General features: G+C 41.9%; 4 protein-coding genes across 5 annotated transcripts; all 4 read right to left on the reverse strand.

Moving 5' to 3' along the window:
- Positions 1–1062: 1062 nt before the first annotated feature.
- Positions 1063–43627, reverse strand: LOC117467656 (signal-induced proliferation-associated 1-like protein 1). Of its 2 annotated transcripts, XM_034111449.1 has the most exons (22): positions 43492–43627; positions 19098–20729; positions 18839–18969; positions 17507–17695; positions 17250–17424; positions 16020–16123; positions 15627–15784; positions 10681–11260; positions 9165–9439; positions 8811–9071; positions 8100–8243; positions 7877–8013; positions 7692–7771; positions 6838–7256; positions 5759–5950; positions 5011–5173; positions 4569–4770; positions 4230–4379; positions 3930–4047; positions 3580–3658; positions 2891–3003; positions 1063–2782 (listed from the first exon to the last, which is right to left on the reverse strand). In XM_034111449.1, the coding sequence occupies exons 2-22, from the start codon at positions 20548–20550 to the stop codon at positions 2761–2763; spliced, it is 5145 nt and encodes a 1714-aa protein (XP_033967340.1). In that variant the 5' UTR covers positions 20551–20729; positions 43492–43627; the 3' UTR covers positions 1063–2760. The 2 variants fall into 2 exon arrangements, with proteins under 2 accessions (XP_033967340.1, XP_033967339.1); XM_034111448.1 differs by having other exon boundaries at positions 1063–3003.
- A 1568-nt stretch (positions 43628–45195) lies between these two features.
- Positions 45196–46973, reverse strand: gpx2 (glutathione peroxidase 2). The gene is made up of 2 exons (XM_034111703.2): positions 46491–46973; positions 45196–45926 (listed from the first exon to the last, which is right to left on the reverse strand). Exons 1-2 carry the CDS (start codon positions 46710–46712, stop codon positions 45573–45575), a joined length of 576 nt encoding a protein of 191 aa, XP_033967594.1. The 5' UTR covers positions 46713–46973; the 3' UTR covers positions 45196–45572.
- A 931-nt stretch (positions 46974–47904) lies between these two features.
- LOC117467916 (ras-related protein Rab-15-like) lies at positions 47905–52859 on the reverse strand. Its single transcript, XM_034111841.1, has 7 exons — positions 52661–52859; positions 49492–49552; positions 49355–49415; positions 49194–49271; positions 48925–49014; positions 48227–48292; positions 47905–48109 (listed from the first exon to the last, which is right to left on the reverse strand). Exons 1-7 carry the CDS (start codon positions 52782–52784, stop codon positions 47951–47953), a joined length of 639 nt encoding a protein of 212 aa, XP_033967732.1. The 5' UTR covers positions 52785–52859; the 3' UTR covers positions 47905–47950.
- An 11710-nt stretch (positions 52860–64569) lies between these two features.
- On the reverse strand, positions 64570–74152 carry LOC117467703 (protein max-like). The gene is made up of 4 exons (XM_034111526.1): positions 73977–74152; positions 71841–71948; positions 65964–66102; positions 64570–65877 (listed from the first exon to the last, which is right to left on the reverse strand). Exons 1-4 carry the CDS (start codon positions 74010–74012, stop codon positions 65693–65695), a joined length of 468 nt encoding a protein of 155 aa, XP_033967417.1. The 5' UTR covers positions 74013–74152; the 3' UTR covers positions 64570–65692.
- Positions 74153–144179: the final 70027 nt, after the last annotated feature.

Raw genomic sequence — 144179 nt, forward strand, 5'->3', positions numbered from 1 at the left:
GGAAAGCGATAGGTCGCTTTTTCTGTCAATCAAGTAAACTCCTGAATTAAGTGGCAGGGAGGCCAAGGGAGGAGGGATCAAAACCTGTTTTGTCTATTTTAACGGATCTGGATTTTTTTTTATGAATGAATGACTCTACCAGCATTGCCCTCGCGGTCGACCGGGGTCGACGTACTTGGGCACCTCTGGTCTAGACTCACTGTCAGCAGAAGACATTCTGTAATGAATGAGCTTCATTTTAAGGCCTCCACTCAATTTATGTAACTCTGATGTCTCAATAATTAGCTTCATCTTGAGTAATGCATTTTGCTACAAAACTCGAGTTTTGTCCACCTAATTTCTTCCATTATAATCACATTAGCAACCGGTACCTTCTAAAATTAAAATAAAAAATATTCTTGATTTAATTTTTTTACATAGAAAGAACATACAGTCATAACCCACCCTCATGATAAGATATTCAGATAATGTTGTTGTTAGTAGGCTTCCTTTGTGGCTGTCAGTATCATTATCAGTTTCACAAAATAATTTAAGACTGATCCCAGGAATTGTATAGGCTACATATATTTGTACTAAAATAATGTATTTGATTTATTTCTCCAAAGCAAGCCATGATGTCATACCAGTGGAAACACTTAGCTCCCAGCACCTCCATAGATTTACATAATATGGTCATGTGAGATTTATTTTAAGACAGACTACTCAACTTGTGAGCCTATCCTTCATTCTTATTGACCTAAAATCCCTAAACAGCTTTGCAGCAGTTTAGCCATGACATCCCATTTTCTTTGATCCAAAATGGTCCTCCTCTTCACCCTGGTGCCTCCCATGTCATCCTCATCCATCGATCTGTCTGATCGAGACTCATCTCTATCAGGGTGAAGGCCTTGTGTAATCATGCCTAAGTGGAGAAAGCAGCATCTCACTGATAATCACAATAAATCAGCAGGCAACAACCTCCTGTCAAGCCTCTGACAGACATCCATTTACTCTTAAAGCCACCTCACATCACAGTTACATTACTTTTCTTGATTTTGACAAACAGTTGACTGTGAGACAAAGTGTAGTTCAACAAAATATCTTTAATAGATATAAACGTTTTTTTACACATCACAGCTCAATGGAAACAGAATCACATGCTGTCACACATGTTAAGAATGAAGGTGCAGGGGCGATCTGCTGTGCTAGGGGCCCGGGGACTCATACGTCTGAGTCCGGCTCATCATGGTCTTTGTCCTGTCTTATGTCTACCCAGTAAATATTTTGTATTGATCCTTTCACTCTCCACTATATTAAAGCAGAAGTACATCAAAAAATAATCTTAAAAAATAAAAACGAAGGTGCAAATTTTGATGAATATCAAATGTTCCTTATATACAGTTGCACAGTATCCAAGTACAAAAGGAACAACTTATGAGGCTTAAATAAGGACTTTGTGTGGTCATCTACAGACCAAATTTAGGTCAGGCTTACGAGCAGATGACACACAACAGAGAACTCTGTAGCTGAAAGATCAGGATTTGCACAATATCTTAATATGTAATCATATATGTAACAGTACCGATTAAATCTAAGGAGAGATTTAAGGATCAGATTGAGGCCTTTTAGCATGCTATGGATGGGGGACATGTTGTCAACACTAGGTGGCACTGTCAATCAATCCACTGCAGAAACTGTAAGGACTTTCAAAAAACATAACAATAATTAGTATTTTGAATAAAAAGTTAGCGTTTTCCATTTGAAAACTCAATCAAAGTATATATATATATATATATATTTATTTTTCTTGTAATAGACCGACCATAATAAGTTCATGCAGACCTTTTACTGCATATGGTTGATTTTTTAATTTTCTTGGCCATCTTCTTTGTCATAAATAATCTTTACATATTATATCAAGGGCAGATGTGAGAAAATAAATGTTAACATCGTATATTTACAATAATCTGAATCAGTGAACTGTCAATCTATATCTTTATGGCACCAATATTTTTACAATATATTTCGTTTTTATAAGCTTTTGACCAGTAGTCCTTTGTAGTTTTACTTGTTTTCAACTTTTTAGAAATAAAAAAATGATACAGCTTTTATTACGCAATATAGATTTGACCTTACAGTGTTTACGGTTGTGTGCTATGCAGAGGGTCTGTCTGTGTCTGCCTAACGACACTGCTACCAAAGGAGCATCATGGGGGACCATACCTCCCATGACCTCATATAGCTTATTTTATTTTGGTTAGTAATAAAGAATAATCAGTGTTATCACTGAATTGGGAAAATTAAATGGCAATTAATAAAAAAAACACTTAAGTCTTAGAAAGTATAAACCTCAATCAGAGGAATGTGGGACTATTTTCAGTCAGTCTTGCATGGGGGAGTATATTTAAAATTGTGTTGAAGCATTTTAATTGGAATTCTGTGCCCTTGTAATTAGGTTAGCTGGGTAGGTAAATGGGGACAGTAACTGTAAATCCCTTTAGGTTAGTTTCGACATATTGCCGTCTCTGACATGCAGGGGTTCCAGCAATCCATTCGATAGCACACAAAGCATTAATTTGTGAAATTCTAAGGAAGGTAGTGCATGCTATTTAAAACAGACGCACAGTAGCACCGCTGCTCCTTTTCTTCTATCCTCCCGTTCTTCCCCCAAAAGTCTTTCACGGTGATTATACCACAGATCCACAAGGCTGAAGACGGTCCATGTTGGCACTGGTTTGTAAAAGCCCGAGAGAAACAGTTTATGTTGCGGGTTTGTATAAGTCAGTCTGTTGTGTTTGCAGCACTGAAAAAAAAAACGAGTTTCATTACAGCTTGAGTAGTGGTCAAACTCCTAATGTAGCAGTCTGTAAGCTGTGTACATCAGTTCATGTCGATGGTGTTAAAGACCCACTCTGTGAACTTCTTAAGCTTGGCTGAGGCGCTGTAGGACTCCTCCACAAGACGCTGGTTATCCTCCCTCAGGCTCTGGATCTGAACCTGCAGCGACACCTTGGCATCCTTCTCCTAAAACACACAAAGACATGTTTGAGTAATGTGATTTCAGGATTGAATTACAAAAACAGATACTGGTTCCCTTATAAGAGATTTCATTTAATCAACAATGCTTAAAGTGCAAAAACCGCAAGAAAACAACTTCATTTTTTAAAAGCTTCCCAATTCTATACATATTTATTACAAAACCATGTCTTGAGAGCACCATTATCATGAAAATGTAATAGTCCTCCATCTTGTTTTATAGTAGAGCCACTTCTAGTTTAATATCTGATAATGTATGTTTAAGCCTCATTTCAATGATTCTTGACATCAAAACAATCAACAAATTGAATATACAGTGGAAACCTCTTATAGTGGAAGCGTCTGTCCGAGTCAAAGCAATTTCTTTAATCGTTATTTTGTATGCGGCTTTCCATCTAGTTAGCATTACTATATTTATAACATGAGTATTTAAATGTAGTATTAGTATTGCTAGCACTGATATTTATCGAGCGTTTCAAACGCTTTTCATAAACTGTAAAATGTAGTCATACTGAGTCTGTGTGTTGTTGGAAGAGCTGTAAATCTGATTGAAAGATGGCTCACCCTATTCAAGTCGTCCTGTAGTGTCTTTACCATTGTCTCCAGCTGGCTGACCTTCCCCATCAGGCACGCTGGAGTCTCTCTGTGGAAAAAGGACCATCAGGGCATCAGCTGGAGCCCAAACTAAATCATTAGAGCAGATTGTTTGTTTGTTGATTTTAGCAATTTTCAAGTTTCGACATTTGGGTTTACTTTTATTTCTAACACAATAGTTGCTGATTCTACTATTGAGCAGGCAGAGGAAGGAATCATTAGTGATGTCAGCTGCAGTAGTGTTTCACTGGAGTGAACTCTGACCATGCTAGTCACCAGTGACTTAAAGCAAACACTGGCCAAGACCTGAGGCCCCTTACCCAGGCGAGGGCTGTCTCAGTGGGGCCGCCTGAGGCTCGGCCTGCTGGGGGCTGGTGGCTGCTGCGTTCTCAGCCATGGAGCTCTCCTCCTGGGCTGTTAGGTAGACCAGCCTCTGCTCTGAAGAAAAAAAGCAGTTCAAAGATATACTATTAGACTTGTAAAGAGAACAAATACGGACTAACAGCGCCCTCTTCTGGTGAGGATAAAGAAGGCAGTTGCATTGTTTTGCCACAGTAATATAATTCTTGAACCTTTAATTTCAATTATTGAGAAGATACAAAAACATGACCGGTGCCTACCCTCAAAAGCTTTGGCGGCATCTACCAGGTGGGCCCAGTCCAGCGGGCTCTCTGCCCCGTTGTCAGGCAGGGGCATGAGGACCGCGTCCTGCAGCTGCTGCCTCTGCCTCTCCTGCTCCAACTCAGAGAGCTCTGGGGCTGACAGGTCTCCTGGGAAGGAAGAACAGCAGATTAAAACAGTGGACGATTACGGTTACAATAACCAACCTTATCTGACGAGGAAGATGTTTTACTATTCACGTTATTAATGTAGTTCTAACTACAAAACAAAGGTCCTCAGGACAACAAGTCCTAGGCTGCAGCATCTGATATGATCAGATATAAATACTGGACATTCACCCAGGGATTTGTGTGAGGCTCGCCGGCTTGGTCCTTGGCGAGTGGTGGGTGAGCGAGGTATTGTGGAGCAGCTGAACAGAAGGTCAGTAGGCGTGTCATGCTGTCCGCTGGAGGACGGCTCCCTCTGCCCGCTGTAAATACTCTCATCTGACAGGGTTCTCTGGAGGGAGCGCCGGGTGGGCAGCGGACCCGGAAACAAAGGCTACAGGGGGACGGAAACAAGAGACAGGACTCCAGTAAAACAAAATGAAAATATTTGAATGCAAATGTATAAGCTTAGGGGACTGATTATTGTCCTCTTGAACACAAATGTGTGGATATCTTTCTTGTTTTAAATCTTAATTTAACACCTTTCTTAAACCCCTAACAACTAACCCCATGTCAATGATAGTTATACTATGTTGTCGGCATGAGTATAGACAATTAGAGCCCTTCTCAGTACCTTCTCTTCACTTGAGGTGGGTGGAGGGCTGTCAAGTGTAATGAGCTTCTTTAAGTCTTCCTCCAGGCTGGACTTGGCGGTGTGCCGCTGGGGCGACTGGGAGCCCCGGAGATTGGCCCTGAGCTGTGGCTGACCCCCCAGCAGACCATCGCTCTGGTGTCTTCTGGAGATAAAACCAAGAGTCAACTCAGAGAGATACCTCTTAAATCCTAATAACAGACATTATATAGACAAGAGGTGGTGGTGGCCAGGAACACAACAGAGCATGCCTGTGATTAAAAGTCAGCCGTTTTAGTTTCGAGACTGTATGGAAATCTTTGAAGAAGAGCTACAACTACTCTCTAGGATGTTAACATGCCCTTGACAAGACACTTAACCACTTAATTGCTTCACCATGCATGAGGTTGTGTGTTGAACAGCTGTACAGTTTAGAACCAGCAGTCACCATCATCAGGCAAAGGATGCAATAGCCCTTGGGACAAACAATGACACATGTGCCGCTTTGTACAAATGAAAAAAGGAGCACTTATGTTTAGTCACCCTTCCCTGGGAACCATAAGTGTGTTAAAAAAATATGTTTTAAACCCAACTACACCACACGGTGGCAGTGTTGGTCAAGTTAACAAAAAAGTATTATTAGGTGTGCTGTCAGTGAGACAAAAAAGAACATATTCATTCCTTTTTCCTGCTGCTCTAACATCACCAGCGCGACTCACAACTACCCTGAATGATCATTTTCCTATCTTACTTGCGCGTGTTGCCAAAGTCCACAGAGTTGACGGTACCCCCGGGTTTCCTCCAGCCAATCAGGTACTTGGAGGTCGCTCCCTGGCGAGGGTAGAAGCTCTTGGTCCCGGGGGATGTGGGTGAGGTGGCCGCAGCACCTGCCTCGTCCTGCCCCTGGTCCATCGGACTCCCTGAGTGGCCAGAACTGAGTGTGCTGGAGAACAAAGCAGGGAGGTGAGACGTGTTATAGGTAGAAAAGGCATCAAAGACCTTTATTTAATTTTCAAGCATACAAGCACAAATAGCAGATTGATTAGCTGTAGTGGTCATGTCAGGGTTTCTTTTGTTTCATTGTGGACCTGGATCAATTACAATGATTGATGTAGCACCAATAGAAGATCACATGGTCACGTTCCTTCTAGTTCAAACAGTCAAACATATTTTAGCAGAACACTATTAGCATATATAAACAGATCATAAAAAGATTCTCTTGAGAAAAAGAACCTAACCCATGTCTTACTTTCTTTGCAGATAGGATCAACTTAGGACTTTTATTCTAAAAATATTAAAAAAAAATAGGACACAGTGTCCTTGCTCTTTCTCTCCAGCAACTTCAAATAATATATCTCTGTACTTTGACATAAAGGCTTGGATTTTCAAACAGCATGTTTTCGTCTGTGTGCTGGCGCTCATGTGCGTGCACATACTATTAAACAAAGTTGCCAATGTACAGGTCTGCTGGAGCGGAGTTATTTATGGCTGAGTGAAGAGGAGACGGAGGAAAGCTTCCATTGATTCAAAAGGAAGTGGGATTTAGAAGAGGGGGATCGGTGCTGAGCTCACAGTCTGCATTTCTAGCAACTTCAAGCACTTCCTTTCTATCGTAGACATCGAGAGACAGAGATACATACACGTGCAAAACCACACACACACACACACACACACCCATTTATTTGTTCTCTCCCTTTGTAAATGCCAAACCGCAGAGCTCCCAGGATATATCTGGACTACAATGAATCACTATCTGTTTAATGAAACATTGATGCAAGAGCACAAATTCCTCAGCTCTCTACAGCTGACTCAAACATTTCAGCAGCACACCTGGAGTGGGATGCGGCATCATTCAGGCTGTAGGAGCCACCATCAGGAGCTGGTGGAAAAGCCGATGGACTCTTCGCCAGGATCTCACTGCCTCCGATGGCGACAAGAGAGTCTGGTGTCGGAGGTGAAGAATTGGTGGCCCCCTGGCTGTCCGCTGGCTCATCCTGCCACAGGCTTTTGTCTTTGGCCCCGAAGGCCCCTGTGGAGGAGGCTGTGCTGCTTTGTGTGGCAGTGAAGGAGGTGGCATCGATGCCGCTGTCGGTGGAGGTGCCCTGCAGATATCCGTTGAGCTCCAGATCGCTCCGCACTCCTGAACGTGAGCCGACTTCATACCACTTCTCGTCGCTGTGTGCCGAGCTGGAGGCGTTGCTGGAGAGCGTGTTGCTGCTCGACTGGCTGGATGAATACGGAGCATCCGGCTTTTAAGAGAAGAAGAATCAAATCAGCAATCTTTATTATATGTATTTAACATTTTCACCCAGAAGTATATTGCAAGCATAATTCAACTAGTTTACCCTAATAAAAGTGCTTCTAAATACTTTTGATGCTATACTGACTGATATTAGGAGAGGTGACTGTCAGAAATAATGTAATCATCAGAAATGCACGTGTACAGCTGTCCACTTTCATATAATTACAAACTTGGTTTATAAGTAAACTGCATTCTAAAACTAAAACAGGCACCGACTTGTAAAGTTAACAATTCTTGCATAATGTTGGCCTGTGCTCAACGCAGGTTGCTTTACACATGTTGAAGCTCTCACTCAAAAGCACATGAACAGCAGCCCTCTGTTCCCACAGGGCCATCACATGGTAGAGAGGAGATTACACACAGTGTGGTGCGTCCAGCTCACCTTAGTGCTTTTGTTAGGAGACATGTGGCCCTGCTCTGACAACTGGAGTCGAGGATTCACCGCCTTGGAAGCCACGGTATCTGCGGGAAGCAAAGACAAATGAGGACACGTGCATAGACATGTGCTGGCAAAGTGTCAGTCATGTTTCATTTGGTGCTATTGTTAACATCGAATGCGTCTCTTACCTGCACTAGTTTTGTCCCCCTCCCCAGGTCGGGACCATCCCACGCCAGAACTAGAGCCCGCTTTCATCCCATTGACCCCTTCACCTGCCATCCGCCGCGCCGATGACCCAGGGGACGGGCAGTTGTTGTTATTAAACCTGGAGGGGAGATGAGGAAGGTCACCTATGTTGCCATGTAGTGCAGAAGGCCATGTGACTCATGGTGAGGGGGCAGAGGTACTTACCCTTCAGGCTGTGACTTCTGCCTCCACTGGTTGGAGCTCGTGGTATCCGAGTAGGGGGGGCCGGGAGGGGAGTTTATGTTGTGCATTGTGCGGCCCATCACGATGGAGCAGGCGAGAGCGTAGTTGTCGTTCCCTGGGGAATATCTGTGACCAAGCATAAGTATGTTGTTAAAAACTAAATGCATTGTTTTATCCTTTTATTCAATTTATTTTCCCCCATGCTCCCATTATCAGTACTATTATTATTATCGAATACTCATTTGTCACTATTAAGCTTGTCGATGTTGTTATCATTATCATATTGTTGTCATTCATACTAATGTTGTTGTTGATGCTATTCTGGGCTTAATTACTAATTTATTATTCATTCTGGGCTTACTCCTTTAAGGTATTTAAGATCCTACTACTATTTACATTCCCTCCCCCAGGATACATGACTATTATAGTGTTACTCTTATCATTTTAATTATAATTGTCATTTCTTACTCTTTATTTTGGTCTAATCTCTCAAACACACACCAACCGTTTTTGTATATGCTTTTGTCTTTTTTTGTACCTTACTGTCTTCTTTGTATCTGTGACACCGTACTTGTATGCACTTGTCTTGTAACTCCTATATTATTAAATACATTAAAAAAAAAAATGCAGCTACAGAGTCTTATGTTCAGGGTGTCTGCATGTTTGTAACATCGTCTTTATTTTTTTCGTTACCTTTTTGGGTGGACGGGTCGCCCGTCACTGGACACACTTCGGGGAATAGCTGCAGAGTTAATGGCACTGAAGTCTGAAGGCGGGGCTTTGATCAGTGATCCTGCGCCTGCAGCGCGTGTTTGAGGGCTGGATGAGGTGCGTGGCCACTTGGTGTTGTTGTTGTTGGTGGTGGGGCGAAAGGGGAACTTTAACTCATAGGGCATACCCTCCTTGTGGTTCTTGTAATCCACGAGTGGCATGTGGTAGATTTCTGAGCAGCCTCTGTTGGCACATGAAGGGTACACAGTCAGAATGGGACAGCCTCAAAGCACAAAAACTTCATACACTTCTAGAAATCATCTAAATCCACTCTACCTGCGCGGGGTGGAGTCCTCATGCGGGGGGATGATGACCACCTTCACAGTGACGGAGGTCCTGAGCAGGTCGATCATCTGCTCGTGAGACAGCGAGGCCACAGACACCTTGCAAATCTCCACCAATCGGCTGCCCTGCCTGAGCCCGGCCTGCCAGGCGTAGCCGTAGGGCTCCACCTCAGCTACGATGCCCTCAAAGTTAACGTGGAAGCCCAGCTGGCCCAGGGCGTTGCGCCGCAGGGTCATCTCTGTGGTCTGACTGCCCTTGGTCAACAGCTACAGAACAGAGTGAAGGAGGGAGTAGAAGACATGAATAATGTATAAAACGATTTCTTAAAAAAAATCTAACTAACTAACTAATGTATCTTCTTCAAAGCAACCACATCTTTTAAAGTGCATATGACACTAGCTTTGATCCCACTCCCGCTAAGGAATATATTTGAGACACATACTATGAATACAAATCATGACTTTAAATCGTTTGGTATACTTCCATGATAATGACTGACTACCATTAGAGCATTTCTATGATTCTAACTGTGAGAAGATAACTGATCGTAAATATTATTTAGTAAACAGAAGAGTGATTAGTAGCACAGAAGTTCCAGTTAGCTGCAGTGCTGAAGCATTAGTCACAATGCCAACCAAGGCCACAACCTTCACAGAAGAGCGCGTGCCAGTACTGGTAACAGATACATTTAATTGCAATGTCAGCTAAATAATCCACATGTCCCATCAAAGAAAACTGCCTTACCTGCCCTGACCTTTGCACTCATTAAGGTTGCAGGATTTAGAAAAGCATATATATTTTACTGGTTCAGTCATTGTTATCTGTAATGGATAAGCCTTGCAGTAGAAGTGCAACATATGATTAAAAGAATCCAATATTGTTGATGTAGAGTGGAAGCATCGATATGATCTTATCCATGATCTTAAAGACACGCCTTTTATTTGGAAATTCCCAGGGCACTTCTGTGTCACCATTTCTGTGCAAGCACACCTCCCTCCAAATCATTCAGAGGGTTTTAACATAAGAAATGTGGCACTTTATATTTAAAAACAAAATGTCTATTTCTATAGGTTTCATACAAATAATAAAATAGTTTTCATTTAGCCCGGAAATGAAATTGCTAAATCATATTTTTGTTTTTTGTGGGTTGAAATAAAGGTAACCTAAGTTAAGTGGGCATAGCATATTGTCTCATATTGTTCACAGGCCATCGATTTTAAAATAAATTGTATTGTGGCAGCCTTTGTGATACAAGCAAATATATATAATAGTATTGTTGCCCAAAGAATAGATATGTGTTGTGTTGTGATGGAACTTGTGATTTACATTCCTACTCGGCAGATTACTACAGTAAATGTTTAATGTGACGATAAATATAGTTTCATATATTTATGAAGACTGCATGTGTTCATTAAAGCTGTGTTGCTCAGTGTAAGCTCCGCTGGCTAACAGCAGATGCTGAGTGCTAATGAAGTGTAGCATCATAAACAGGTAGTTCACCACTGACCTCCAGTCTCTTGACGACTTCTCCAAAGTCTTCTGTGTTGTTATTGATGGAGCGCAGTGAAACACTCTCACCGCGCTCATAGAAGATCTTCATGGAGGCGGGGCTCCCCGTTGACCAACCAATCACATCACGCGTGGCGCAGTTAAACACAACTGCCTTGGCCTCCTGATCCAACAGGATTATGAAGTCATTTGAAATGGCCAACAGGCATTCGCGTTCAGCACCAGCTACCTGGTCCTCAGCGTGGACCTGCCAGGTGACGGCACCCAGGCTCTGCAGCTCCGCCCCGCTGTAGGGACGCACTTTCTCTCGTCGTTTGTGCGCCAGAGAGATGAAGGGGAACTTCCCTGTTGGTTCTACTGGAGTAGTAGTCACATGACGCTCTGCCAAGTCTCGAAGATACTCCTGCCGTGTCCGTGTTGCCATGGCACCAAACTTATCTGACTTGTGGGCTGCGTTCTCAGCGTTGATGACTTTGCCCAACAGGAAGTCCCTGAAAACAGTGGACTTTGGGAAGGTCACGCCCTTGGGAATTGGTGGGCCAAAGGAGGGAACGTCCTGGGAACGAGTGACAGCCACACTGCAGAAAGTAGAAAATAAAGGGGAAGGGTTTGAGGACACTGCTTCAGTATAAACAAACAATCATCATACTTAGTAAACCCTTTTTTTATACTTTAAAACTATATTTTATTTCAATCTTAAATGACTTAATATACAAAACTATAGCGAAAACTGTGCCAAAAAGAGTATTTCCGTTGTTAATGTGAAGAAAAATGCATCAAAATGCTAAATGAAATAAATAAAATATAAATAACATAATCCACAACAAGAATGTATACATAGAATTGAGCAGGACACAAGAAAACAAACACAAACGTATCTATCTATCTATAAAGGTCAAACAACAGGGAAATAAGTGGCATTACAGGATTTAATAGCACATTGTCTTGTAAACCAGCAGAGTGGAGGTATCTTTTCATAGTCCCCCCTCAGGTATTGTTGTCTTTGACTTGTTTCACTTGTGAGTATAAAAGGAGGGCGTAACAATTCCTAGGGGTAAGGCTCTCCTCGTGTTACCCTCTACTGCTCCTATTCCATCTGCACACAATGGTGTTTGATGACTATACATTTGTGAACAGGTGTAGGTATTGTTGTCTCATACCTGTTGTTCATAATAAATATTGGCTCAGTGTATTAGAAAATCTAGCAAAAAGTACTTTGAAACATAAGGTCTTCAACCTTCCTAAATGTTCCCACACCACGCCGCTCCTCCGCTCCCTCCACTGGCTTCCGGTAACTGCTAGAATCCACTTCAAGACACTGGTACTTGCGTACCATGCTGCGAATGGATCTGGCCCTTCCTACATCCAGGACATGGTTAAACCGTACACCCCAGCACGTGCACTCCGCTCTGCTTCGGCCAAACGGCTCGCTGCACCCTCACTGCGAGGGGGGCCCAAGTTCCCATCAGCAAAAACACGTGGGTTTGCTATCCTGGCTCCAAAATGGTGGAATGAGCTCCCCATTGACATCAGGACAGCAGATAGCTTACACACCTTCCGGCGCAGACTAAAAACTCATCTCTTTCGACTCCACTTCGAGCGATAGAACTATTAACAAAGCACTTATATACTAATAAAGGACTGGCTTATCTAAAGCCAGTTGAGTAGCACTTGAAATGTTTTGGCTCTATGAAACCTGATACTTATATGATTCTGTTTTCTTCAAGTTTGTATTTTGTTGGTCGAACGCACTTATTGTAAGTCGCTTTGGATAAAAGCGTCAGCTAAATGCAATGTAATGTAATAAGGGGATTAATGTACCATTTTGGACAACATGCTTGGGTTATCAAATGTTTATACCCACTCTGGCTGCATACATAGAGCCTATAAATGTACACACACATGCAGTCAGTAGCATATACAATAAAACCTATTAGTGTGTGAAAAACTGAGACATGGTCTTGGATAAGTTGATGTGACAGTCCTGACAAGTCTGCATCCAGTCCATTCAACAGATAACAGTTATAGCCTTAAGCAGGAATGTAGTAAACTACGTACGCCTCACTACACCCAGCGTATAAATAGTATACAACCAATAACATTTGACAAGCAGGCTCCCAGTACTGTCACCCTGCCACTCTCTGCTACATCATGGTATGAAGAAGCGGTGCTGCGGCTGGAGCTAGCACAAACAGCCTACGTTCTCCTAAACAAAGGTCTCGTTATGCAATCCGCTTTGCTGGCCCCGTGTGACTTTGAAGCAGCGGTTAAAAGCAGCAGATTAGCACCCCGCTGGCCCCGAGCCACTTACTCCTCTAATGCTCTGGTCCGGCTCAATATGACCTGAGTCTGAGCATTATCCCAAATCACTCCAGCAGGCAACAGGCTATTAATAACCAGATGACTCAACACATCATAACATTCTTTTTACTTCTTTATCCTCTGTTAATAAAGACATATTGACATGGTCACAAGATATTAGGACACTGTCTTATGACATGTTGACAACAATTTCTTAGCGGGAAATCAGGTTTCCAGCTGGTATGTGTGTTAAAGGATCTGTGTTTAAGTTAGCGAATGTGTGACTAGCTAACTATCTGAATTCCATAAAGGCTGCTTTTTAATAAGTGGCATAATCTAAATCAATGCATCAACTAATCTGTATGATTTGAACAACACATCACAAAACTGCAAGCATCTACACCAACATTATAACTTACCTCCTGGTGTCACCAGAAAGCAACCATGTTCTCCAGTATCAGAATGACTGCACAATATCCTTAATCTTTGTTGCAATCAATGTGAAGTGACATACACAATTCCAGAGGTCAATGATAACTAGATTCTGTTCCGTAGCTGCAATCCAACCCTCAACATATAGCACTTGGTGCAGTGTAGCAAATCTTTGTAGCCCGTGTTCTCTTGTCCCGATGAAGATTGTTTTCCGAACTGTCAGGAAAAGGCATCCGTGAAAAGGCTTGTGACAAACAGTCAGGAGAGAAGTTGTAACCTATAGTGCCTCTACCCACAGAAGGGAAGAGGTAAATGGCAATGTGTGAGTTTCTCTGGGTGGGGTAGGACGTTTTTCCTCAAGGATTCTGTATCCCGCGCCTCTCCATTTCATTATGAAGCCAAACCAGGAGAACCAGCCGTTATCTTTTCCCAAAGTTTAAACGAGATGTCGCCTTAAGCTAAAAGTAAGCTTCATAATAAAGGTGTCCAATGGAGTAGCTGGTCAAGAAAAAAGGACCTGAACAAGCAGGAGAAAAGAGAGGTCCAAATAAATTAGCCTAAATTTGACGCGGGTGCGAGCTGAGAGACAGAAGGCTGACTTGTCCGCTCCTGAGATGGAGTCTATGAGCTCTAAAGGACTCTGCTCTCAACAACCCTCCCAGCTCACATGCATGTCCGGGTGAAGAGAGCACTTCATGTGCATGGCGCTAACTCCTTCAGACCATTCCGGCTCACGCTGCCCAAAGGCAAAGTGGCAAGAAGGGAGGGATGGGGAGAGGAGTACAGAAGAAGGGGGGGGTCTTGTATTGTATGAGTGTGTGAAGAGTGAGCCTTTCAGTGAATTAGTGTGCATGGGAAGAAGTGCGTGCATGTGTGTGTAACTGTGCAAGTGAGCATGGGAAAGAGGTAAGAAGGAGATACGGGAGTAAGAGACAGCAACTATGTGCGTGTAATATCTGTGTATGCAGAGAACAGAAAGTGTCTGTGTGGTGAGGTAAGGGTGCATGAGTGTGATTGCAACAGAGATCCAGTCTGATCGTCACGAGGCTAAGAGTCAGCCAGCCGAGGAGAAGAGGAGGAGGACACCCATCAGTTGGACAGCTACTGCAGGGCCAATCTATTCCATTTGATCATAATCAAACTAATTTATATTTACGCAGACATACAGAAGCTAGAACATGCACAATCCGGACAGACAGGACAGCCACGCAACAGGCTTTTATGTTTGACCCATGCCTTCCAGTCAATGCTTTTGTCTTAATGCTACTGTAGCTACCTGCATAAAAACAACACCGCTGGTAGCACTGACCGTTGTGGAGCTTTCCCATAAAAAGGGGCCAGTGCCGCACTGAGATGGGAAGACACAACCAGATTTGTATTCAACATTGCTATTGGCTTTGGTCAGTCTGGCCTAGTTCAAATTCTAATGAGTATCCTTAGTCTCTAGATATAGTCATATATATTCCTAACTGGTGGGCTAACCTTAAGGAGGACATATTACACTAATGTTCAGGTTCATATTTGTATTGTGTGCCTCTAAGGCGACATGTTTACATGCTGTAATGTCCATAAAGCACTTTATTGTTCTCAAACTGCCTGTGCTGAAGCACCTGTTTTCACCATGGTCTGAAACCAGAGCCCAGTCTGCTCTGATTGGCCGGCTCTGTTGTGATTGGCCAATCGCTTTGAGATGTCCCATCCCTTAGCCTATCACCTACAATGTGTTGGAGTGCTAGCCAATATAAGCACATAGAGAACACTATGTTGCAGAAGTAAACAAACGATGGCATTTCAGGCAGAAATGTTGGATTTGAGCCTTTGCAGACCATTTGCATGCACACAAACCTATATAACACACTACTGGGGAAGGGAACACCCAACAAAGCCTAAAAAGGTCTCTTTAGACCCAATTATTTGAGATAGTGAGATGAAACGTTTTCATAGCTTTGGTATGTTGTCCGATTTACTAAAAACCTGAATTGATACAGGAAGAGGTTTTGTTCAACCCAAATGCCCCATACACCAGCCCTGCCTTTGTCTTCCTTCCTTCCTTCCTTCCTTCCTTTCTTTGACAGACCACATAGCACATACACATTTGCAAAAGAAAAAAAGGCTTGAGCATGTTTTCCTTGTGGTTCCCACACATTTACTGTACACAGTTTTCCTATTACCCAGTAGAGGAATTCCTGCTGGGCTAATAAACAGACCCACCTGTAGCATGTGTTGTCAGAGCAGGGATCGTGCACCCGTACGATGATGAAGACATGTTGAAAGTGAGAGCGAATGGCCTTCGGGGTGAAGGGGTGAGCGCCGGGCTCCTGGAACACGATGGTCACTATGTCGTTTCCTATGTGGCGCTTCCTCAGCAACTATTGAAAGCATCATAGTCTTAATTAGGGACTTGAATCTGAAAGCATACCAACCATTCTGTGCATTCCATTTAATGACAATAAACAATTAAATGTTCTTTTTAACAATAAAATAAGAAATCTGATACCAGTCTTAAGTAATAACAGGTGCTCCTCTGAATATATACATATACACCCTCCCTCTGGGTATACCATAACTAATGGCATACCAGAGGAATGAGCTCTCAATCTGTACCTGTTGTTTGTTGTTGGGGGTGTAAGGCAGCAGCGTCGTCACATGGAACATGATCTCATAGTCTTTGTAAGTCGTGTACAGGGAGTGAGTACCCGTGGAATCCGCTGCAGGGAAACATAGCAATACAGTGTTGAGCTCCATTTAACAACTAATGCCATCCATCTGTCTCGCATGTGTATCCTGTGTGTTTCTCTCTCTGTGGTTTCTGGTGCCAGACAGGATGCAATTTCACTGTAGCCCAAACAACTAGACAATGGTGAAGTGCATATCGGTGTCAGCCGAGATAAGATGACTGTCAAACCTGAAGCTGACTCTACTGTTTAATACAAGTGTAAGTTGCCTTTCTTTTGTGATATTACACTATCCAGAACAAAGGAAACTGTCGAAATGTCGAAATAATAACATGTTAATGGCCGGTGGGTAGAATTTAGAGGGGGATCTATTATCAGAATTGGAGAATAATATTCATAACTATGTTTTTATTCGTACTTAAATCACATGTAATGAAGACAGTTTTGTTAGCTTTGAATGAGGTCTACACATACATGTTTCGACAGAAATGTAGAACCGAAAAAACAAACTCTGGTTTTAAATAGAGCCTTTCACTTTTTGACATCAATGCAATTGCTTGTAAAACTGCGGCGACATCAGCCAACCAAAATGTTGTTGCTCATAAGTGGTGTTATGGTAAGGATGGGCTATGAGTTCAGCAGAAGGATACTCAGTTAGTTTCAATCTGCAACCACAACACTAGATGCCACCAAATCCCACACACTGTTGCTTTCATTCATTTATCTGGCCAACAAGACCATAAACTGGCCATCATAAACTTCTTAATCTGTTCACCAGACTATGCTGATTGTTAGCCAGGTTCTCTGACGACTGATGCAGTTATCATCATGAACTCATTAGTACGACTGAGGGATAGTTGAAGATACACCAGAGAGAAAATGATAGTTCAAAATAGAGAGGAAAAGAAAAGTAATATAGGCAACACATCAGATCCAGTGCAAGGAAACATTTGACCAAAAGCAAGATTAAGGACCAAAGTTCAAGCACTGTAAAGTTATATAAAGCAATATAAAGCTAAAGTGGACTTCTAAGGATAAAAGGTTGAAGCCAAGAAAAAGTACATACAGTCTTCTATATAACCAGACATCCACTCAATTACAATAATGTGTTGCTGTAGAAATGCATCACAACCTGGGTCACTAAAGTAAGGAAACATACTTTTTGTATCCAGCTGGGCTCGGTACTTTGTGAAGCCCTTGAGGCGGACCTTGTCCCCCAACAGTTGGAGGAACTCTTCCAGGGCGGGGCCAGCCATCTCGTTGTTGTACATCTCCTCCTCGGTGCTCTGGCCCGCTCGGCAGTACATCACCCCCACCTTCACCTGGAAACTCAGCTGAGGGACACAATAGTTCACGTGAGGACACAGTACAATGTTGAAACGAGTGTGTTCCAATAACTCTCGTTAATCAGCTCACCATTTGTTCATCCAGTTTCATCAGCTGCTCGGTGACTTTGGGTGTGTTGAGGGCCAGTCTGAGGCACGACAGATCGAGCTCAGGGAGAAGGTACTCCAGCACCTCCTTGACGGGCAGCCCCCGGGTGGTCCCGTGCTTGGAGGTGGAAGGCACTGCATCCTCAAGGATAGAACCTCTAAGAGTGGTCAGCTGAATGGAGGGAGATAGGGAGGAAGATATAACATAGAGGAGTGTGAGCAGAGGAAAAAAGCAACTTTGGAATCTTTTAGAGATGAAACACTGACAGCAAAACATGCCTGCAGGAAAAAAAGACAGGTCCCTGCATATGTTTTAAGTAACCCGCTCCCTTTACCCTTAAAGAAGGTGACATGGCACAACAAGAGAATTATGACTCAAACCCTTGTGTAAATAGAAAGTGGAACTGAGGAAGAAGAGGTGGGAGGGCTCGTACAAGCATTCTGTTTACACAAAGTCTGCATTGTGCTGGGTTCTGGGAGTGTACTCAATCACTTCACTATCATAAGCGGCTGGAGAGGGGCTTCGACTCTCTCTCCTACGAGCTTGAGGCTGTGCTGTGCTTTGTTTACAATGGACCTGTGTTCCCCATGTCTGGAAGGTAGGGTAGTGGGCGGGGGTCCCGTGGTACTTCAGTCTAATGTGTGGGGGTTTAATCACATGCACCTGTTTTTACTTAAATCCACAACAAACATCCTCAGGCAAGTGCCTTAAACCTCTGTCTGTGAAATGTACGTCCATATAATAAATACCATAACCTAAAATTGAAAAAAGCCAAACATCTCATAACCAGACCCAAAAGACTTGGAGCCAACATTGCAACTCAATATGACAGGCTATTTTTACTGATCCACACAGCGGTTTGAGGTTGTGGGGCACTGACAGGCCTGGGAGGCTGGAAGATGAGCGCACATCCTCACATTTCTTCACACATTGCGGATATTGGAAGACAGCTGAATAGCCCCAGGGTTGGTTGCATAATAAGAAACAAAGACTGAGACTGGTTTTACCTAAGGCTGGACCTCCTACTATGAAGCAGGCATAATAGGATTTGAACTAGGCACTCCTTTAATAGATATAGAAGGTGTATGAACTGGATATAAAATCTAAGCAAGCAATAAATTAAATGAATGTCTTTTCTCACAGTCAACCAAAACAGTCACCCTAACTTTCCCAAATCTGTGAGTGCAAAACCAAAAATAATTGTCTGCCTCATTAAATCTGTTGGGCCGTTTCCCTCCTCAGCAGAAAGGATTGATGTGATGCGGTGCTGAGGTTGAGGTTAGGGTGTAGGAAGGATGGGACACTACGGCTAACCTCGCTGGTTCTGAAGATGAGGCGGTAGCTATACTGCTGGCCGTGCTCCTTGTCCTCTTCCAGCTTCTCCCTGCGCAAGCTCACCGCCACTGGACCCAGCGCCTCGTCCATCCCAAAATAGTTCCAGTGCTCTGAGGAGGAGGAGGAGGTAGCAGGGGAAAAGGGCAACATTTTAAAACATCTGTTGGGTAATATCAAACTTTACTGCTTTGAACAACACACTTATGAATAAAAATGAAAGCGGTTGAATTAAACGTACCCCTAAGGTAGAAGAACTTCCTGTAATAGTAAGCTCCCAGGTCCACATGCTCCACAATGTATTGTTTGCCCTTTTCGCTGAGCGTGCTGGGGCCTTCCTTTGGCCCCTCTAGCACTGCAACTCCAGCATTTGTGCAGTGCGTGCTCACAGATGTTTCGTACACGTTTACTTCCTCGATCAGGGTCCCCGATCCACCGTTTCCTGCTCCTGCACCATGATACCCTGTTACCAATCTGCGCCTCACAATACCATCACCACCTATCTCGTTGCGGAAGCAGGGGCAACTTAACAGCATTTCGTTGCTCTGTTCGTCCCCCGCGTCCAGACCGGGACAGTCTCTGGAACAGAGCTCCTCCTGGCTGCCGCTCGGGGAGCTGTAAGGCAGGCTGTGTGTGGACGACAGGGTGGAGGTAGCCGAGGCTACAGCGGCAGCAGATGCCCCCGTGGTGGTGTTTTTCCGCTTGCCTGCAATCTGCCGCAACTGAGTAACTTCGTTGAGGTCAAAAAGCATGCTCTGAACATCATAGTGGGCAAAGCCTCTCTGACAAACCCAGGGGGGGCCCATGTCCTCTATCCGACTGTCCTCTGCATCAGACCCCGCTCTGGGGGAGTCGGACTCACCCCGTACGTTTCGAAGTTTACGGAATATAGACTCGCCCCCTGTCTCAGATTTAGTCCGTCTCTTTGGGGGCTTATCTCTGGCTTTTGGAGGATTGCCGTCTATGACATCCTCCTGAATATCAACGCTGGCCTGCATGGCCCCCACATTCAGGATGTCTTCCAGTTTCTCTGGAGCGGGGCTACGCTGGTCAACTTTTTCCCCTTGATAGCCCCGAAGCATTGCAAAGAAGCTCTCTCCAGATGCTCCGTGCTGATCTATTGAGGAGGTGCTACCATATTCGCGATGAAGAGGAGACCATTTGGCTCCCGATGCTGGACCCCATTCGTCTCCACTGTCACCGCTAGCTTCCATCTCGCTGATAGTCATGTCACTGTTGCTGCGCTGACGAATGCGTCTCTGTTTTCTATGTGCAGGACCCCTGTAGTCTCCGGGCACTAGGTAATGGGTGTCCAGGCTGTAGTTGTTGGACTGGACCTGTGTTCGATTCCTCAACGTATTGTGAATGTTCCGCAGCATTGACGAGTCCTGAGGGCTCATTACAGCACCTAACTTAATGTGACTTTTTCCAACAGAGGGCACACCAGAGTTATCGGGCTCTGTAGCTGACTGCCACATAATCCCTGCAAGGTCTCTCCTCGGGGGCCAGTCAGCCACCCGAGCCCGTACACCCATTTTGGGAACACCTGTGCCCACAGGGACATGAACATTGTCTGTGCGGGTTGCCACAGTCCCTCCATTGACCAAACGGAGGTGGCGCGTGTAAAACTCATCACTGGCGGGGACAGAACCCCCAACGGTGCGCTCCATGGGTGGGCCCTTCAGGCTGGTCATTACACCAGTGCAAAATGCTTAAGGCACTCAGCAGGGAGACATGTCCGCCTCTGGGATGGGATGCTGCTCCCTGACGTCATGAAGCAGAAAATAAGTGAGGGGGCAAGCCCACCTCTTCAGCATTCAGGCCTGCATACTCTGTCCACACTTGGCATTTGTCTTACTCCGAATAAAGTATCCTGAAAAGAAAAAGAAAAAACTGTTAGTTCATACAGCAAGGGTTTGGAGAGAAGATAATCACAAACGCATCTGTTTCCTGACTCATACCACTCTTCACTCACACATACAAGACTAGAATTAAGAAGAACTAAGCTCTTGGGTCTTAAGTTAAAATTAAGTTGCTGAAAAAAGGTCCTTAGTATAGGAAAACCAGACATATTTTCAATGGATTGGCTGTGATCAATGCCCTCTTCTTGCAATGGGAAAAAGCACAATCGTAACTAAAATCTCACCTCTTAAGTTAAGCATGCACATCTCTATTTTTACTGGTTTACATCAGCGTTTTAGGGCATCTAGTAAAATAACTGTCCATCTCCATACAACAGGGGCATATTTTGAGACGTGAACAAAAAATGTTAAGCAAATGTTTGTATAAAATAAGAAATATATGTACAGTCGCCTCTTTGCATGCAGCTTTAAACCGCAACATTAGTGAATTGTAATGCAAGTTGCCGTTTTCTCGGTCAAATATCTAAAGCTGCACATCAAAAAGCAAAAGTGGCCCTTTGAAAGTCATAGAGAAGTGGGTGATGATCCACTGCCTGACAAATCGGGCCAATTTGGCAGAGAGACACTGGGAGAGATTAAGGCTCCACTCTCAGTCAGCCCTGCCTGGCTGTGGCTGTGATCACATTAGCCTCTAGCAATCAGTGCAGTGTGACAGGCCGACAGCACCACCACCTTCACACTGCATCCAAAACCAGGGCCAAGTTAATGCTAACTAGAACATATTTTTGTATTATTATTGGTATGATAAAGAAGACATGTTGCTTTATAAAGTACAATACAGTAAGTCAACTGAGAGATGGGTCAAATGTTCCCAAGTCAGTGCAGTGTGTCTGATAATATAAACTTCAATTTATAAATCAGGGAAAAAGTGCAGGTGTAATTTGCATATGGCATGATTCATGATGCAAAGCACCCCAAGTCAGTGTTTCCTCTAAACATTTTGTTTTCTGACAACACATCTCTAAACATGTCAATATGACGCAGCAGAAAACCCTTCTGTTAGACCGAAATCGAGCAAACACAAGCAGCATGAAGGATTGGCGTGATTCCTGTTATAGTAACAGTGTATCAGTTATATTTCATATGTTCTCCTTTTTGAACCAGAAACAAAAAGCATTCAAGAACAAGGTCCTCAAGCAATACAAATCATTATAGAGGGTTTGGCATTGAGCCTAGCCATCTGATAATAAGCATCAAAGACCATCAAAGGAAATGGACAGGGTAATCTTCAGATTCAAACCCAGGATGAAACAGCGCTATGGTTACATGATAGGAAATCTTCAGCTAGAATAAAAAAAGTCAAATAAGATGAAAGAAAATATCGCCACTGTGATCTTTTATCTGCCAAAAAAGAAATGATCCCAACTATACATCCCTCTCATATATAGGCACTCATTCTTTGGGGCATGGGAGTAGAGTACAGTAAGTGTCTAAAGCAGATTAATGAAAACTCATTAACACATTTTAAAAAAACGAATTCCTGCCCTACTAACACCATCATTTGTCTGACAGAATGTGAGTGAAAATAGTTGTGAATGTACATCAGACAGCAGGTCCAGTTCTAGAGTGCTGAGCCTCATTCCCAGATGCTGAGAAGCGTCCATAGAGACAGACAGAAGAAGAGAAGCAAACGTCCCAGTAAACAGGCCGCTAATCTCCTGATGGATGGATCACTGGCTTCATGGTCTTGTCAGATTAAAAGGAGTGTGGGATAGTGACTGAGGGAGTGTGTCTTGTAGTTGTTTGCGTGACAGAGAGACTAGGGCTGGGAGATTACAATTCTGTTCAGCAATGATGCTCTGATTTTGCCTTGTGTTCAAAATCCATCACAACCTGACTATTATTTACAGTGGTGGGGATCCCTACAAGAGATAGAGATTAAACAGATGATTTTTCTTTTTTTAAATCTCAGTGGGACTTGTCCAAACAGCCTGAGGCTGTTGACGAAATGAGGTTAACTTCTTGTAATTAGGGCTCTGACCTCACAGCTGGTCTGTCAGGCTGGTTGAGGGATGAGCAAAGCGGTGGTACAGATTCAGAGGGAGGGGACACCTCTGAGGTGCAACAAAGTGTTGTTCCGGTTGTAGGGATGAGTCTAGACACAGAGGACTGCGCTCTGAGAGAGTAACATGCCCCTATAAAGACTCAGCCGGCATGTGTTACAGGTGACTCAGAGACGGGGCCTTTCACCGCACATGAAACTGGAAGACAGACAGCAGTCAGTCAGCAGGACAGTACTGCAATGAATCACAAATATTAACACAGAGTCTTTTTAAATATGACTCACAGAAAATACAAGCAACTTCAGCAAAGATCTGAGTCATGATCAAGAAACAGCCTGAGGTGCTAGTAGAGATTATCAAAGCCAAGGCCCTCTGGAGGGGGGGTCTCTGTTGCTGAGCTGGCTTGTCTCGATGTTGTCCTCGAGAGAAAAGGACCGCATGCTGGAGTTGAAAGACTCTTCGTACTGGGTCTCCAAACAGAGATGGAATGAAGTTTCCCAGTAGACTGGGCAAGTGTTTCCAAAGGCGAGACAAAAGAGCCGAAGGATTGCCCTACAAGCTTGTAATTACTGCGTACTTGAAGGGGGCTAAGGGTCTGTTTGGCTGACACTATTGGCTCTCAGTCAGGCACATTTAGCCCATTGGTTCGTCCAGTCCCCTAATCTTCCCCTGCTATAAGGGCTGACTGGGATGTCGGGCAGCAGGCACAAAGGTCCCTCTGTCCTGGGCGAGACTGGGGCCCCATTCCAACACAGTGAAGTCTTTGAAAATTGCCTGGCACAGGAATTCTAACTGTGGCTGGGTATATGAAGCCTGCCAGGAAATAAATTAGAATCAAGGGGGACTGGACAAATAGAGATGAAGCAAACACTAATCCAAAATGTGGAAACGTTGCATCAAAGAACGAAGAGGATACATGTGTGATGAGCAAAGGAAGGCGGAGGAAGGTCGCACCTGGCCAGAATAATAGCAAAAAGGCCTTTAACAAAAAGCAGAAAATGAGTCGGAAACACTCATTGTGGCAACACATATAGTGACGGATGACTAAGATTTGGGGAAGCAACATGGGAAAAACCTGATGAAAGCTACATAGTGGTTAAAGTCTTCCACAGTGAGCAAGCTTTCCCATAAGGTTCTGCTCCAGTCACACAGAGAATTGAAGCTTCAGAATAGAAAAACTCGGCAGCAATACAAAAAAAAGTCCACTGACTCCTACACAACTTCATTTCCTGTCAACGATGGAGTTTTACAGGGGTAAGCTGAGGTCTCTACACATCCACTGAGCTGCAACCTAACCACAGCCGCCCATAGGGCACGGATGCACAGGAAGTAAAAAAGTATCTCCTCCGCCGATTCCCTGATTCCCATCTGCGTAGCTCTTTAAAAAAAAGAAATTCAGTCTGCCGCCCCCCCCCCCTCGTGCATCTGGCTGATAACCAAGCAGAAACCTGCCCGTCTGATTGAGCAAACCTGAGAACCTGACGCCTTCACAGAAAAACAGGCAGGCTTGCTGGCAGACACACGGTACTAACAGCATCCAACCACGAGCCAGAATCCTGGAATGCCACCAATTTCAGTAGAGGAAGTGATGAACGTCTGCGAGTGGGGAGGGAGAAAAAAAAGGACATGTTTGGGCAAATTCTTAGAGGAGTGCAACACTGACTCTCACAGTGATAGTAAGTTATAAAATACTTTTAAGTCGGCCGTCACTTTACAACCACAGGCTTCTATCTTTGCAGTTTTACTGAGAGCTCTGATCTCTGAGTGAAGTGCAACGCCACATAGAAACGAGAATTGAACCGACGAATTGTTCAACCGACCACACATGCAATGCAAACACAGCGTGTCATTGGAGCACTTAAAAAACCGGTGGCAGTGTATCGACATTCATCATCGCTATTGTTCTGCGATGTGCTGCTGCTCGGCCCTATCTCTGGGCCCCTCGCTATCACTGCAGCACAGCTCACTGAGTAATGGGCATAGCGAACCACTGGCAAAGAGAATTTCACTCACAGCCTTACACAAGAAGACAGGTCTGGAGGAGCGCCAGGATATATCCATTGCCATTATCTCCAGCAGGGTGTCCTCGATCCTTCCTCTCTTCTTATCTAGAAAGTACTTCACAAGGGGTTTCACATTTTACATCGGAGAGACAGCAGGATAAATAGACACTTGAAACACTTGACATAGTTTGTATTTAGAAATGGTCAACTCCGTCCTATTTCTAATGTCATTATCTGGGTGGGCCTTGAGTTTGACAATGAAAGCCTTTGTCCAACTCTTAGAGGGCAATTTACTTTAAAAAAAACAACTAATTGCACTGCTAACAGCTTAGGTGGTCTGCTTGTACAGAGTAAAGAAATATATGCTAATCTGTTAGCTGCCCAGTCAAGACAGAAATATGAAAGAGTCCAGTCTTACACAGGTTTGTATTCCATTAAAGTATGTACATCAACAGAAGCTTTACAACTGTATAAATACATTAAGAGCACAGAGACCAGGCATGAGTAGGTTTAGTGCCTCATGTTTGAAGTGGTTTTATAGTTGACTTGTCTTTATTGAGGAGGTTCACATTTAAGCTTGTCAGCTTTAAAAAAAGATATATACTATGCATTATAAAGAGGAATGGAGAGGAGGCAGTGGCTGCTGCCTGAAGAGGAATGTTACAAATGCTAATGAAGTGGTAGCCTGGTTGCTGCAGTATTTGGGAGCTGAGGTTTGGAAGTGGAAATCTGCTCTAGGCTGCACTTTCCCTCTCCATGCCTTCTTTGCCCACCTCCAACCTCAAGACTCCATTAGAGAGACAGTGGGCTCCTGATCCACATGGACAGGTACAGACAAAGGCTCTCGGGGTTGAGGTGACGTGCAACAACATTAACATTAACCTTTCTGTTGGTCGCTTGTTAGCAGACCCTTCACGCGATGGCAGAGCGAACAGGCCCATAGTGATAGCCCTATTGTTTAGAACCAGTGGTGTAGTGGGCATTGGACGCGGGGGTACGCCGCACCCCCACTTATTTGGAGCATGATCTTTTTTTCAATAGTCTAATAAATATAAAATCATTGCCAGAGTTATCAGTTGCAAGTGTGTATTTGTTGTAATAATGACAAAAACATAATACATTTCACCGTAATTATAATAAAAAATAAAAACGATTTCCTTAAAAAATTATGATTCGTCATCACTTGTGTGGCATTGCTTGGAGCTAATTAAAATAGCGTCCCCGTAAAGTAGCGTTAAAACTACTGCCCACAAATAAACTTACATGGGTTACTATTTTTTTATTTAAATGGTAAATGTATTTAGGAACCTACCAATGTGATTGTGGGGGTGGACCTCAAATCCTCTAAGGGGGTCCAGCATGCTCCACCGGTAAGATTTTTTTATTTTTGGAGTTAAATGCATCAATCTGGTGCACTTTGAGGGGAAAATAAAGAGACTAGATCTATGGAAACACCTATATGAAACAGAACTGTATACATTTCAATAATCATACAATCATGGCCATAACCAATAACATACCATATCCAATATGAAAAAACACTGAAACTTGTTTATTTATTTATTTTTGGTTCATCTATAGTTGTGAGTGTGTCTGTGCTCCTGAATCAGCCTCTCCTGTCTCCCTCCTCTCCTCTCTTCTCCTCTTTGAGACAGCAGCAAATGTTTACATAAATGGTGACCAACCCGTTTGAGACCCACTGAGAACTTAGACTAAGTTAACTATCTAAACACTCAGAGTCCTTTACCTCACCTGAGCTGAGGTTATCCCGAGCTTGAATGAGACACAGAGACCAATCAAGGGCTTTGATTTATGATCTGTATGACAGTGGCCATGTCGGCAGGCCACATCATGTAGACAGCCAGTCACCCTGTGTGAGGCAGGCCACTTAAAAAGGCCAGGCCATCGGGAAACCCCCATCCTCCCGATGGCCAGTCCGGGACTGGGTACATGAGGTGTAGAGCGACTGATCATTGTCCACAATGTTAATCGATCGCAGATGGCATCGTGGTCACGGACGAATAAAAAAAACAAAAAATTATTAAAAAAAACAAAAACTAAATGGGTCGCGAAATATACCTGGGCGGCCCGCCCAAGTATAGTCTATGTGTAGGAAACCCTGATCTATCTGTGTAGAGTGCAATAAGGCTGCCAAGACCTCTCTTAATATACAATACAATATACATTACTGGCTTGGGTGGGCACCTAATTGTACTGAAGTAGTATGTAGCAAGTAGTGTTTGCCATTGGGCAGTAACACTTACGGTGAGGGGTTACAGAATGTTCTCTTTAGCTAACATACAGTTTATGGTTGTGAGTTAACCCTCTCAACTATAAATGTTTGTTCTTCACAATGTTTTTCTAAGGTGGTGGAAAAAAAGCTATCCTCTTATCTTCCATATCTTATCTCCGTTTAAACTTTGCCATACCCCCGTGTCGTAAACTGAAAGTTAAACACAAACTACATTTTAATCATCTCTGGTACACTTCTAGAGTTAAGTAGTGTTGTAGTGGTGTGTGCGTTTGTGATAAATGTCGTTGGACACACAGGTCTTTTACTGGTCTGGAATACATGGTTCAAACACCTGTTGATCATTATCAGGTTCATTGTTCAGCAACCAATGGGAATTGTGTGTGTTTAAGTTGGGCAGGACTGATGTAGCACCATAAAGTTGATTGTGGTTAACCTGGCCACGTGTGTTGGCATCGCGCCAGATGCGGATGAATAAAGCCCAAAGTTCGCCCTGTTAACTGCCACTCTGACAATACTCACACCTCAAAGCCCAAACCACTGCCATATGGGGCTACTGCTACTGTGCAAAAACCTGGAAAGCCCCCTCAGAGCATATTTTAAGTAATTATTCCCCAAAGATGTTATTTTACCATGAATTACCTACTGTCTTTTCCTAGGAAAAAAATTGTAAATTAACAAATAAATGGAACAACTGCATCCCAGGTACATGCTATGGGGAAAGGACAGAGTTGTAGATTAAAAACGAATATATTTCCCTCAAATGATGTCATCAAGTGTTTGTTTATTTAAATATCCGGTGTTATATTAATCAGAAATTGGCTTGCAACTTTTCTACCGTATACAGAATAATCCTTTGTCCCCGTATGTTGTAACCCATCATGAAAAACAGACTGCCTAGTAGGGCTGCTCAATTAATCGTATTTTAATCGCAATTACGATTATGGCTTGTAACGATTACGAAAACAACGTAATCGAAATAAAACGATTATTATTTCTTTATTATTATTATTATATTTTTTTCAGTTGAATTTTACTTAAAGTTCAGGGCAATCAACTGTTCAAAACATACTGTTAAAAGTAAATGGATAATCGTTTTTAATAATCGTGATATCAATTATTGACCCAAATAATCGAGATTATGATTTTTGCCATAAGCGAGCAGCCCTACTGCCTAGGTTCACTGAAACAATACTCCAGACATCATAACACAGGCGCTTCAAAAACATTCTTGAGAAAAGTACAATAAAATGTCTTCCTAAATCCTGCTCAACACAGGAAACATACTGGCATCTGTTCCAACAAAGGCACGCTGCCAAAGCACACCAGTTCCTCCAGGTGAGAAAGACTTGTGATTTATATGGGAATTTCCGTCTGAGAGAAAGCTTTAAAGTGCCCTTCACCTACTCTTTCTACTGACAGCCACTATAAGAGGCTGTAAGGCAACCCCTGCCTTGGCAGTCATGCATTTTGATTTTAACAACTGTAAGTTTATTGTCATTATATTGGAATACTTCCACTTGTTACATTGCTGTAAATATGCAGCCATTATGTTGTTGCACAGCATTTTGCAGTGCACAACTGAGCATCTAGATCACTTGTTTTAAACCCCAAAGAAATTGGAGCATTTCCCAGCACCGTGCTTTGTCAAACGGGGCACTGTGGGCTGGGGTAGAGGTGTTTATAGGGGCACTGCATTCCCTCGAATCACCCAACAAAAGGTATGTATGCCCCACTTAATATCTGAAAAGCGATGATCCTATGTGTTACTAAACAAATAATCCCAGCTCAGCATGAGGCTGGCACACGCCTTGAGTGTGTGTTGGAAGGAAGCAGTTTCCATCAGTTGAGGATTAAAATAGAAGGTTTGCGAGAGTAGCAGCAGTATAATTAACAGTGTTGACGCGGAGGAGGGCTGAGTGAATAGTTTGTGTGCTTGCCGTCTATAATTCAGCTTCTCCACCAGAAGACGGGGTATGGGGCTCAGCCAGGGGGCCCGCCTAACACTTCTCAAGCCTGCTATTACTTCAAATCAAAAACAAATCAAGAGTTAGCCTGATGTGCTGCTCACACATCAGATGAATCCAGCATGTTCAGATTACTTTTGACTGCTCCACTGGATCGTTGTCACATCACCGCCAGTGACAGCACTAGAGTATTAGAGCTGTGAAACAGTAGGAACATTGGACCAGGGATTAACAGAGTGAGTCATCAAAATGTCAATTAGATCATGGTATTGTGATTCTTGTGCCGGAGATGAGGTGTTTCAGTGTGAAGCATGCACCACTGGCTGCTGGTGGGGAATCAAATGGTGGTCACACACACTGTATGCCAGATAAGCCTGCTGTTTGCATGTGTGTGTCCATCAGTGAATATTGGTCACTTGCCCAGTGACAGTGCTAGCTGGGCTCTGGCCAATACAGCCATTTACTCCTGTGGCCCATGGCTACTAAAATTGGATATAAAAGGAGGCAGTCAATAATATTCCTGAAATTCCTGAAAATCCCCCCCGATTAAAATACGATTAATTGAGCAGCCCTAGCTTAGGGTTAATAAGATACTACTGTTCGCTTCTAGGGATGCTAAATGAGATATATTTCTTCTGACTGATTTCTGAACCTTCTTAACAAATTATTACAGTGGTGTTGTGTTTGAAGTGCCTAAAAAGCTGCGACAATAACCCAATGAACCATGTTGAATGTATCATGTATTGTCAGCTGCAGTGTATATGCAAAACAGGTAACAGAGTTCCCAGTTCACCCGTTTGTAAGAGTTAGCACCCATGATGTTGTGCGCATTGTCTTGGACACATGCAGTCAGATTTTCTGGAAGTCAACATTTAGTTCAGCTTAGAGGTTGTAAGACGTTGATCTGCCTGGCATAATGAGGGGGGTTTGCCCGAGGTAAGCAACAACTCCGAATCAGGCTGATTTAAGGTGGGCTAAACGTTAAGGTGGACACAATTATTTTTCTTCCACCGTTTAAATTATAGCAATAATTGGTCACCATTTGTATTGTCAGTTACCCTTTTCTCTCTACTGACTTCCTGCTTGCTTTGGCTTGGTGAGCCTCCAGTTCCAAATAGCTTTTATACTTTCTTGCAAGGGTAGTAGTTATATTTTTACTACTGTATTTTAAACTGCAACCGCAAGGTTTTATTCAGGAGGATGTGTATGACGAGGACAGGGACAGGGTGAGAGGACAACCGTGTATGAGCAGCACGGTCTTCGACAGTGGCCTGACAGATTCTCACGTCGGAGGTGTCAATGTGACAGATGCCTGCGATGTTTGGAAGTCATCCACTGCCTTGTCCTCTCACATCCTCTGCACGATTACACAGGTAGTAGCAAACAAGACAAATCACAAAGGACTACGACAGAATCCTGATTCGTCCAACTTTACCATAATGAAGGGAAGAACATTTTAATTAATGGCAAACTAAGTTTTGCAAGAGAACATTATAGCTTATGCACTCATGCAACAGCAACTTGTATTTGTTGTTAAACACTGACAGGAGAAAAGAATGAAAACAATGTCAGCTACAAAGAAAAAGATAGCTCACGAGGAACATGAAACCCACAATAGGAGCTCTTTGTGTTGCTGACATTTTGGAAGACTCTGGGAATGACATGTTGGTTTGCTCTTCATTTCGACAGGGTTGTCTGGACAGGTTGTGGCATGGCGGTGTTATGAGAGAGGAGCAGTTGTGATGTTTTGATTAGGCAGTTTGGGAAGGGTCAGGACTCTGCTGAGCAAACACCAGAAACATGAGCTTCACTGCAGCAGCGGCAGCATTGACCACAGGCTTTAAAAAGGCCCCCAGAGCATGCTATCGAATCTATCATAAGATGCTCTAAAGATCCTTTGGAGTTCATTTTCATCAGTCAAACTGATCTATCAATCGATCAACAAGTACACCTCTGCAGCAGTCAGGGTAAAGCACATCAACTCATTTGATTTTAGAGATTAATAGGGGCAGCCATTACAGGATGCATTTCAACTGTACAAGGATTCCCCACAGACAGATCAGTGACATACAGTAGGAGTATGACTGCTTACAAACAATTAGATCCTTAGCTCGGAGAGAAGCAGTCAAAAGGTGATGAAGCCATATCTAGGAGCTTATATTATTTAATAGTTATCCATTTATGTTATTGTTCTGTTTTGTTTATAGTAAATCTTCCTTTCTAATTATTATTTAAGTTGATCAAAGAAGTTGTACTATGCCTCTGGTTTTGTAAAGTCAGCCTTTGGGCGCCGGGGGAGGGGAGGCCTGCTCATTATAAATATGGGATACAGGTGGTAGTGAGCGGCACACCCGGTAGGCTTATGGTTTTTTACCATCGGGTAAGAAGGAAGAGAAAATGCTTGATGTGTTGATAATAAATTGCACTGAAACGACTTTTGCTCGGACCTTGATTTTTACCCATGCGTAAGATTCGCTGACGGGTGCCACAGCGGCGCTTTACTTTGCGTTATATTTCTTTCTTATATTTTTATGATTTTGGCCGCTATACAGTAAAAAACCCGCCTCATGAATGGATACTATTTTTTGGAAACCCTTTTTCTGTGGATGGCCCGCTGCAAAGAGGGATACAAGGATTTCCTGATTGAAACTTCCGTGAGTCGCGTGGAAAGACAAGAGGAGGACAGACGCCGGCCTCGTTTTGGAAATGTTTGTACGCGAGGCAGTCCGCGTGGGACTCGTGAGTAAACAAGAGGAATAAATGAATGATGAGTCATGCTTGTTGTGATTTAATCAATGGATGCATACGCAAATGAACATATGAGCCAAACGTGTCAAATGTTATGGATGGAATGATTAAACGCTTCATCGAAGAAATAAGGACGTCTGTGCAAGCCAGTCTTACGCACGCTGCGGAGAGCAGCGTTATGGATTAACGCAGACGCAATCTGATCAAAGGGATTGAATAACATGAAAAGCAACTCTCAAGTAAAAATGACTGAACCTAAAACTGCCATGGAGGCAGAGGATCTTTTAAAATCCCACACGGCCACACGCAGATGGAAACTTGGAGTGTGCACAAGAAAACTAAATGAAACTAAAGCCCTGCTCACTGACGGTGGAAATGTTGATGATTGCATGGATATGTTTAAAACTGCTATGGATGAATTCAATAAAGTGCATAATGCTCTCCAACAACTCTTATCTGAAGAGGAAAAGGACATTGATGTAACAGACTGGTATGAACCCAGAATGATGAACTTTAATTACTTTGCAAAGGAAGTTAAAGCATGGAGAAGAGAACGTATTGCACAACTACAAGTTGATCCACTTGACAGTATCTCCAATGCCTCCAAAAGGACTACAACATCAAGGGCCTCATCTGCTGCTAAGAGCGGCATCAGCAGAAAGGGCAGCTCTGAAGGCTAAGTCTGCTGCTTTAAAGGACATGCATGCACTGTGACTGGAGGAAACAATTCTCAAATGGAAAAGGTGGAGATGGAATCACAGATTGCAGCAGCAGATGCCAAAATGAGGGTACTTCTCAGCCCAAATGAGGATGATCATCTTGGGGATGCTATGAACGCTTATTTAGATGAAGAAGGTAAATTGGACAAGGTGGAGCAAACGTATACAGACACTTCTGTCTTGGAATTTATTGAAGTAGCTGCTGTACCTAAAACTCCACTACATAGAACAATTGTGGATTTCCATAAAAGATCTCGGCAAGCAAATGGTAACTCAAGCCCACAACTGGAAAATCCTGCAATCAACATTTTTACTCAGGAATACCTCAACACACTGGCACAGAGACAAAAGGACATAGCTGATCTCATGATAATGCAACAAAATCTATCCCTGCTACCGAAGAGAGAGGTGCCTGTGTTTAATGGTGACCCACTCTCTTATCAACCTTTCATGCATGCATTCAGATACCTAATTGAAGAGAAAACTAGTAACTGCCAGGACAGGCTCTACTTTCTTGAACAGTTTACATCAGGTCAAGCCAGAGATCTGGTCCGTAGCTGTCTTCACATGGATGCACAAAGAGGATATTCAGAGGCCATGCAACTTTTAAAGAGACATTATGGAAATAAAATGAAAATTGCAAATGCTTAACTGGAAAAGGCACTCAACTGGACAGCTATCAAGCCAGATGATGGACAATCTCTTCATGCCTACACACTATACCTAAGAGAATGCCTTAACGCCATGCAGGACTTGGAGTACATGGATGAGCTAGACGTCACATCAACGTTAAGACTAATTGTATCCAAGCTACCATATAAGCTCAGGGAAATATGGCGCACTACAGCGTACGAAGAATTTCAAAAGAAAAACATCAGAGCTAGATTCAAACATCTGGTCGAATTCACCGAAAAGCATTCTGACATATTATTACACCCAGTGTTTGGAGAAATTAAAGACTCAAATCCCACTAAAAGGATAATCACCACCAATAGGACAACTGACCTCAGAACACCTAAAAGGAGCAGTAGCTTTGCCACGGATGTCGCCGCAACTGAACATTATGAAACCAGGCTACAGGCATTTAAGGTGCAGCAACCCACCTACATCAAAGCTGCCCCTGCAACCCTATGTAGTTTCTGTCAAGGCAGGCATGCAGTAGTGGACTGCTTAAAACTAAAATCAGAGCCTCACGACCAAAAGGTTAATTATCTAAAGACAAATGGTTACTGTTTTGGTTGCCTTAAGAAGGGTCACATGAGCAAACACTGTACATGGAAGCTAAACTGTCTTACATGCCAAAGGAAACATCCAACACTGCTGCATATTGATGAATTAAATTCAAAACATGTCACCCTGCAAAACAGTAGAACAGAACCAAAGCGAGCGTCCATCAACAGTGCGAAGCTATCAGCTGATCAGTCAACAGGGTCCGGTGAGGATTGTGCCCTTGCTATTGTTCCGGTGCAAGTTAAAGCAGCAAAAGGAAGCAAGTATATTCAAACCTACGCCTTTCTTGACCCTGGGAGCACGGCCACATTCTGTACTGAAAACCTAATGAACCAACTGAATACTAAAGGACGAAAGACTGAAATTCTACTCCGCACAATGGGACAAAAAAGGAATACAAAAAGCTATGAAATCACAGGTCTGGAAATAGGAAACATAGATGGAGGACAATTTATCCACTTGCCCAAAGTGTATACACAAACTAAGATTCCTGTCTCAAAGGAAAACCTTCTCACACACTCCGATCTTGAAAAATGGCCTCATCTCAGTCAGATCCAAATCAAGGAAATTGATGCAGACATTGAAATGCTGATAGGGATGAATGTTCCCAAAGCCTTGGAACCCTGGGATATAATCCACAGTCAGGGAAATGGACCATATGCAGTGAAGACAATGTTTGGATGGGTGGTCAATGGGCCCCTCAAATCTCACAATGCTATGGATACTTCGGAAACAATGTCAGCAACCGTCAATAGAATTTCACTGGATAATCTGAGGGACCAGCTAGTCTCACAGTACAACCAGGATTTCCCTGAAAAGGAATATGAGGAAAAAAGAGAGATGTCATGTGACGACAGGAAATTCATGGACTTGGCTGAAAGTTCAATAATCATCAAAAACGGACATTACAACTTACCTCTACCCTTCCGTGATAAGGACTTGGCCCTGCCTAACATTTACAACATGGCACTACATCGCACAGCCAACCTTGCTGGGAAATTCAAGAGGGATTCAGTTTACGCTGAAGAATATAAAGCCTTCATGGAAAAGGTACTGGACAAGGGCTATGCCGAAAAGGTTCCACAAGATCAACTTCAAAGATCAGACGGCAGGCTCTGGTACATACCGCATCATGGGGTTTACCATAAAAGAAAGAAGAAACTCAGGGTTGTATTTGACTGTTCATCTTCATTTAAAGGAAAGTCCCTTAATGCTGAACTCCTCCAAGGTCCGGACTTGACTAATCCCCTTCTAGGCGTCTTGCTTCGTTTCCGTCAGGAGAAAATTGCATTGATGGCTGACATTGAAGCAATGTACTACCAAGTACAAGTACAGGAAGACCACCGTGACTATCTCAGGTTTTTGTGGTGGCCTCAAGGAGACATCAGCAAACGACTGGAGGTCTATCGGATGAATGTGCATCTCTTTGGGGCAGTATCATCCCCAAGCATAGCCAGCTTTGCCTTACAACAAGTGTCAAGAGATAATACCAGTAAATACAGCATGGAAGTACTGGAAACCATTCAGCGCAGCTTTTATGTGGATGATTGTCTCAAATCTGTGGCTTTTACAACTCAAGCTATCGACCTTACCAAGGATCTAATGAAGGCATGTGCCGAAGGAGGATTTACTCTTACCAAATGGGTGAGTAACAGCCAAGACGTGCTTAGAACCATCCCTGAAGTGCACAGAGCTAAACCAGTTGAGCAACTAGATCTGGACAAAGACAAAACACCTCTAGAAAGAGTTCTAGGCATCCAGTGGAATATCGTGAGAGATACTTTTACCTTCACTGCTGCCATCAAACACAGAGTTCCTACAAGAAGAACAGTTTTTTCTATTGTCAGTTCGATTTACGACCCCCTCGGTTTCCTTTCACCATTCATCCTCAAGGCGAAGCAAATCCTTAGAGGACTCCGCATTGATAAGTGTGGATGGGATGAAGTTATCCCAGAACACCTTTCAAAGTCATGGCAAAGATGGATAGCAGAACTAGATCAGCTGGGCAGATTTGAAGTGAACAGGTGCATGAAGCCTGAACATCTTGGATTCATAAGGACTGCTGAGCTGCATCACTTCTGTGACGCAAGTGAAACAGGGCATGGCACTGCAAGCTACATTAGATTCACGAATCACAAAGGAGATACTCATGTGTCATTCATTCTCGGGAAATCCAGAGTCAATCCTCTGAAGCAAATCACCATTCCCAGACTGGAGCTCGCAGCTGCTACACGTGCTGTAAACGTTGACAGGATGTTACAGAAGGAACTAAACATGAAACTACAGAAATCAACCTTCTGGACAGATAGTACATCAGTACTAAAATACATCCACAACCAAACAAAAAGATTCCATACCTACGTTGCTAATAGGATAGCTGTGATTCACAACTTGTCCCAAGAAAGCCAATGGAGGCATGTAAGTTCCAAGGACAATCCAGCAGATTTTGCATCACGTGGATTGAATATTGAACCATTCTTGGAGTCCAGAAGATGGTTGGATGGCCCTGACTTCTTTTCAAAGGAGGAAAGTGAATGGCCCGAAGAGCCAAAGGATCTTGGCCACATCCTCCCTAATGATCCAGAGATTAAAAAGGACATCTCTGTTAACAGCTTGAAAATAAATAACTGTGCAACCACCGACCTCATTGAACACTACTCCTCTTGGAAGAAACTACAGAGAGCAGTTGGTTGGTTGGTTGGTTGTTGAAACTCAAAAGACTGCTTCAATCCAAAAGAGCTAAAGCACCAGTGACCTGCTCCAAAACAGCAGAAAGACAACAAGGACTATCTGTGGAGGATTTGGAGGAAGCAGAGAAATCCATCATTCACTATGAACAAGAGCGCTACTTTGAATATCTGCCACATGTATATATGCATATTAGTAGATTTTATATGATAAACAAAAATGTAATTAGATATTTTGCGTAGTTTAAAATATTTAAAGGTGTTACCTGGCTCCATAGAATGTTTTGTTGTAATTGATTTGCTATTGCATCACAATTAGGGGCCGGTATGATGAAGCCATATCTAGGAGCTTATATTATTTAATAGTTATCCATTTATTTTATTGTTCCGTTTTGTTTATAGTAAATCTTCCTTTCTAATTATTATTAAAGTTGATCAAATAAGTTGTACTATGCCTCTGGTTTTGTAAAGTCAGCCTTTGGGCGCCGGGGGAGGGGAGGCCTGCTCATTATAAATATGGGATACAGGTGGTAGTGAGCGGCACACCCGGTAGGCTTATGGTTTTTTACCATCGGGTAAGAAGGAAGAGAAAATGCTTGATGTGTTGATAATAAATTGCACTGAAACGACTTTTGCTCGGACCTTGATTTTTACCCATGCGTAAGATTCACTGACGGGTGCCACAGCGGCGCTTTACTTTGCGTTATATTTCTTTCTTATATTTTTATGATTTTGGCCGCTATAAAAGGAGAACACAGCCAGCCATCGTGGAAGGCCAGAGTCAAGGTGAAAGCGTGATTAATATCCCTTCACATTGGCCGAATAGCTGCTGCGCTGCCACGAGACATTAATTGTGTGCCTCGTGTACAAGATATCCTACAGTTTTGTTATTAACCCCTCTTTGGTTGGCAAGGATGAAGGCAGAAACGTAGGAATAAGATCTTGCCAGGGATATAATTTAACAAAGTAACAACATGAGCTGCAGTGCAGGGGACAGGGGAAGAGCTTTGTGTTAGCTGACATGAGGACCAGCGCAGTAAAGAAGGTGGGGGGGGGGGCAACAAAGGAAGGGCTTATTATCCTGACAGAAAAGCCTCAGGGAGATTCTCTGCCATGTCTCTGGAGAAGCCTGGCTGACTGTGCTTTCCCCTACAGCTTGGAGGGCAGCCTAATTACCTGACTGAGGACTCAGAGCAGCTCAGGTGTGGATCAGTAATCACCATTTTTTGTCAGACATGGTAAATAGTTTCTAAATGTTCAGTTGTGGACTTGGAAATGCTTGACGAGGACACAAAATCCACAACAACATCAGCGTAGCAAAGTTAAACATGCACGCCACTACGCCGACAGTCATTGATTTTGGCCCGTGTCCAGTGCATAGCCCAGTGCACTTCCAGTCCAATTATAAACAGTCAGGACGCAGAGTTAATCAATTCATACAGAGTCATTTGGACTGCGATAAGTCAGCTAGTGTTGCATCACAGTGGTGCCCTGCTAAATCACAGTGTGTGCCAGGAAACCACAGTGCAGAGCTGCGCAGCGTTTTACTGCTGGCTGCACTGCACTGCACTCACTGGGCACACTCCAGCTCTGCATCTGTCATGTGGTTTATCATGCGTCTGAACCAGGTCCATACAAGCCACAAGTCATTAGAAACAGCAGCTAAGGGTTCAGTCTTTTCAATACTTTAGTTTCGAAAACAAACCCCATCTGATTTAAAAATGACAGCAAAAGGCACACAAATGAACATCTGTTCTATTAATCAGACAGTTGTCCCAGTCATTTTCTGTTTTAGTCTTGGTTCATGGATACAGGCTGATGCAGAATACAATTGCCACGCCGCCCTCCTCCCCCTTTATCCCCCCTGGCTGGCAATAATCAGGACTCTGCATCTCCTAAAGTCACAGAGGAGGAAAGCATGCAAGTTGTGACTGGAGCTCTCTGTGAGTAACACCTGGTTTTTAAGGTCTCTTAAAAATTAGGCAAAAATGCAACATTCAGGGCATAACAGCAAACACCCACTGCTGAATTCTTACTCGTCAGCATTTATGGAAAGTATGAGAACCATGTCGACAAAAAAAGGCAACAACACCCCCACCTTACCTCCTCTCTAACAATGACAGTAATCCCTGCTCAGCTAGAGGTGTCACCATATCAAATGTTCAATACACGATTATCTAGGCCAAAATAATTCACAATAACAATATTATCTTATCATCATGATATCTATAGAAAATGCATCCTTATCTTTGTTTATTGTGCAAATAGTCTCTCTTATGGCAAATCTGAAGGAAGATACTTTAACCAAGCAAACAACAAGAAAGTAAGGGAATTTATTTTATTTGGATGATGTTTTCAAAAGTGTAATGTCAACATAATATTAAAATCAGTTATTGTCAATATACGTTGCGACACCCCTAACTAAGCACAAGCCCTTTTATACCAATATTCAACTTCGAGAGCCTCGACATGCATGTATTGCAAATAAATGCCGGCCTTTATATTAACAGGACAGCTTTCAGTTTTGAATATGTTTCTAATGTAGCAGAGCTGTAGACACTATAGGGTATCCAGGAATACATCAATGATCCACACAGGAAACAGGCAGAGAGAGAGGAAAGACTGGGAAAGCAGCCATGTTTGTTATTAGCCAGCCCTATCTGCCCTTTGCACCTGGAGCAACAAGGGAAAAAAGACTATGGCGTAATTCATCAGACAATGTTCCGTTATACACTGTATAGCCTAATCATATCAACATTAATATGGACTTATTTTCTTTTTGTTAAAAGGCTTGGGTAATAATACAGAGATGCATGGGCAAGCTGTATGAATAATGACATTTTTAAACTTCTATTTGTTTAAAAAGTCAAAGTCATAGTCAGGCCTTTGCTTCACAGTGGTTTCATTATTCCCTCCTGGCTTTACTAAGAGAAAGCAGGAACTTGCAGGGTGGAAATGGACTCCCTGAGTCCAAAGCAAAGGATGTGGAATTTTGGAGCAATATGAGGAGGGATTTTTTTGAGTTCCTTGTTTTACTACACATCGCCCGCTGAAGGGGTTCCTCAAAGTAACAAAAACAGTTATAAGCAGGAATGAGAACAGGGCTGTCTATGCATTGAGATCTGTTTTGAGCTTAGCCATGACCAAGCCCTCGCGCATTCCTGCCTGCTTCTCAGATTTCTGTCCACAGGAGGGACAACAGCAAAACTTCTGTGGTTTTTTAATGTGGAATTATTTTCCAACGCTGCTGCCCACATAGACTCTGCATGGGGCACGGGCCTGAAACTCTGCTGGATGTTTTTGATTCTTCTCCGAGCAGAGTTCAGTAATATGTTCCTGGGAGAGTGTGCACAAAGACAGTGTAGCAACAGTGCAGACATGTCCAGACAACGCCGTGCACGTCATCTCCGTGTGGCAGTGGGGATAGCCTGCGGCCTCATATCGACATCATTAGAATTCCACATGTCCTTATGGAAAGTTTTTCTTGTTTGTCAAACTTTACATTTTTTCTTCTCTATCTTCTGATCTCTACGCCATGTCTGACTATTTTGGGTACGTTTAAGGTTTGATTGGAGCAGAAAAGGGGAATTACACAGTGTCTGATGTCTGCATGACTGTGGGTTTTTGTTTTGGGTTGAGAATTGGAAGCAGCGGGATGGGATCGAGTCACAAAGAGGTTGCTTTAGTTCCTGAGTGTAGAAATAACAGACAGATGGAGAGCCAATTATCAATCAGGTAAAGTCGAGTCAGAGTTAATGGCAACACTTTACACCTGTTTCACAACTGAACTCCCTCAGGAGCCCCCAGAATCCCCGGCATGGATAATTACAGTGTCCGAGCTGCCGTGCATATTTCGGCGGTGTAAAAATTCCCCAAACTTTGTGGCAGGTGGGGTGAAAAAGAGGGGGAATTTTCTTTTGTCTGCACGCATTTACTCTGTGACAGTGTGCTGAAAAGGGATTACATCATCACTATTGTAACTTCCGAGCCCTCTGCTCTCATCCATTGGCTGGAATACAGTGGACGGTCTGATCCAGACAAAGAGAGAGCATTCCAACAGTTTAGCAAGCAGGAAACGCAGACCCGTAGTCACACCTCATTACGATCAAACCCATCAACCCCCTCAGTCGCCAGTGAAAAGACACTCACATGGAAAAAACGCTGGAGGCCATATTACTAGTATCAAGTCATTTGATTTCTGACTATAGGCTGAGTAATACCGGCCAGACACATCACTCATGTTGAAACTGACGACGCTTCTGCTTTTTTCCCTAAGAATATATATATTTCAAGCGATTATTGAAGGTTGTGTCAGAACTCGTGAAGATATTACTCACTCTGTCTGTCTGTCAGAGAACAAACCAGCATTAGGAAATTGGCCTTGTAGCCGACATTGGCCACGCTGGTGCACCAGATCATCCAGGGTCACATCCGAGGGTCTGTTTAGTTTGTTGTCTAGTGTGTCACCAGGACACGAGTGAGGCTACATCCAATATTTTGACAAATAATGCATCCTTAAAACTTTGTAAGTGTTACCAAGAAGCAGCACATCACTGTGAAAGACTATGATCTAAATCTACTTCATACATTAAGTTCTTTAAACCAATAAAGAATAATGAACTTTGAATTTGAGAATCAATCATAACAATAATCTTGTTATTAAATGCATTATATAATGTTAGCCGTTATTATAAGCATTTCGTGATGGCCACTTAGCATAATTGCAGCCCACACATTCCAGTGTGGAAAATTATAAAGCGGCACAAAGCTCCTCTTGTTGTTGTCTTTTATCTTTGCTCGCGCTATTCCCTTCGAGCCAATGCACAAGAGACAATAGAAACATGAGCTAAACTTAGCAACAGGAAGCATCCCTCTGTGCACGTTAGAAAGACTCTACAAGAAATAATAACAATTGGAATCGTTGTGTGAGAAGTATGATGCACAAAGTTAAAATAGAAACAGTGTCCTTTAGTATAAACCAGGGGGAGGAATATAAGCGAATAAGAATCATGGGAAGCTAAAGCTTTTCTCTCATGGACCCATCACGTTTTGAGTTATCATGTAGATGCATTTTGATGAGAGCAAGCACAAAAACTGACTTATCTTGTCAACTGGCTGTTACTTATATTGGCCTCTTGCAGCAAAGTAGTCTCTCTAAATCATTTTTATTAAAGCCCACACAGTCATGTCTTATCTTAACCTTGAATGGTATTTTTGTCAGCAGTATAAAACCCAGACTTGTAGGCCCATTGTGGAAGATTAAAACAGAGCATGCCTGCTTTCCCCAAGAGTGATATAAAGCTGCTGCTTTTGCATTAGATTATTTTTGCTACAAGAAATCCCATCAGAGAGAGCAAGAAGCAGTCCAGTGTGAATAATAGCTACGATTTAGACGGGACAAAGCTGAGATTAGAGACTCCCTGGTAAAAAATTGCGGTGGAGTGTATGATCAGTCATGCCCACCGCAGGTCAGCTAAGCCTATTAAGAATGCTAAAAATCGTCAATCCTTGCCAAAAGCTAAACTCCAAAGCTTCCTTTTTTCACCTGACTCATGCCAAGTTTTCCAACTCCAACAAGCTACTGGAGCAGACACTGAAGCCACTGGTTCATACAGCTGATATGTGTATGCTCGTCTTGAACACAGTACAGCATAGTCTGAACTTTGAAAGGTTGGCACACTTCACTGATTGTGATTGTTTAAACAAACCTGTTTGTGTTGTTGCCCTGCATTGCCAAGTGTTTCCTTATATTGTAATGTTGCCATGACCTGTATTATCTATCTATACCATCACTTTTATACCATGATGAAACCAAAAAGCATGGTTGTGTATATGACATAATACATTACTTAATCAGGAAAAAGGGGGTTAGATTTCATTTCATTTCAAACCTGTATTTAACCAGATTGGTCCCTTGAGATCATAGATATCTTTTTCAAGGGAGACCTGCAGCATATAGGTTCCACATGAAACATAAAACAATAAAGGACATCATACATTATATTTACAGGATACATTTACATAGTTATAGACATTTACAAGTGCCCATAGTATCAACGAGCATTTCATTTAGCCTCGCTTTAAAAACATGCAGAGGAATGAGATTGCTCAGTTTCAATTCTTGCTGAAGATTGTTCCAAGCAAGTGGAGCTGCGCACATAAAAGCTGTCTTACCTGAGACAGTCCTTGCTCTTGGCACATCTAACAAGACTACATCATGCGATCTCAGACAATAGCTGCTTGCAACTCTCTGTGTTATCAGTGAACAGATATAATACGGGAGTTTACCCAACAAAGCTTTATAAATAAACGTGTACCAATGACTGAGCCTCTTTACAGTAAGTGATGGCAAACCTGCCTTGGCATACAGGGTAATAGATTTGGTATCATCTGATCAAATTGCCATGGGGGACCATGACTAGTAGACCCCATGTTGTACATATCTAACATTAACACGGTATATTGATTACCTATGCAATCAGATCTGCCTAGTCTATTCCACAACATACTGTACCAAGCAATGATGTAAACAAATCAGAGCTCTAATTGCCAGGCAGATGAAGCAGGAAATCACCTGCCTGAAACCCCTCCTCATATGGCAAAAACACAGGGTACACCATGCTGAAAAATGGGGTAGCAGGGGTGGTGACAGTTACACAAGGAGACATGCTATGTAGTGTTCACGATGCCACCTGTAAATCGTCTCCCCTAAAGCAGTGGGAACAATGCCCTTGACATGCAACGACACCGCAGATACATATGTTGACAGCCCCAGTGATGAGACGTTTCTTCCCGAGTCCACTACCACCTTTAATGCTTTAGTTTAATGAAAACCCCTGGCACTGATTGCGCACTGGCTCAACACTGCACCTCCACACAGCACAACGATGTGCTTTGTCCACAGACAGCCGACAGATGTTGAGTGTAAGAGAGCACCATGTACTATTAACACAAAGCACCCTATAAAGCTAGCACCACGTTCCCGATTCACCTTTTCTGCCTCAAGCTTTTGCATGTCACACAACACGAAGCGGGGTTTTCCTCCTTTTGTTTCTAACAAGGTCCTCTAAGTCCGACTTACAAACTGCGCAGCGCTCCTCCTTACCTTCACGGGAAACGTGTTCGCGCCGGTGTCGCCCTCCGAAAGGCAACTTGGAAGTTTGATAGAAAGTTACGGGTTTGCCTCGCTGCGCTATGCAGCTGCTGGAGGGATGAGATCATTCAGGCAGCCTCCCTCTCTCTCCCCCTCCCTCTCTCTCTCTCTCTCTCTCTCTCTCTCTCTCTCTCTCTCTCTCTCTCTCTCCCCCTCCCTCTCTCTCTCTCTCTCCTTCGCTCTCTGCCACCGAGTCTCGCGAGAAGGCTTGGTGGGGAAAGCAAACGTTTCCGTGGCAACAGTGCTCACCTGTAGTGCCAAACAAAGAAGAGGTTAATGGAGAGCTCTCACTCTGAGTTAAACTTTGCAAGCTATTGCGAGGTTAGTCCAGTTTGTACTCCAAAAGTTGATAATGTTCTCTCTTGGTCCAGTTACAACATATATGTTATTAAGTATGGTCAAATTTGAGCAACGTGTATGTGCTTTGTTTGCCCCATTTTGGATCTTTCCACTGACAATAATGAAATATAACCACACACACTGGATCTCCAATGGCGTCATGGTTTTAAAAAAAAGTCTATTGTTAATTGGGAACCAGCAAACTTTGACCTATGGCTGTAAATAATCAATCATTAATTTAAAAAGCCATTAAACTATCTATGTCTTAGATGAGGTTGCTGCAGTTGCATGACGGGTTATTTGAAAACACAATGCATCCAAATGAAAGGTATAGAGAATACATTGGAATATGTGTAACATTGGACACATGTGACATGATGGTAAGGTTGTTCATACTATATTAGTTTAATGACACTCAATTTTCAAGACTTTTACTAGTGATGCATCGATATTGCATAAACGATCTTTGGTGGTATTATTCTGCAAGCTGTGTGTGCAGGGGAGCAGTGCAGGAGGAGAGGCCCTGGTATTCCTCCTTCAATATTTGCTGCCTCTAATAGCCAACATTACTTACCTGACTGTCAGCCGAGGACCAGGGGGCCTGTGGGATATATATTAATCAAATGTGCCCATGTATCACAACAACACAAATATTTAAATGTGATATGCAAAGACAGTGATACAGGCTATCTGCAAACATTGTCAGGTTTCACTGTTGTCCCTGCAGCAACCTGCCACATTAGAGCAGAGCCGAGCCTGTGTAGCCTGTAGCTCTGAAATCATCAGCTGATGTGGATGTGAGCGGATGTGCAGAACATCCACAGCTAATCTGCAGACCTTGCAAACAATGCTCACTGTGCATTGGAAATTAAGCTGGATAAGAGCTTACAACGTGGCAAGACTGATGCTCTTCTCGTTGCATGATTTAGGACTCTTGTCTTTTAGTGTCACTGTAAAGTGTAAAGCATTCCTGCAGCTGTGTACGATACTGGTGTCAGCAAATCTAGCTTGCATCATCGAGTGAATTGGTGGAAAAAGAAGATTTCAACAAATAAAGAAGGGATCAGCAGGCTAGAGGGTGCTTTATGCAGGCCTATCATTTCTTTTGACACCGTGCATCATATAGTTCCACATCCTTCCCACTGTATTCCATGCCTCATTAATATGCCCACACAGAGCTGAAAACATCTATTTTTGTCAAAGCACAACAAATGCTAAAACATGCCTTCATAGCAGGTGCCTCACTGGTTATATGGTGCAATTAAAAAAAGACATCAGTGAGAGAGGATATAGGTTTGTAATGACTTTATTCCAGTGCAAACAATGTGTGAGAGTATGTGTGTGTGTGTGTCGTGAATGTTGATTCATAAAAGCATGACTGAAGTTATCTATTTGTCAGATCAAACCAGTAGCACCATCTGCTGGTTATGCTAGGACAAGACACAATAGGACATGCCTAATAAAATACCTGGCTATATCATTCCTTTCTCACCCACATGTACTAAAGCATTCATTATACATACATAGGTAGAATTGATTCGTCCACTACTCGTAAGCACTTACAAGGCCTCAGGTAATATTCCCATGGATTTTCAGAACATCACCATCATTTAATAAGGCTTAACAGTGTGGAGCTCAGCATAATCAGCTTTGAATGTGATGGATGAGAAGTCATTAAGAGGTGGGGGCTATTCTTAGGTCTTGGTTAATCTTAGCAGTCTGTGGATGTCAGGCTCTATGTCAATGGTGGGGAATGTTTTGCTGTATCTTTTGAAGGGCTCTCCCTCTGGCCCGATGAGGAATTTCTCAAAGTTCCAAGAGACGTCTGTCCTCCTGATGGGACTCCAAACCAGAAATTTGGGGTCCTTCATGAGAGAGATGGGGTCGTCATCGGGATAGGGGAGCTTGTCTTTAAGATAGGCAAAAACCGGATGTGTGTTGGTCCCATTGACATCACATTTCTCAAAGATGGTAAAGTTGGGCTGAAAGCCGCCGCCCGGACGCACATGCTGCAGGGAATTCATGATCTCACCATTGCTGCAGTTCTCCTGCAAAACACAAGTGTTCATTTAGGTATTGCCATATTCCATACTGTTAAGGACATGTTGGTCGTAGTTTGCATCTAAATGTGGATGATAACAGGAATCAACTGGATTATACAATAGCAAACAATAAGAATAGATAGACAGATGTCTCAAAACTAAAATATGAGCTACAGTTTTCACACTATGCAATAATGTTGTAATTACTTTAATGGTGAATATAATTGGAATCATTCAAATTGGGTAAAGAATGTAATTTTTTTAAACTTTAAACATTTAAAGATTCAGTTTCACTTAATTACAAAAAATATAAAAATGACTTTTTACATTTTGTGAAATTCATGTTTAAAGCCATCTAAAAAAAGAATATAAACCCAGAAGAGGCACTGATATAGGGTGTTTTTATTGTTTGTTAGTTTTTTACAAGTTTACTGATAGGCCTATGACAGGTTCCACATGAATAATGAAACATCATCTGCATATAAAGTCTTTTTTTTATGAGCTTTATGGCCAAACAGTATATAAAGACCAAATATTGTAGGGTCAACCAAAACATGCTGCTCAACTGACCTGATATCCAAACTGGTTGCAGGGGAAACCCAGGACCACCAGCCGATGGGGGTACTTGCTCTGAAGCTGGCTGAGCTCGCTGTAGTCCCGGGTGGTGGTGCCTCAGAGCGAGGCCACATTCTCTATCAGGACCACCCGGCCCCGGAAGACGTTGAAGTCCACCGAGTCCCCCTCCACCGTGGTGGCCTTCAGGTCGTAGAAAGTCTTGGCGATGAACGTCATCTAGACTGCTGTGCTTCCTCACTGAGGCAGATGGGACCTCAACGTGTGACTGTATCCAAACTGCTTGGTCACCTGACTCAGCTGGTACAGAAAGCTGCCTTTCATGGGTGTCAAATGGCTCTGCAGGAAACTGATCGACAGCTGAAATACAATACCCTGACACGTTTTACACAGATGGATGTCAGTGATTGTAAATATCAGTCCATGAAGAAGATTTTGCATGATTTAAAAATAATGTGCGTTATTGTATTTTGGATAAGCTTTGAAACATGTTTCCATTTTAGAAAGTTATGAACCCAAATGTGCTGTTAATCATAGGCTTTTTTTAAATGTTATTATTATACTTAGTTGGTTATTGACAAAAATGGGGAAAAAAACATGTATTTTATCATGTATTAGGCTTCAAGGTATCTCTGACTTGTATACATTTTCTCAATCATCAAAAATGGTTTTTACAGCAGTTGATGAAAAATGTATGAACTTCTCTCCAAGGACCTAACTTCCCTCTCAATCCAAAATGTAGTGACTCAGCAAGACTCAGGTAACCAATCAACTCGTGTTAAATATGGCAGTTTTAATTTATTAACTTAGATAGGTTTTTGTTTGCAACATGAGTGGAGTTGCAAGTCTAACAATGGTATTATGACATATCTGTGGCACCAAAGCAGACCCCGAAAAATAATTAAACAAACACTGCACTCAAATAGGCCAGAAGGGGCTTTCACCTGGTTAAATAAAGGCTACAAACAAATGCAAACATTAAACATGGCACTGTCTTCCCTGAGGAAATAAGTATATCATGTAAAATAATCCACTCGGCTTGGTTTGAGTTTCGAGGTGTAAATAATTAAACGGTGTCCTCTGGCTACCTTGTGTGAGCATGTAGACTCTTTGCAACTTAACAAACTAATTTCTTAAATAAACACATTACCCAATCATTTGTAGATGTAAGTGAATAGTGCACCAGAAGGAATAGAGCTTGTGCATTGATAGTTTTAGCTGGATACAGAGCTACATATATGTCCTGTATTTACTCTTCACTGGCTGTTGGGCACAGTGATAATGCAACAGAAAGCGCCCTCTGCTGGTTGCTGCTGCCAACATATGAAAAGTGAAACCAATTGAGCTCCCTCTTGACACACAGGTTACAGTATCTATAAAGAAGGCAGAGAAGAGCCGAGTCATGTCTCAGTCATGAGGAACAAATGTCTTTATGAGCTACAGTAATGGCCCTCTTCCTAACAGGCGCAGGTCCTATGAGTGTTGACGTCAGTGCCTTCACTTTCGTTCTCTTCTTCCAAAGCATTATTATCCAGATAATCATCCAGAGCTCCTAACAAGTTGTCCACATCTCTGTGGTGAGCCTGCAGCACCAGCTCTGTCAAACGAGTGAAGGCCTGAAGGAAGGTGGAAGTGAAAAATAAAAACACGAGATATTCAAAAAGAGTGATGCAGGGGATTCCCCCGAAGTATTAGTGCACAGACACTGACAGTTTCCTCACTCAGTGTCCTACCTCACTGATGTTGCTGCTGGTGGAGGCGCTGGTCTCAAAGAACTCCATCCCATAGGTTTCTGCTAGCTTCAACAGGTGGATATGGTTAGAAATAAAAACAACAAAACGTAATTTTATAGGCAATTCAATTAAGCACCTGGTAAGAGGACCATTATGTTACTGGGTATTACTGGCCAATCAATATATTGTTAATGAGGACTTCATACAAATGAGCTGATGGACTGCCTCCACTTAATAATAATCTAAATTAAATAAAAACTCACATGTTATTGAAGTGGTAATGAAAGCTACGTTAATAAAGAATTCCTGTACAATAGTTTTGAAAAAACTGTTTTAGCTGGCTTTAGAAATGTCTGCCTATTATTTAATCCTGGTCACTGATAATTTAATTGTATTTTATTTGATGCCATTTAACTTAGATCTAATAGAAAAATCTACAGTGTAGTTCAAAATAAATAACTGATTGTCCAAATTTAGATCTATAATGTGATATGGTGAGAATGTTGTTTTTTTATTATTCATCAGGTAAGAAGCTCTGGGGCTAGAGGTTAAATACTTGATATATAGCAAAACACAGTAAACGAACATTACTGGGTAAGAGGATTTTGAGTACCTTAAACATTCTATATGTTTCATGATTGTTTATTAAGTAAGTAATATGCAAACGATTCAATCAATAGACAAATTCCCAATCAAACCTTGCTTCCTTGGTCCTTGGTCACCTGCCTACTGAGCTCCTCATCAGACTTGTTTCCTATCAAGACCCTCTGCACCTTGTCTGGGGCAAACTGCAAAACAACGAGACAGAAAGGACAGATAGCACAGAGATAAGGGACTTCATCATCCTCCTCACTCACACTAAGCCACTCGGTGTGCAGCGAGCATCAGCAGAGCACCAAGAGGTTAGTATAAATACTGGGTCACTGTGAAGGGCGAGGGAGTGAAATTAGAGTACTTATTTCCTTACCTCATCCACATCACCTGCCCACTTCAAGAGGTGCTGAAAGGACGACTCGCTGGTGATGTCGTAAACAAAGATGATACCCTGGAAAGAAATGAATGAAGACAGATTAAACAATGGACGCCACAGTAAGGCATGGAGGTAACTTGTTCATGTGGAGGGATCACCTGTGCTCGCCTGTAGTACTGCTTGGTGATGGTCTGATAACGCTCCTGTCCCGCTGTGTCCCTGTACCCGAGACAAAAACTAAATCAGCAGAAGATCGCACGATACGCAGGGTGTGTCGATGCATTGGATGACTTACCATATCTGTACTCGCACCTTGATTCCATCTAGTTCTAGTGTTTTCATTTTAAAATCGACTCCTCCAACAAAAAGAGGGAAATTATGTTTTATGTCACACACAGATGGAATCAACAGCACATAACAGAAGCAAATTGTGATCAAATTTGAATCACTTTAGTAAAGGTAAAAGATTGGTGATGAATCCTGCTTTGTGCTATTTTAAATGGGCATTTGTGAGGGGAAATGTTGTGAATCGAGTGGCCTGTGTTCATACGCCTGCCCATACCATAACCCCACCACCACCATGGGCCACTCGATTCACAACATTACCCTAACCCTAACACCAGATACTGCCTGGTTTTCGGACCCCCCCAGACCCCCCCAATAAAGCAAAACTGCACGTTTCAGAGTGGCCTTTTATTGTGGCCAGCCTAAGGCACACCTGTGCAATACTCATGCTGTCTAATCAGCATCTTGATATGCCACACCTGTGAGGTGGGATGGATTATCTCGGCAAAGGAGAAGTGCTCACTATCACAGATTTTTTCAGATTTGTGAACAATATTTGAGAGAAATGGTTATTTTGTGTATATAAAAAATGTTTTAGATCTTTGAGTTCATCTCATGAAAAATGGGAGCAAAAACAAAAGTGTTGCGTTTATATTTTTGTTCAGTGTATGAATGTGCTTTTTTCTGCCGGGTAACAGGACAAGAAAGGTAAGAAATGTGACAGAAAGTCAGACAGTATAATGTGTTATTTTCTTAAAGGTCCCCTATTATACTATTTATCATCAATATATTATAGGTCTCGGATATATACAAAACATGTCTCCGAAGTGTTTGGCTCGAAATACCAAACAGATCATGCATTGCAGCATCCCACAAACCCCTCTGTTTCAACAGTGCTGATTCTCTGTCTTTTACTTTAGATGGAAATAAGGAGCCACTCCCCACACCCCTCTGAGAGATGATTGGTTAAAAAAAACACAATTGTGCTCTAGGAGGAGATTCAGGTGATAAGGTGGGGGGGGGGTTCCCTTAGACCAGTGTTTCTCAAAGTGGGGCGCAGAGGCATGACAGGGGGGGCCGGCGCGAGAGACCAGGAGGAAAAAAAAATGTATGAAAAAATTTATTAAAAAATGTATAAATCATAATTTGAAAAATTATTGATTCGAAAATAATATGATATGGTACAGATACGCCTGGGTCTCTGCGTTTAATTCAAGCTCGGTTCTGTGTGTATGTGGAACGAGCCATTGTGTGTGCGTGCGCGAGCGAGCGCACCGGTACCGGAGATCGTAGTTGTTAGCTTCTGGTGCTAAATTTGACCACACAGACTTATGAAGCATTGTTTTATTATCACTGTTCTAGCAAAGGAATGTTCACGTTCATATTGATGTATTTTAATAAATGTTAACTTGGCACATTGACTATTTGGGGGGCCTGACTTTTTTTTTTCTCCCAAGGGGGGGCCTGACAGAAAAAGTTTGAGAACCACTGCCTTAGGTGGTTATTGGCTAATGGTTACATTGGCTAAGCCAAAAAAACATTATGGCATCACAAACTTTCAGAATCTCTTAACACAGATGTATGTATAAAAGACATGAAAAAGTGGATTTTGAATAATAGGTGACCTTTAAATTAATTATTAAAAATATTGATTTCCATTTTCAGGCCACATAAACACAATATGACATTGGACCGTTTAATTTAGGAGCCAGCTATCAATTTAAGACAATATGATTTGCCCATTTAACACAATCATTTACATACAAACCAACTCACCAGAAGCAACTAAAATAGGTGGTGTCAATTGAATTACTAGACACTAAAAGAAGAGTGTCAGCATGTTTTGCCATCCAAATCCCAGAGGTTTACAGTCAACTGTCCCACTAAACAAAGTAAAGCATAAAAGCCTTTCAGTAAAGAAGCGTAAACAAATATTTGGCTTTTTTTTTTTTTTAAATCTACAGCAGACGTGTCAAATTAGGAAAAGCACTTTGACAACGGCTGTTTTATTCTTGTGTCCCAGACAGTGAGCAGATTCATTTCCTGAAACAAAGATTTCAAACGCTGACACAAGCTTGTGATTAACACAGTTCCATTGTTGCTTTACTTGTGTGTGCTTATGTAACTGCAAAGCCGTGAATGCAACAGGTCTTTTCAACCTGTGTGTCAGTGTTCCCACAGACTGATGCTTAAGAGAAATAGGGGAACAGATGAGGGAGACTAATGTTTACTGATAATCACGACATCATGAGTCTAAAAGGAAGGAGATTTCATGTGCCATACTTTCAAATGTCTGGGTATAATCCATAGGTATAATCCCATGTGACCGAGCTCTCCAGCGTGCAGTTCGTGCAGTACACACACACACACACACACACACACACACACACACACACACACACACACACACACACACACACACACACACACACACACACACACACACACACACACACACACACACACACACACACACACACACACACACACACACACACACACACACACACACACACACACACACACACACACACACACACACACACACACACCTTTCTTTTGCAACAAACTAAAAGCCTACAAAGTAGAGTAAAATACTTGTTTTTCTTTAATGGAAACAGTTTTCACTTTTCCTATGAAACACCCCAAACATTATTCTTCATGTCATTAGTTTATCACATGATGAAAAAGGCATCAGTGGTATGAAGCACTAATGGGCTTATCAGTGTACAAGTGTCATTTTCTGAATACAAAACAGGATCTCAAACACTTTGAGGGCAGAGAGTGTTCTTTTCCTGTGGAAATTCCTTTCTATTGTTTTTGTCACATAACAGCTTTTTTAAGCCTCTCCTGCACCCTTCAGTATCTTTCTTTAGGGGCATATATCGGTTACAAAATGTAAATATTTGATGACTGTTAATGGAGCCTTCATAGCACTGACATTTTGTTTCATCCAGTTAAAGGGCTAGTATGGGGGGCACGTGTTACTTATACCACTAGCTAATTAGGCCTGTTAATTAGGACTTTTAAATAAAGGGAAAATGACAGTTTATTGTTACAAATTGCAGCCTCTCCACTCATTCTGTGACATTTTATCCGGTTTTAACCTGCGGTTAATGCGGACACATATGATGAGTTTAGAAACAAGGGCGATTGAAAAACTTGTTGGATGTTCTTACCGATGGTGGAAATATGTGAAGGATCAAATTCACTCTCCGTGAACCTGCGCAACATGCACGTCTTCCCGACCCCCGAGTCCCCGAGCATGAGCAGCCTGAACAAGACATCGTACTGTTTAGCCATGACATAAAACTAAAACAGAAGAAAGCATGACTCCTCCATCGAGCTGTGTGCAGTGCACTGTGACTGCGTGCTGCCTTCAGGGACACTCGGAAAATATCCACTTCTTAACTTGGCAATTATAAATCCAAGTGTAGACAGCGAGAACTCACAACTCATCTCATTTTAAAGCCAAAGAAGCCGGTTGCTTTGTAATATAGCACATTGTAGTTTAGCGACTAGGCTTGGTTTAAAACTATGGGGGGGGGGAGAAACGTAGAATAAAAAAGAAAAACGTGAATTAAACATAGACCTATAATTTATACGTCTATGTTAAATCCACGTTATTCTTTTTTATGTATATATAAAAGGATTAGCTCCACAGTTGTAATGTATAAGGTTTAGGTCTTCGAACTTCTCGTCCACATTCTCAACACTGCGTAATAAACGCATGACATTACGCATTATTTCCTACGGCTCCTGAAGGCAGCATATGTATACTATTATGTACTACAGCTTCAAAAAAAGCTTGGAGCTGGGCGTGTCTGTAGCTTGGGGATTTTATTCAAGCAACACGACCAACAACCAATCACATGAATCTCCCGCCCCCGACATACAAAGCAAAAACCCCCGGGGATTTTATGGGAGCAATATATATATAAACTCCCCAAACAGCAGTGATGTACCTGAACGCGTTCAATGAACGATCGTTCATGAACGCGTTCATATTTTGGGCGAACGTGAACTGAACGTACTGTATTTCCGCTAGATGAACGTAATTGAGAACGCGTTCATTATCAGCACTGTATAACGGCGTTCAAAAGTGCGTTCATTCTCAGCACTGTATTATAACGGCGTTCAAAAGTTTGCCAGATTTCATATGCCTTTCAGCCGAAAACCCAGTTAAAACACACCGTAAACAGGCTTCAAAATAATGCGGAAAACCACCCAATCTGGCAACAGCAAGCTGCCTGTGACGCGTACGCGCCTGTCACCCCTGGCTGTCGCACTAAAATATAAATATACTAAATATATCAGACTCCTCACAAGAAACAATGTGGAACCGCGGAACTGGCGAGCATTGAATGAAGTATGGACGAAGCCGAGAGCAGCTGCAGCAGCACTCGCTCAGAGTGAGACTCTACGGCAGGGGTGGGGAATCTCCGGCCTCCGGGCCGTATACGGCCCGCGAGACAATTTGGTACGGCTCTCGAGGTAATTTATAAACACACGCACAAAATAAAAAATGAAAGAAATCTAGACCGCAAAAAAATTAAACAAGCGAGTGCCTGTTTTTCCTGGCCAAGTTTAGGGTCCTTGAACACAACACGAGCCTAACGTGTCATCACGTGGTATATGTCTCGACTGACAGGGGTGCAGTTCTGACGGAGAGCACCAGAACGCCACTCCAGCACTTCAGAAATTGCAGTACCGATAAGTCCATACACATGCCGCAGTTTCTGCGTGTCTGTGTCTTTAGTTGAAAGCCCAGAGGCGATCTGCTCATCTGTCATACTGATCAGACAGTCAATAACTGTGTTGTTATCATTAGCATCTGGTTAGCTAGCTATGCTAACGAATATAAGAAGCTTTGTCTACAACCAGTGAGGTAAAGGCACATCTTTATATGATCATTATAGTTATCAAAAAAATAAGAGAATAAAGTAAACAGGTATAAAATACTATATGACAGTTATTAATAAAGAAGAATACAGTTTGAAAGGGGAGTGATTTGTCAAATATCCATAAATTAAAAGAAAATCTGTTTACAGTTGTGTTTGGGTGTTGAGAGATGTGTCCATAGATCTCCTAATGTTGCTCTCAAAGTGCACCAGATTGATGCTTTTAACTTCAACATTTAAAAAAAAATCTTCCCAGGGGAGCATGCCCTCCGGACCCCCCTAGAGGAGGTTAGGTCCCCCCCCACTTAAATCATGTTCACATGGATAAGAAACTAAATACATTTGCACACATCTTGTGTCCATATCTTTCTGTTTTGGTGGTCACGCCACACCCTGCACGTGCATGCATACGCGAGTCATGGTGAGATATCTGGATTAAGAGGTTGCTTTTTCTTTGCACAGAATGAAATGAATGGGCTGTGATTTTAGTTTTTTTAAGCAGAGGTCAATAACTTGTACGGCCCTCTGAGGATATTGTAAACATTGAAATGGCCCATTAACATCGTACAGGAGACAAATAATAGCTCGCAGCAACTTATTGAAAAAATAACTATGAACTATAAATTAGTTCATTTTTGAAACCATGAACTTTAGTTCAACATTTTGAATTATGAACTATGAACTGAACTAGTTCATTTTAAAATGTGTGAACTGTGAACTGAACTAGTTCATGTAGAAAGTGAACTTTCCCAACACTGCCAAACAGGCGAAAACCTACCAGTTTCACCCACTGTCTCTGCCACCTCCCTCCATGCCTGGTTCCTCCGGTTTGTATCCCGGTAGGTGAAGAGGGTCTGGTCATACAACACCGGGTGATTTGCTACAGCGATAATTAGTTTCTCCTCCAACCTTTTTTGAAATATAGAAATGAACGGCGGGATATCTCTCCCAGCTTAGACGCGGTTTGATTGGCTACGGCTTGAGCTGTCAGATTTTCCGAAACGGGATTTGATTGGCTGGCGCTGGCTACTCCGGCGTCAGAAGTTGAACATTGGCCGTGACGGCCCGTCCACACTACAGCGTCGACAACTCCAATCTGCCCATTCACTTTGAATGGGGTGACGTCACGTTGCCTCGCTTTTTCGCCGAACTAAATATTGGGTAGCATAGCGGTCCGTCTCTGACGCCGGAGTAGCCAGCGCCAGCCAATCAAATCCCGTTTCTCCCATAAAATCCCCGGGGGGTTTTGCTTTGTATGTCTTGCTTGAATAAAATCCCCAAGCTACAGACACGCCCAGCTGCAAGCTTTTTTTGAAGCTGTAGTGTGGACGCTCCGTAAAGAAGCCGCCTGTCAACTAGGCCAGGAGACATCTGATCTAATCCCAAACATCTATATTTGAACTATCACGGAGCGTCCACACTACAGCTTAAATAAATGCTTGGAGCTGGGCGTGTCTGTAGTTTGGGGATTTTATTCAAGCAATGCGACCAACAACCAATCACATGAATCTCCCGCCCCCGACATACAAAGCAAAAACCCCCGGGGATTTTATGCGAGCAATATATATATATATATAAACTCCCCAAACAGGCGAAAACCTACCAGTTTCACCCACTGTCTCTGCCACCTCCCTCCATGCCTGGTTCCTCCGGTTTGTATCCCGGTAGGTGAAGAGAGTCTGGTCATACAAAACCGGGTGATTTGCTACAGCGATAATTCATTTCTCCTCCAACTTTTTTTGAAATATAGAAATGAACGGCGGGATATCTCAGCTTAGACGCGGTTTGATTGGCTACGGCTTGAGCTGTCAGATTTTCCGAAACGGGATTTGATTGGCTGGCGCTGGCTACTCCGGCGTCTCCGGAGACGGCGGAGACGGACCTCTATGCTACCCACAATTCAGTTCGGCGAAAAAGCGAGGCAACGTGACGTCACCCCATTCAAAGTGAATGGGCAGATTGGAGTTGTCGACGCTGTAGTGTGGACGGGCCGTAACGCAGTGGCGAACCGTCAGGGCCTTCAAGGTATTCAGAGAATACCGTGGAACACTCAGATAAAACAAACAAAATATCGATTTAATTATAGAAATAAAATGTATATAAATGAATACATGAGAATCGTATCTGTGTTGTTGATCTGTAATAAGTGTTACGTTGATTTGTTTGTCCTTCTCGGACCATGCACTATGCATTTCCGTGGTTTTCTGTTAGAAAAGAAAGCAACCAATCAGATCTTGTTCTGGGTATCTGGGTAGAATATCCTTCAACCAAGGTATTCTACATCCTTGATCGAATGCCCTGGCCGTTGCACTGAATGAGAGCGTACGTTTGGACTGACAGTTTGATCAACCAATCATATATTGATTTGTAGCCAATGGGCGTATTCTTTCAGAGTTCCCCTCGGTTCCAGGGTACTCTTGAACAGGGGTTCCCAACCTTTATTCTGCCAAGGACCGGTGTTCCGGTTTAACTGGTTCCCCGATCAACTGGTTGACAGATGTGGAGGCGTGGCCTTCGACTGAAATACACATTTCGATCGCTTCTTCTGTCGTTTACATACATCTTTTGGTATATTTGGCTGGATAGGAACACTTTGATGCACATTCAGTACCAGTGTGTGAGGTTGTGGTTACGATGGCGATATCCGGACGCGAACAGCGAGGACTACAAAAAGAAAAACGAGTTGACATGGGCATGTCTGTTCAAAACATTGCGAGCTCCAATAAATCATTTAAACCAGCTATTGTTGGCAGACTTATTACTGAATATCGTTCTTAATGTGATACCAAGTCCATCTGAGACCTGTGTACACCTTCAGACAGCCTCCAAGTGAAGCACACGTTGTTTACTCACAGTTTGAAAGCAGCGTGGAGAAGTCTTCAGCTGTGTTAAACTGTGACCCTCTCAGGTAAACTGTGATTCGCCCATGGAAAATGGGATCCGCCCAGATTAAACTGTGTTACATCTTCTGTGGCTATCTACCAGCGATCATGTTTAATATGAAAGACACACACATACATCCCTTATAAAAACGGCATTCTGCAGCACTCATCCAGATAACATGTGACTGTTAACTCGTTTTGCAAAGATAGCAGCAGAAATATTTAGACTTGAAAATGCTGATGGGTCGGCAAACAATATTAGGAATCTTCTATTCCAACTACATAATATTCGGTGTCCATCGACATGAAAATAACAAAAAAGTTCATGCTGGACTCAAACCCGAGTCCCAACAGTGAAAGTCACTCCAGCCCTGCACGTTATGAGTGCGCCGCGGATCAACACGACATATCGAATCACCACACTACAACATTTTAGATTAACCTTGTTAAAAAGTTCCAGAAAAATGCAACCCGACCATCATTTATAATGTGAGCGAATGTATGTACACTTTAAGCCATAATATAGTATACTGACTGAGGTCTGTATCAAGCCTCATTAAGACCCACCGAGATCAGATATCCTTGTTTATACGGGTATCAAATCGACTCGACATCATATTAATAACGATATATGATACAAATGTAAGACTGACAACAAGAATAGTTTGTAAAGGATTTATTGACGTTAGAATTATTAACAAAGCACTTATATACTAATAACGGAATGGCTTATCTAAAGCCAGTTGAGTAGCACTTTAAATGTTTTGGCTCTATGAAACCTGATGTACTTTATGATTATGTTTTCTTCAAGTTTGTATCTTCTTGGTCTTATGCACTTATTGTAAGTCGCTTTAGATAAACGTGTCAGGTAAATGCAATGTCATGTAATGTAATTGACGTGAGTGTTTTGAACACTGTTATTTTATTTTTGATTCTCTGGGAAGTATCGTGTTGATCCGTGGCGCACTCATAACGTGCAGGGCTGGAGTGACTTTCGCTGTTGGGACTCGGGTTTGAGTCCAGCATGAACCTTTTTGTTATTTTCATGTCGATGGACACTGAATATTATGTAGTTGGAATAGAAGATTCCTAATATTGTTTGCCGAGACCAAGATTAATGACCCATCAGCATTTTCAAGTCTAAATATCCCTGCACACGCAGCAATGACATTTCTGCTGCTATCTTTGCAAAACGAGTTAACAGTCACATGTGATCTGGATGAGTGCTGCAGAATGCCGTTTTTATAAGGGATGTATGTGTGTGTCTTTCATATTAAACATGATCGCTGGTAGATAGCCACAGAAGATGTACACAGTTTAATCTGGGCGGATCCCATTTTCCCATGGGCGAATCACAGTTTACCTGAGAGGGTCACAGTTTAACACAGCTGAAGACTTCTCCACGCTGCTTTCAAACTCTGAGTAAACAACGTACGCTTCACTGGGAGGCTGTCTGAAGGTGTACACATGTCTCAGATGGACTTGGTATCACATTAGGAACGATATTCAGTGATAATTCGGGCAACAATAGCTGGTTTTAAGGATTTATTCGAGCGGATCACAGCTTAACACAGCGGAAGACTTCTCCACGCTGCTTTCAAACTGTGAGTAAACAACGTGTGCTTCACTTGGAGGCTGTCTGAAGGTGTACACAGGTCTCAGATGGACTTGGTATCACATTAAGAACGATATTCAGTAATAAGTCTGACAACAATAGCTGGTTTAAATGATTTATTGGAGCTCGCAATGTTTTGAACAGACATGCCCATGTCAACTCGTTTTTCTTTTTGTAGTCCTCGCTGTTCGCGTCCGGATATCGCCATCGTAACCACAACCTCACACACTGGTACTGAATGTGCATCAAAGTGTTCCTATCCAGCCAAATATACCAAAAGATGTATGTAAACGACAGAAGAAGCGATCGAAATGTGTATTTCAGTCGAAGGCCACGCCTCCACATCTGTCAACCAGTTGATCGGGGAACCAGTTAAACCGGAACACCGGCAGATACATACAAAAAAAATCGCGGACCGGTTGTCAATTTTAACTGATTTTAACAGAGGCTAATTGTACAAGCTTCCTGAAAACTCGGTGGCGCGGCACTGCTGCGACCCGGGCTCCTGTCGTGTGCTGCAGTTTTTGTGTATTTATGTCTGGTATACGTTTCGTCCTTGATTTGAACCACACGCTTTAATCAAGAGACTGTGTGTGCGTATGTTGGAACAATGACGACCCTTGCAAAACTTCTACTGGCACTCTTTATTCTTGAACTTTTTCAACCATGCCAAACATTACGGGGAGGAAACAACTTGGCCCTGTCATACACCAGAGACGCACTGCTGGCACTCCGTGCTGCGGGAAGCCTCCCACCCGCCGACCTGCCGGAGGACATACGATCTACTGCTCCGAGGAGACGTCTCCGTAGAAGGGGAAGGAGGGGAGGAGTACGGCAGCGCCTCAGACGGAGAGGCAACAGGCTGCCTTTACCCTCCATGATACTCAGTAATGTGAGGTCGCTACGGAGGAAAATGGATGAGCTGCGGATCAACGCTACAGCCTGTTTCGAGTACCGTGAGTCCCGACTCTTTGTGTGAACTGGAGGGTTTTTCACTCATCCGCTCGGACAGGAGTGAAACGTCAGGGAAAGGCAAATGTGGGGGCATCTGTGTATTTATCAATGACAAGTGGTGCAGACAACACACTTTGCGTAAGACTATCTGCAGCCCCGACGTTGAATTTATGTGCTTGAGCCTAAGACCCCTGTACCAAAGAGAGTTTGGGAATATCATTCTCTGCACTGTTTATATTCCACCCAGCGGGAACGCAGCAAGTGCAGCAGCTCAAATCACAGACTGTGTTCACCAGCAGCTACTACACACTCCTGACGCTCCGGTTTTCATTCTAGGGGACTTTAATCATTGCAAACTTGAACTGTCACTACCCGGTTTTCAGCAATACGTTACATGTGAGACCCGGGAAGATAAAATTCTAGACAAATGTTACGGAAATGTGAACAACGCCTATGTGAGTAGAGCCAAACCCCCGCTTTCGAACTCGGACCATAACACTGTTCATCTAATACCTACCTACAAAACGGTTCTCAAGCGTAGTAAACCTCAGACCAAGACTGTAAAGGTTTGGACTAGTGACAGCATAGAGTCTCTTAAAGGATGTTTTCTCTCTACTGAGTGGAGTATCTTTCATGAGATGGACGTGGATAATGCTACTGAGACGGTAACTGACTATATACAATTCTGTGTTGACAATGTGATACCTCAGAAAGAAATAACTGTGTACCCCAACAACAAACCATACATAACTAAAGAGGTTAAGGACTGCATAAATCGTAAAAATATAGCTTTTAAAAACCGGGATAAAACGCAACTGAAATGTGTGCAAAAGGAGCTCAACCACATGCTCAGAGAAGCTAGAAGGAGACATAAGGACATTATAGAACAAAACTTTTCTACAATGAACTCCAAGGAACTTTGGGACACTATGAAGGCAATCACAAATATGACCCCAGCTAAAAAAACTCTCTGTACCTCTGATGACCTGCAAAAAGCAAATGAACTGAATGACTTTTACATGAGATTTGAAACCCAGGACTTCTCCTCTGAATGTACAGACATCGTAGAGACAATCCCTGCTAGTGACCAGGATGAAAGGGTGGTGATTGACCCTTTAAAGGTCCAATCACTTTTCAAACACACCTGTACTAAGAGGGCCACAGGGCCAGATGGCATCTCTGCATTCCTCCTCAAGACATTTGCAGAAGAACTGACACCAGCATGGTGTCCCATATTTCAAAAATCTGTTGATCTTCACACCATCCCCACCCTCTGGAAAAAATCAATAATAAAACCTGTCCCCAAAAAACCTTGTCCAAAGGTAAACAATGATTTTAGGCCTGTTGCATTGACATCCATTGTCATGAAATGTTTTGAGAGGATCATGGTGCCGCTGCTAAAGATGGAGGTTGATGTACATTTAGACCCTTTTCAGTTTGCCTACAAGCAAGGGCGTGGCACAGACGATGCTCTAAATAGCATCACACACCTGGTCACTAAACACCTGGAAGACCCTAAGGCATATGTACGCCTACTGTTTGTGGATTTCAGCTCGGCTTTTAACACACTGCAGCCTCACATCTTGCTTCAAAAACTGATAAAGATCAATATAAATCCTTTTATCTTGAAATGGTATTTTTCGTTTTTAACCAATCGCACTCAGCAAGTCAGGGTCAACAATGCCCTCTCAGAGCCCCGGACCATCAGTACAGGAGCCCCCCAGGGTTGTGTGAGCTTCCCGGTCCTCTTCACACTGTACACAAACGACTGTACAAGAGCCCACCCGGAGAATTATATCATCAAATTCTCAGATGATACAGCTATCCTTGGCTTAATGCACAAGGGCAGCAGTTCATCGGCTTATCACTCTGAAATAGAGAGATTTGTGCAGTGGTGTGATTCTAGCCATCTAGTGCTGAATGTGAGGAAGACTGAGGAGATGGTGTGGGACCCAAAGGTAGTGGGTGACCTTAGCCGGTGGTTATCCACAATGAACCCATAACTCAGTTCAGCTCCTATAAGTACCTTGGTGTCCATCTGGATAATACACTCAGCTGGAAGGCGCATGTTCAAGGTCTGTGCTCTAGACTTCAACAGCGATTGTACTTTCTGCGTCGACTCCGGGCTTTCGGAGTCGACCAGAAGTTCATGTTACTGTTCTATCATGCAGTGTTGGAGAGCATCATTAGGTATGGTATCACTGCCTGGTACGGTAACTTGACAGTGCAGTCAAAGTCACAGATCGCTCGCCTGGTACAGACGGCTATGAAAATTATGGGGGTTAAAAAACACCCATCTCTCCAAAACATATATGAGCAGTCCATTATCAGACAGGCAAACAAAATAGTGTCTGATCCCACCCACATACTCCACCCAGAATTCCAGCTCCTACCTTCTGGTAGAAGATTCAGGGTTCCCAAGAGCAGGCTGAACCGCTATAAGCACTCAGTCCTACCAATGGCCGTTAAACTTCTTAACATTCACAGGAAATGAAATGTAGTCAAAAGTTAAATGTAATGAAATGTACTTTTTAAATGTTGGCCATAAGGGTTGTGCAATAGGTCGCCATTGTCAGTATGTGTGTATTGTGTTTGTTCAAACGGTGTATGATTGATGATATGTGTATGTCTCTTAAATGTCCACTATGTTTGTATATTATGTACATGTATGCGGAACTGCTGGACGGAGCCCAGAACAAATTTCCTTACGGGGACAATAAAGTATATCGTATCGTATCGTATGTAACAGCCTGAACAAATAGGGTGAATTGCCCTAACGTGGGAATTTTTTTGCATTTCTGACTTCTGGAATATATTGCGATATGAAGCCGATACAATAAATCAAAATCTAGTACCATTCTGAAATCCCCAGGATGTGTCCTAATCAAACCAAAAGAGAAAATGCAGATATTACACTCATAAAAGAAATGGTAGACATATCAGTACTCTTAGTGCCAAGTTGTCTCAGACAATCTGCATTTGCTAATGTGGGACAGTTCTGTGCAAAATGTGGGACACTGAAAAGTCTATGTTAAAAAGCCTCAGTCACCTTAATTCATGTAATAAAAACATCTCAGGCCAGTAACACTCAAAGCTAAATGTGCAATACCATGTTCAGCTATGTTACTATTTATAATGTTATTGTTGTTACAACAGAAGATGTTTTTCTTTAAATTGAAGTTAAATGCATCAATCTGGTGCACTTTGAGGGCAAAATTAAGAGATGTATGCATACATCTCTCGACACTCATATGAAACAGAACTGTATATATTTCAATAATCCAAAAACCATTAGAATATGCTCACAACCAATACAAAATATTTGATAAACTCCTCTCTCCTATCTTTATCTTAGTCTGCATTCTTTATTTTTTTATTTATGCATATTCGACTAATCACTGTTTTTTTTTACTGACCTATAGTACATATTGAAATGATTTCTTAACTACAATTACAATGTGTGTTGGAAGGATTTATTAGATGACTATGAATATTTGGGCTTAAATTAATTGCCATCTTTTAAAATCCGACATTAATCCCTAACATTATCCCTGACTGTCATACCATTTTAACAGAGATGCAGCCACCCCCAATTATTTAATATAATGTAATGTACGCTCCTCTTCCTACTTGGTGCCCCGGTAACTTTCTCGTGCGCACAAGAGGCTGAGTACTGAATGAAATAATATGACTGGTATAGGTGCGAAAATTATTATATGATAAAATATTGTTATATATTTATAATTCTGCAAATATTACGATAAACTCACAGCTATTTCGCGGCCCGGCAGTAACACCACGGCCCGGTACTGGTCCGCGGACCGGGGGTTGGGAACCCCTGCTCTAGAAGGCCCGCTAGTTAACTGGCTCGAGACAGAGGATCTAGAATGCGACGAAGCAATTCATGCCGTTTTATTGTTTTTGACGTTGAAATGACAAGTGCAACAGGTGAAGATGAAGTTGTTGCGGAATCGTTGTGAGTACCCTTTTCAAGACGACAATTCAGTGAAAAGACGGACATTATAATGCCGTGGAGGGGAGGTCCAGTTGTGATAGACACGGTTCGCCACTGCTATAACGTATAGAGCTGTTGATGATAGGTATTAGGAACACGTAGGTAATGAGACCCAATACACAACGTCCCTCCCCCCCCCCCCCCAGAACAATTATACATCAGACAAAAGCCTTGTTCTACTTTGTAAGTGTTTTTGTTGTATTTTCACATTCTCTTTTTTATATTGTTCCTCTACTCTAGCAAACATAAAACGTTTGTCAATAATATTAAATCTGTTCTTCCTGGTTGTTAATGTTATTAATTTAGCAAAACCTTTTGTGTGTAAAGTATAAATTATGTGACATCCAATGTCATGTAATTCCCCAAATTCCATGAAATACAAAGAATATTAGCTGTGTCTTCAGTAGTAGACTGAATACAGGCGCAAGTGTTCTGTTGCTCCTAATGTCAATTTAAAATCTGAAACTGCGTATAAAAACTAAGAAATCTGTTTCTTGACACCCCAATTAAAGTATAGTGTTCTAGAAACATTTAATATCCTCTGATAGTCTAGTAAATTATCCATTATTCCATTCTATAAGCAGTACGTTAAATATGACTAGACACACAGGAATATTTTATAAACTGGGATTGGAAATTAGTTAAACCCCAAACGTGTTTAGCAATTAAGTAAGCTTAATAAGATCATAAGATGATAATTAAAAACATGTTGAGGCACAAATACATTCCAAAAGGATAAAATAGTTTTATTTATAGTCTCATAATAAAGGTATGCCTTAACTTGCAAGACAACCATTGGCAGTATGTACAACATACCTGTAATTTCCATGGAATGGAACAAACAAATATTGATTACATACACACTAAGTTACCTCTGCGTAAAGAAAAGAAAGATAAGCATTCCCAACACAGGCAAATATTTCAAGGGAAGGCTTTTCTTTGCAGAACTGACACCATTAAAGAGTATACAGTGGTATATACTACACACTGAAATGGACTTTCATTAACAAAAATAAAGGTCACTGCCCTTACGTAACATTCAGTATCCCTTAGGGGATTTTTTTTCATATTGATATTTTATCTGATACTAATAAAAATAGAGGAAAATAACTAGTTGAACCTGTGGGAAATTCATTGAAACAGCAGGTCAACTCATTCATCCTCCTGTGCTCTCTGGGAAACCTCAAGCCAAACGTAAGGGAGATCAAACATGAGGGTAACAAATCAATTTCCAAGCATTACTATAAATAGAGGAATTCATTCAATTACACTAACATCTTTTAAAGACAAAAACTTCACTGAGTGGAGGGTTGCATCTTTGTATAACAGACTTCTTCTTCTTTCAAAAGCAACTTCACATACTTTTCTGGAAAAGTTTGATTATTAAAAAGGTAAACTATCCCTAATTACCCATTTCATTAAAGTCGAAAAGTCTCACTCTCTCACAGATTGCAGAGGTTGTCTAAACCGAAAGAGAAAACAAAAACAAATGTATTATAATTTCTGTAGCTTTACCTAAGCCTCATACCTTGTTGTCTCCACATTTGCTTATGAATGGTTATCATGTGGTCTGAAAAAAAGCATATTGTTCTTCAAAAACTGCAGAGCTGCCTCACTTTTGGGATTTAAAAGTTGTTGCTGGGCCACGAAACGGAGTGACAGGATGCTTGCCAGGAGGGAAAGGAAGGTAGAAGCGTTTTATACATAACAGCACCGCTCTCACACAGTCTCCACCTCGTCTCCTGGACTGCCGTTTGAAGGCAGGACAGTGCGGACAGGTGAGAGGAGTGGGGGCTGGTGGACAAAAAGAGTCTGTTTGGAGAACCCGGGGAAACGACCCGGGTCTAGCTGGGCTCCACGCGCAGCTTCTTTCTGTTGGGAGGCTCATCCGGCTCTGATTCAGAGCTGGAGTCGGAGCCGCCGTCGAAGGCCGACACCGCGCTGCCTTTCCGGTTTGTGTACATGCTGCTGTCAGAAGAGTAGTTCGTCTGGAGCTGAGTGTTCCCCTTCGCCTTCTCCAGTGCCCGAACTGCAGTAACCAGAGACAGAAAGACACATTAGATCCAGTCGAATACTGTCGCATAAATACACAAATAAAACCATTCGTCCACGTACCCTGCTGCTCTAACAGTGCATTCTGCTTCTTTAAGTCATCGATGTCTTGCTGGTGGGTATGGTTTTTTCGCCTCATGTACTGGATGTACTCGGTAGCTTTGTCTAGAATCTGTGCTCGGGAAGCCTGTTTGACAGAACTCTGTCAGCAAAAATTCAGAGAGCCGTGGGAAAAGAGCTGCAGTGTCTGTTCAACAGAACAACATTAATTGTGCCAAAACAGTTATACAGTGATCAGTGTTACACATGAATGTTGCAACTGGGGATGGCAGGTTCAGCTCGTTTTGCTTTCGATAGCCAACACGCATTAACAAATATTTGTATCGGTTGATTAAAAGAAAATAATAATAAGGCAAAATTACGTGAAATAGAAGAGGCACTTTACATTTACTCCAGAGCTACATGAATCAATTAAGTTTGACACACTATATCTGTTTAGATGAGCTGACATTTCTTTCGCAATGTTAATACATAATCTGTAACCAATCACCACTTTTTAAAAAAAAACATTTGTATTTAAACATTGACATCCCCAGTTGCAATGACTTTTTAATAACGATAATACAATAAGGATAAAAAACATGACTATTCCAAAGGGTCAGCAACCTTTTGGTGCTAACAATGACATATTGCAGAATATTTCCTAGCACAAATACACACATTTCCTCCATGATAAAGCACCATCCCAACTGCACAATGAATGATGCCAATGTCTGCTGCACCTGCTAATAATGATTTATTGATAAAAAATGGACTATACCAACAAATGTCTCTTGGTTACAGTGGGCTAGGTGTTAAAGGGTTATAGAGCTGCTGCCTTCAGTCTGTAATAGTACACTGAGGACATGTGAGGCAATATTTCAGATCTCAGATTTCATCATTGAGGGGAAACTAGTGTGAGCTTATTTGACACATAGGTGGCTTTGCTGGCAAGCACTTTTCTAAAATAAGTCCCTGATTTACTGTTTGTCCTGTGCATGTTGATATATTTGTTGTATGTATTGTGACTTAAAGACCCCGTGAAGTGTGCGCCTGTGCATTATCTGTTATGCTAATACATATAGTAATGACCAAAATTGTCCATTGAAACCCATATCAAAAGATGTTGGAATAGCAACTAATTTGATGAGTTTTGAATTTTCTGCCGTGAAATCCGCAGTTGACCTCCGCCTTCGTGGGCGTGGCTTGCGAGCTACTGCGTGACGTCACAAGATGGTCGCCTCCGAAGTGTTTACATTCATCACAGTGTATTGTTTCTCTGTTTCAAAGTCGAATTTATCAAAGTTTTTGAGCGAGTATTTTACTGGAAAGTGTGTCGGAGTCGACTGGAAGTGATTGCCAATCGAGAAAACCTGACAATGGAGGCGACAGTGAAGAAAAAGGGAGGAAAAACACACGGGAAGCGATGCATTGCCGCTGGCTGTAGTAATGTCAAGTCTGCAGAAGTGGCGATGTTTCTGTTCCCAAAAGATGAAGGTGAGTCTGGCTGGTGTCATTGTTTCGTAGATTCGTTGATTGTTCATGACAAATAAAGGCCACTGGTCGATTCGAGAGAGAGAGAAAGAGAGACTGAGAGAGTTACAGGGTTGTTGTTAGCATCTAGGGCGGTGGTGGCGAAGTCTATAGGGACTTGGCTTGGCAACTGGAAGGTCACCTGTTCAAGTCCCGGCAAGACCAAGTGCTACCGAGGTGTCCCTGAGCAAGGCACCGTTCCCCACACTGCTCCCCGGGCGCTGTTCAAAATGGCTGCCCACTGCTCCTAACACTAGGATGGGTCAAATGCAGAGAAACAATTTCCCCACGGGGATTAATAAAGTATATCAATCAATCAATCAATCTAGTGCTAGCTCGGAGCTAACGGAGATTAGCTGTTTCAAGAGGGAGAGTCCTCTCCTGTTGGACTGAGAGAGATAATGTCAGCTCAGGGAGGTAAAGGACTCTGAGTGATTAGATTGTAAACTGTAGCCTAAGTTATCTCAGTTGGTTTGGTCATCTATGTAAACAAATATTTCCATCTATGTTAGTTGTATAAAATAGGTTAAGAAATCCTTCCAATGTTTTTTGATTATTGAAATATATGTTTGATATGAGTGTTGAGAGCTGTATCCATAAATCTCTTAATGTTGCCCTCAAAGTGCACCAGATTGATGCCTTTAACTTCAATTTAAAGAAAAACATCTTCCCGGGTGAGGGTGTGAGGTCATCACAAATAAAACAGGTTCACATGGATAGGATACTAGATAAGTGTGCACACTCATTATGTACATTACACATTTTTCTTGGATTTGTTAACACTATAGTCCCTAATATATTTGTAGAAAGGCAGGAAATGGAATTAAATCGAGAAAAACTGTCAAAATCAATCATTTCTCTCACACTTGTATCACTTTCCAAAGTCTCCGCCATGTTTACAATCACAACTGGGCCCATCTTGTGACGTCACCGCCGCTATCGTCTGCAACTTCCGGTAGGCTCAGACGGCCGTTATTATTAAAAAATATGTTTTAATTTTTCATAATTAATTAATCAATAATTAAAATTATTTTAGCCATGAACAGGCACAATGATATGTAAGGAATGAAACTGCCATTTCATTTTGGCGCAAAAAATGCACTTCACTGGCACTTTAAGTGTTTTAATCCACCTATGAAGCCAAAAGGCCAATTCACACATTTGTGGATTATAAAGATTGTTTGGTTGATTATTACTTTCTCATTCCTCTATTAAAGCCCTCTACGAAAGCTGTCCAAGCAGAACACAATAGGATAACATTGACACTTAAGTGTGCAACTGGAATAATGTCTGATTAGGTGGTTGAATATTAAGGACTTGGAATTGCAGGTGATGAGCTGGAAAGTCAGAAACTGTGACAATGCAAGATGAAGGAAGCTGTCTTTTCACCCACTGGTCGTCTAGATCAGGGGTTCCCAAACTTTTCAGCCCGCGACCCCCAAAATAACAGTGCCAGACTGGCGACCCCTGTCAATGGGGGGGATTTTTATTTAAGTTTTCCGCACTCTCGCGGGAATATCTTCGCAATGGAGCGAGCTTAAGTTTCATGATATAGCCCAGTGCAACACCTTCGTCACACATGTTGCCACTTGTGTGTACCATTTTCAGGCGATTTTTAATCTGTTCTAGAAAAACGAGGTGTTTTTTAGGATTTCAAGAAGCATATAGAACAGGGATAGGCAAATGGCTGCCCGCGGGCCGCATGCGGCCCCCACCTCCTCTTTTTGCGGCCCTCAGATTAAAAATGTTTTTACTTGTAGTACTGATACCGTCCACTAGACTCCTAGTTACATCGCGAGCTGCGTAGATGATTTCAAATACCGCAAAATAATCTGTGACGCATTTGTGGGTATTGTGTTTGTTTCCCGGGGAAACCCTCACAAGAAACACCGGCTGTTGTTATGCCTGCTGTGACGTTAAGTTGCCTCTTGTAATTATGCCTTTACAAGCTGAAAAGTTGTTTTTATCATCTGAATTTGGCGAAACAAGTTTAATATTCTTAAAACCAAGACTTTGTTTATTTGAAATCAGATTAAAACAAACTGTCACGGACCCTGCCATTTATTACTACGCTTTTCATTCATAATTTCAGCGGGAGGGAGGGGGAGGGGGAGTGGCGCTGAGGAACAGCAGAGTGCGGGCTGACGGGTGTCTGTGTTGACTGAGACAGGCTACAAGTGTTTTAGGTTCAAGTGAGACAACTATTGTCTGGGTTAGTGTTCATGACTTAATGTGTATGTCATCTAATGGTTAATCTCAATACACACACATTTTCCGTGCTTTCCAATAGTTTAAAATAGTTTTATTCCACTGTTTAATAACCTGTTCAATACAAACATGCCACTTGTAAAAATGAAATAACATTTCTGTGAACTGATATTTGTTTAGTGAGCTTATTAGAGGATGTTCCCATTTTTTGGGGATGTTCCCTTTGATTGTAAAAAGTCAATGAAGATGTCAGACTTAGTATATTTGTTAATAATTACATACAACACATGGCATTTTTGTGTGTGTGTTCCAAGTGAATCTGCGGCCCCCTGGTGGCCAGTACATGAATGATGTGGCCCCCACCACCATCAAAGTTGCCCATCCCTGATATAGAACAAACAATGGATGTATTTTATGAATATTTATCCATGCTGGAAGTAGATTTAGATGTTTTAGGAGTGAGATAGAGATTACTATCTAATATATGTATCCAATGAAGCATTGCATGAAGTCTGTTGATGATCAGAGGCTGTTGTTGGGGCTGCATAAAGTTTTTTTTATTTTTGTTGTGTAGGCAGACCATGCAGGCCAGCCCGATGGTCACCAAGGTTCATGTTTTAATAGCATTTTTACAAAAAAAGCCCAGGCGAGCCTAACATGTGAAAAAGGGGCTTAGACCTCAGAGTTCAACTTGGGCCTGCGGCCATAGTTTTACTATATTTTGTTTTGAAAATCCACAGCGGAGGTTTGTGTCGTACTACATGTACATGCAGTGTATTTTGCATATCTCTCAGTAGCCAACGATCTGTGAGTGAGACATAAACTCCGTAATAAATGTAGTCTACATTTCATAAGGTGTAAAACCTGAGAGCATTTTAAATCGCATTTGAACTAAATGCTTATATAATCTGTAGTTGTATTTGTATTGTTGATTTATTGTGTGAACGAGGCGATATAGAGAAGGTTAAGCTGTCATTATTAGGCTGTTATGTACTGTTGGAGTGGTAAGCAGGCCTATTGTTTTTGGATATTTGTGGAGTTAGGTAGTCCGTGAGTGTTTTTTTATTGGTTAAGTGCCCTTGGTATGAAAAAGTTTGAGAAACACTGCGCTAGTGTTTTGTCAACGGGGGGAGCCTCGCTGCGGGGAAATTATACAGATGGCCAGTCCGCCCCTGAAAAATGTCTATGCACGCGTTATTATTAATACAAATTATTAAATGTTTGTACATTTCAATATTTCTTTTGTAATCATCTCGCGACCCCCACTATGGGAATACCTGGTCTAGATCAGAGAGGCAGCTGTAATCTTTCATTACGGCTGACACTTTCTTTTCTTTTGGTCGATATGCTCAGTCAAACTAAACTCAGTCAGACAATGACTGGTGCTCATAAGGAGGAAGGCGTTACTTAACCCATCTCTTTCAAGTCGAGGAAGAGAACATGTGTTTGTGAGAGACTGAAGTAAACACGGCACTCCCTCGAAGAGCACACATGTCATAATCCTGTCAATTGTTCTTCTGTATGCATATGCAAAAGGTGGGGGGGGGTTTGCGGGTCAGGTTCTGGTGTTTGATTAAGACATGTTGTTGTGGCCTGGGCGGTGCAGATTGGCTCTTATAACAGGTCAGGTGGGGGCAGTTATGAAAAAGCCCCTACCTGTGCATAACAAGTGAACAGGCTTTGAGCGTTAACACATCAGAACTGGCATATTTCACTATGTTCGGTATAAAAAAAACAGTCTAATCATTTTGTTAATAATTTTAACTGCAGGTGCATCTACTTGCGACAACCTCAACTACCCATTCTTCACACTGTCATACTTTAAGTATAATATCATTCAGTTACAAATAATTTAACAACATACAAATAGCTTTGTATGTTTATTTATAGTTTTGTATGGCTAATGTGGTTAATCTAGAGAAAACACACCCCCTCCTGATAGTTTCTCATCTGTTTGTTTTCCTATATCTTAGGACATGCAGTTCAGGTTATGTACATAGTTAGATAGCCTTAAGGCAGACTAACTGATAGTGACAATGACAAGAAAATCTAAAAGTTGTTTATGTGAACTAGGTTGCTGTGCCCTGAGATAGAGAGCTTACCTTAAAAACAGATTCAACATCTTTTCTGGAAGAGAAAATGCATATATTTTCCTCTCACCTTCTCCCCTTGTAATGCAGGCACAGAATCTCGTAAACCGGAAAAGCTGTCTTTAATGTGGTCCCTGCGTTTGCGCTCCAGCGCGTTGTGATGGGCTCGCTTGTCTGCCTACAGATGGAGAGGCAAAGTGTACACTCAGAACGCAGCTCATATACTCAAAAACTCATAAGATAATACCAAGGAAGTCATTCCCATGTGAGTTTGGACATAGAAGAAAGACAGAGCTATTAAAAAATGTCAATATACAAATGTTTCAGCTTTGAATTGGACTCAAGCAGAATGAGTAGTGGTACAAAACGTGTTATGTGTTCTTATGTTATACTCATCATACAGCAGGGACCTGTGGTGTGAGCATATTGTTTAGAGGGAGGGGATGTGTTTCCAGAACGTTAGCTAAATATGTGGCATTGTTTAAAGGTTGGAACAGCATACATGGGTCAGTTTTTTCTACCAAATGTCCTTCACGAGAACTACATTTGAACTCCAACGTCTACCTTCTCCCCGCTGTTTCAAAAGGACTGAACATAACCAATAGAAGCAGGTAAATGCAACCTTAAGAGCAATATCTTCCAGAGAAAGTCATAAAATGCTTGCTTTTTTTAACTTACCTGATGGCTTTTTTGGCAATAGCTTTATAGATTTGTGTATCATTAAGGCACCTTGAATGTAAGGAACCATTTTCTAGGTGAAATACAATAAAATGTATATTATTAGGAAGAAACACCATATATATTTAAATGTACATGTGTAGCTGCATGCATGTCATTCATAAGCGCTGCCAATGATTGTGAAAACATAACTTGATCAAATGACCTCTCTTACAGTAAGTTCTGCACTGAGCAACACTAAAACCATATCGTTATTCGTATCAAGGATTAATCTATCCTGTAACGTGTTAACGTGTAAATGTTGAAAAACATGGGCTTAACAGCATGTTATGTATGGTGTGGCTTTAAGAGGATCCCAAGCTGGAGATCACAGCTTAATCAAAGGGGGGAGGGGAATCCATGGATATGAGAAATATGTGACCAGATCGAGAATCTGACACAAAATCATATACATACTCAATTGAAACCCTATGGCACCTTTATATGCAATTTAAAAGCAGCTGTGTGTAAACCACAGGCCATTTAACTCAGCATGTACATTGCACAGTATGTGTTATGTTGCATTTGGCAAGTATGCTTCAAATGCAGCTTTAAATAATGCAGCAGTGCTTAATTCTCGCATTAGGAAAACACATTTTAGAAAGGCCCAGATATGTGCAGGAACAGAACAGGTGAACTTGGCATGTTGCTAACATTTAAATATAAATCCACTTCAAAAGTAGTTACGTATTGAATGGCATGGGGAACTTTCACTATCTTTGAAGTAATATAATCAACAACAACACTTATCATACTACATTTGCTTTCCTCGTCTGCTGAGAATATCCTCAACTGTTGAATTATAGTATTTTAATGTACAGTTGTTTATTAGAGTTCAACTTTTGAATTAATAAGCAGTTTGGAGATGTGACCTTTCGTCTAACGTTATGTTCTCTCCAGAACTGCACAGCTAAGAGACTCAACATTATATGTTTCTATATCTTCTTTGAATTCTGAGCAGACATCTATTGGGATGTACAGCAAACCTATAAACATTACTTGTCGTTGTAAAAAAGTAAGGGAAGTGTCAATGCATTACGTATAACAGTGGAAGTAAACAACACGTAAAATACAGATTTGATCACATTTTCAAGAAGACGTATTCCATTAAATGATGTGTAATATAATATGTGCACGTAAGTTTGTCCAAGTCCTTTTTGGCCGCTCCCAGCACCTGTACAGATCTAAACGACGGCTGGCTTAACTGGTTTCGCAAACGACAGCTCACTTGACCGCAGTAAAACCACGGAACATATTCACCAGACTCACTGCTTGACTTTATGTTACAAGCCAGCGAGTCAGTTGCTACTGAAAAAACACTTCTTGTAAAAAAGATCACCTCCTATTCGTCTTAAAATTCAGTAATACATATGAAACCCAGCAAGCTAACTAGCTAGCTCAATCAGATATCGTAGGTTGGCAGGCATGTTAAAGTTGCTGTTGGCTAACAAATTGGCTAGCTACTTCTAGAGGAAACTAAACCACATACATCGCTGTCGACGTCGATGTCATCGTTTTCGCTCATTCTTCGGTGAACTGGTTCGAAAAAAGAAAGCAAACAGCTGTCAAAACAAAGTGCAACGACAACTGGAGGCAAATAATAAAATCTAGCACGGAGCTTTCCTACAGCAGAGACATGACGATCAACGGTTTCTTTACACGTGATTCGCCTACACATGGACTGAAAAACATAAACAGCGCAGGCGCATCAAAGCAAGGCCTTATGGGAAATGAAGTAATTTGACCACTCACAGCCGGGCAAGCGCTGTCGCTGCTTCTGGCATAATAACTACATTTCCCATAAGACAACGGGTTTAGACTCTCCCACCAAAATATACCGGTCCGTTATCTCCTACAAGTTGCAAGCACAGCAGCCTCAGGACATTCCGTGTTATTACCGTTATTACTCAAATTCATGCACATATTTCTGCTGTATTGTAATTATAACAATTGAAAAATGCATTTCTTGAAATTGTCACAAGTGAATCAGTGATGACGAAAAATATACAACAATATTTGATGTGACATGCTCCTGAAATATCTGTCGTGCAAGCACGATTCTCTGTTTACTTGAGAGTTCCCAGTCACGTCTGTTCTGTCTGTTAATAATAATAATTTATTTGTTGTCGAGAGGGTAATGGCGTAGCTCGTTTTAATCATACTTATGTTTAAGTCCTGCATCCTCCACAACTGCACAGTGTTTTCCACAACTGCACATATGTTTTCCTATAAACAGACCAATGCTTAAATTATGGAACGCTGCGGGGAAAAGGAGTTACGCCTTCCTAACCAGCTCTCTCCTTCCGCTGTCATCGGACACAATGGGCTGATGTCTTTATACTTGAGTAATTTGTGCATACAAATATTGTGTTTCTAGGCTTTACATGTTATAAAAAATACACTGTTATACTTCTCTCATATATTTGTCCTTTTTTCAACAGTGCTAACTGCTCTTTGTACAGCCCAGGATGCTGATGAAAATCGTATGGTCTGATTCTCTTACACTGTTGAAAATTAAATAACCTTGTATTTTGTTTCAGATAGCAATGATTTGTAATAGCAATCATTGATGTAAGATTCAGAAAACGGTCTTGCCTGCCACATTTTGAAGGGACACACACATCCGCCTAGACAAGTACACAAAAACAGATACAGGTCAAGTTGTTCACTTAAACATTTGTACCGGGAAGATATGTAACTGTGCTAATGTTACAGTGTACACAATCGGGTAATAAGACACACCAGGGAAACTAACGACAGGGAACCACAGACAGATCTAGACAAGACACAACGCAGACAGAAAACCAAAAACAGATCTAGACAAGACAAAACACAACACAGACAGAAACAGGCAAGACAGGAGGTGTAGACCTTTCAAAATATAACATCAAACAAAAGACATAAAAAGACAAGACAAAATACAATAAAGACAGATCTTAACAGCTAAAGGACAGACTATTACTACTTTAACACAGAATAACAGACAACAGGAGTCAAAGAATAGGCAAACATTTTGCACTGTCATACACGGGAGCGTACCTACAGTCAGCCCTATGTTTCCTCAAAACTATCTTTACCCCTAGCCCCAAGCCTAACCCTAATTAACCCCATAAGGGACACTGATCTGTGTCTCTTGTTTTAACACATTGGAGGCCAGTCTAAGTGAGTGATTGTAATATGCGTGTATGTGTTTTAGTCCTACACCATGGGTTCTGAAATCTTCCTTAAAACACTTCCTATTCAGAGCAAACTCTGGTCCTTCTGTACAACTGTATAGCCGATTCTAAAAACGCCTTCGAAATCCTACATACGTTTTCAGAACAAGAGCATGGAGGCACTTGAATCCTACTACTGCTGAATCCCACATCAACTGCTTCATTTATGAGCATCAATGAGTTCCTATAACAATAATTATAGTGTTATAAGCTGATTATAATACATTATAAGTATAATGCATAGCCAGTATTACCGCTTCATTTATTATGCTCTAATTCTTCCTTTGAATAAGATGAAGGTTTAAGGGGAATTTGTGTTATGCAATTATCTTATGTCTGTTGATGTAACTTCCTTTCCATATATGCGTTGATGAAAAACACAGCTTTTCTCTCCTCATAAACAATATGTATTTTATTAAAGCCATGTGGTGTACGGTACAGTATTTTGCCTTATGTATTGGCTCAACTTATCCAAAGCCAAGTTATTCATCTTACTCCTAGACTATTTGGTCTGGAAAGAGGCATACAATTGAAAAAGATCAGTTATCACTGGAGATTATGAGACTGGGTTTAAAATGCTATATATTTTTATCTCACAGAGAAGCACTTCATTATGGTTGGTTGAAGCGTATTATGGATCAATCACCCAACATCAGGGGACTGGAAGCTATTGCCTAAATTATTTCTCAATTGATTCGGCAAAGACCTTGATTTTAACAGGGATTCCTTCTTTCTATCAATGTGTCATTTAAAGATGGGCTAGCTGACAGAAAGCAGGGGGTGGAACACTAAAGGAGCCGTACAGGAGATGAGGTTGGAAACCAGACCATTTGGGGATCTAAGTATAACGGATCTTAGAGGAAATTCATTAATGTATCAACATTGGATTGACTCAGGTATAATTTGCATTAAAGATATGCCATAAGCTTCAGGATAAAAGGAATTGGGTAAGTGAATTATTCATTATTAGAAAGGCAATCCCTAAAAAATGGCTCCTGCTTCTAAATAATAGAAGCAAAACCCAAAGATTACATTGACAATGTACACATGGCTCTGACAGGATGTAATTGTAAAACAATATACAAGCAGACATCATACTGTACATACAGACATACTGGGAAGCTGTGCTTCATACATAGTCCTGTTCAGTAAAGCAAGCTCACACCCTACATAAGAGAATGGAGACACTTGAGTCCTACTATTGTTGAATCCCACATCAACTAGTTCATTTATGAGCATTAATGAGTTCTTATAACTATAATTATACAGTGTTATAAGCTGATTATAATACATTATAAGAATGTTCATAATGCATCAGACATTGGGTGCATAGCAAGTATTAGTGTATTACCGCTTCATTTATCATGCTCTGATTCTTCCTTTGAATAAGATTACATTGACAATGTACACATGGTTCTGACAGGATGTAATTGTAAAACAATATAAGCAGACATCATACATACAGACGTACTGGGAAGCTGTGGTTGACAAACAGCAAGTCAAATAATGTATGGTATACAGACAATTTGATAGTTTATGATAAACTATCAAATTGACTCTGTATTCATTATGATCTGTCAATAGGTCAATTAATTTGTCTTCTCTGTGGGTTGTATACTCTTCATTCTTTATGCAAATTAATTATTATTATTCAAAGTTCGTTTATGATTCATTCAAAGCATTACAATAAATGAAAAACAGAGCGTCATATACCTATAGGGTCCACCCCCTTTAGGATCCGCCTCCTTGCTGTGGTCTGCATACAGACTCTCGGGCTGCAGTCGGATAGTTTAAAAATCAGCTCCTAAATTCTAACCCTATCGTCTATTCCTTGACCTCTGAGTGAAACGTCACGGGGTTAAGGGATAGTGGATAGGAGAATTCAAAAGGACTTAGGAGAAGAGACTGCGGTACTTTAGAGCAGTGGTTCCCAAACTTTTTGTGCAAAAGGCACACCAAAGGACAAGTAAAAATCTCAAGGCACACCTATTGTGCAAAATAGCCCTTATAACACGTGTTATCACTCATATCATGTAAAATATCTGTAAATGTGCATAATTATTTACTAATGCCAAATAAAATGTGACAAAGACAACTATATTACTCATGAAATATTTATTAACGAAATATTTCAGAAATTAATTTGAAACGTTATCAAATTAGGCTTCATCAAAGCAGCAACACACTCATTGAAACCAGACAGGTCACAACATTAAAAATGAGACAAAGGAAATTCAGCACAGAGAACTGTCAATGCAAGGAAGCTGCATTGTCCATGGTCCTGAACTACAAATTATAAATGTAACATTTCAGCAGAGATGGGGTCGTTACTAAATAAAAGTAATATATTACATATTACATATTACTTTAAAAACAAGTAATATATTACACTACTTCGTTACTCTCTACATAAAGTAACTCGTTACTTTACTCGTAGGGCCGGCCCGCCCCTCCCTGCAGGCAGATCACGCAGACTGCTAAAGTTTCAAATGTTCTCTTTAGTTCAGTTTCCATTGTCGCATAAGACTGATCCAGATCCTGAATGTTTTCCTATCTGACCATGGCTGTCCTCTGTCTCCTGCTATCTGTATATTTTTGCGCAGTCTATCTCTGCTCACGCTGTTGCGTCGGCGTGTTCTCCTGCGTTTTGGCCATATGTTGCACTGGAACCAGACACCGCAAAGACTTCAGCCGAGCACGTACGAACTGCGCATGCGTGAGTGGCAATAACTCTCCTTACCAGCAGGCGGCGGTAGTGTGTATTCGTCATTCAAAACAGGCAACAACCGGAAGACAGAGAAGAAGAAGAACAGACTGTGATATAAACAAACAACAAATAGCGTGTGCGGTAGCTCCACCTTAGCATGTGTTCTTTGCAGGTGCTTGTTGAGTGGATAACAGCTTCTGGCCTGGACACAGTTTGCACCTCACCGTCACATTCCTGTCTATTCTTCGGATGAACTCAAAGTAATGGGCATACCTCCACCCCTCGAGAGTTATGCTGACTCAGCCATGTTTATGCAGCACTGCACGTGGAGTTGTGGACGCGCAAATCGCGCAGATTACGTACATATAAACCTACAAAGTACTGATATAGTAAATTAAAAAATAATTATTTTTGTGTAGTTATTGCAATAATAACGTATGGTTGTCACAAAATCCCATGGCACACCCGGACTTGCCTCACGGCACACCAGTGTGCCGCGGCACACAGTTTGGGAACCACTGCTTTAGAGAATCCGAATGCACTTTCACTATCCGACGTGTTTATGATGCGCCAGCGGACGTCATTGTGTGCGTCTGCTGCTGTGGGGAAACTATGGAAACCACAGTTTTCTATACAGCGGACTACAACATGGATGTTTAATAAGAACGAGGGACTACTGTAAACTCATCTAGAGACTCTGCACCGTGCTCTGATGCTGCTGCTTTGCTTTATGAATGTGCACAACAGAGTAACATATTCTTCATGACCAAAGTTGGAATTGAAATAAAAAAGGAAAGTGAAACTTATGCTCGTCACCCTCTCCCTCCGGTCCACATTAATACAAATGATCCCAATAGGCCTACGTATGATTGTATGAACTAAAGATCTTAAAATCAATACAGATGTATTTATTATAAACGTTAATCCTTAACATCTATCACTGTGTATATCACCATTCAAACATCTTTTAAAAGTTGAACAAACCCCACACAGCTCAGTAAGACTGAAATGTTGACTTTATTTGATAATTTCAGTGAAAACTAATGTTCATATTTCTCTTTTTGATTATAATACTGATGAACGTTCAAAACAAAGCACTTTGGCAACTTACCACCTATGTTTTAAAATGCTTAATAAGCACCGTAACTTTCATGATATCATTTCTCATTTCTCATAATCGGTTGTTTCCGTGAACGGCCGAGACTCGAGTGACGGCAAATGCTGCGGCTGCAAGGCATTGTGGGGCAGCATTTTCGCTTCTCCTGTCGGTTAGGGAGGTGCAGTGGTTCCTAAGCTAAAGGAGGCTATAAAGGAAGTTCCTTTCCTATCATTCTCATCATTCGAGAGAATTCGAACGGCACTTATCATGGCTGCCACTGAGGGACTTCCGGGTCATTTCACTCCTTTAGGAAGGTTCCTAAGCTAAATGGACTATTCGACTTCAGCCTTGGCTCGCCTCGAAAGTAGACGAGAGTAGCCGATCGCAGCCGGGGGAGGTATCAAAAAGCTCGTCTTAAATCGGACAGCTCGGACTCGGAGTCGGCTTGACTGGCTGGGTTTGCAATGGCGGAAATTGCGTTGGCGTTTTTCGTTGCAGATGAAGTGGATGCAATAGATTTTATTTTAATGATTTGGTTTAACTTAAAGAGAAACTTTATTGTTATTGCACATAAATATTACAGGTACTGAGACAACGAAATGCAGTTTAGCTTCTAACCAGGTGCAACAAGCACTGAAGTGGAAAGTAATGTACACAATCTACAGAATAACATATAGAATGAATTGAATGATGAATAAACAGTGGGGTATGAATACACTAGATATCAGCCTGTGAGCAGTATGAACAGTGTGTATGAATATGCTAAGATATATAAAGTATGAAAACGGTAAGCAGTATAGTATAAAATATATAGATATTAATTTCATGATGATAAACATTGTGGAACAATGATGAAAAATGGGAATGGATGTGGCGACGTAAAACTGACACAAAACAACAACAAACTTTTGCCAGCCAATTGGAGAGTTTCATCAGCAGCACGTGGTAAAAACCACCAATGAGCGCTCAGCTCGAGATACCAGCGAGCCGTTTCCCATCAAGCATTTCGCTTCCGCAGCTCGTGGAGAGCAACTGCGCCGCCTCGCCTCGCTCTCAAGGCTGCGGGTGTCTTTGTCCCGCGAGATTTCAAAGTCTCATGTGGGCGAGCCTCCAGAGCAAGTCGGACAAAATGACTAACCATCATGCAACGCACTAGCAAGACGTTGATCGCAACTGCGCAGGTCTGCGCAGGTCTTGCTTGTCTCAAACAAGCCTACTAGGCTTGTTTGAGACACATTGCGGCTCGCCTAGAAAGTAGACGAGAGTAGCCGATCGCAGCCGGGGGAGGTCTCAAAAAGCTCGCCTGAAGTCGGACAGCTCGGAGACGGCTTCTTCATCTTCTTCTTCTTCTCTCGGTTTTTTGGCGGACAACTTTAAGGTGCATACCGCCACCTCCGGAGTCGGCTTGACTCGGTTTGCATTTATAAAGAATGCACAAATGTGTTTAATCGTTAATGTCAGATATGTACTAAGTAAATACATTTGTTCCTGCTCAAGATTAGATTAAACTTTATTGTTATTGCACATATTACAGGTACTGAGAGAACGAAATGCAGTTTAGCTTCTAACCAGGTGCAACAAGCAGTGAAGTGGAAAGTAATGTACACAATCTACAGAATAACATATAGAATTAATTGAATGATGAATAAACAGTGGGGTATGAATACACTAGATATCAGCCTGTGAGCAGTATGAACAGTGTGTATGAATATGCTAAGATATATAAAGTATGAAAACGGTAAGCAGTATAGTATCAAATATATAGATATTAATTTCATGATGATAAACATTGTGGAACAATGATGAAAAATGGGAATGGATGTGGCGACGTAAAACTGACACAAAACAACAACAAACTTTTGCCAGCCAATTGGAGAGTTTCATCAGCAGCACGTGGTAAAAACCACCAATGAGTGCTCAGCTCGAGATACCAGCGAGCCGTTTCCCATCAAGCATTTCGCTTCCGCAGCTCGTGGAGAGCAACTGCGCCAACTCGCCTCGCCTCGCTCTCAAGGCTGCGGGCGTCTTTCTGATAGACGACGGAACTTTCAAGATGGCTGAGTGAGAAGCAGCAACGTTGCAGGCTCGTAAAAAAAGTTTAGATTTGAGTCCTTGACTGCAAAACTGACAGGCAATAGCTTATTCATGATACACTTTAAGTTATTATAGAAGCTTAAATAATCACAATTTACTTTAACTCTTCAGTTACCAACACTTTTGACATAAAGTGCCTGCTAGCATGACCGACCACGATTACAACTTAAAAGTTCTCCGTGAGGCGTGTGACGACTCGGATATTGAGGACATGGAAGCGGACAACTCTAAGGGACACAAAATAAATTGGGACCACACACCAACTAAAGGACCGAATCCAAAGAAATCAAAGGTTCATGGCGAAACACAAATGGCAGAGGATAGCAGCAGCACCATTCTCCAGGCAATACAAGTCTTATCCGGAAAAATGGATGAACAGACAGAGCTGTTAAAAAAGTTTGAAAAACGCATTGAAGCAAACACTGAAGCAGCTAAAGAAAATAAGAAAGACATTTCTGCTCTTCAGAAAAAGTTTGATGATCTTCTGAAAGATAACACTTTACTACGTAAGTCTGGCGAGGAGCAAGCCCGCTACAAACGGAGGTGGAATCTGAGGATGAATGGTCTGCCTGAAAAAGAAGGAGAAAACACAAGAGAAGCTGTGATCGGGATACTCACAAGAGTTGTTCCGCTGTCTGTGGAAAAGCTGCGTGACTCAGTAGACACTGTCCATCGGCTGGGTATGAAGGGTAATGCAGCTACTTCCAACAACACACCGAGGTCAATCATCATTCAGTTCGGGATGAGGACTGTTCGTGACGAGATCTGGAAAAAGTCCAAAGATGCGAGAGTCTGCAGCGAGATGCACATTCGTTTCAAAGAGGATTTCTCCAAGGAGGACCGGGAGGCTCGCTCCAAGCTCTGGCCACTGGTTCAAGAAGCCAGGAAAAAGGGGAAGAGAGCTTTTCTGAAGGAAGGCTTCGCGCTGATTGACAACAAAAGAGTGGACCCGGAATAACGTGAAAAACACCGCAGTAATTAACTGGAGGGACAGGGAGCAGGTTTTCGGTCCTCAGTAGGTATGCTGAAGTTTTCAGTTTGAGTGTTTATTTTGATTTTTTTAGGATTGGACATGTCTCAGGTTATATTCAAAATGTTGTGAGCTATTGCACTAAATATGTTTGTTAAGGGCTACGTTACTCACTCCTGTGCATCGATATAGCATTCCTTTGCGCATTTTCTTAAGGTTTCTATCTTTGCTCTTTCAATGTTATCGTTCATATCCTTAAATGCTAGGGGGCTAAAAAACAATGTGAAACGTAAGGCAATTTTTCTTTTTTGTAAGGAACAAAAGGCAAATTGTGTTTTTCTGCAAGAAACTCATTCTGCAGAGGCAGATACAAAGTTCTGGAAAGTACAATGGGAAGACAACATTTTTTTCAGCCATGGAACATCACATTCGGCTGGAGTGATGATTTTATTTAACAGGTTACCTGGAAATATAATTGACCACAGGACTGATACAAACGGTCATTGGCTAATGGTTGTGACTGACGTTAATGGGACTAATTACATACTGGTGTGTGTTTATGGATATAACAGAAAGATTAAAAACAATAATTTTCTTTCAATCTTGTGCCAAAAATTAGAGGAATGGAAATTACTTTATATGACTGATAAGATTATAATCGGAGGGGATTTTAATGTAGTTCCTGATGAGTGGTTAGATCGTCTTCCTTTAAGTGGACATTGTCATAATTTTAATGATTCTATTATTCACTTGGCCTCTAAACTTAATTTAACTGATGTTTGGAGACTAAATAATCCCTCAAAGTCACAATATACCTGGTTTAACTCCTCTAACAATGGTCAGTGTTCTAGGCTCGATTATTGGTTAATCTCTACTAGTTTAACTAATAATGTCTCAAAGTGTGACATTTCAGCATCACCTCTGACTGATCACTGTGTCATCTCTTTGTCCTTTTTACAATGCAACTTCAGTCCCAATCTTAAACCTATATGGAAATTCAATAATAGTCTTTTGGAGAATGCAGATTTTTGTAAAAAGATCAAACAACTGATAAAAGAAACTCTGGCTTTGGATATGTCATCTCTCAGTAAATGGGAATGGTTTAAATTTAGTGTGAGACAGATTGCGATAAATTCCAGTAAATACTCCTCTAGATTAAAGAAACAAAAACAACAAGAGATGACAAGTGAAATTAATAATGTATGCCTTAAAGCTGAGTTATCATTGGATGAGCAAATTAAACTGAACAATTTACAAACTCAATTAGACAATATGTATTTGGAAAAAGCTAAGGGCGCTTTTATTCGTTCGAGAGCCCGATGGATTGAGCAAGGAGAGAAAAACACTTCTTATTTCTTCAATCTTGAAAAGCAAAGACAAGTGAAAAAGAAAATCCAAAAACTGAGTGTTAATGATGTCACTATTGAAAATCAAGACCAGATAAACGAAGAAATTAGACTTTTTTATAGCAATTTATATAACTCAAAGTTTTCTAAAGAAAACTGTGATAACTTTTTTAGTAAAATTACAGAATTCAAAAAGACAATAGATGATCCTTTTAAACAGTATATGGACGATCGACTAAAAATTGAAGAATTAGATAGTGCATTACTGCAAATGTCTGGTGGCAAATCACCAGGGCTGGACGGTATAACCATAGAGTTCTACAAATATTTTTGGTCAGATGTGCGAAAAATGCTTTATAAGGCTTTCACAGATTGCATTTCAGCAGGAAACCTTTCGCCAACCATGAAACATGGCCTTATTACCTTAATTCCAAAACCAAATAAAAATAATCTTTTGTTGGATAATTGGAGACCTATTACCCTACTATGTAATGATTACAAACTGTTAGCACATGTTTATGCTAACAGGTTAAACTCAGGTCTGAATCAACTAGTAGATGAATGTCAATCAGCCTTTATTAAGGGCAGAAGTATTCATAACCATACCAGACTGATACTGGATATGCTCGATTACCAGGAGTTTATTGATACTGAAGGTCTCGTATTATTTCTGGATTTTTATAAGGCTTTTGATACTGTTGAACATTCCTTTTTAATGGAAACTCTAACATTTCTGGGTTTTGGTGAACATTTCTGCAACATAATTAGGATGCTCTATTCGGACATAGATAGTTCTGTATCTTTGAACCCTGGAATGAGCCCTAGGTTTAAGGTTTTACGTGGTATTCGACAGGGTTGCCCTATTTCCCCAAAATTATTTATTCTGACCACCCAAGTTTTAACAACGCTTATTATAAAGAATCACAAAATATTAGGCATTACCCTCTTTGACAAAGAATTTAAAATTAGTCAATTCGCGGATGACACATCCATTTTCCTAAAGAATAAATCCATGGTAAAGGAAACTCTTAACACAATTTCAATTTTTTCAAAAGCATCAGGGTTATCTCTTAATCTTTGAAAATGTGAATTACTCCCTATCCATTCATGTGATGATTCCGTTATTGACTCTATTAGAGTGGTACCTGAAGTGAAATATTTAGGAATAACATTATCTAAAAATTATATCAGGAGAGAAGATCTTAATATTTGTAACCGTATCACAGATATGAATAAATCTCTCAGTCGTTGGTTAACTAGAGATCTTACTATTTTTGGCAGAGTTCTTCTTACTAAAGCAGAAGGTATATCTAGACTGATTTATCCATGCCACTCATGTTTTGTCTCTTCGGCCAATATTAAAAAAAAAAACTCAATTATTTTCCAATTCTTGTGGAGAAATAAAACTCACTACATTAAAAAGTCACAGCTTGTTAAAGAATATGATAAAGGCGGAATTAAAGCTTTAGACTTTGAATCGATGATTGGAACAATTAAAATAAAATGGTTGAAAGCTTTTTTGTCCCAGCCAGAATCCATGTGGTTCCATATTCCAAAGGCCATATTTAAACGTCTAGGAGGGTTTAATTTTCTTTTAAAATGTGATTTTGAGGTTAATAAGATTCCGACCAAATTGTCAAATTTTCATAAGCAGATACTTCATTATTGGAAAATGATATTTACCCACAATTTTTCTCCTCATGGATCTACTTTATGGAACAATAGAGTGATTATTATAAACAGAAAATCCTTGTTTAGGAGTGATTGGTATGAGAGGGGTATTTTGTTTGTTAGTGATTTACTAGATTGCAATGGTAAACTGCTAGATGTTTTGGCTTTTTCAACGAAATACAATATAACATGTACTGCTAAAGATTATAACAAAATCTGTAAAGCAATTCCTCTACCACTTATTGAAATGATTCATAATACTTTACTGTACTCAAATGTTGTATCAGTTTTACCTAATTTGGAATTTATTGGCGATACTCTTAAGAATAACAAATCTATTAATGCTTCTTTGAAATCCCACTTTTTTCACAATTTGAACAGAGGCTTATTTCCACAAGGGACCGATTTAGACACTTTATCTGTAATGGAAAAAGCTCTCACTTATTTTATAAAATGGCCTATTTCTCCTAAAGCAAAAGAAACTCATTTTAAAATTGTTCATAAAATCTACCCGGTTTCTACTTTTTTTAAATTCAAGATTTAAATTTGAAGTGGAACCATGTTCCTTTTGTAATTTATCTGATGAAACGTTGGAACATTTATTTTTCTCATGCCCTTTTTCCAAATTGTTTTGGTCGAATGTGAGAGATTGGTTGTTACTTAAATTAACAAACATTCCGGCCTTCAAAATATATCACATTTTATATTATATTGATAATTTGGATTCTCCCATATCTGATTTGGTAAATATCATTTACATTAGTAAATGGAGAGGAGGCAAGCCCTCCTTTCACTGTTTCATAAATGAGTTCAAGTACTTTTTTCTGTCCCTTAGGAAAATACAATCTTGTAACATGTCTATAAAGATTTGCAATGACATTTCCAAATGGTTATTATTTGCTTTGCTTTATGAACGTGGACAACAGAGAAACATATTCTTCAGGTCCAAAGTTGGAATTGAAATACAAAAGGAAAGTGAAACTTCTGCTCGTCACCCTCCCCTCCGGTCCACATTAATACAAATGATCCCAATAGGCCTACGTATGATTGTATGAACTAAAGATCTTAAAATCAATACAGATGTATTTATTATAAACGTTAGTCCTTAACATCTATCACTGTGTATATCACCATTCAAACATCTTTTAAAAGTTGAACAAACCCCACACAGCTCAGTAAAGACTGAAATGTTGACTTTATTTGATAATTTCAGTGAAAACTAACGTTCATATTTCTCTTTTTGATTATAATACTGATGAACGTTCAAAACAAAGCACTTTGGCAACTTACCACCTATGTTTTAAAATGCTTAATAAGCACCGTAACTTTCATGATATAATTTCTCGGTCATAATCGGTTGTTTCCGTGAACGGCCGACTGTTGAGTGACGGCAAATGCTGCGGCTGCAAGGCATTGTGGGGCAGCATTTTCGCTTCTCCTGTCGGTTAGGGAGGTCCAGTGGTTCCTAAGCTAAAGGAGGTTATAAAGGAAGTTTGAAACCTCCTTTCCTATCATTCTCATCATTCTAGAGAATTCGAACGGCACTTATCATGGCTGCCACTGAGGGACTTCCGGGTCATTTCACTCCTTTAGGAAGGTTCCTAAGCTAAATGGACTATTCGACTTCAGCCCTAGTCACTAGGCTTGTTTGAGACCAGGGTTGGGAGGGTTACTTTGTAAATGTAATCAGTTACTGATTACTGATTACATGGCTCTGAAAGTAATCCGAATACAGTTACAGTTACGTGTCTTTAAAAAGTAACGTAATCAGATTACTTTTAGATTACTTTTGGATTACTTTCTTTTTCCATCTAAAATGGGTATGTTTTGGTGAACAGCAGACACAAAAAGCAAAAGGAAACTGAACGTGTTTTTACTGTTTTAATGGTTTATCAAGAGCACAACTGAAACATCACATCTGAAACGATTTAACAACATAATACACTTGTTGGGGATTCAGCTTGGGATGTGAGGAGTGAGTGAGGGACACGGCTTAGAAAGGGCGTGTCGCCTTCTGTCCTGCCAGTGTTGGCAGGACATGAATTAAAATGTCGAACTCGGACTTCATTTTAAGGACATTTCGGCCAGGGGTGTAGACAGGGGCGGAATGGCCATCGGGACGAATCCCGATGGGCCGGTATTGAAGTGGGCCGGTCGGACGATGTGGGCCGGCCGGTAACCGGCAGGGCTCGACATTAAATGGCCCGCTGGCCCTGAAGCACTATTAAGACACCCCAGGCCAGCATAACGTACTTTCCACTTGCCCGCGCTCGGGCCACTAAAAATATTGCCTTAAAAAAATGGTCCTGTGGTATTGGTATTTTGACTAGCAATTTAGTTAAATTGTTTCGTTTATCAACGCTACAACATAGCGTTCCGTGAGTCGGTTGTCGTTGTTGGGTGAAAAGCAAACTGCTGTTTGCTGCGGAGCGCAGCGCGAGCAGGCTCCTGTGAGCGTGCTCCTTCACTAAAGACTATCGCGCCACCTAACCATTCGCCAAAATGTTTTTAATACCAGCGGTAACCGGCCAAGCGCCGGGCAAAAAACAATCTTCAAATAAAAGAAAGTCACCGGAGGAGTTAAAGGAGAGTGACAGGGAGCATGAGAAGAAGAGGGAGAGAAAGTTTCAGCTTGATCGATGGAGTTGGCTTCTAGTGGTGCGGTCACGCGTCCTAAAACCCTTTTATAATCTATCGATTAGATTTATGATTCGGAAATTATAAAAGTAGGGTAGACATGTGGAGATTATCCGGCTGAACAAAACGTGCATTTATCAAATAGGTCTGTTTTCCACAGACCTTATTTCCAGCTATTTTCCAAAACCCTGTGGAGAAATCCCATTGCTTTTTGTCGAGGGAACCAGCAGCTACTTCCTGGTTTTAGGACGCGTCACCTCTCAATATGATGCCAATATAAACAAGGTCTTCTGTCGGCTCTGTACATCAATGCCGACCTATGCTGACAAGTAAGTGAAGAGTAGACAATATAAAGGTATTGGCGAAATGTCCCACCAGTTTAGGATCATGAAGGTTCTAATCAAATCAATTACATAGCCATTACATGTCTAACTCCTAATGACAGGAAGGCAGAAAGTGCATTATACAAATAATAATACTCATAAAAATAGCAGACATTTTTTAACAATGACCACAATATCATTATTTTAATAAACCAAATATGAACAGAGGGCCAGTGGCATTTTACCCTTAATGTCTACCTCTGCGGTAAGTCACTAGCACGTAGCACCCCCCCGACAATTTACTAGCGGTATTTACTTGCGGTCGAGAGTCCCGGGCTGATTTGTAGTCCCAGTCCGCCCCTGGGTGTAGAGCTATATTTGTTTAAGCACCTGATCGGCAAAACAGGAGAGGAGAGTGTGTGCACCAGTCTGCCTTGATCTATGAATTCCTGTCTGTGACTCTCACGGTATCTGCTGCCCGCAGCTGTTTATAGAAGGAAAACCTGCTTCACTTCATGACCTCTCTGCAGCGCCAGGAGGCAGCGGGAGGGTTAACTCAGCCTCTGAGAAGACGAGCTCGCACCGCCTTTCGCACCGCCTTCACTGTGTTTACCTTCAGAAATAATCATTAGTAAGGCTAAAGAGCGACCGCAGGCTGATGTGTTTTAACCACACACTCCTCTATATACACACACGCGATTTAAACGCAGACTTTTGTTCCTCCATGTTTCGTTGTTATTGTTTCAGAGCGAGCAGACCCGCGATTTTTTTTCAAACGCTTTTTTGGCCCATCTGCGGTGGTAATAGGTTTTGTGCGCTGTAATGATTCCGCTGTACCTTTAGTAATGAATATTAAATGTTGTGAGGAAATCTTTCCACCAATAATTCCAATAAGTAATCCAAAATGTATTCACTTCAAGTTTACGAAAGTAACTGTAATCAGATTAGGCCTACTCGTTTTTCAAATGTAACGCGAGCTGAATACAGTTACTTGATTTTTGTATTCTGATTACGTAACGCCGTTACATGTATTCCGTTACAACCCAACCCTGTTTTGCCCCTTTCACACCAGCGCCTTTTCAGCTCCGGCTCGGAGCTAGAGCCTGAAAAGCGCCGGGTTTTCCAGTTCACACCGGAGCTGCGCCGGCTCTTAGCTCCGGAATCCGCTTCATTTCCAGCTCCAAAAAATTGTCGGTCCAGAGGCAAGAGCTTTGGAGCTAAGAGGTGACGTCGCTTACGTCTCTCTTACGTCGAGGCGTGCAGGAAACTAAACCCACCTCCCATGGGTCGACTGTTATGCCTGCCTACAAGCAGTAGTGCCTATAAACACACTTTATAAAGTCAGGCAACACTAACCAGGCTTTGTGTGATTCTGTTTATTTGTGCCTTACTTTGACCATCCGTTCGCTGTTATCGGTCATTGTGGAGAGAGGCAGACGTGTTGTTTTGTATTATTGCAGCTATCGGATGCAAGTAGTCAGTTTAGCTTCGGTTGCTATGCTAACATCACCCGTTTTATACCAAACAGTGTCAATTCAGACTGACACACATTCACTTAGGCTAAGGGGAACTGGGGATATGCATCAGCTGCTTGTGTGAGTCGGACAGTGAATACTTTAGAGCGGCCGCTGCAGTGTGAGCTAACCGGGAGCTAACGGGAGAATACACTCCGTGGAAGAGCAGCACTGCAGCGGTCGGTAAATGCTGCAGAAACACATTAATAAACAATGAACTACGGCACTCTGGAGCAAAGTATAAGGTTGGAGAAGTCGTTATTCAATTTATTCTGGCTTCGTGTGATTAAAAGCAACACGATCATCGACCCGACGCAGTTGTTGTTGTGAGCGCCGTAATGGCTTCCGTTGGGGGGCAAATCAGCAATGTAAACGGTGACGTCATGACGCAGCAAGGGCAGCTCTGGGGCGCCAGTGGGCGGTGTGCACAGAGCGGGAGCTGAAAAGGGAAACCGGAGCTGAACCAGAAAAGCTCCCGCTCGGAGCTAGAAACTGAAAAGCGCTGGTGTGAAAGCCGCATTTGAGACACATTGCGGCTCGCCTCGAAAGTAGATGAGAGTAGCCGATCGCAGCCGGGGGAGGTGTCAAAATGCTCGTCTTAAATCGGACAGCTCGGACTCGGAGTCGGCTTAACTGGCTGGGTTTGCAATGGCGGAAATTGCGTTGGCGTTTTTCGTTGCAGATGAAGTGGATGCAATAGAAATCCCACATGTATTGTATGGAGAATGACATGATCTAAAGGGACTGTGATTGAGAGAAAATTAAATATGTGTTTACAATAAACATGAATATGTCATTTGTTTGATTTGCATTAAAAGACAATACCATTTTTGATTTAAATGATAGATTACCTTGTGCATTTGTTGCAGCCCTTGCTTGCTGCATAAGTGCAGCTGCTAAACTGTTATCTGAAAAATAATTTACATCATTTAAAATCATATCCAGATTGTTGGAATGCAATTTAGTTGTTTACTCACCATTTTGTAGTCTTTGGGAAATGTCTTGTGAGACTCTTACAGTGATGTCTCCTGTCCATCACGCAGTGGAAGCACCACAAATTCCATTTTACCCACTGTAGACAAAGGTGATCACTATTGCTTTATATAGGTTTGTTAATTCAGTCATGATGAGGAACCACACCAGTGACTGGGTTCCATAATTAGAAATGCTCCTCCCTCTTAATGTTTGCAAAACTGATTGGTGGACAGGCTACACATGATCAGTCCCTTCAGATCCGCACACATGAAGCTTCATGAGCATGAATTGAACAGACCTGCTGCTGTGTTAATTCTTTAGCTGCCACTTTAAGCTTTATGATGTGTACAACATGGATGTCATTTGATTTAATCTTGCCATTTTAAATGATGTATTCAATAAATAAGGTTAAACCAAATCATTACATTACAATAGATTTTATTGTAATGATTTGGTTTAACTTAAAGAGAAACTTTATTGTTATTGCACATATTATAGGTACTGAGACAACGAAATGCAGTTTAGCTTCTAACCAGGTGCAACAAGCAGTGAAGTGGAAAGTAATGTACACAATCTACAGAATAACATATAGAATGAATTGAATGATGAATACACAGTGGGGTATGAATACACTAGATATCAGCCTGAGAGCAGTATGAACAGTGTGTATTAATACACTAGATATCAGCCTGTGAGCAGTATGAACAGTGTGTATGAATACACTAGATATCAGCCTGAGAGCAGTATGAACAGTGTGTATTAATACACTAGATATCGATAGTTACGGCTGTAACTACGGTTCTATGAGTCCCGGATGACCGCCAGAGGCGGTGCTTTAGCACTGGATATGTCCATCGCGCGCATGCGCAGCTCGAGTACCAATAACAACAAAGTCACCTGTGACCCACGTGACACCGGCTATATCAGCCGGTATTGTCAGAGGATCTGTTCCCCGAATCTTCTCGCGAGCACACAAGAATTCTGAGTGACAGGGAACTCTGGTGGTCATCCGGGACTCATAGAACCGTAGTTACAGCCGTAACTATCGTTCTATTTCGTCCCTACTGACCGCCAGAGGCGGTGCTTTAGCACTGGATGACCTATACCAACAATGTCATGAAGAATCCAAGCCCTTGCTCACCACTGGAAGCAGCGGAGCTCGGCAAAAGGACCACGCCCAAAGAATGGGGAGTGGCGACATTGACCTGATGACAACTGGAGAATGTGCCAGAAGACGCCCACGACGCCGCGGCGCAGATGGTCTCCAGGGGCACCCCTCTCAGGGCAGCCCAATATGTTGAGATGCTCCTTGTAGAGTGGCATCTCAGCCTGGTGGCAGGGGGCGGCCACTGGCCCCGTAAGCCTGTGAGATGGTATCGACAACCCAGTGGGGAAGCCACTGGTTAGAGGGCCTAACCTCCTTTAGTGCCGCCAGGGCAAACTCAAGAGTTGCTCCTCCTGCCGTATACAGGCAGTAGCCTTGATATACGCCCATTGGGCACCCCCCGGGCACAGCAACTTCGATGTGCCGTACTCCTGAATGTCAAAGCGTGCCAGCTGGGCAGGCTGATTGAAGTGAGTTTGTGGAAGGACCCCGGGCGGGAATGCCACATTTGCCCAAAGGGCAACGCATGAGAGTCCCACCTCGGGCATGTATTGTTTATGGAGAGGACATGCAACTCCCCGACTCGCTTCCCTGAGGCTATGGCAAGCAGAAATGCTGCCTTTGTGGGCAGCCACCTAAGCCCCACCTGGGCCAGGGGCTCGAAGGGAGGAGGTGATAGGGCATCCGGCAGCAAGGGCAGGTCCCAAGCCGGAGCCCTCGGGGTGCAAGGGGGACGCTGCCGTAAAGCCCCTCTCATAAAGAGGGACACCGACCTGTGGCACCCCGCCGTGGCGCCGTCGACCCGAACATGTCGGGCAGAATCACAGCCACATAAATTCAGAGTGGAGTGAGAACGTCCACTATCTAGAAGGGACTGTTGTCTAAGCAACAATGTACATGCTGTCCCCAAGGAACACACACATTCTTGCCCCCCAGTTGGGGTAGAAAGTGCGTGAGTGCAAGCTGCACGGCCCGAAGCTCTAGCACGTTGACCCGGCGCGCACTCTGCTGGGCAGACCACTGACCCTGAACGGTCCTGCCCTGCCGCACTGCACCCCACCCTGAGAGACATGCACCTATGGTGATGGTCTCCTGGCGGGATGGGATGGCGCCCATGGGCACGCCTACCAGAGATAGGCCCTGCCCCTCCAGCGTGACGGAGAGTGGAGCAATGCTGCGACACCCTGACTTCACTGTGCCTGTGCCACTTGGCGTCCAAGTGAAGGCTGTTCAGCCACATCTGCATGGGGCACAACGACAGCGGGCCTAAGGGCAAGAGGAACTGAATATAAGGCTCCCTCTTGCCCGGCCCACGTGGAAGTAGGCATCCCTCGGTTGGGAACCACTCCACCTGTGCGTATGCAGTAGTCAGCATATAGAATGGCAGCACCTTCAGGAATCTGTTGATTCCTCTGAGGTCCAAGATCGGGCGAAATCCGCCGACTTTCTTGCTCACGAGAAAGTATGCCGAGTAGAACCCCCTGGCTAAGCAGAGGGTCTTACTGGGTTGATTGCGTCCTTGGACAAAAGGACGGACAACTCTTGGCCCAGAGGTAGGGCCCCTGCCGGATCGCTGACGACTGTCAATTAGACCCAGCCGAAGGCTAGGGGCCGGAGCTGCGGTCCGTACCCCTGGGTTAAGGTGAAAGCCACCCAAGGGACGGAAGTACAGACTGCCCAGAAACTGAGCTGCTGCTGGGAAAGCAGCCGCCGACCACCCTCTGGATTTCAGAGCCCAGCCCCCCGGACCCTGGAGCCTCTTGGGAGGTTCCGGTCAGGCTCTGGGGCACGAGGCCGCCTGGAAGGCGGGCGACATGGGGCACGAAAGTCATTGGGAGGCGGTTGAGTGGGCCGCTAAGACCTCTGCAGACCACCCCTGTAATCCAGCGGCTGAGTGCGGCTGCTAGAGCGGCCCCTGGGCCTGCTGGGAGTGGGCACAGGTCTGCGAGGACCCGAGTGCTGCTGCCTGGTCTGCCTAGCTTGGGCGGCACACTCCAGTGCCTCCGAGGGCAGCTGATCTAAACAGCTCCCCTGGCTCGACTGGTACGCGACGGAGGACTCTCCGTCAACCGGAGGAGGTGCGTCAGCCGAAGGAGGGGCGCCAACCGAAGGAGGGGCGCCCACCGAAGGGGGGGGGGGGTTAGCAGCCCCTACACCGGGCCCAGGCTGAAGGGCCAAGAGGCGACTTCATCATGCCCCTATCGGCAGCTAGCCGATCCACTTTAGAGGACAGCCTATTTCTAGTCCTTCTATTGGGGGGAGCACACAAAGCCATCGCTCCCTCAAGTCGCCGGGAACGGCCGAATTGATCTGGAGGAGTACGTGACAAGGAGAGGTGTCTGTTGGCTGCTGCCAGACGTTCCACCTCAGTGATTCGAGCCACTCTGAGCACCCGAGGCATGCAGCTACAGCTCATGCAGGCGTTTACCGTGAGAACCTCCCTCAGATGCTCGAATTTCGTCCCCACTGACCGCCAGAAGCGGCCGAGGCAGGAGGGGCAGCGGTCGTGGCCGTCCTCGGGCTCAAGAGAAACCCTACAGGCGCTACATGAATGAACCATTCTGTAGGTAGCCAGATGCAGCGTAGCCGGGAGCGGGTGCGGGAACACGCCTTCACCAGCTACCTGCTTAATGGAAAGAGTAGAGCGTTGCTGCTACTCGCCGAACAGAAAGAGGGATGTAATTACACCCACGTTACGGCAGAGGGAGCGGGAGCGGGATCACTGCCTTCACCTAGCTGGATTAGTAAATAAGGCAGTTTACCAAGAGCGGGGGCGAAAACACTGCCTTCACTGGCTGAGCTAGAGGCGAGTGCCAGATGCAGCGTAACCGGGAGCGGGTGCGGGAACACAGCCTTCACCAGCTACCTGCTTAACGGAACCAGGCAGTTTAGCGTCTACCAGGAGCGGGGGCGAGAACACTGCCTTCACTGGTTAAATTAAGACGAATGCCAGATGCAGCGTAACCGGGAGCGGGTGCGGGAACGCAGCCTTCACCAGCTACCTGCTTAACGGAATAAACAAGGCAGTTTAGCGTCTACCAGGAGCGGGGGCGAGAACACTGCCTTCACTGGTTGAGTTAGAGACGAATGCCAGATGCAGCGTAACCGGGAGCGGGTGCGGGAACACAGCCTTCACCAGCTACCTGCTTAACAGAAAAACAAGGCAGTTTGGCATCTACCAGGAGCGGGGGCGAGAACTGCCTTCACTGGTTAAGTTAGAGTCGAACGCCAGATGCAGTGTAACCGGGAGCGGGAACACAGCCTTCACCGGCTACCTGCTGAACGGGAAGAGTAGAGCGGTGCTACTACTCGCCGAACAGAAAAAGGGATGTAGCTACATCCGCATTACCGGTAGAGGGAGCGGGAGCGAGAGCACTGCCTTCACCTAGCTGGGTAAAATAAAGAAGCTAACAGTATACGCAAGACGTTAGCCGAGCGGCTGCTGCTAACGATCAAGCGAGATCAAGTCAAATAACACACATGTTTAAGACCAGATAACTAGCTTCTAAAGAATAGAATAGCACAGAGCCGTAGTTACAGCAGTAACCATGGCCAGGGCTCACACGGCATCTAACCGTAGTTACAGTAGTAACTATGGCCAGTACTTACACGGCTTAGCACCGTCGTTACAGTCGTAACTCTGGCCAGTACTTGCACGGCTTGGATACTTACACAGCATAGAGCCGTAGTTACAGTAGTAACTCTGGCCAGTACTTGCACGGCTTGGAACCGTAGTTACAGTAGTAACTATGGCCAGTACTTACATGGTTTAGAACCGTAGTTACAGTAGTAACTATGGCCATTACACGGCATAGAGCCGTAGTTACGGTATTGCCTATGGCCAGTACGTGCACGGCTGGAACCGTAGTTACAGTAGTAACTATGGCCAGTACTTACGGCTTAACCCCGTAGTTACAGTATTAACTATGGCCAGTACTTACACAGCTTGGAACCGTAGTTACAGTAGTAATTATGGCCAGTACTTACGGCTTAGAACCTTAGTTACAATAGTAACTGTGGCCGGTGCCTAAAAGTGTCAGCCAACGGCTGCCCACTAGACAATATAATATTGGGAGGATGAAATCCTCCTTAATGGCCATACATGCAGAGCACACGGCACACACAGTGAAGATTGTTCTCTGCATATCGTCCTAGTGCTAGGAGTCTAGTACTAGGAGCAGTAAATACCACGATATAGCGCTACTGCAACCATACCATGCGTTTACCGGGAGCAGCAGCGAGAGCACTGCCCTCACCGGCTGAGTTAAATAATGAAGCTTAACCGTACATGCAAGGTGTTAGCCAAGCGGCTGCTGCTAACAATCAAGCAACCAAGTCAGAACACAATGTTAAGACCAGATAATTAGCTTCTAAGAAAGAGAACAGCCCGCATAGAACCGTGTCTGGTTACAGTAGTAACCGCACATGCCGAGCACACAGCACCCGCCGTGAAGATGTTCTCTGCATATCATCCTAGTGCTAGGAGTCTAGTACTAGGAGCAGTAATACAACGAACTAGCGCTACTGCAATCAAACCCTATGCTACAGGGAGCGGGAGCACTGCCCTGAGTTAATAGTTAAGCTCAACAGCAAGGTGTTAGCCAAGCGGCTGCTGCTAACACACAAGCGACCAAGTCAGAACACAAATGTTAAGACCAGATAATAGCTTCTAGAAAATAGAAAGTACTTACCTTACTTTCTGCATCTAAACGAAAAACGGGTTTAAAGTATGACACTCTTGGCTTTCCATACTAAATCGAATGAGGGACGCAGCCAAAGCTGGGACTCAAATGCTAATGATAGCTCGGGCACAACGCCACAAGCAGAACTTTCAAAAGAGCATAAGGGCAACTTTATGGGAGAGGAAGCGGAACACTGTCGTCACCAGAAAGTCTAAGCCACAAACAATAAGACGGTAATCAGGACAACTTGGCTGGGAGCGGGTGTGGAAACACAGCCATCACTAGCAACAAGCTGACACAAACCTGTCTGTCGAGGCTCTGCACAGCCGGCGCAGCTCCTGGAGGACGCGTCTAACGACCCGTAGCTCCGACTGTCAGTCGCGAAGCTTCACGCGGCCAGCTGTTTGCAGAGAAATCCCTCCGATCAAACGTTCAAGCCTGAACGCTGTAGGCTACGAAAACGTAGCCACGGTACCCTCGCGCAGCGAGAAGATGAAAAGGAACAGATCCTCTGACAATACCGGCTGATATAGCCGGTGTCACGTGGGTCACAGGTGACTTTGTTGTTATTGGTACTCGAGCTGCGCATGCGAGCAAGTCGGACAAAATGACTAACCATCATGCAACGCACTAGCAAGACGTTGATCGCAACTGCGCAGGTCTGCGCAGGTTTTCTCAAACAAGCCTAATAGGCTTGTTTGAGACAAGCAAGACCTGCGCAGACCTGCGCAGACCTGCGCAGACCTGCGCAGACCTGCGCAGTTGCGATTAACGTCTTGCTAGTGCGTTGCATGATGGTTAGTCATTTTGTCCGACTTGCTCTGGAGGCTCGCCCACATGAGACTTTGAAATCTCGCGGGACAAAGACACCCGCAGCCTTGAGAGCGAGGCGAGGCGAGTTGGCACAGTTGCTCTCCACGAGCTGCGGAAGCGAAATGCTTGATGCGAAACGGCTCGCTGGTATCTCGAGCTGAGCGCTCATTGGTGGGTTTTGTTTTACCACGTGCTGCTGATGAAGCTCTCCCATTGGCTGGCAAAAGTTTGTTGTTGTTTTGTGTCCGTTTTACGTCGCCACATCCATTCCCATTTTTCATCATTGTTCCACAATGTTTATCATCATGAAATTAATATCTATATATTTTATACTATACTGCTTACCATTTTCATACTTTATATATCTTAGCATATTCATACACACTGTTCATACTGCTCACAGGCTGATATCTAGTGTATTCATACCCCATGTTTATTCATCATTCAATTCATTCTATATGTTATTCTGTAGATTGTGTACATTACTTTCCACTTCACTGCTTGTTGCACCTGGTTAGAAGCTAAACTGCATTTCGTTGTCTCAGTACCTGTAATATGTGCAATAACAATAAAGTTTCTCTTTAAGTTAAACCAAATCATTAAAATAAAATCTATTGTAATGTAATGATTTGGTTTAACCTTATTTATTGAATACATCATTTAAAATGGCAAGATTAAATCAATTTCCGCCATTGCAAACCCAGCCAGTCAAGCCGACTCCGAGTCCGAGCTGTCCGACTTAAGACGAGCTTTTTGACACCTCCCCCGGCTGCGATCGGCTACTCTCGTCTACTTTCGAGGCGAGCCGCAGGCCCAATCCCAAACCACTCCCTCGACCCTACCCCTCCGTGATGGAGTGAACTCCGTCTGTAGCCACACTCGCAGCTCAACGAGGCTCCCTCCTGTCAGATGGAGGGAGTAAATACAGCAGTAAGCTTTGGGACGGCCTCCCCTCTCTCCGGCAGAAACAGGAAATGCCGTAACTGTTTGTAACAACGGTTCAAATCAGCATCTCTTTGACAAAAAGTTTAAATGAATAACTCAAATAAAACTCCAAACATCTTTCATTGTGTTTCAAAGCTCTTTTTGTTTTAAACCTGATGTTATAAGCTTCTTAGTTTTTGCAACGGTCTGTAAACATACACAACTTTATAATAAAATGCACACATTTACCTTTTTCTAGACTAAACACAGGTATGATCCTAAGTTAAAAACATATGAGGTTATCATGAGGTTGTTAACATCGCAATTTATCAGTGGATGTTTGCTGGAACTACTTGTAAACAGCGTGTTTCCTGACGGACACACACAGCGTGACTCCGGTCAGGTAAAGACCGGTCTCCAGTCAGCACCGCTGCAGACTCGCTGTTTGAGGGCTTGATAGCCCACTCCCCCTCCACACTCGTTGCTTTGGAACAGCCCTCAATATGGCGGACCCTCCGCGTGAACGCGCAAACGGAGGGGTAGGGTGTAGGGGTAGGGTGTAGGGGGCGGTTTGGGAATGGGCCGCAATGTGTCTCAAACAAGCCTAATGCCTTTAACGGCTCGTTGTAGCTCCAATAGCTCCAGCCCCCACCCTCCCTGTGTGCTCTGATTGGTCGGGACACGTAACATGAACGTGCCGGGCGGCGCGGTCCCGTGGGTTAGATGCGCGTTCATAATGCAGAGGGAAATAACTCTCAGAATAACGTTATTAGCACATTTGTACAACTTGAGGAATGAATGTTTTTAATAAGGGCTATACAAGTGTTAATACTGGGTAGTTTATTTAGTTTAAAATAGCAGACCACTCTTTCCCCATGTAAGTCAATGGGAAAAAGTGTTTCTGGGCCCAGCAACCAAACGGACGTGTAGTACCGCCGTTTGGCCAGCACGAATATTCTCATCAGACTCCGGCGCACTTCCTGGGGGCTTGTGCTGAACACGTAACATGAACGTGCTGGGCGGCGCGGTCCCGTGGGTTAGATGCTCGTTCATAATGGAGAGGGAAATAACTCTCAGAATAACGTTATTAGCACATTTTTACAACTTGAGGAACGAATGTTTTTAATAAGGGCTATACAAGTGTTCATACTGGGTTGTTTATTTAGTTAAAAAAAAATTATCCAACGAGTTACAGACCACTCTTTCCCAATGTAAGTCAATGGGAAAAAGTGTTTCCGGGCCCAGCAACCTAAAGGAAGTGTAGTACCGCCGTTTGGCCACAACGAATATTCTCATCAGACTCCGGCGCACTTCCTGGGGGCTTGGGAAAACCCAGAGCCAGAGCCGTATAATAGAAGAGTTACGACAACGGAAGTCCAAAAACGGTTATCGTCACGTGGTTCATGTAGCCGAGGATCGTTCCCCGGAAGTTCATGGCGGGCAATGTGAATGCAATGATAACAGGAGATAGAACTACGATTTTTGGTAATTATTCGTGAATAAAGGTTTTGATTTGCAATATTTATACAACAAATCGATATGTGTATGTATTTACATCAATATGTTTGTTAGAAATTAAAATCAATGTTGATATGGCGTAATTTGAATTAAATACACTATTTAATTCAAATCAGTTTTATTCTGAAAAACCTGAAGTTCACTAACTATTAACTTAATACTTTTATTCTGAAAATGCTTCACTTCCGGTTAGCATTAGCATGTAGCGAAATTCTGCATTTTCAAACCATGAATCAACGGTGAAATGACATGTGATGTTGTACACTGAGCACACTGGGTTTAGCACTAATTTATTGCCGCTGAATAACGTTTATTAGGGAATGTTTAAATAACCACAGACACCAGAATGATGTAATTTAACAATACAACAAGGCAGGAATTGCATTGGACCCGCCCCCGACGACGTCGGCCAATAGGAGAAGACCTCAGATGACAACAGGAAGAGCAAGCCAAGGATTGACCTCTTCCTCCGGCTGACCCGGACTGACCGGACGCATGGGGAGAGAGCCTCCACTCGCACATTTCATGTTGTACACCACCGCATCTTTTGTGTAATTAAATGCTGTTAACTTTTATAAGCTTCCCTTGACTCTTTTCAGTCTCTCCTGCCTTCAGGACTCTAGAATTCACTAACATGTTTTAAAAAATAAAATAGAATTTGCTAATATTAAGTGATAATATTAGGATTAGTGTGAACAACTAGTTTACATGTTAGGCTAACAGTGCCTTGGTTAAAGAGCCTGTTGTTGTTTATTTATAGCTTTGAATTCTTTAAAACCAATATTATCTTCTTAAACTTGTATGGTAGTCAGGAGCATCACTTTCTAATGTTTATTGATATATTTAGAGGGAGGGGATCTAAAGTAATGCTTTAAAATTCAGATTAGATTAATTTCTACCATTTTCTTAAATTCATGGTCGTTTCAGTAATCCCTGGTAGATAACACAAGTTATCTAAATGACTAATGTCATCTTTATGGCTTTCAGAAAGGACAGCAGACCGACAGGTGACTATCAAAGTACTAGCAGCAGCAGCAGCAGCAGCAGCAGCATGATGATGATGTTAAATGTGTTTTAGGAACATCCATTGCAAATACATGGAATTCAATAAACATTGAATAGAATATCATGCAGTTTGTCGGTGCCTTTTCCTCCGTGTTGTCCTGGTTTGCTGTGCTGCCTCCTAGTCGCCACCATGGTTTGCTGTGCTGCCTGGGGATGCTCCAATCGCTCAGAGAAAGGAGTACGAATGTACCTGACACAGAGCGGAGGAAGCAGGAGCAATTTCACGACCAACAGCAAAGAAATATGTGATTTATATACAAACACTGCATTTGCACTTTTTCACAAAACGAAAACCACACCATTGGGAAAGCTTAATGTTTTGTTTAATACAAAAACAAACAGGGAAAGGCTTGAAAAACACAGAGTTGAGACTCAGGGTGCAGGGTGAGGGTCTCAGTGCAGGTATTCAGGCTCCATTGAATGAATGGTTCTTGTGCTGAAAGAGGGAGTAACAGACAGGAGAAAGGGTTATACACACCTATATAGCACACCTAATGGATGGGAAATTGCCTTGGGGAGATAAGGTGTGGTCTCTGTTCCCAACTGAAGTTATGGAACTTTATTATTTGTGAGTATGACAAATGGCAAATGGCATCAGTAACAGATGTGATATGAATTTCTATAAAGTTGTCTCACATTCTTGGTCATATTTTATATACAGTATGTAATGAGTATAACATGTCCAGTAAGTATAAAGTGTTTCCTAATACTGTGTATTCAACCACTATGGAATATGTATGTGGGCAGACAAAACTGAGTTGTTCTGTGTGTGAAGTAACCTCAAGTCACTCGTTTGTCAAGACAAAAAAGGGCAAGACTAGGCTGAGAGCAGAGGCTATTCCCACCATCTTCGTGCATCGCCCTGTGGTCAAAAAGAGAAGGGCCCCTGTATCTACAAAGCCCATAGCTCATGATCACAGCGATAGTGTGAAAGGTGACACAGGTATAATAAGTATGAACTCTTAGTAACAAAAGTAATATTTCTTATTTTTAAGTGGTATAATATTTTAAATGTTCGAACATTTACAGTGCCATGTCTTCTACTTACATTAGTCTCAAAGATTGAAGGAAGAAGGGAAGGGATCACTGCCCTCCACCTGCCAGCACCCAGCCAGAGGAGCGCAAACAACAAAAACAAGCAAGGTGTCCCGTCATGTACCTGGAAGTTTGGGTTGGCAAAATGGAGTAAGAGAGGGACTTGAAAAACCGTGGTGGCTCTCTACTCATGTTGTTACAGTTGTCTTGGTTACAGCTCTCAAGTTTTTTTGTTGTGCCATTTCCATCTTTAGAAAATATGAAACAATTGAAGTGAAATCAACCTCTTCTCTGGAGAACAAACTTTGATTTCTCTGTCTTGTGAGTTTGCAGTCTTGCAGTTTTGCTCCTCCACCTGTAACATCACTGCCTCTCCACCTGCCATACAGTAGGTTACTAACAAGATTACTTATATAATACAGTGATATAATACATGTTTAGTATGCTTACTTATATAAAACAGTAGTATTAAACTTACCTTGTGTTTTCACTCTCACTTAAGTCCCTCTCCTTTTGCCATCAATCCAAAATCAGCTGAGCTGCAACATTATACAGACAGGTAATAATCAACAGAATCACAAGGACACAATATGGCTCTGCTAAAAACACTCACTCTTACACGCACCAAAGTTATATTTATCTAATATTTAACTCCCTCCACCCCCGCATACAATCCCGTTTAGAAAACCCTCTTCTATAATTCAACAACGTTGGACCAAATTACATTAAGAGAACGGAATTTACAATTAAAAGGCTGTCCAACGTGTGTTGCTAACTTGCTTCGGTATCCTAGCTTGATCTGTTATCTGTAAACGTTCCCTAAATCTACTAATTTAGGGATAATCCACTAACATCCTTTAATACACATGTTAATTTTTTTTTTTTTTAATTTATTCTACTAAAATCATACAAAAACAAAAACGTATAATTCATACACACAAATGAACAAAATTAGTAGAAGCGGGAGGGCTGAAGCATAGCTTATGGGGAGTAGCCCTCCCGTGCATCATCATTAGCATCAATATAGTAATGGCACATATTTCGTCAAAAACGTATAGAAATTAAGGAGTACAAAAAAATAAAGAAAACTAACGAAAACTGGAAAAAAAATAAAAAAAATAAAATAACAGTTAGGGCAAGAAAAAAGTAAATGCATATATAAGCAACACTGGGAATATCAAATACTTGTTAGCTGGAGTAATCTGCAAATATAATTGTTTTTACTTTAGTTTTGAATTGTTGATGACTAGTAATACTTGAAAGGTCTGAGTGAAGTCCATTCCACGTTCTAACTCCGATTATGGATAAGCTGTGTGATTTGATGGTTGTTCTACAGGGCTTGCTATACAACCAGTTAGGATGCCTGGTTGGGTATTTCCTAACTGTGGTTTGGAACTGCTTTTGAATGTTAGTAGGCATTTTGTTATGGTAAATGTTGTGCATAATCAGTACTGTTTTAAGTTTTACTATATCAACAAATTTGAATAGATTGAGTTTTTTGAATATGGGAGTTGTGTGTTCATATTTACCAACACCACAGACTATTCGTAATACTTTTTTTTGGGATGTTATTATTTTTTGTAGATTTGTTGCGTACGTGTTTCCCCATATTTCGGAGCAGTAATAAAGGTAAGGGAGAAATAGACTGTTATAAAGAGTTCTGAGTATTTTTTCCTCGAGAATGTTCTTAGTACGATACAAAATACCTATTATTTTTGACAGTTTAGTTTGTACATAATTTATATGATGCTTCCAGTTGAGTTTTTCATCAACAATGAGTCCTAAAAATTTACATGCACCAACTTTCTCTATCTCAGTATTGCAAATCCGTATAATACAGTCATTTCTACTCTCAGACTTTGTATTGAATAACATGTAATTTGTTTTGGCCACATTAAGGGATAATTTATTAACTGCAAACCAGTTACATAGTATTTCCAATTCTGCATTAACAATTTTAACAAGATCACCAAGATTATGATGGGAGCAGAGAATGGTGGTATCATCGGCAAACAAAATGAATTTTAACATGTCTGAGGTGTTGATAATGTCATTAATATAAATCAGGAACAGTTTTGGACCTAAGATTGATCCTTGAGGGACTCCACATGTTATAGGAAGATTGTTTGATTTCGCCTCGTCTATGTCCACATATTGTAGCCTATTTATCAGATAACTCTTGACCCATTCTTTGGCTTGACCCCTTATGCCATAATGTTCTAATTTGTGAAGCAGTATGGTATGGTTCACAGTATCAAAAGCCTTTTTAAGGTCAATGAATATACCAGCTGTAATCATTTTTTTTTCAATGTTGTTGGTAATTTCTTCAACCAATTCAATTACTGCTGAAGAAGTAGAGTGATTTTTCTGAAATCCATATTGGCTGGGGCATAGTATATTAAATTTGCTGAGGAATGACTCCAGACGGTTGTTAAAGAGTTTTTCCAGGATTTTGAGAATGTGGTAGTAAAGAAATCGGTCTATAATTATTAAAACTAGATTTATCACCAGATTTGAAACCGGAATTACCTTCGCGATTTTCATTTCATTGGGAAAAATACCTTGTTTGAAACGATTTATTGCATATATTTACTAGGGGGGCTACAATATTTGGTGCAACTTGTTAACAATATTCATACTAAGTCCTAAATAATCTTTGGACTGTTTACTATGTTGAGTATTAATAATATCAAGCAGTTCATTTTCTGTGATGGGTTCAGGAACATACTCTGTTGGTTGCAGTTTTTCAGAAAATCATCCACTTTAGATGAAGTTGGGCTGATTTTACTCGCCAGGTTGCGGCCAATTTCAGTAAAGAACTCATTAAAGCTATTTGCAACATCCGAATTTCTTGAATTCGTTTCTGTTGTCAGTTCTTTTCTTCTTAATTATGCTATTTATTACCTTCCAAGTGGTTTTCATATCTCCTATGGCATTTTCTAATTTTTCAGAGAAGTATCGTTTTTCACAGTTTCTAAGGATTGTAGTCAATTTGTTTTTATACAATTTATAACGGCTTTCATCTTCAGTGCTTTTACTTTTCAAAAAAGTCCTATATAGTGCATTTTTCTTACAGCAAGCGTTTTTCAGTCCACGAGTGAACCAGGGTTTTGAGTCATTATTATTCCTGTTGCCAATCTTAATTTTAATATATGGACAACATTCATTCATGTTTTGCATGAAAATCCTTACAAACTCATTATAGGATTTGTTTACATCTTTAATCTCAAATACTTCTTGCCATTTTTCATTTTTTAAGTTAATATTTAATTTATTTAGAGAACTGTCATTTAATGTCCGTTTAGTTATGTATGTCTTTTGTTCTTTATTATTTACAGGTTCTCTTCCGCAAATTGTGAATATTGGCAGGTGATCACTGACATCAGTGATGAGGGCCCCACTATGATGTTCCGTTTCAAGGACGTTAGTGAAAATGTTATCAATTAACGTTTCAGTAGTGCTAGTTAACCTGGTTGGTTTGGTTATTAGAGGGAGAAGCCCGAGAGAAGAAAACATATCCATAAAGTGTCTCGCCTGTTGGAGCGAGTTGTATTTTAATAAATTAACGTTGAAATCTCCACACACATAAAAGTTTTTAATTCTATGAGGTCTGAGCATTTTTTCTACTTGTTCATTAAATTCCTCAAGATTGCTTCCAGGCTTTCTATACATGCATGAGACGAGTATATGTTTGTTCTGTTTTAGCTCAATGTCTACGGTGACAGATTCAAGGAGGTTGTTGCAACAGAGGGAAAGACTCTCTACCAATCTCGCAGAGAGTGTGTTTTTAACAAACAGTGAAACCCCTCCACCTCTTTGGAGCTTGCGATTCATATGAAAAGCCACATAATCGGGTAAAAAATTGTCAACAGTGTTTGAGTCTGTTTGCCAGGTCTCTGAGATTGCAATGATGTCAAAAGATCTATTTATGAGTTGAAGATATAATTTGATTTTGTCACTATTTGCATTAAGGCTACGGGCATTAAAGTGTATTAATGAAAAACCATTAATAGCTTTAAGTTCTAAGTTAAAAAGTGTTTCACTATAGTAGCAGCAGTTGTTGGTAAGATTCCTGAAGAAATTAGAGTCTGGGTCAATGTGGGAGTCGAAACAGTTCTGTCTTATTAGATTTTCATCAAAGAGATTTAAATCCTTAGAGTTCACTCCGGTCACTGTGGTCACTGGGACTGGGTGATTTGAGTCCATGGTGCATACACGGAGGTAAGTTCATGACTGATCATACAATACAGAGGATTTATATTAACACACAGGACAAAATACAAAACTGAATATAACGGATTATTATCGAGTGGTCGATGTAACTTTTGACTCACGCTTAATGAATGAAGTAAGGGAAAATAGAGCATAGATATAATTGCATTATTTGTCAATACTTTACCAATAGCGGGAGTAATATTCTTATCCTCAGAGTTCATTAAAATATAGATAAATCCACACTGTCCTTCACAATTGATACTTTTCCTTCGTTTGTTTTAATGAATATTTTACAGTCCCTGATCCAGGTAGCTTCGATTTTGTTCCTCTTCCTCAGGTCTCTCGCAGTTCTTGCGATATCCGCGTTCCTTTTCGTGAGGTGCTCGTTAATGTAGATTCCGGTCCCTTTCAGTTTCTTGGCATTTATCATAATACGAACTTTTGTCTTTCTGCTCACAAGTTTTATGATCACCCTTTGGAATCCACTTTCCGACGGCTTCCCAAGTGTGTGGCAGATCTCAATCTCCTCAGACTTCAGGTACACGCCACGATCGTTAAGTGCCTCGAGCACCTGTGTTTCGACCGAATCATGTCCGTCTTTGTCTGTAGAAGGCGCAGAATCTCCTTTCACTACCTGGGAATATGGTTTTATGATTTTAATCCGGTCACGATAACATCCTCTTTTCGGGTGTGTTGTTCAAGCTCCTCGATCCTTCTCTCCAGCGTGACAATCTTCTCGTCTTTTTCCTTCATTATCCTCTCCATGCTTCCGATCGTTTCCAGCAGTTTTTTAATTGTTATGCTGTCATCCTTCCGGGTCTTATTTAAGTCACTTATATCCTTGGTAATACTGGATAAAGCGTCCTTAATTTCTAGGAGATCAGCGTTCGCTGCATTCGCAGCATTCGCTCGTGTCGCCATCGTGTCATTCAGGTGTGTCCTGTGTGAGGACACACCTTCAATTTGAATCAGATGTACTGATAATATCCGCAATATACATCTTTAAACTTCTTCTTACCTTTAAAAGTCCGTCACGAACGGTCTATTAGGCTGCAACTCCACAGCTCTGCTAGCCTTGGCGCTAACTTCCGGGGAACGATTGAGAGGCTCCACGATCCGCCATTGCTGTAAAAAAGTGGTCCATTGGAGTGAACGGAGATGTCGTAACTCTTCTATTATACGGCTCTGCCCAGAGCCATATAAGAGTTATGACATCTCCGTTCACTCCAGCAGAGTCATATTGTGTCCTTGTGATTATGTTGATTATTACCTGTCTGTATAATGTTGCAGCTCAGCTGATTTTGGATTGATGGCAAAGGGAGAGGGACTTACAGTGAGTGAAAACACAAGGTAAGTTTAATACTACTGTTTTATATAAGTAAGCATACTAAACATGTATTCTATCACTGTATTATACAGTATAAGTAATCTTGTTAGTAACCCACTGTATGGCAGGTGGAGGGGCAGTGATGTTACAGGTGGAGGAGCAAAACTGCAAGACTGCAAACTCACAAGACGGAGAAATCAAAGTTTGTTCTCCAGAGAAGAGGTTGATTTCACCTCAATTTTTTCATATTTTCTAAAGATGTGGAAATGGCACAAAAAAAACTTGAGAGCTGTAACCAAGACAACTGTAACAACATGAGTAGACTCCTTGACCTGGCGGCTACACCTCCTTGGACGCAGAAACCGCTGTAAGTAATAATCTTGTTTAATTAGACTTCTCTATTTCAGTTATTCTACTCTGTATAATTGTTCTGTAGTTGTTGTAGCTAAAAGGGCACTTTTGAGAGAATTTAAATCTCAGATCTGACCACGTGAAACTCTCACTGCCTCCACTTTGTGCCTGGGCTGCATTTAAATCCGCACCCCTCTGCGTTGATTGTGCGTGACGTGTAGAAACAGCTGGAGAAACCAGTTCTCAGCTGACAAAGCATTTAAATAGCGGTCTCAAAAACTGGTTAATTCAGTGTACTCCTTGACCTGGCGGCTACACCTCCTTGGACGCAGAAACCGCTGTAAGTAATAATCTTGTTTAATTAGACTTCTCTATTTCAGTTATTCTACTCTGTATAATTGTTCTGTAGTTGTTGTAGCTAAAAGGGCACTTTTGAGAGAATTTAAATCTCAGATCTGACCACGTGAAACTCTCACTGCCTCCACTTTGTGCCTGGGCTGCATTTAAATCCGCACCCCTCTGCGTTGATTGTGCGTGACGTGTAGAAACAGCTGGAGAAACCAGTTCTCAGCTGACAAAGCATTTAAATAGCGGTCTCAAAAACTGGTTAATTCAGTGTACTCCTTGACCTGGCGGCTACACCTCCTTGGACGCAGAAACCGCTGTAAGTAATAATCTTGTTTAATTAGACTTCTCTATTTCAGTTATTCTACTCTGTATAATTGTTCTGTAGTTGTTGTAGCTAAAAGGGCACTTTTGAGAGAATTTAAATCTCAGATCTGACCACGTGAAACTCTCACTGCCTCCACTTTGTGCCTGGGCTGCATTTAAATCCGCACCCCTCTGAGTTGTCGCCCATCAGCTGTAGAGAATTAACTAATTAGAGGGGCGTGGCACCATAGCTGTGAGAATCAGGCGTCCATTTAGGCAGCTCTTTCTTGAGCGTCAGCGTCAGACAGCCGAAGACCGACAAAGACATTGGAGTCCTGCGGGAGTCACGAGGGTGGCAAAGAGGAGGCAAATCCTACTCTAATTTGAGCTAAGTATCACTGGTGTCTTATTCTTATTTTTCTTTTATTTAGTTTTCTAGCCCCTCATGCTATAATCATGTGTATTTTCTCCATTCCTGTTCATGTGTCTTCTCGCAATTATCACTGGCCCCGTGTATCTCCTAATCGATATAACCGGCCCGCTCTCGTCTATCCCACGTGCTCCTCTGAGATCCAGCACCTAGTTTCAGGCGGCCTGTGGAACTGCCAGTCAGCTGTTCCTAAGGCTGACTTCATCTCTGGCTACGCCTCCCTGCAGTCTCTGGATTTCCTTGCTCTCACTGAGACCTGGATTACTCCATCCAACACATCCACCCCAGCAGCTCTCTCCACAGCATATTCCTTCTCCCATACACCCAGACCCACTGGTAGAGGAGGTGGCACTGGTCTCCTGCTCTCTCCCAAATGGAGCTTTTCCCTCTTCAAGCTACCTAACTTCACTCCTTCCACCTTTGAATTCCATGCCGTCACAGTGACCCATCCTATACAACTGACCATTGTTGTTCTCTACCGTCCACCAGGAGCCTTGGGGGACTTCTTGGATGAATTAGATCATCTCCTCTCACACATCCCTGAAACTGGCCCTCCCGCTGTACTTCTCGGAGACTTCAACCTCCAGATGGGGAAGATAGACGAACTAACATCTCTGTTAACCGCCTTTGCTTTCTCACTATCTCTGTCCCCACCGACTCATAAAGCTGGCAATGTCCTTGATCTCATATTCTCAAGGCACTGCTCTACTTCTAACCTCTCTGTAAACCCGCTCCACACCTCCGATCACTTCTTCATTTCATTCTCTCTACCCCTTTCCAAACATAACAAACTAATCTCTTCGCATCCTGCACTTGTCCGCCGTAACCTCCGTTCCCTCTCCCCCTCTACCTTTGCCTCCTCGGTGCTCTCAGCCCTCCCTTCCTCTGACTCGTTCCAACTCCTGCCTCCAAACTCTGCTGCAGAAACTCTCCTCTCTACTCTCTCATCCTCTCTGGACTCTCTCTGTCCTCTCACATCTCGGCAGGCTCGCCAGTCCCCTCCTGCTCCCTGGCTTAATGACGCACTGCGTGCTAATAGAACCGTCCTTAGGGCAGCAGAGCGGAAACGGTGGAAATCCAAACACTGTGACGACCTCCTAACCTATCAGGCTCTCCTCTCCTCTTTCTCTGCTTCGATCTCTCAGGCAAAAAGCACTTTCTTTCAAGATAAGATCCAATCTTCCTATTCCAATCCTAAAAAACTATTTTCCATCTTCTCCACCCTCTTGGACCCTCCCAAAGCCCCTTCTCCCTCCTCCCTTCTGTCAAGCGACTTTGTTAACCACTTTGAAAAAAAGGTTTACGACATTCGCTCTTCTTTTTCTGACTCACCCCTACTCACCGCCGGATCACCTGAGCCACCTTCAACCGGCACACTAACCTCCTTTTCCCCTCTCTCTCCAAGTGAGGTTCTTACCCTCATTACCTCTACCCGCCCTACCACCTGTCCTCTGGACCCTATCCCTTCAAACCTCCTTCAGACTATCGCTCCTGATATTCTACCGTTTCTCACCCATTTCATCAACACTTCTCTAACTTCTGGTCACTTTCCAAACAGTCTCAAGGAGGCAAGAGTAAACCCTCTCCTAAAGAAATCCACTCTCGACCCGTCTGACGTTATAAACTACAGGCCTGTCTCTCTCCTCCCGTTCCTGTCTAAAACACTTGAACGCGCTGTCTTTAAACAACTCTCCTGTTATCTCCATCAGAACAACCTTCTGGATCCGCACCAGTCTGGTTTCAAGGCAGGTCACTCCACCGAAACTGCTCTCATTGCTGTCACTGAGGAACTGCACACTGCTAAAGCAGCCTCCCTCTCCTCTGTCCTCATCCTGTTGGACCTGTCTGCTGCATTCGACACGGTGAACCATCAGATCCTCCTTCGCACTCTCCAAGAACTTGGAGTTTCAGGCTCTGTACTTTCCCTCCTCACCTCATACCTCAAAGACCGCACCTACAGGGTTACTTGGAGAGGGTCGGAGTCCGACCCTTGTCAATTAACTACAGGGGTCCCTCAGGGCTCTGTTCTTGGTCCTCTCCTCTTCTCCCTGTACACAAACTCGCTCGGATCTGTCATTAGCCCGCATGGTTTTTCATACCACTGCTACGCTGACGACACCCAATTAATTCTGTCCTTTCCCCGCTCAGAGACCCAGGTCGTCGCACGCATCTCTGCTTGTTTAGCTGACATCTCTCAGTGGATGTCTGCTCATCATCTCAAGCTCAACCTTGACAAAACTGAAGTGCTTTTCCTTCCGGGAAAAGATTGTCCCTCTCTTGACCTAACTATCAACATCGGCCCCTCTGTTGTTTCCCCGACTCAGACTGCAAGGAATCTGGGTGTTATCCTAGATAACAACCTGTCGTTTACTGCAAACATCGCTGCTACAACCCGCTGCTGCAGATACACGCTTTTCAACATCAGGAAGATACGCCCACAGCTGACCCAGAAATCGACGCAGGTTCTGGTCCAGGCTCTCGTCACCTCACGCCTAGACTACTGCAACTCCCTCCTGGCTGGTCTACCTGCATGTGCCATCCGACCTCTGCAGCTCATCCAGAATGCAGCGGCTCGTCTGGTCTTCAAGCTTCCAAAATTTTCCCACACCACGCTGCTCCTCCGCTCCCTCCACTGGCTTCCGGTAACTGCTAGAATCCACTTCAAGACACTGGTACTTGCGTACCATGCTGCGAATGGATCTGGCCCTTCCTACATCCAGGACATGGTTAAACTGTACACCCCAGCACGTGCTCTACGCTCTGCATCAGCCAAACGGCTCGCTGCACCCTCGCTGCGAGGGGGACCCAAGTTCCCATCAGCAAAAACACGTGGGTTTGCTATCCTGGCTCCAAAATGGTGGAATGAGCTCCCCATTGAAATCAGGACCGCAGAAAGCTTACACACCTTCCGGCGCAGACTGAAAACTCATCTCTTTCGACTCCACTTCGAGCGATAGAATGACTAACAAAGAACTGCTAACAGAGCACTTATATACTAATAAAGGACTGGCTTATCTAAAGCCAGTTGAGTAGCACTTGAAACGATTGGCTCTTTGAAACCTGATGTTCTTATATGATTCTGTTTTCTTCAAGGTTGTGTCTTCCTGGTCGAATGTACTTATTGTAAGTCGCTTTGGATAAAAGCGTCAGCTAAATGCAATGTAATAATGTAATAGTAATAATAAAGTAGAGAGCCACCAAGGTTTTTCAAGTCCCTCTCTTACTCCATTTTGCCAACCCAAACTTCCAGGTACATGACAGGACACCTTGCTTGTTTTTGTTGTTTGCGCTCCTCTGGCTGGGTGCTAGCAGGTAGAGGGCAGTGATCCCTTCCCTTCTTCCTTCAATCTTTGAGACTAATGTAAGTAGAAGACATGGCACTGTAAATGTTCGAACATTTAAAATATTATACCACTTAAAAATATGAAATATTACTTTTGTTACTAAGAGTTCATACTTATTATACCTGTGTCACCTTTCACACTATCGCTGTGATCATGAGCTATGGGCTTTGTAGATACAGGGGCCCTTCTCTTTTTGACCACAGGGCGATGCACGAAGATGGTGGGTATAGCCTCTGCTCTCAGCCTAGTCTTGCACTTTTTTGTCTTGACAAACGAGTGACTTGAGGTTACTTCACACACAGAACAACTCAGTTTTGTCTGCCCACATACATATTCCATAGTGGTTGAATACACAGTATTAGGAAACACTTTATACTTACTGGACATGTTATACTCATTACATACTGTATATAAAATATGACCAAGAATGTGAGACAACTTTATAGAAATTCATATCACATCTGTTACTGATGCCATTTGTCATACTTTGTTAAACTCACAAATAATAAAGTTCCATAACTTCAGTTGGGAACAGAGACCACACCTTATCTCCCCAAGGCAATTTCCCATCCAATAGGTGTGCTATATAGGTGTGTATAACCCTTTCTCCTGTCTGTTACTCCCTCTTTCAGCACAAGAACCAGATTCAATGGAGCCTGAATACCTGCACTGAGACCCTCACCCTGCACCCTGAGTCTCAACTCTCAGTGTTTTTCAAGCCTTTCTCTGTTTTTTTTTGTATTAAACAAAACATTAAGCTTTCCCAATGGTGTGGTTTTCGTTTTGTGAAAAAGTGCAAATGCAGTGTTTGTATATAAATCACATATTTTGTTGCTGTTGGTCGTGAAATTGCTCCTGCTTCCTCCGCTCTGTGTCAGTGGGGAAGCCGTACATTCGTACTCCTTTCTCTGAGCGATTGGAGCATCCCCAGGCAGCACAGCAAACCATGGTGGCGACTAGGAGGCAGCACAGCAAACCAGGACAACACGGAGGAAAAGGCACAGACAAACTGCATGATATGCTATTCAATGTTTATTGAATTCCATGTATTTGCAATGGATGTTCCTAAAACAACACATTTAACATCATCATGCTGCTGCTGCTGCTGCTGCTGCTGCTGCTGCTGCTGCTGCTGCTGCTGCTGCTGCTAGTCCTTTGATAGTCACCTGTCGGTCTCCTGTCCTTTCTGAAAGCCGTAAAGATGACATTAGTCATTTAGATAACTTGTGTCCTCAATTACCAGGGGATTACTGAAACTACCATGAATTTAAGAAAATGGTAGAAATGAATCTAATCTGAATTTTAAAGCATTACTTTAGATCCTAAAGCAAACAGATATTGTTCTAAACTGTATTAAAGTAAACAGGTATTATCTTGAACTGTATTGAAGTGAACATGTATTATTTGGGACTGTTTTTAAGTAATCCTATATATATATAAACCTTCTTACATACACTTTCCCAGACACCCTGACACACACACACAATACACTCCCTGACAAAGATACCAACACACACACACATACACTTTCCCAGACACACATACACTCCCTGACCAAGATATCAACACACACACACACACATACACTTCCTCTTTACCAAACGCACACACATGTCCTTTTCAAGGTTCTTTTTGGGGCCAATGTTTGATACTAATATATCTGTGTACAATGTTTGATTGTTTGGGAAAGAATAGTTTGTGTGAAACCTTCCCTGGGAAATTAAAGGAGTGAAGTCCGGTGGAAGATAAGCAGTGACTCTCTGCCCCAAAATGTCCATATATACTGTTGTTTATTCATGCACGGTGCCCCCTGTTTCTGACTGGCTGGTCCCGATATCTGTATCGCACGGCAGTAGAGCGGGGAGCCCGGAGTGCTCTGTTCCAGGGCACTCTGTATTTTCGTATTGTGTCTTTTTACCATTAAAATCAGATTATTGTTATAACTTTTATGCCGGTGTTTTGAACTCCTTTTCTTATTAATCTGACCAGGCTCATCTAACGGGCGGCGCGGAGCAGAGCTGGGCTTTAAGCCACCACTACTGTGTCTGCTCCTACAATTTGGTGACCTGCGACATGATGAGTGCTGGTCTATAGGAGGACCACCGACAGCTAGCGGACGAATTCAGTCCAGGGGAGGACACCTGGATACCACTGACAACTACACCAGGGCGTCCTACATGATACAAAGGTAAAACAGATACCTGTTGATTACCAAAATCTGTGATTGGCTTTGCTACACATTTTTTAGAGTTGTCAGCGGCGTTCTCAGTGTTCTTAGTCACGGTAAAGAAATACAATACTGTAGATCAGGGGTACTCAAATACAAATCTTAAAGGTCCACAAAGAAAATGTTCAATAAGACAAAGGTCCGTTTAATACGGTCATTCAAACTTTTAATTGCAAAAAGATTCTGAACACGAGGTTGCAAAAACAAAACCCTCGAAGTGAATCCAGGAAATGTGTGTGGTAGAAAATATTAAAAAGGCTTACCTGTAGGTCACTTTTGAAAACCTCCAGTTTCCTCTGGAAAGCACGCACTGCTGACATCAGCTCACACACTGTGTTGTTCTTGCCCTGTAGCTTGAGATTTAGGTTATTGAGATGAGATGTTATATCAGCCAAAAATGCAACAGCTTCCATCTTCTCTTCATTTTGCATGAATTCCATGAACTGTTTTGCTTTCGCACTCTTTTGCTCTGACAGAAACACTTGCAGCTCTTTCCTAATGGCCCAAAAACGCTCCAGGACCTTGCCTTTGCTCAGCCATCTGATGTTGTTGTGTAGGAGCAAATTATCAAAAGTGGCATTGACCTCTGTCAGGAATGTGCGCAGCAAGCGATGCTGCAGTGAAGATGATGCTCTCAAAAAGTTTATGAGTCTCATCACTGTTGCCATGATTTCAGAGTACACTTCTCCAAGATTTGCACAAAGGACAGACTGGTGGATTATGCAGTGGTATGAGATTAGGTTAGGGTGGTGATCTTTCAGGCGCTGAACCAGTCCTCTCTCTCTCCCCATCATGGCTGGAGCTCCATCAGTAGCAATTGACACCACTTTTTTTTAGATCTATCCCTCTTTCATTCAGCATTCCCATGATTGCGTTATAAATGTCTTCCCCCCGTGTGTGTCCACTGAGGTCTGTCAGGCCCAACCATAGACTGTATATATAAATGGACGTAGTAGTCGAGATGGAAATAGGGGTCCACGCGCACCCCTCGGAATTTTTTATGCCACCTGATTTTTCTTAATACTTAAAGTGTCTACTTTCAGAATCTGCCAGGTGCCAAGCTGAAATAATGTCCGAAAGGCTCCATTTTTAACTCTTTATTGCACCTAACCCAAAACCGAAACATTACAATTTGATGTAGCAAGAGGCATAACCTTTGAAGTAAACAACATACAGAGACAAATGAATACATTTTTCCATACAATTCTGACCCTAGGAATTCAATGGAATGGTTATTTCTGACATTTGACAACATTTTGACTGTATTTCTGGACAAAAACAGCAAGAAATGACCAAACATGTGTGTATGACCGACTACCTTTTCAACACATATGGTGAATATATGTTCACAATCAGTTTTTCTCTAATCCTTTAAATGAAATGAAATGATTCAATAAAATGTTGTTGGGTTTATTTTTAACTCTTTATTGCACCAAAATCAAACATGAAAGATTATGTAAAGTGTGATATAATTACAACTTGAACAATTAATAAATTTACCTTTTCATGTCACTACCAACTTGCTGACCTAAACTACTCATCATCCTCATCGTCACTGAAGAGATCTTCTAATTCAATTTCTTCCATCTCCAGCTCTTCATCCTCATGCTCGTACTCTCCATTCACTTCACCCACAGACAAGTTATTGTTGGCGTAATCGGTCACCTTGTCAAGAGCTGCGTGCTCTTCTGACTCTACTCTCTGAGCCAGTACCTCAACAAGAGAAGGAGGGAGGATGGGTCCAATTGCCCAGACCGGTTCCAACACCTCCTCTTAGTGCTGCGTACCTGGACTCACATTCAGGTTCAGGTCCGGACTCAAGTCCAGAGGTTCAGGTTCAGGTCCGGACTTATAAGTCCGGACCTGAACCCATGGCTTGTGTCAAGTTGTGTGAGTAACTAAAGTGAACTTATTGTGAGCTAATTATCAATTGAAAATTAACTCATAATCAACTCAAATTCAAACTCATCAGGTTTATTGTGCTCCCTTCCAACTTGTGTCTACATTTCTCTACAAAGTACAAATGTGCCACTTAGTCTACAAATGACTTATGACAGCAACTACAGTGAACTACTACAAAGTTCAAACATTTATTTCATTTACCAAACTAAAGTAACCAAACAGTCCCTGAGCTGACTGAGCCTAAATCCCTAAAACGTTGCTGAAAGGTAGAGTGTAGAGTAGACTATACGCATCACACTGTTACACGCCTAATATACAGTATAGGCTACACTCTAGTGACTGTACAGTCAGAGTGTACTGTACTGTCTGTGCACCATGTATTTTCTACAACTCTACAATACATACTGTTAGAAATTAAAATCAATGTTGATATGGCGTAATTTTGAATTAAAAACACTAATTTAAATCACTTTTATTCTGAAAAAACCGAAAGTTCACACTATTAACTTAAAACTTTTATTCTGAAAATTCTTCACTTCCGGTTAGCATTAGCATGTGGCGAAATTCTACGTTTTCAAACCGTATATCGAAGGTGAAATGACATGTGATGTTGTACACTGAGCACACTGGGATTAGCACTCATTTATTGACGCTGAATAACGTTTATCAGGGAATGTTTAAATAACCACAGACACCAGAATATACGTAAGTGCTAGTTTTTTTGCGAGTCCAAGTACCGGTTCCTGACGTTCCGGTTTTAACCGGACTTGAACCGAAACTTTTTACAAGTCCAGTACCGGTTCGGCGTACCGGTACGCAGCACTACCTCCTCTTCTCCTGTCTTCTCCCAGCCCATGCCTGGATCATGTGGTTTTGGGCTCTCGATTATTGCCTTGTCTGCTCTCTTGTAGAAGGCGACTCTGTAGTTGGCTCGCTGGACATGTGGAATGAGACAGACCTTGGGGGGAGGCAGGCGTTCCAGGTCTACTTGTGACTTAGAGTCCAGGACTTTGTCAGCGCCGACCATCTTTCTCATCATTTTCACCCGTACTGTGTCAACTGATGTCATCCGTGCTTGGCCATACATAATGCATGTGAAGCTCTCCATCTCCTCTTGAAGCTCATCAGTGACCATCCAGTCTGCACCAAGCTGCCTGAAAGCTTTGTGGAGTTTAGGAGTCTTCTCCAGCTTCTTCAGGGGATTCACCTTGCCTTTGCCTTTAAAAGCGCTGGTACAGTCCTCCCCAGTAAAGACGTAGAATCCCAGCAGTGTGCTACAGTAATCAGGGCCCAGTGATTCCGACAGTTCTGTCACATTTATCAGTGTGCGATGTTTGCCAGAGCCGTGGTCAAGGTAGATGGAGAGGTTGATCCTGCTGGCATGGTAGAGGAGGATCATCAGGATATCTGTGTCAGGTGTCCTCACCACACTGGACTTGTACCCCCATTTGACAGCCTGGTGGAGGTACAGGACAATCCGGCTGTCTGTCTCCTCCTGGTTGGATCGCAGTTCATAGAACTCAGAAGTCTGGACCTGTAACAATCAAACAAAGTAAATGAATACTACTACACCTCCGGGTGTTTGGACCATCAATTATGCGCTTCTCAGAAGAGCCACGTCTGAGCCTCTCCTGGGCTTTGATGGAATCTGGCTGGTAGCAATCTGTAGAGAACACAAAATGGTGCTTGGCAACCATTTGGTCCAGGAGCTGGTTTCTCCTCCTCTAGAAAAAACATTGAACAGCAACCGTTCGAGTGCCTCTGTGACCGCCTTCAGACTGAAGAGAGCCGATGGTAGATTTCCTAGGAGGCATTTTCCCTGTGCTTGAAATAAAACCACAAAATCCAGGCACTTGCTGCTTGCCCTGGCTGCTCAACCATCTGCTGAGGAGGTGGGTGTTGTACTGCAACATTGAGGCATCATATGACACTTGGTTCTCAGCAGGAGGGGTAAAGTTGGCATTCTTGGGGAATTTGGGGTCAACTCTTTTGAATGCCAGCTCTGGCAGCGTCTCGGGAGGCGTGATCTTAAGGTTTCTCATCTTGGATGACCTGTCATAGAGAGGAAGGGTCCTTTTCTTGGTACTCACATGGCTCTCCTTCACTTCTTGAATCATGATTCCCCCGGCGCTGTTTACCACATTTGAACCATGAATGTTGGTGGTGATTCTGTTCAGGTTGTCCCACTCGCTGTGAAAAACAGTGTTTCCCTCGCCAGTGATGATTTGAGGGGTCAGGTTGGTGGACATTTCATCAAAAGCCTTGGCCATGGCTGTCTCAAGTTCCATTCTGAAGTCATATGTCTCAAAGTGTCCTAGTCGTGAAAGGATGGTTGTGAGCTGTAAAGATAAACAAATGTGTTTTTTATCAATATCAAATACCTGTATGAAGCATAGTTGAGCAATGACAATGTAGGACCTCATAAGCAATAAGTTAGCTGATCACTCACCTGTTTGCTTCGATAGAGGTGCCGAAGTGTGGCACACAGGAGGATGTGCTTTGGGAGTTTCCACTGGCTGTTAGTTGCTGCTCGACACACATCTTGTGTAAACGAATAGACCAGCCTCTGCGTCTTCTCACACTTTTCTTCATCAAGTGTCCCAGTCACCACTGAGCTCAGAAAGTGTACAAGATGCTCTGGGAGCAGTTCATCAATTTTCACAGCATCCAGCTCCTGTGCAGTTGGGGGCCATGGTAGCTCCTTTGACTCTTTGAATGCCTTTTTAATGTGAGAATTGAGGGTGAGTGCTGCTTCCTGTAGTTGATCAGATGTTCCAAGTTTGTACGCACATTTAACTGCTTCATCTACAGTAATGCTTGAGATGTATATAAGGTTCAACTCAAGACAACCATGGTGTGGTACCTTTGAGAATGTGAGTTCACGAGATATGTCTTTGTTTTTCTCACTGCGGTATTCAGGATTAGGAAAACCTTCACCTTCCAGTGTCTTCCTGTACAAGTTGCACATGGATCTTAGCTGGACGACTTCTTTGTGTTCAACCACATTCCTAAGAATGTAATCCTTTACTACACAATAGGACTTGTCATGTGCTGCCATTTTCCGGGCTTGCGGGCTGTCAATGTTGTCTGCTGCCTTTTTTCCTCTCTTCCTTCCACGCTCATGGTTTTGGTAGTCATTGTTGAAGTTATTTCTGCATATTGGATGATACTGAGCTTCCATAGCAAAGAGGTCCTTGCCCTGCACCTTGCGATAAAGATCCTCTTTCTTCAATTCCTGCGCCCTAGGTTCGATAACTTTCCAGGCTGGTTCTTTGTGTTTCCAACTCTGAAACTTTTTTAGCTCTTCAGTCTTCCCCTTGAACTTGGTTGTTGTTTTGTCACAGAAGATACACTGATTTGGGAACAAGAAGGATCACCGAGCCCCTTCAGTTTGACTTGAGAGACATTTGGGATGGCGTCGGGAGTCCTTTATCGATGACGATGATTCACCAGATGTAGAAGCCTTTGACACTTTTAAACGATCCAATTTCCCTGTGAAGGTTTTGTAGCAGTTTTGATGATAGCCAGTTTTATCCAAAGGCAAGCCTTCTAACGTCAATGGTATTTGGTCACAAATATCCTTCATGCGGTATGGTGAGGTGGCTGTTTCGCAGAGTCTCATATCACGAACACTGTGTAGATACGATAGCTTCTCGCTTGCCCCCCCTTGCATTTGCCGAGCATGATACAATTACCATACTCAGAAGTTGAGACATGTAAAATACATGTTATCGATCTAATCCTCTTTAGAGGCACTTCAGCTGTGTTACAATGTTTTCTTTTTCCCATTGTCAGCAGTTTATGAAGTAATCAGCCTGAATAAAGAAATTAGAAACATTAGATAGCTACCAACACTCTGAGGAGGACCAAATGATGAAGTATACAATGTTTCCTTTTTCCTATGGTTAGTATGAGTAATCAGCCTGAAAATGCTGAAAAACATTAGCTAGCTATCAACTCAGCTAGCTACCAACTTAGCTAGCTACCAATTTAGCTAGCTACCAAGACTACTTAGTCAAGATTACAGATGTGATTTCTGTATACCTTTTGTTGAAGAATTACTTGTATATGACTATTAGGTATATCTTAATAATAGTTAATAATAATTATTAATAATACTTACTAAGAAAATCCTTGAGATTGTTCCCAAAGAAAGCAGTGGGAGACTGCCATCTGCAGGTAGCCAGGTACCAGGTAACCAACGACAACCAACTGTCAACTAACTGCCGAGCCCCGGTCACCAACATCATCAGCTTGGTACCCAATATTATCCAAAAATAAACACTTAAAGTATTAGAAAAAAACTGATTGTGAACGAATATTCACTATGCACTTTAAAAAATGAAAAGGTAGTTGGTCATACACACGTTTGGTCATTTCTTGCTGTTTTTGTCCAGAAATACAGTCAAAATGTTGTCAAATGTCAACAATAACCATCCCATTGAATTCCTAGGATCAAAATTGTGTGGGAAAATTATTAATTTCGCTCTGTAAGTTGTCTACTTCAAAAGTTATGCCTACATTCTACATTACATTCTATTTTCATGTTTCGATGTGTGGGTTAGGTGCTATAAAGGGTTAAAACTAGCCTTTGGGACATTATTTCAGCTTGGTACCCAATATAATCTTAAAATAAACACTTGGAGGATTGAAAAAAAACTGATTGTCAACAAATATTCACTCTATGCGTTTGAAAAATAAAAAAGTAGTTGGTCAGACACACATTTTTTGCATTTTTTTTGCTGTTTTTGTCCAGAAATACAGTCAAAATGTTGTCAAATGTCAAAAATAACCATTCCATTGAATTCCTAGGGTCAGAATTGTATGGAAAAATGTATTCATTTGTCTCTGTATGTTGTTTACTTCAAAGGTTATGCCTCTTGCTACATCAAATTTTAATGTTTCGGTTTTGGGTTAGGTGCAATAAAGGGTTAAAAATGGAGCCTTTCGGACATTATTTCAGCTTGGCACCTGGCAGATTCTGAAAGTAGACACTTTAAGGATTAAGAAAAATCAGGTGGCATAAAAAATTCCGAGGGGTGCGCGTGGACCCCTATTTCCATCTAGACTATAGGGTCCGTGACGTCACCCATAGGATTCTGCAGAGTTGCCGTGAAGCCCTTAGTAGGCGGAGTCGGCCACTAACGGCTCAACAGTGACGTCAGAGTTTAACTCCCGCCTTCTCCAGCCTGCTCCAAATAAGGGCAAAGAGGCGGAGCCGAGGCGGGACCTGCTACCACCCAGCTGGAAGTTCCAGAGCTAGCTGAAGCTACCAAGCTAAGCTAACATGCTCCCCATCTGCACACTGCCGTCGCATTTTACGTTTCTAAGGTAAGCGGCCATGAAACTATTCAGCAAAACTATAAATAATAATCTAAGTTATTGAGTATTTAGCATAATACTTCAGAATCTTAAAACCCCTTAACGTTTGTATGCAATTGTGCTAAATTCAACTCTGGAATCAAGCAAATATTAATATGTTTGCATGACATTAGTTATTTATATTTTGATATCACTTAACCATACGTTTAATACATTTAAGTCAAGCTAAGGTACATGTGATGGTAGCTAGTTAGTGCTCTTACCTGTGAGGCCAACAGCATAATAACCAGACTATCATTAACAATAAGTACCAGTTCTAGATCCTTGACTTTAGACAAACAATTCAAAAGACAAAATGTATTTAAAGACCAATCTTTATTTGAATGTGCCTCTTAACCTGAGATATTAGTTATACAGTAATAGTATTGACAATCTAAAAAAACTGAGCAACTCAATAGTGAACTTTATGTTTCTTATTGTCTAAAGCAGTGGTTCCCAAACTTTTTGTGCCCAAGGCACACCAAAGGACAAGTAAAACTCTCAAGGCACACCTATTGTGCAAAATAGCCCTTATAACACGTGTTATCACTGATATCATGTAAAATATCTGTAAATGTGCATAATTATTTACTAATGCCAAATAAAATGTGACAAAGACAACTATTTTACTCATGAAATATTTATTAACGAAATATTTCAGAAATTAATTTGAAACGTTATCAAATTAGGCTTCATCAAAGCAGCAACACACTCATTTAAACCAGACAGGTCACAACATTAAAAATGAGACAAAGGAAATTCAGCACAGAGAACTGTCAATGCAAGGAAGCTGCATTGTCCATGGTCCTGAACTAAAAATTATAAATGTAACATTTCAGCAGAGATGGGGTCGTTACTAAAAAAAAGTAATATATTACATATTACTTTAAAAAAGTAAAAAAGTAATATATTACACTACTTCGTTACTCTCTACATAAAGTAACTCGTTACTTTACTCGTTACTTTACTCGCAGGGCCGGCCCGCCCCTCCCTGCAAGCAGATCACGCAGACTGCTAAAGTTTCAAATGTTCTCTTTAGTTCAGTTTCCATTGTCGTATAAGACTGATCCAGATCCTGAATGTTTTCCTATCTGACCATGGCTGTCCTCTGTCTCCTGCTATCTGTATATTTTGTGCAGTCTATCTCTGCTCACTCTGTTGCGTCGGCGTGTTCTCCTGCGTGTTGGCCATGTGTTGCACTGGAACCAGACACCGCAAAGACTTCAGCCGAGCACGTACGAACTGCGCATGCGTGAGTGGCAATAACTCTCCTTACCAGCAGGTGGCGGTAGTGTGTATTCGTCATTCAAAACACGCAACAACCGGAAGACAGAGAAGAAGAACAGACTGTGATATAAACAAACAACAAATAGCGTGTGCGGTAGCTCCACCTTAGCATGTGTTCTTTGCAGGTGCTTGTTGAGGTTTGACGTGGTGTTTACAGCAGTGGATAACAGCTTCTGGCCTGGACACAGTTTGCACCTCACCGTCACATTCCTGTCTATTCTTCGGATGAACTCAAAATAATGGGCATACCTCCACCCCTCGAGAGTTATCGCTGACTCAGCCATGTGTATGCAGCACTGCACGTGGAGATGTGGACGCGCAAGTCGCGCAGATTACGTACATATAAACCTACAAAGTACTGATATAGTAAATTAATTTTTTTTTATTTTTGTGTAGTTGTATATTGCAATAATAACGTATGGTTGTCACAAAATCCCACGGCACACCCGGACTTGCCTCACGGCACACCAGTGTGCCGCGGCACACCGTTTGGGAACCACTGGTCTAAAGCATTTATTATTTTCATTTCCCCCCTCTCATATTCAATGTGGACGGATTGAGACAGCGTGGTGTCCAGAGGGCTGCAGAGACTTCAGGGAGAAACCTCCGTGTGATGGACGTCCTGTCTGTTGGTTTGGAGAGGACTGAGGGTCTTTCCTCCGCGAGGAGGACCAGGGCTGATGAAGGAGCCCATGCTGGGCAAAGCTGATACCAACTGCACAGGCCTAGTCTGTCACTTTATTTGACTAAATGTGTTTACTTATACATTTAATAGGTTTACACCTTCTGTCCATATGTGCTTTTTATTTAAAACATTTGATTAACTTTTGGTTCACATTTCAATAAACTGTATTTGTATTTGCACTCCTTTCGTCCGTTATTCTTACTGAACATGTTAGATTACACATTCACATCTGACTGAAGATTGGCCCCATTTATTTGTGACGTTGCAAACTCTGCGGTACAAGGCACAAGTGATGTGAAGCTCATAAAGTGAGGCAAATAGAAATAATCAGCTGATGGAGTGTAGATGTGGAAATAGCTGCATTCGATCAGCTGACTGTTTTTACAATAAAAGTTGTTTATAGTGAATGTCCTGTACTGGTCTTAACATCTCATAGCATCAGCTTTTAATGATCCTCTTGGATGTTCTTCTTGACCCTCAGAGAAGGAGAAAATGTTGTGTCTTTCAGGCATGTCCTTTCCTAACAAAAATGACAGGAAACATAAAACATATTATTGCAGAACAAGTGTGTTATTTATGAAAGCGGTGTGTTTGTGTGTTTAGGGGCTGTAGATATCATTATTTTGTAATTGTAATGTTTTTTTTTTATTTAAACAATGAGCTACAAAGACAATCAGATTATGAATGAACAGTATGAAGTTCATCAACATTGAAATATATGTTATTATCAAAATAATATTTAACTGTTATCAAAACGTAGTGCAACTGTAGAAGCTTGCTCTGTTGTCTCACTAAAAGAATAACTTTTACCACGTTTTTTACAGACAATATTGAGAGATAAATCTTTGCCTTCAATACATTACATTAGAAAGCTGACAAAGTCATATTGCTAAATATCTAAATGTAACTTTTTGCATGGAAAAACCCCTCAACTTAACTGATGTGTAGGTGATCTAGTATTTAGTATTGTTTATTGGAATGTATATCAGTGTATTCAAGTCAATACTTCATTCATTTAAACCAATATCTTTCTTGATTCTTTGTACAGTAAGAAAAAAAGAGTCTTTGTACCTGTGCTGAAGTTCACTGCTGTGAGGAGTCCAGTTCTGTCTCTCACTCTCTGGTCCAGACGACGCTGAAGTTGGCTTCCGATTCAGAGCATCCGATTCGGCAGTTAAGGGGAAAGTTAAGGGACATTTAATTTACAGCGCAGAGCGAACCATCCTCCGTGTTTTAACCTCTTAAATCGCTGCATAGCCGATTTATTTGGACTGGATTATCCCAGAGAGTTTAAAGATTCTTTATAACCCAGTTTCAGATTTGTGAAACCTTTATTCTATTTGTGAAAATACAAACAAGGGAGATTTCAGTGCTTTTTTTACATGTAGACCACATTAGACCAGGTCCTGATCTGAAACCACTAGACCTAGACTCATCAAATCTGGACTGGATTATCCCAGAGGGTCTAAAGACTCTTTATAACCCAGTTTCAGATTTGTGAAACCTTTATTCTATTTGTGAAAATACAAACAAGGGAGATTTCAGTGCTTTTTTCACATGTAGACCACATTAGACCAGGTCCTGATCTGAAACCACTAGACCTAGACTCATCACATCTGGACTGGATTATCCCAGAGAGGCTAAAGATTCTTTATAACACAGTTTGAGATTTGTGAAACCTTTATTCTATTTGTGAAAATACAAACAAGGGAGATTTCAGTGCTTTTTTCGCATCCTGACCACATTAGACCAGGTCCTGATCTGAAACCACTAGACCTAGACTCATCAAATCTGGACTGGATTATCCCAGAGGGTCTAAAGATTCTTTATAACACAGTTTCAGATTTGTGAAATCTTTATTTTATTTGTGAAAATAGAAACACAGGTGGAAGGCTGAGGTTGCTGCAGCAGGCCAGGATCAGGATCAGAAAGTGAACCTCCCAGCTGGGCAAGCAGGGCACAAACAGGACAACACTCCCAGTACCTGCCAGAGGACAGCAAGGCAGGGAGCACAGACAGGCAGAAGGGGTCGTCACAACATGTTATTTTGTTTTGTTTTATTGTTCTGTCTTTGTATTTAAGTATTCCAGTAATGTATGTTGCATGTTTTAATTTGATTGTATTTACTTGTTTAAATTTGTTTTAGGTTCACTTATAAAATCTGTCCAGGGAAAACAGATGAAAAATAGCCTCTTGGCTAACTCTGGCACATTTACAGGAATGTTAATTAATGTGCACTGTCCCTGTTAAACAAATGAATACATAAATAAAAATAAGTGTATGCTCTTCATTTAGGTGATAATTCTTTATCTACAAAGTTTTCGTATCTTAAATACTGTTTCATAGCAAAAAAAAAAAATGAAAGAGATGTTAAAGGAATTCAGGTTCATGAGATAAAGAAAAAGGCTAACCTTCAGTCTTTCATCCACTTTGAACAGCTTCTGCTGCTTTGTCCTAAAGCTAAATATGAATAGCAATTATTTTTCTGAGAGAGAAGACAGGATTACAATGAACCAACTTTCTCATTCCATTGTTACCAAAGTGTTATTTTCTAATCTTGTAATGTTTTTCAAATTCCAAGCAATCCTACTACTCAATATGACATACTGTAATTAGGCAAACAAAGCTTGTTGCTTAAAGTAAACTTGAACAATGCTAGTTATAGACTATATTTAATTTCCTGTTGAAATGTTTTGCCTGCAACTGTAAATACATTACTGTAAGTTTATATAAGTATACCTACTTATCTGTTGAATTTTTATTTGGAACAAAAAATTAGAATACATTTGAGAAGTAAAGACTTTATTCTTCCTTAATTAGCTGTCCATACTTACCCGGACCATAACAATGTGGCCAACACGGGAGTTAGCCCCAAGTTTTCTTTGGATGGTTGTCTCTTTAATGACGGTATCTTCTCTTCCAGGCTTTTCATTCTCTTCAAGGCCATCATAGAAATGCCAGCTTCTATCTAAACCCAATTTGTGGAATGCCACAAAGTGATTTGCAGGCCCCAGGTGATATGTCACAGCAGCTGGCTCATACCTTTGTGACAAGAGTATTGTACAAAGACTGTGTGAAATAGCAATATAAACAAATGGAACAAGTTCAAACAGACAGCAACATTTGAGCACAGCCAAAGACATGATATGTACTGAATGTAAGTCTTACATTCCACCAAGAATTGTAACCAGATGTGGCAAGGCTGTAGGATGATGCTTGTTGGTTAGCTTCCCCTGGTTTATTACTGAAAGTAATAAAATACAGGGCTCTCCATGCACGAAGACACGCTGCGCTGTTATCTCCTCAAAAGTGCATTGTTTCAAACCTCTGTTGAGATAAAAGGAAAAATAAATAATAATTGGCTTAATAAAATGAAATTATAGATCCAACATACATAAGACCTCTATAGCATTGAAACTTTAACAAATAAATCCTGATCACCCTTGATGGCAAGGCTTGAAATTGGTTCAGTGAAGTTGTAAACATATGGGTGATATTGTCCTGTTGCTTTCAATGGTGTTAACTTAACTAGGTTCAGAATATTTCAATTTTCTTGATAACAGTTGAATGTTACAGGACAATGGTCACATATCGAAGTGATTCATCAAGCTCAGCGAGGGTCGGGATATAGTTGGTCTACCTCAATCATTTATTTAGAATGTAGATCAATGGAACTGTTTGGCATATACATTTTACAATGAATTATCTGAAATATATGGTACTTACCTCTTGCAAGGAAGAACTTTTAGGGACTCATTCGCCCACTTGTTGACATCAGCCTGTATGTTCCCAAAATCTGCACATCTTGAAAGGGAATAAAACATAATTGAAAAAGACAAGTAAATTAACTTAAATATGACCAATCTCTACAATCTTTAACTCATGAGACCTTCTTTTTGGGTGCAATAAATTATACTATTGATTTATTTATTTGATTTAATAAATACATTATATTAATTTAATTTCACAAAATAGGGAAATACTTACATTATATCAACTGAGTTGCATGTCCTTTTGGCGACAGGGCAAGCCACATTCTGGCATGTTTGTGTTATTTCAGTTTTTTGCAAGTAGTCCAGTCGAGAAACAACCATGTCCTCCTCAGTCCCAAATGCATCCCATAATTGTCCTTTGAATCTGGCTATTGTGTTCAGCCACAGCAGCTTTCCCTTTGACCACTCCCTTTGATCAAAAAGCCTATGGACTTGCAGCAGGGTAGACATCCATGAGTCAAGATTTTCATTTTTTGACAAATCATTTTGAATGCCTGGTCTCCTTTTTATTGCGAGATGCAGGGTGTACAGGAGGTTGTCCACTGTGCAAGTGTTTGTCATTGACACAGTTTGCTGTCCAAGTGTCCCCTCTCCTCCCCAATGTGGACAGCATCCCTTTTGCTTTTCCCTAGCATCTGACAATGTTTCAGACAGTTTATGCTTTTTTCTCTGAGCAGTTGGAGTAGGGGGGCTGAAGTACTTCGACTTTCTTTTCTGCGTTTTACTTCGCTTCCTCCATGTCTCCTCTTGTGACAGAGGAAGTGTCTCTGGTCCCTCAGATTGTCTTTTGCCTTCAGCGTATGTTTTTGAAGGATGCACCTGTTTTTTCATTATTGCGACGCCTTTGAGTCTTCCAACCACAAACTCTTGCTGTAGCTCGAGAAAGTCTCCTGCTCTTCTGTGCAATTTTGATGAAAGGATCACTTTTTTCGTTGTGCGGAACCAGTTCTCTACAACAGCATTACTGTCACGGGTTTTGCCAAGATCTTTAAGCATCAGACCTGTCCAAAGAGGCACAGTACCAGCGTAATGGAGAATTATTTCCACAAGTGTCTCACAATAATGAGGATTTGGCTGGCATGCTCTGTTTGCATCATCCTCCTTCCCTGCTTCCTCCTGTGCTTGTGTGACCACCTCTTTGATAGGAGCAAAGAAAGGGGATGATTTTGTGAGAGATCTGTGCATATCTTCAAAATCAGCAGGTGTGTGGTCTTCATCTTCATTTTTGAAATTGATATTTTCGGACTTCTGTGTCTGTATGGCCTCCTGCAGTGCTGAGAGATGTTTCTTGCACCCATTAGTTTCAGTCTTTGATGAAAAAACATGTACCATACACCTTGAAATTGACAATACCTGGCTAAATACAGTAGCATTTTGAAGGAGGGCAAAACAGTACAAAAAAAATAGTTTCGTCTCCTTTCTGCACTGAACCTTGGACAACTTCATACTGATCAACTTCAGCATGTGAGCAGCACAGAGGTGTATTACTGTCAGTTGCACTGACCGCTGCCCTTGGCACACCTGAAAGCAAAGCTTGAGATATTCCTGAACACTGGTGATGTTAAATGCCTGAACTACTGCATGGATCATGGCCCAACTGAAATCAGTTTCCACTTTTTGGGGCTTGAAGTGTTTTGAAAACAACTTGTAGTAGTCGCGACCCAGGCAAGTCAACCAGTGCAGGATTGTTGCAGTACTCTGATCAGATGTTAGCATTTCTGCCACAGGAACCACAGTTTTTGTTGTTGACTGGCATGACATACAAAGAGCATAGTAGAGTACTGATTGGCTGGATGGTTGAGGTTTTGCAACTACACTTCCAGTGGCATCCAAATACAAGAAACAACGCTTATTCTTTTGTAGGTCTTGCAGAATCTGAAGCTGGGTCTCAGAATAGGAGTGAACAACAAAAGGAGACATTGCAACGTACTGCATTGTACTGTGCTTGATTTTTGAGCTGGGATTTTCCACATCCTGCTTTTTTTGAATTTCCAAGCACTCCACAAACACATCCCTATCCAAGCGATTCTCAAGATTTTTTTCACTTGATATTTTCTGCAGAACTGTGACAGACTTTACATCGGTGTGGTTCCCTGCCAAATGTTTCTCTTCATCTGCTCTTGCAAGTTTTTTTGTGTGGACAAGCATGGGAGAAAATTCTCCAAGTTGTCCTTTGAGGTCTTCACGCTCAGGTTGACGACAATGTCGCGTGTGTTGTTCCTCACAACTGTGGCAGACCTTGCCCTGCACTGTGACATGTACATTTATATCACCTGTTGTAAGATTAGGATCTTCTGCAATTGTAAGAAAATAAGTGGTACAGCCTGTGAATTTACACACAGCCTTACCCCTCCAAAAGTTCCCTTTAGCTTTCCGACTCTTTATAGATTTTATTTTATTGCTTTTGAATGAAAGGACACAAAGTCTGTTGACAGTGTCTATTTTACGGCTGATTATGTCAGTCCAACCTTTTTTCAACACTCTATATGCTTCCCTATCATCAGGTTGAATTGCAGACCATTCCTCCCTCGTCAGGGTTACAGAAAAATATGGGGGACAAGATTGCAGATCTCTTCCAAAGGATAACCTCCTTTTTATGTTGTCCTTTTGTCCAGAGTCTGTTGCCTTGGGATCTGTGCGACAGGAAGGACAGTGCCATGGGGATATGGCAGCAATGTCCTCCACACTTTGGTAGCCAATGCAAACAGGATGAAACCAGTCCTTGCAGATGCTACACTGAGCATATGGCTCACTGGCATTATTTGGTTGTTTACAAACACAAAATAAGGCGTCATCTGGATACTCAATGCTATTTGCCTCAATGCAGTCATCGCCATCGTAATCACTTCATCCTCATGTGTCTTTTTTACCATGTCTTCCATGCATTGCATTGTTTTTTCCTCTGCTTTAGAAACATTCATGTATTCACCATCATCACCATTAACCCTGGTATCAAAGATAACACTTTGTTCATCTTCATTTGCTTTATCATGTTCAACTGTCTTCCCCTGATGCAATCTGTCCTTGCACATAGTAATATGTCCAGCTCCACTATTTTCTGCCCCTTGGACTCTGTCCCTGGTCTGAGCATTGTCTTCAGAATCAACACTGTCTTCTTTGGGGCTTCTGTTTCTTGGGTCTCTGGTTATGTGATTTGTACCACTTTCTGCAATGTTTTCTGCAGTACTGGGATCCATTGTGTCTTTTTCAACTATTTCTGTTTCATCTTGGTCCTTATCCTGATCTGCATCCTTAATCTCAGACCTGGTGTCTCTGTTTTCCTCATCCTCATTTTTTCTGGGTCCTTCCTTAACATTCTTTTCCAAAGTGTCACTTTCCACTCTTACTCCGCAGTCACTGTCCCTCTTATTGCCATTATTTTTCTTCTGCCTCAACAGTGCTCTTGTTCTGATACACTTTCTGTCACAGTTCCTTACAGTGTACAGACACTTCTTTTTATTAACAGCCTTGTCATCAAATATTTTACCAGCCAAGGTTTCCCACATGGGGCTGTTCCAAGGGATTTTTTTTTTAAGATGAACAAAAGCTGCCAGTTCAGCAACTATCTTGTCCTCTCCTCCTGACTGTGTCCATAAATCTGGACAGCCATGTCTTTGCCCTCTTCTTAATTTATCCATTTTTTAAACCTGACAAATCAAAGAACAATATTAATTTCTTGTGATAGCTTCCAGTAGTAATTAATGCGTGCACCCAAACAGTTTGTTTTAGCAATTAATTCATCTGTACATTTATTTAATTAACAATAATGTTTGTAAAAAACACTTGTCAGAGTTAGGATGAAGGGCTCTTAATATCCCTGCCTCAGATTTATTATTTAACGGCACGTTGTGCTATTTCCTTTTGAAATATGTTCTGTTAAATATTGAAGTTTATAAATAGGCTATGTGTTTTGGCACGAATGTCCAAATGGTGCTTTCCATGGTACTATATATATATATATATATATATATATATATGTCCGCATGAGGAAAGCACAATAAATCATGCATGAGTAGAAATATTTTACTAGGCTAAATACATGCAGCTCCATAATTCCTGATTTATTTAGGTGACTCAAAAACATTCCCTCTGATTTTATTCACAAATCGCACCCTGCTTAGCCTACTATAAAATGTTTTAGAAATGTATTTAAACTAATGATGGTAAATGTTCAAAATCAACCTCATTGAAACTTGAAAACAGTGAGAAATTATGTATTACACTTACCATGTCATTGCAGACCAATGTAGCTGTCCAAACGAGACGAATGTACTGGCCTATTACGTGCCTGTTTTTCCCGCAAAAAACTAGAGGTATGTCATGGACATGGGAAGGGGTTGCTGAAGGGGCTGCAGCACCCCCATCTGTTGGCGGAAACTTGTAACTGTAACACCAAACGCACGCTACACTTGCATCCCGCGCACCCCTAAACGCGGCGCACCTACGTCGCGCAACAGTTTCACTGCAGCTAGGCTCCAATAGCAACCTAGTTAATACCAGGGTCCTGGACCACTTTCACAAATAGAATAAAGGTTTCACAAATCTGAAACTGTGTTATAAAGAGTCTTTAGACCCTCTGGGATAATCCAGTCCAGATTTGATGAGTCTAGGTCTAGTGGTTTCAGATCAGGACCTGGTCTAATGTGGTCAGGATGCGAAAAAAGCACTGAAATCTCCCTTGTTTGTATTTTCACAAATAGAATAAAGGTTTCACAAATCTGAAACTGTGTTATAAAGAATCTTTAGACACTCTGGGATAATCCAGTCCAGATTTGATGAGTCTAGGTCTAGTGGTTTCAGATCAGGACCTGGTCTAATATGGTCTACATGTGAAAAAAGCACTGAAATCTCCCTTGTTTGTATTTTGACAAATAGAATAAAGGTTTCACAAATCTGAAACTGTGTTATAAAGAGTCTTTAGACCCTCTGGGATAATCCAGTCCAGATTTGATGAGTCTAGGTCTAGTGGTTTCAGATCAGGACCTGGTCTAATGTGGTCAGGATGCGAAAAAAGCACTGAAATCTCCCTTGTTTGTATTTTCACAAATAGAATAAAGGTTTCACAAATCTGAAACTGTGTTATAAAGAATCTTTAGACACTCTGGGATAATCCAGTCCAGATTTGATGAGTCTAGGTCTAGTGGTTTCAGATCAGGACCTGGTCTAATATGGTCTACATGTGAAAAAAGCACTGAAATCTCCCTTGTTTGTATTTTGACAAATAGAATAAAGGTTTCACAAATCTGAAACTGTGTTATAAAGAGTCTTTAGACCCTCTGGGATAATCCAGTCCAGATTTGATGAGTCTAGGTCTAGTGGTTTTAGATCAGGACCTGGTCTAATGTGGTCAGGATGCGAAAAAAGCACTGAAATCTCCCTTGTTTGTATTTTCACAAATATAATAAAGGTTTCACAAATCTCAAACTGGGTTATAAAGAATCTTTAAACTCTCTGGGATAATCCAGTCCAAATAAATCGGCTATGCAGCGATTTAAGAGGTTAAAACACGGAGGATTGTTCGCTCAGCGCTGTAAATTAAATGTCCCTTAACTTTCCCCTTAACTGCCGAATCGGATGCTCTGAATCGGAAGCCAACTTCAGCGTCGTCTGGTCCAGCCTGTCTGCATCACCTGGACACCTTAAACAAACAGATATATATGTAAAGTACCATGTTACCATGTGTTACCAATGCTTACTGTTTATTTGATACCAATTTGGTAATGCAATTAATAAAAACAACAAGGTTTGGGTTCGTTATTCAGATGACTGTGACGTTAAGGTGTAAGCTCGATAATGAACTCCAGCTCAACCAACCATATTGTAATATCTAAGTAATCATCTTGAAATATGACATTAATAATTGTAATATACACACATCTTATTGTGAGGTTGATTTCACATAACTACTTCGATATTAACTTGTCTACATACTTGAGCATAGCCAATTTAAATGAACCTTAGCGATGCATACAGTTCCTCCTACATAATAAAATATCTCTAAGTTACAAGGATGTAACCTTATTTTATCAACCTCAAACAGAAGCCGTTTGTTCAACAGTATTATCCCACTTAACACTTGTCTATTTCGTTTTAACCTTTATATATACAGTCTATGATTTCAACTTGGAGGGTACGATTACAATCGTTAGCACCGATGTAGCTACCACTAGCTTACATGCTAACCCAAGCCTTACCATTCATTACGTAGCTGATTAAAATCATTAACACATAAATAAAGCACTCGAATTTCACTTACCGCATTCATGCACCGTCTGTTTTAACCGCAGAGCGAGTCACAATAGTCCGATATATAAGCATGAAGAACAAACAACCACGGCCGGCTACAAGTTGTGTTTCCTGGATGAGCTGAGCAGGCAGAGTCCTTGTAGCTAGCTTCACGGAGCAGCTAGCAGAGAGACAAGAAGCTAACAGCGGCAGGCACTTGACAGAGCCGTCACTCAATGTGACCACGCCCTAATTTATGCACACATTTTAAGACCTAATATAAATAAAAGGGTCGCGTTAGAAAACAATTACATTACATTACATTACATTACATTGCATTTAGCTGACGCTTTTATCCAAAGCGACTTACAATAAGTACATTCGACCAGGAAGACACAACCTTGAAGAAAACAGAATCATATAAGAACATCAGGTTTCAAAGAGCCAATCGTTTCAAGTGCTACTCAACTGGCTTTAGATAAGCCAGTCCTTTATTAGTATATAAGTGCTCTGTTAGCAGTTCTTTGTTAGTCATTCGATCGCTCGAAGTGGAGTCGAAAGAGATGAGTTTTCAGTCTGCGCCGGAAGGTGTGTAAGCTTTCTGCGGTCCTGATTTCAATGGGGAGCTCATTCCACCATTTTGGAGCCAGGATAGCAAACCCACGTGTTTTTGCTGATGGGAACTTGGGTCCCCCTCGCAGCGAGGGTGCAGCGAGCCGTTTGGCTGATGCAGAGCGTAGAGCACGTGCTGGGGTGTACGGTTTAACCATGTCCTGGATGTAGGAAGGGCCAGATCCATTCGCAGCATGGTATGCAAGTACCAGTGTCTTGAAGTGGATTCTAGCAGTTACCGGAAGCCAGTGGAGGGAGCGGAGGAGCGGCGTGGTGTGGGAAAATGTTGGAAGGTTGAAGACCAGACGAGCCGCTGCATTCTGGATGAGCTGCAGAGGTCGGATGGCACATGCAGGTAGACCAGCCAGGAGGGAGTTGCAGTAGTCTAGGCGTGAGGTGACGAGAGCCTGGACCAGAACCTGCGTCGATTTCTGGGTCAGCTGGGGGCGCATCCTCCTGATGTTGTAAAGCGTGTATCTGCAGCAGCTGCAATTCACTCTCAGATCCATAATCATGAAGGTGGAATCTAACTATATCGATAATAAAATGTATGGAGCCAGGGAGAGAAACATGTTTTTTTCTGCTGTAAAGTTGGGCATTTTAACATGGGGGTCTATGGAAATTGCTCCTTTCTGCAGCCATCGCCTATCGGCCAATATATGAACTGCAGTGTGTGGCACTTCCGTATTGGCTTCCCGGCTCTACCCCACAGTTTGCCGCTTGGGCCCAACACATCTTCAACAAACTCCCCCTTTGTCTCATCATAAAATCGCACAAACACCAGCAACTGAGCAATGTCAGTGGTGTCAGTGGACTCATCCACAGCTAAGGAAATGCACTGTGCATGTTTGATTCCATCACAAAGCTGATGAATCAAATCACCAGCCAGTATTTCCGTTCTTCTGGTTGCTGTGGAATCTGAGAGGGGGATTTGCTTGATTTTAGCTGTTATTTCCTCTTTTTGTTTGCCTTCAAACAAGGTCTCAATCACTTCAGTCATGCATTCTTTAATTATTTCTGCATCAGAGAATGGCTTCTTGTGTTTAGCCAACACCCATGCCACTCTGAGTGAGGTCTCAGTTGCCTTTTCTCGTTGTGACATAGATGTTACAAGAATCCTGCTTGCAGCTTGATATGAGGATTTCCTCCCATTTATTTTTGTGGTTCTTACCGCTGAATTCTGAGGGAAGGTTGCTTCAAAATAATCGTGTTTCGTTTCATAATGCCGTTTCAAATTGCCACTCTTCACAAGAGCTACCGTTTCTTGGCATATTAGGCACATTGGTTTGGTGCTCGCTAGAGGGAGGATGAACGCATATTTTTCAGTCCACACATCTTTGAATTGCCGGTTTTCACTGTCGACTTTTCTTTTATTGGTCATCTTTGAACATGCCATTTTTCCAACTTTACTAGCTACAGCTGAAACTAAGTATAGCTACATGCAACTAGATGCGCTGTCAACTCTCGCTCTGACTTTATTTATTTGTTATTATAACTCCCACGCTGACTCAGAGAGGTTGAAAGAGACGACATACGCATTTTCATTCCGCGAAGACCCGCCCTCCTGTGCCTCTGATTGGCAGACTGTTGGTGGGGGGAAAAAACGCTGACTTGCTACTGAATGTGATTGGACATTCGTTGACACACACAGGTGGAACACAGTGGAACAGTCAGACATGCAGAGCGCTGTCTGCAGTGGACATAGCGGAGAATTTTGACTCGTTGCGAATGCGTTATGGTGATGTCTCACATATAATACAGAGAGATAATAAATATGAAAAGTATAATTTGCTCAAAGTCCGGAGACAGTGGTGGTTCGGTCCGGATCCGGACCGGAGTCCGTAGTTTGAGGATGCCTGCTGTAGATAGTGTGTCTATAAGAGTCAGGTAGAGCATTCCTGACCTATGGAGCACTAGGTGGCTATAAGAGTCAGGTAGAGCATTCCTGACCTATAGTGCACTAAGTGTGTGTGTGAAAATACAGTAGATAGTGTGTCTATAAGAGTCAGGTGGAGCATTCCTGACCTATAGTGCACTAAGTGTGTGTAAGAGTCTGGTATTGCAGTCCAGTACCTTAGCTCACTAAAAAGAGAGTAAAGTGAACCAGCGAGGTCTCCGTGAGGTAGTCTAGTCCTGCACGGCTGACTCGCTGGGAAAATTCTGTAATAAACTGTGTGATTTTTTACGTCGAATCTGTGTAATAATTGAGAAGAGAGAGCAGAAACATAGTGACAGGAGAAGGTTGGCAGAAGCTGGGAGCTTCATCAGACAGAGGAAGCTCATTTGTGGTCAGCTGCTGCACTTTGTTCTTCAATATTCTGTGTTGCTCCTGTTAGAGATTTGTAGGGACAACTGGTCCGCATTCCAAATCTCTGCGCGTCCCTAACAAGCTGGTTATCATACAGGAAGGAGTCCAGAACATACAAGTATCCGTTAAAACAATAATCTATTTTAATGGTAATATAACAATGCAATACAATCAATACAGTACAAATTCAATACAGTTATCTTTGGGATCCCATATTTACCTGATACTCACGTGAGCCAGCCAGAGGAAAAAGAGTGAACCCAGCGTGGTTCCTGTCTCTTACATCGCTTGGAATGGGAGGAGTTATCTGATCCTCCCTTCCAGACCTCCGTGATTGGCTGCCCAAATATCACCAACACCTCACTTCTTAAATCTCCCCAATCACAGTAGCTTAGCTTCATTATCTCCTTGATCTGAGTTGACTGGATGTCAAATCCTCACCTTCCCCCATCTTCCTTTGTCCTCAACAACCACATGTCAACAGGCCCCAAATCCAGCTCACAGTTTTTACACAAATCATTTCCCATTTTAAGCTTATTCATAGTTTGCTAACATGAATACATACAAATATTTCCTTACACTCCACGTTGAAAACTTTGAATTCAGACTGTGTGCACGTCTGAATTAACAGGACATTCAAATAAATAAGAATAAGGACATTAAGAGTAACGACAATATTTGTCCAGTGTATTAATGAATACAAGTGAACACATATTAACCTAGTCAGATAAATAGATACGAAGTCATTCTTGTTTCAAGGAAGCCCCCCTCCTCCTGGAATGCCTGTTCCAGCCGGGGTGTCTGTGAGAGTACCCACACCCCCCCTCCTTCTTTTTTCTCTCTCCTGTTTGCTCTCTTCTTAAATGCATGAAGAAAGAGCGTTGAATTTAAAACAAGGAGTGAATAATCGAGTGGTCTGAAGTTGGAGTGAATAACATTGAAAATTAATAGATCAATGTATCGTAGATATTTCAATTAAATTCAAAACCTTTATTTATCCAGGTAAAATCCCATTGAGATCAATGATCTCTTTTTCAAGGGAGACCTGCATTTAAATAAATAAGAAACATTGCATTGTGAATTTTACACTAATCGTCATTAACTGATAATTTTACTTAATTATATTTCAGAGGAACTTAATTGCATACAGTAATGTTGAGGGAAAGTGGAAAGTAGTTTGTTGAGTATATGAAGTACATGCAGGTTAAAGATTGATTCAAATTGAATATAATAGTGGATTATTCCACCTAGATTACACATAGAAAAATGAGAATTTGTTAAACATTAGATAACGAACTCACTGTAAGAAATATATATTGTAATGTTATTTAGGAGTTGTATTGATCTGTTTGTTGATTGTTCTGTCTGTTGGTTGGCATTGTTGATTCGTAAAGACCTTGTTTTATGTTGGTAAATGTTTTGGTATACCAATAGTTTGTTGTTAGTTGTTGAAAGAAGCCCCCCTTCTCTTGAAAAGGCTGAGAGCTCCAGCCGGAGTCAGTATTTGTACTTTCTTATTCTGTAGAAGAGTAGACCCTTTGTTTCAATCAGAAAAAGAGCAAGCTATTCATCACAATTGTATTTTTAGGTTATGAATAAAACAAAAAGTAGTAGCCTAAGTGATAAGCAGAAGGGTTTTTGAACGCTTGTCAGTCAGAAGGAATCTATTAATGTGAACAGCTAATCCACTTATTTATCACGTCTCGTTTAGACTACTGTAACTCCCTCTATATTGGTGTTGACAAGTGCTTGGTCCGTCGCCTGCAGCTGGTCCAAAATGCGGCTGCCCGCCTTATTACTGGGAAGAGACGTTATGACCACATCACACCCGTTCTGGCAGACCTTCAGTGGCTTCCTGTCAGTTACAGGATCCAGTTCAAGTACTTACTTGTTGTTTTTAAATCATTGCATGGACTGGCACCACATTACCTGTCTGAGTTGTTGCACCGCCATGCTCCTGCTAGAGCATTGCGCTCAGCTCAGCAGAATATGTTGGTGGTTCCTCGGAGCAGGAAAAAAACCAGAGGTGACAGGGCCTTCAGTGTTGCAGCTCCCATACTGTGGAACAGCCTCCCAGCACATATCCGGACTGTTGAGTCTATTGAACTTTTTAAATCCCAGCTAAAAACTCACCTCTTTGCAATGGCTTTTAATACTAGTTGAGCATTACATTTTTATATTTGTATGTGTTTTTTTATTTATTTATTTATTTTTATTTTTTATATGTTTCTATTTATTGTGCTTTTTATTATGTTTTTAATTATTGTTTTTATTATCGTACTCCCATTGGGCTATTCACTATTGTAGTTACTGCCTGCCCTGTACAGCACTTTGGTCAGCCGAAGGTTGTTTTAAATGTGCTATATAAATAAATAAAGATTGATTGAGATTGAGATTGAATGTGGGGGCTTATGCCCGCTTCGGTTTTCAATGTCCGCCATCACGTTAAAACAGAGGATTGGTGGCATTTTCAGTTAATTGCTTGCTTCCACACGCCTTTTCCCCTACTTGTCTCTTTCATGACTTTATTTAATGCATTAGAACGATTGTTATCGTAACTTTCCGTGTTTCTAGAAGTCAAACTATATTATTACATATATAATATTACGGAGTATATTTCCGGAACGGCCTTTCAAAATAAAAGCCACAGGCCGCTGTTCACCGGAAATGCCTTCACAATAAAACAGTAATTAGCTTAACAATATATTTAACTTATATTACGTCCTTAAATATTGATTTTAATTCATTACAGTTTTCAAATACGGCGCGGATTGAATACAGTTATTTGTGTATTCTGTAACCTCACCATGCTTGTAACACAACTTAGATAAACAATTTGAAAATGAATAGAATTAACCAAGTAGATAAAAGATTAGTATAGTGGTTAAGTAGGGTGTCTTTGTTTTGCCTATTAACTTAGAACTGAAGTAATAATAGGCAGACTACTATCATTAGTTTGTTTTAACATTCACATGTTTCAGCATTCCTGACCTCAGCCGTTTTATTTTGTAACCCGTTGGGAGAGAGATTTAAATTGAGTTTTCCTCAGTAGCTGAATGTGATTACAGCAGCATTGGGTAGGTGTGCACCACCTTTTGGGTTCTCTGAATCAGTGTGTTGGTGAAGAGTTGCTCACTGCAAACAGAAGAAGTGTGCAAAGAACGCATCTCTGAGGAGATATTGACATTTTGCTTGTGCCTCGTTGTCAAGGCAACAGTGGTGTGAAGAGGTACTGCGGTTTTTGGGGGATTTCTGCTGTACAGAAGACAACGTGTGTCTGCCAAGTGATTCCTTCCCTCATCCCAATGCCAGGGAGAGTTTCCTTGGAGCCCACTGACCAGGGCTGGTCCTAGCTTTTTTGGGGACCCTGCCACTGACTACAGCTGCATCACTGACTGTGCTCATTATGACAAGATCTTGAGACATGCTTGTCTCAGATTGTTCTGGAGGAATGATGCAATGATTTTACAGCATAATTGTGCAAGAGTTTCCCAGGGGGTGGTGTAGAAACCTTAATGCTTAGTGTTTAGATAAGAGGCTGCTTGTTTAAATGATGGTCTGGAATACTGAAAAGATTAAAGTTTAATATTCTTGTTTAGCAAACAAGACATCTGATTATTATGTCACACATAATAATCTTGTTATAGAAACTAGCTATGGGTAAAACGTGTGGTTGTTATACCATTGTTATCATGAACAAAAGATAAATAAGGAAATAGTATCTGCTTAAAGATGAACGGATTTCATATCCGAGAGAGGATTAGTTATTGTGAATACTCCACAAGGTATCTGTGAAGGAAATATTTAATGGGATCTGTGCATGGGAGACTGTTGGTGTTTTTCCTGTGTCCTGTTTCTAGTTTACACAGGGCACAGGTCAAAAGGTCCTGCCTCCCTGAGGGGAAGTGTGACCAAATGCACAGATGGTTGTTAATGGATCAGTCCTTGGTCTCAACATGTGTTGCATCGATTAGGATGAAAAGGGCGCGAACAGAGGCTCCTCCTTGATTATCTGTGTAGATTTGCGCTGTGTTTCTGTGTAATCTTGAGTGTTGGCTGGGGAATTACATGATGAAGTCGTGTGAAAACCCTGCCAATGCTCACGGCCGTGGCTCTCAATAAACCCAGTGTTTGATATAAAGCGGACTCCAGCTTCCAGTTCTTCCATCAACATTGCTGAGCAGAAGTTTCTCTCACAGATTGGCGTCGCGAACAGGACACCAACAGATTTTCGGATGCTGGTGAGTACATTTCTATTTTGAGATTGACTCGCCAGCGTTTGAGATCAACGGTGTATCAAAATTACCTGAGAGAACTGAGCTGCTGCATTTTTTTTTTGGGTTTCTCTACTCATTTACATCTGGAGGCTAATATATAACCTCGGGAATCGGTGTCAACACATTGTCCTGGCCAATTTCCCCGTGTTTGTTGCTGGGACATGTGTCTACGAGCAAGCACGGCCTATGTGAAAACTATGAGAATATTTGGGGCTAATGATAACCTAGGAATATCGAATTTCATCGATTTCCTCTGTGTGTGCTTCTTGGAATTAAACCACCAGGCAATTACACACAACAAATATTCGGAGAAACTTTTAAGAGATGTACCAGCAAAGTGGATTTTCTGAATTAGAAGCAATGTCGCAAGATTTGTATTTAAAGGGGAAAGGAAACACCAATTACAGTTATAATATTCCGGTAGTTTATTCATTTTACAATGGATATTGATCGTAATATTTATTGTATATGATATTACTCGCCAAAAGAAAATTAATTATCCGCCGGCCGGGTGGGGAATTCCGGGACCAGGCCGCCACCATTAGGGGAGTCCCAAATGGTGACGTCACTGGCTGTGTTTTCGCTCCACCGAAAGTCAACACAACGTAGCAGATATGGCAGCGATGGAGGAATTTTGCAATGAGATCGACGTTTTGAACGATGAATTTGACTATTCGTCGGGAGATGACATTGATGTGGAAGCATCTACAGTTACCAGGCATCCCATGGCCTATGCTTATGAACCGATTCGGTCGAATAGAGTGGCATACGATCCGGAATAAAAATTTTTAAAAAACACAATGCTAACAGTGAGCCTCTGAATTAGCCCCGAGCGAAAATGCTAACCTATTACTGCACCGATAGCTCCCTTATTACTTATCCTAGCCGCACATCCAACACATCGTTTATGATCGCAAGGAGACACAGAATCTAACGGTGCCCACCTCAACACTGGAAGATACAAACTCGCGAGGTTATCCACAAAAACGTACATCAAAACAAGTGGCGCTAGGTACTAACATACGCCAGGCTAACGGTTTACCTTCCTCATTGTCTGGTCTAAACTGGTCTTCAATGGCATTACAACGATAAAAACGATGATGTAGTTAATCCATAGGTTAATATCCAATGGGGCTGTGTCCCCTTTGAAATGTTCTGATAATCTATAAGCAATACAACTGCAATTCCGTTATCTGCTGTCCGCTCTGTGCTCCGTGCGCTCTGGGTCCTGCAATACCATCCATCAATAGCAATACTAGCCCTTTTAGGGCTGTTTTCGACAGATGAGCGTGTGTATGCCAGTTTAATTAGTTGAGCTATAGAACACCCCCAATTCTCTATTGTGCGTCATAATAATAGCTACCATTTAGTTTGGACGCGATTGCGTTAATTAATAAGGTCACACTGTGTCAGTAAATACATGTGTGAGCTAGTAATCTGGTAGTGCTGCAATATTTACCTCTCTCTCGGCAGCTGAAGCAACTCGTTTGGTGGCTCGAACTTCACGTTTGTTGACACTGTCATTGTCTTGCGCGGCCGACGTGCTGGGACGGTCGGTGTTCCCGACTACATACGTTGAGAAATCGAATATTGTGGGAACAGATCCTGGCTTCAAATCCAATGTTTTGTATTGAACCAGGCATCCAGACTGGACTTTGAGCAGCTTCTCATCCTTTAGTGGCAGCCTATGGAAATGTACTTCTTCCTTCTTTGTATAAAATCCATTTGTGCAGCCTGGGGCAATACAATAAACTCCTGACGACGACCGTTTTCTTGTAATGTAAACTACTGGTGCATTGCACGCCATGTTGTTTGTTATTGAGCTTTGGCCCAGGAAGCCGTACACAGTCAGTGACGTCACTGGGAAAGTCCCGGAGCAATGGAAGCGCCCATGGTCATTAGGCACGTATTTCAAAAAGTAAATTTGCGTATCTCGATCGTTTACATTGGAAATAGACTAGATAAATACATTTCCTAATGGTAATATTGTCGCATGGAAAGCAGTTTGAAAAGTGTTTCCATTTCCCTTTAAACAAATTGCCGAATTTAGGAGTTTTCAGAGGATAAATTGCCTAAATCAACAGCATTTCTGCTGAGGTGCTGATTATCCGCCCCCTGTGGAGAACAGCATGCAGAGAGAGGAGCATACAGCATTATTTCCGCGATTATTACCATTTTTGAACTAAAGAAAGTGGTCAATGTGTGGTATGAGAATGTTGTATGAATTGCTGAATTTGGCTGTGTTTGCTGATACACGAGAATTATGAGTAAAAGAAGGCTCTCATAATTAAAAACACCTCTGAAAGTCTCCCTAATTCGGATTAAAATAGGCTGGAAGAGTTTTTTGTCAGGCTGAGTTGTTGAGAGTTTTTATGTTTGTTTGTCTAATTGCAGTGTTGTATAATTGTTTCGTGTTTGTTTGTCTACCCGCCGTCTTGTGCATGCTTTGTAACAAATCATAATGAATCAGTCCACAGCCAGGGTAAAATGAACTAAACTTTAGTTATCTCACCAAAATTAAATGACTTCAGAAAGAATGAAACAATAATGATAACGTATGAAAAGCTCAAACAGCTCAATGTTGTATTATTTGTTTAATTTATTCTTAAATCTATGTATTGTATGGTAATAATGAATAACAAAACTTAATGTATTGAACACATTCCGAAACAAAGAGGATAAGACAGAACCAGACTCATGCATGAAATACTTGGCTCTATGAAACCTGATGTACTTATATGGTTCTGTTTTCTTCAAGGTTGTGTCCTCCTGGTCGAATGTACTTATTGTAAGTCGCTTTGGATAAAAGCGTCAGCTAAATACAATGTAATGTAATATAGTCAGACAGTAATTGAAACTTTTGCACTGTTGCTGCAAAATGAAAACCTTGTTGATTGTCTGTTTCCAACTGGCCACTGGAATCAGATAATTGATATACGTTGAAGTTCAATTACAGTTTAATATAGTTTAACATTCTTTATTAAACTGTTTCAAATTATTTCTAGTACAATTTGTCTATACAGA

Source organism: Pseudochaenichthys georgianus, chromosome 22 (genome assembly GCF_902827115.2).
Source record: "Pseudochaenichthys georgianus chromosome 22, fPseGeo1.2, whole genome shotgun sequence".
Lineage (NCBI taxonomy): Eukaryota > Metazoa > Chordata > Actinopteri > Perciformes > Channichthyidae > Pseudochaenichthys > Pseudochaenichthys georgianus.

Bases quoted from the DNA above. Each gene is read 5' to 3' on its own strand.
- LOC117467656 (XM_034111448.1), bottom strand. From the start codon at position 20,550: ATGACCAGCCTGAAGGGCCCACCCATGGAGCGCACCGTTGGGGGTTCT. The intron at 8,244-8,810 runs GTAACGAAAAAA...GCTTGGTCACAG, and splicing joins CGACCCGTCCACCCAAAAAG to ATATTCCCCAGGGAACGACA. The intron at 3,659-3,929 runs GTAAGGGGCCTC...CTTTTTCCACAG, and splicing joins CTGAGACAGCCCTCGCCTGG to AGAGACTCCAGCGTGCCTGA.
- LOC117467916 (XM_034111841.1), bottom strand. From the start codon at position 52,784: ATGGCTAAACAGTACGATGTCTTGTTCAGGCTGCTCATGCTCGGGGAC. The intron at 49,553-52,660 runs GTAAGAACATCC...TTTTTGTTGGAG, and splicing joins TTCACATATTTCCACCATCG to GAGTCGATTTTAAAATGAAA. The intron at 49,272-49,354 runs GTGATCCCTCCA...ATTTCTTTCCAG, and splicing joins AGTACTACAGGCGAGCACAG to GGTATCATCTTTGTTTACGA.
- LOC117467703 (XM_034111526.1), bottom strand. From the start codon at position 74,012: ATGAGCGAAAACGATGACATCGACGTCGACAGCGAT. The intron at 66,103-71,840 runs GTGAGAGGAAAA...TTTTGCTGACAG, and splicing joins CTGCATTACAAGGGGAGAAG to AGTTCTGTCAAACAGGCTTC. The intron at 65,878-65,963 runs GTACGTGGACGA...TGGTTACTGCAG, and splicing joins TGCACTGTTAGAGCAGCAGG to TTCGGGCACTGGAGAAGGCG.